Source organism: Vulpes vulpes, chromosome 2 (assembly GCF_048418805.1).
Source record: "Vulpes vulpes isolate BD-2025 chromosome 2, VulVul3, whole genome shotgun sequence".
Taxonomy (NCBI): Eukaryota; Metazoa; Chordata; class Mammalia; order Carnivora; family Canidae; genus Vulpes; species Vulpes vulpes.
Genome location: NC_132781.1, coordinates 105,611,565 through 105,733,460, shown reverse-complemented (window position 1 = coordinate 105,733,460; position 121,896 = coordinate 105,611,565). Strand labels below are relative to the sequence as shown.

The 121,896-nt window shown below is 35.8% G+C and overlaps 1 protein-coding gene and 1 long non-coding RNA gene across 12 annotated transcripts; one reads left to right on the top strand and one right to left on the bottom strand.

The window, feature by feature from the left end:
- Positions 1–1,625: 1,625 nt before the first annotated feature.
- On the bottom strand, positions 1,626–84,485 carry MINDY3 (MINDY lysine 48 deubiquitinase 3). Of its 11 annotated transcripts, XM_026016084.2 has the most exons (16): positions 84,138–84,290; positions 72,103–72,182; positions 68,432–68,492; positions 66,577–66,750; positions 64,561–64,731; positions 63,202–63,253; positions 62,226–62,340; positions 59,533–59,606; positions 58,567–58,646; positions 46,104–46,174; positions 41,459–41,539; positions 23,335–23,407; positions 9,617–9,689; positions 7,318–7,405; positions 4,047–4,118; positions 1,626–2,579 (listed from the first exon to the last, which is right to left on the bottom strand). In XM_026016084.2, exons 7-16 carry the CDS (start codon positions 62,280–62,282, stop codon positions 2,430–2,432), a joined length of 819 nt encoding a protein of 272 aa, XP_025871869.1. In that variant the 5' UTR covers positions 62,283–62,340; positions 63,202–63,253; positions 64,561–64,731; positions 66,577–66,750; positions 68,432–68,492; positions 72,103–72,182; positions 84,138–84,290; the 3' UTR covers positions 1,626–2,429. The 11 variants fall into 11 exon arrangements, with proteins under 11 accessions (XP_025871869.1, XP_025871861.1, XP_025871844.1 ...); XM_026016076.2 differs by having other exon boundaries at positions 63,202–64,731; positions 84,138–84,485; XM_026016059.2 differs by lacking the exon at positions 64,561–64,731 and having other exon boundaries at positions 84,138–84,484.
- A 7,577-nt stretch (positions 84,486–92,062) lies between these two features.
- On the top strand, positions 92,063–94,730 carry LOC140597916 (uncharacterized). The gene is made up of 2 exons (XR_011999954.1): positions 92,063–92,315; positions 93,237–94,730. It is a non-coding gene; the product is annotated as an uncharacterized lncRNA (long non-coding RNA).
- Positions 94,731–121,896: the final 27,166 nt, after the last annotated feature.

Sequence of the window (121,896 nt, the reverse complement as noted above, 5' to 3'; positions counted from 1 at the left end):
GTTTCTTCTGGGAATTTTATGGTTTTAGCTTCTACAATTAAGATCTCTGATCATTTTATGTTTTGTATATGGTGTGAAGTAGGACTACAAAATCTTTCTTTTGTATGTATCTCCTTTTCTCTTATTTTCTTTGGTTTACTTTGAGACGAAAGCCTAGCTTTCCAATTTCCAAACCTTTAATAATATATTTAAAGCCATTCATTTCCCTCTAAGCATTGCTAGTTACATCTGTAATTTTTGCTATTTCATTTTCATCATGATTCAGTAAAACATGTTCTAACTTCCACTTTCTCTTCAACCATTGGGTTATTTAGGAGTGTGCTGCTTAATTTCCAAACTTTTGGGGGTTTTTCTAGACTGCTTTATGGCCCAGCATATAGTAGCATATAGTCATCCACTCTTGCATGTGTAAAGAAAACATATCTAGAGTTTTATGTATAGTGCCCTGTATCTGTTGCTTAGACTGAGCCAAGGTCCAGTCCTGTGAGTAAAGACTCCTCCAGTCTCCCAGCTGAGTATCCAGATTGAGAAGGAGACCAGCACTCCCCATTGTGCTCTGTTTATACTTCTCGGCCACAGAGGAATAAAATAACCATTTGTAAAACAATTGTTTTATGCCATGAAGTTTTTGGGATGGTTTGTTATATAACAATCATAAAAAGTATATGCTGTTTTGTAGGCTCAATGTTTATGAGAAAATCTATGCTTTTTCATAATCCTATGGAATTTGGGACCAGAGTTAGCACAATGTGTTTTATGTACATTTAGAAGTAGCTAAGATTAACAACAAAAAGACATTGCACAGCTGTAATTCTAGTAGCTAGTATCACATGCCTGAACATAATGTCACCAAAAAGCATACATAAAGTCTTGCGTCACTTTTTTCTTATGCTAAAGCCTACTTATATTAGCATTAACATCTATAAAAATAAAATTTAAAGAAAACCCCAAATGAATTCAGAGCAAATATATATTTAGCTAATTTTACCTGAAGGTAAAATTCTTTTTTTTTTTTTTTTAAAGATTTTGTTTACTTATTTGAGAGAGACAGAGAGCTGGAGCAGAGAAAGAAAAGCAGACACCCCACTGAGCAGGGAGCCCAATGCAGAGCACAATCCCAGGACCCTGAGATCATGACCTAAGCTGAAGAGTCACGCTTAACCACCTGAGCCACCTAGACACCCTAAAATTCAGTTCTTAAATTCCTAAGAGGACACTTAACACTTATTGGGATGCCTGGGTGGCTCAGTGGTTGAGCATCTGGGGAGCCTGCTTCTCCTTATGCCTCTGCCTCTCTCTGTGTGTCTCTCATGAATAAAATCATTAAAACAAAAACAAACCCAAAAACCAAATACTCCTCAAGTGAAGGAAAGAAAGTATTTCTGGCTATTCACACTTCAAAACTGCTGGGCAACAAACTTAGTGAAATACAGTAATCTCTCCCTAAAATACACAGGATGGGGCTTCTGTCACTGTCTCCTCAGGGTCTAGTGTTCCTGGCTATTTAGAACTCTCAGGTTTGGTCTCCTTTCCAGGGTGTTGCTGTTCTCAGGATTGCTGGGCAGAAACACTGTAAAGTATTCGTTTCCTTTGAGTCACTAATATAAAAAAATGCAAAGTTACAGTTAAAGAAAAAAAAGTGTTTATTTAGACCATCCACCAGGATCATAATAAATAATGCAATATACTAATGTAATAACAGATGTTCTCATGCACTTATCACATAAATATACAAGAAAGCTGGCTTACAGGGCTGCTGGGACAAATTTGGAGAAGTGTATTTGGCAATACAGTAAAAGTTAACAGTGTTAAGACTATCAAATAGATTCTCTTACCTATCATTTTTTGAAATACATCCTCTATATCAGTGAATAAATGGTAATGTTCCCTTATAGTTTCTACTTTTTATAAACATGCCAGAGCTAAGCCAATTGGCAAAGAATCCAGGTTGATAATTTATCAGTATTCCTAATGGAAACCAGATTTTAGAGAATAACAAAGATTTAACTTTTGTGCATTTCAGCGTGGAAGCTGATAGACTGCAAGCCAGAATCACTGAAACCATAAAATGTCTGATTGAAATAAAAACCCAATGTATAAGTTTATAAATAGTAACTTTGATACTCAGTATACAAATGCTCTAGAGTATTAGGATGTTTATAATTTGATAAATGACCAATTATCTGTAAAAGTGATGAAGTTGGATTAAAGCTTAATTTTGCTAGTAAATTTCACATTGAGTTAAAATAGGGTAACCTTTAACATAAAGCTTTAAAACAAATAATTTAAACATATCTTAAACACTGAAAAAGTGTTTTGTTATTTACAGTTAGTGATACCAGTGTATAGCTTAATGTAGCCAACCGCCAGTCTTGCATCTCTCTTTCAACATCTGCTATTACAATCTTCCTTATAAATACTTAGGCAAATTAGTTTAGTGAAGGAGAGCGATCTGTGGTCCACAGTAATTCAATGTATGGCCATTTGGTTTGGAGACAACGTTTAATAGGAGTGTCATCTGTTTGTAGCATGGGATCTTCAAAACCCATAACAACGGCTGTCCCTTCAACATACATTACCTGTTGAACAAAGAAAGCCACAAAAATCAACCGATATTCTTAGCAGATTGAAGGATATAAAATTTCTCATGGGCTAGCAAACACCGCACTGTGTATTGTTTCATATGGAACTTTAATTTTATTTCAATAGAAATTTTGTAAACAAGACGGTGATATACATTTTAACTGAGAGTATATTAGCAGTTGACTTTTAAATTTTAAGATCATAATTTAAAAAAAAAAGCATATTTGAACCCTAAAATACATGCAGGTTGTTTCTTATAAAGGAAAAATCATCCTTTAATTAACATATTCCAGTTGGAAAAAATATTTATATAACATTTAGTTCTCACTGCTTTAATATGGAGGCCCTTGGAATGGTCATGCTGCTGCATGAGAGGAGAAGCTGTAACAGAAATAGAGTCCTCCTTTAGAGGAGGACTTCATTTTCTTTCCATTTAAAAGTGTAACTTTCCGGAGCTGGAAGCAAACTGAATGTTTGTCATGAAATTTACTATTATAATTGTGAAATGCTATTCATGTGTACTCAGTCAGTACTCATGAGAAATCATGGAGAAAAAATTAAGGGTATCAGGATATAAACAGATAAGTAGAAAAAGCCTGGCAGATAAAACTAGCCCAGGTGGTTTATGTATAGTGGTGATGATCATACAAAACGTACATGGGCAGGTGGATATTGGAAACCAGTTTTATTCTGATTTAATTAGCAACAATAAACTTTCAGAACTCTCTATGAAATAAAATATACTAATTCCCTAACTCATTGTAAGGGCTCACGGTGTACATTAGGTAAGTCAGTCATTAATTTCTCTTTGTAGGGAGAGAAAATTCCAATTATATACGTTAAATACAGACTGCTTTCCTCTAAAGTATCTATATTTTTATATATTCAGTGTTTGGTACACGATTATAGTTATGTTCTTCCAATATAAAAGCTAAGCTATTTGACTAAGGAGCCCAAAGAAACAACTTTACTGGCTTTAACTGGGGGTTTCCATAAAAACACATTTGCATCTTTATTTTCATTAATAGAGTACTTTCTAGTTGTGATGAAATAAATTTGGTATAATAAAACTACAACTCACGTTATCAACTCCCCACAGCACAATTTCCTTTTCTGAAAAATCGCCCATAAAGAATTTAATTCCAGTTATTACAATTATCAGATAAAACAGGACCTATTTGATAGGCAAAACCTGATTTAAAATATCTGTACAGCCAAGATGTATGTACAAAAAAATGCATGGACATGTAATTATTTTGTCCTGGTGAAATTATTGTCCCAAAACTCCAATGCAGCTCTCAATGACTAACATATACTGATCAAATCAAAACATAACCTGTTCTAAAATATATTGTAATTATAAATAGAATAGAGACTCTTGGAATATATTATGGGAATCAAACCTTGTTATATACTCATATTTACCAATTAAGATAAAGACAAATTACTCTGAAAGACCATACCTTCTCATTATAATTTGACTGCTTCAATCCATTGTAGTGATAGACAGTAAATGACTCTGGACCACTGGAGCCCTATTATAAATAAAATATTAGAATTTTAAATTATATTTTTATGATAGGCAATTTATAATTAGCAGTTGAAAGGAAAATGCAGATTTCTTAAATCCTTACCCTTTGGTTGGGGAATATTTTGATAAAGCAAGAAGCCTTAAGACTTTATCTACTAGAAAACCTAAAACTAAAATAGTTGCTTCTGGGGAAAAGAAGAAAGTGGAAAAGTATTTTTTTAAAGGACAGGGTTCAAAAACACAAAAATATTTCCTAAAATCTTACCTCTTTTTTATTCCTGGTTGTAAATAATTTGTTCCTCTCAGTAAATACATAAGAGCAGTAATGTCACTTTTCGTCAGCCTGCAAACAACATCTAGGTACCAGTATTTTCCATTTGGCTCACAATATTGAATTAGGGGTTTCCACCCTTCTCCCCCATCTAAATATTGTCAGTTTTTAGGTAGTGAAAAGAGCCTTATGGGAATGAAAATGCAAAATTATAGTGCTTGAAGTCTTTATTGGATATTATTAAATTACTATTTTATTAAATTTGTTATTCCTACTGCCTTAACCTTTGTTCCCAGTTAGCTAAAGATCAAGTTCAATTCTCTTAACTTGGCTTTAAGGTCATTCATGGTCTGGCCCCACCAAAAAGGTACCAGGCTCCAGTGATTTCTCTTTGATTGATATGAGGATGCATGTGGGACAAAAGCTGGTCCTGCTCCTCCTCAGAATTTGTTCCATTTTTTTGGAACTAAGAGAAGAGAGCTGTTGGCAAGGGTGGCTCCAACTTTGTAGGAGGCTTGCTGCTTCAGTTCTTGAACGCCTGTAAGCTATTCCTTGCAGTTCTTTCCTTGCCCTCCCACTTCAGTCATTTCAGGCTGTCATCTGCAACCAAGAATCCTAAAATACAGAACCTAATCTACCTTTACTACTCAATTGTCTGAATTTTCTGTTTTAGGCAAACCTATTAGTCATCTTCCCATGAAAAGACTTTTTGTTGTTGGCTCTTTGCATATTCATTTTTTTAAAACCCCTTGAAAATTGAGAAAAGAGATCTAATCTAAGCTTTTGCTTTCTTGTTATCTATCAAAATGCTTTACAAAACATAGAAAAATCAGTAACTTGGTCATTTTCTTAATTGTATACATGAGTTGATGGAATTAGTTTCTTAGATAATGAGCTATTATCAGAGTTAATATACTTTATTTTACTGGAATGGATACACAATTTATATTCTTTAGTTCCAGTTATTAACAGTTGGCACAAAATGCTAAAATATCAACAGAAGGTGGTTGTAACATACTGGCGAACTACCGACCCTGGACTCCTTAGTCAGCCACCGTCTGGCTGTCTGACCTCAAGCGGTTTTCTAAAATGCTCTAAAGCCTCAATTTCCTCATTGCCAAAATGGGGGGGCGGGGGGAGGTGGCAGCGGCAGGGAATAGTACCTAATTTATAAGGCACACAGTAGCCAATGCATAGTTATGGGCTTAAAAGATGGCAGTTGCTTCTGCGATTCTTATAAACAAATTGCCTTGAAATGCTTCTCTGTATTTCTCTCCTTGAGGCCAAGAAATGCTCTTCCCTAGCACCTACTTTAAGCATTTGTAGAGATTACAGAAGTTAGATAAATATTCTCCTGGCTGTCCTCCTGACCCCAGTTTTGCAACTTTACTGAGTTTCACTAAATTGGTCTGTTGGTACAAAGCGTTATACAGAGGACCTCAGTGGTGTGGGCTATGATCAAAAGAGACGTGTGACAGAAAGTTGAGCATGTGAGTAGGCGGGAATGTGAGGTCTTCCTCTGGAGGGTGTTTGATTGGGAAGGGATCTGAGGACTTGCATTTCTAACCAGCTTTTGCAGATTACACTTGGAAAGACCAGGGGACTAAAATTCTCTTTAATTAGCTCAAGGAATACAACATAAAAAACTGTTTCTTGAACTAGTAAGTTCTTAGGATAATTACAAGTACTATCTTGTGATGAATTACATCTAACATGCAGATTTCCAAAAGAGGTGGTAACTATCCCACTTTTATATTTCCCAAGCACTTTTCAAAATCTGCCCCTAAAATCAGTGCTGTAATTTTTAATTTAATGCTATAAATTTACTCAACACTTATAAGATATGTAAAACACATTGTTATATTCCAAAAAAGAACTCTGAAAAAACCCTAGTAGTTGGGAGTGTGAACAAACAGGACATCACAATCCAGTAGTCATTTTATTTTTTTCATGAAGCATTTACTAAAATCTAAAGAAGTCTAGCTATCTTGTGATATACTTTTTGAATTTACCTCACTTTCTTTACTCAACACCAACCATAACAGATCCAGATTTAGAAAATATGGGCTCTCTTTTAATTACCAAGATTAAGTGTAACATTGTCTATTCTGTTAAAGATAATAATTTGGTATTTCAGGTTTCAATTAAGACATATCCTGACATTTTCCCTCTGTCACTTTGCTGCTTGGCCTCTCTATAAGAGAGGCAATACAGAAATTGGCATTTCTATTAAAACAATGATCTTTAACTTAAACCATGATGGTATCTGAAGAAATGATCCCATTATGCCTGGCCTAAAGCATCTGGTTTAGCAGTAAAGTCCCTCACTGAGCTAGGAAACATGAAGAAAATAATTGGCTTGGTCAATGATGTAGATGTAACTCAGGAGATTGAGACTAGCTCCTATCAAAGCCCTGTTAGAAGACATGTCCTAATATGAAATAGCACAGCTCCACTCAGAGGTTCTCCTTTTACTCTAAAATTCTCCTGGAACTTTGTCATCTCCACTACTTACGGACTCTTCAAATATATTCAAAGCTCCAAGAAAGATACATACCATCTATGATAACAGTGACCCGAGAGAAGGAAAATAGGGTTCAGGTGGATAAAGAGGATCTTTCTCTTTTTATTACACATATTTCTGAATATTATCCTTCCTTTAGAGAAACAGTACCATAATGTGTGTATACTGGTGTATGTACACTCTTCCACCACCTCCTCCTCAGAAATTTTGCATTATTGTATTATAGCACGCATACCCTTCTATCCTCTCTGTATGGGAAAATATTTACATCATAACAGTGCTTTCTTCGTCTTCTATGTGCATGTTAGAACATCTTACATGAGTAGGAAAAAAGTGCTGAAATAATCACAAAAAGCTCATCCCAATAGAACAAAACATTAAATAGATTTATTTCTTCAACTATGTTACCTGATCGGGAAAAAATTCTTGAAGGAATGGACCCAATAATATGATTCCTAATCCTTCTGGATCTAATTTATTCTTCATGAGATTTATACTATGGGAGGAAAAAAAAAAAAAAAGAAAAACAGTGGATACCAAAGGAGAAAAAGCTTATTTTCCTTCTTTCATAAAGATTAAATTACTAGTACTATAACACATCTGCCTGCCAAAAATCTTAAGAGCTGTTCTTTTTAGACCCTTAATGACAAATACACAGGAATGACATCTAATTTGCCAAAACTTGGGTATTTTTAAACCAGAGTACTCTGTTACTATTTAGAATTTAAATTATGATGATGACTTTGGAACATTGTCCCTTATTAGGTAAAGTAATTTTAAAAAGCTTGGCTTGTAAACGCAGGCTTATAACCTCCCAAAGGCAATTCTCCTTGTTAAATTCAGGCATACACCTATGAAGCAAATGAGGCATTTAACTTAAACCTTGGTTTTTAAGCTCAAAGAGGAAAAGAAGACAGTGTCAAAGGCAGTGGTCTGTCAGGTAATCAAAAACATCTCCCAAAAGGCTACTTTCAGAAACCAAATGTGAAGGTAGCTTAAAATTCTTAGATAATGTAACCTGAAGAGTGAAGAGGAAAGACTATTGTTGGAGAGCTGAGGCCTAGTGAAAGCAATGAGTGGCACATACTATGTTGTTCTGGGAGCAGCCTATGGTGAACAGTGCTTTGCTTAGCCTTGCCATTTAGGTGGAGCCAAGGCTGGTGAAAGGGGTTATGTGTGACTAGAAAGTAGGCAAGAGTTGTAAAAATGAAAACGGCCTTTGCAGAAAATTTTCATTTTCCATGTTCTCTCCCAAATTGTACATGCCAGGTTAACTATTCCTTGTTATGCAACATGCAAAGGATATGACAGTTGAGCGGGTCTGAGTATGGGCTGCGGGTTAGGATATGAAGGCAAGGTCATATTTAATGCATTTAATTCATTAATCCTAATGTGGTCCTGCTAGTTTATAGGCCATCACATAGCATAAATGTGACTAGGCCAAAACACAGAATGAAGAACTCAGTCCAATTTGTCAGCTACTTCTAAAAAAACAATCTAACTCAACTGGACCTACTTTATATTTGAAGGTATTTTATGTATTCTGATTAAAAAAGTGAAAAGTAGGTGATATATAGCCATATATGTAAGAATTTGAGAAAAAAACTTTTCTTCCTTTTTCTCTTAAGAATTGTGAATAACCAGAATTACTGGAGTTTAATTCTCTTTTGCATATTACAATGATATAAACAAGATGGCCTTTACTTGGAAAACTGTTAAAAAAATTTTTTACAAAAACCTTAATTCCAAAATATATAATTATGATTATAATATTTATTAGACAAGTTCAACTCTCTGAATTGACTTCCTCCTCCTTAAGTTGGAAACAACTGTCTATTCAATAATGCATAATATCAGAGCTCTAGGTAGTAAGAGTTAGACAAACTAATTCAAATGTGAGCAATTTGAAAATGTTTGCTTCATACTTTCAAAGAAAATACACCAAACTATTTAAAAACAAAATAGGATCAAGTTCTAAGGACTATATTAGGTTTGATGATGCTTTTGCTGAATCCTTTCCTTCAGTGTTTTGTAAGCTCAAATCTGTTCATCACATAACTTTTCAGACTAAAAAAACAGGGCAGAAAAAGGAAAAGTTAGCATAGATCATAGGTGATCTTTATATCGATTGCTCAAATACAAAAATATATCCTCTTAATGAGAAAGATTTTGTCATGGATAACAAAAAGCACAAATTTATGAAAGAAGTTATAGATGTATCAATGTACAAAATATAAAAGAATGAAGAAGACATGATATTAACGTTTGACAGTACTGAAAACTAAATTCTCTAACACACTGGGGCTGCTCACAAAGGTTTTAGCCAATTTAATGATACAGAATGTCCAGTGTCTCTGATCAATGTCTTCATCTTTAAGATGAAGTCAGAAACTTGCTGGCTTTCTAAGACGGGCAACTAGCAATACAGACATTACAGATAACTGTCATTACTTTCACCTATGCACAAAATTTTAAAAAATGGAAAAGATTTTGTAGCAAGAAAAACAGTGGGGAAAGGAGCATTTTCAGTATGTTGAGTCTTTGCTATAAATACTCATCAGTTTGATTTCTTCCTAAATCTTTCTTTATATAAAGGACTAAGCTTCCTCTATGCAGGTTTAGACTTTTTTAAAAAGGCAAAAATGTAATGTTTTAAATTTAATGGAAATCTTTTTGAATCAGTTAAATAATACTTCCTACTGCTTACTATTCAGGATCTGAAACAAGGTCCAATGCTTTCATCACATCTTCTAGAAGTGAATCAGGTATGAATCCATTATCTGGGGGGGGGGAAAAAAAGCATTAGCATCTTAGAGTAAGAGTTTGCTTCAAGAAATGCTATGAAAAAAATCACCTAAGAGGCAACTGTGCCTATTATTAGATGCTCTCTTCTTTTAGTTTTCTTGGGAAAAGAGGCACAGATTTAAAGTCAAATTACTCCTTAAACAGGCTTATATATTTCAATGATAAAAGTGTTTTTCTATTTAAAGTGATAATTATTTAGCAAGTTAGGTACATCTTTGATTAAAAATGTGAACCTTTAGATTCCCTTTAACAAACTGAATTAGAGTAAGTCTTTACCAACAAATTCCTTTAATTATAATGTCAATGATAATGTTCTTTTTGAGAGAACATAATAACATAAATAACAGCACATCATAAACATTATCTGATAGTATAAGACATGAGCTACCCCTGTAAAGAACTTGATTTAAATAAAAGCCATGGATTTAATGGGAAAAATTCAAGTTGAAATTCAGAACAGAATCAAAGGGTTGATGAAGACTAGTTTATGGAAATATTCCTTTTCTTGGGCTTGCTGAGGAAATAGTATTGGGAAAGGGCCCAAGCTTGGATGATGCAATAGCACTTGACACACAAAAAAAGGCGTGTAGGGCCATTGAAATCAGTTTTAACAAGCAAATTCATTCCCTTAAATGTGCAATGCCTGAGTTTCTTTACCCATTTACTCATTCCTGGAGACTGTTTCAGCTTTAAATCAACTTTGCAACAATATCCTTTTCAGGAATTAGATAATTTAAAAACAAAGTCTTGTCATGGAGAACAAAATGTACAAGCTTCTATAATCCAGAATAAAATGGAGTTGTTCTTTTGGGATGTAGCAAGTACTCTAGCAGAAAGGATATAAAGAAGTTAAGGTTTTAAAGTCTTAAACCTTGTAAGCAGATGCTTTCTCATTTGAAGAAAAACTGGACTTGACAAAAAGGCAAAGAATCATTGGAGATAATTAAAAATGTACAATTTTTAAAAGTGAAGGCTTAATACCAAATTTTCCAGTTACCAATACTTTGAGGCACAGAGAGTAAAGAACTTGTTTAAAGGTACTTGTGAAAATATTCAAGCTTTGTAAGCCTAACTTTGATCAGTTTAGAAGGTAGAAAATTCATTTGTTTAGTTAAGTTACAGCTAAAACCTCAACACTCTTTGGCCACGAGATGACAGGCACAATTCTCTGCACTGGTTTTCTTGTTTTGGGGGTTGTCATGTATATCCACCTGATAGAAACAGTCTGATCTCTTCTTTACATAAGTAGAGACTCAGCTTCCACCCCCAGAAGAAGCTAACTGGCCATACAAAGTACGCAAACAGCAATGAGGAAAACAACCTTCTTCACTCAAACACGATTAACCTCAAGCATAAACATTCCAACATATTTTTAAGATACCTAATGAGTATCTTAAGCACAGACATTCTGTAGAACGACAATAACTACCAACCCAGTGATTATGCACAAAATGTAGACAGTATTTTAAAGTTAGACTGTAATGCAATGTTCATAATATACCATAATATACCAAAGACTTTTACTATACCCCTGATCAGAAGAGGCAATTTTGATGTTACTTTATTCTTGAATCATACCAAATAAAGTATCAGACAAATTCTTTACAAAGTCTGAAAGTAGATGAAGCTTAGGATATCTAGTAGTTAAACAACGAATTCCTGAGAGATGATGGAAGTAGAGATACCATGATACTTTGGTACCAAGAGCAGAAGAAATACCAGTGAGGACCATTTGCTGACCAGTCATGCAGACCTAAGTAGTGCTCTAGAGCTTGGACACATTGATAACTTAACCAGATGAACATAAACAGATTTCCAGAGGCTTTAAAGCTCAGAAGAATGGGGAATAGCCAGGGGGCGGCGGGAAGAGTACAAAAGGGGATGCCAGTTGTGATCTCAAGCAGTTACCATGTAAATATTCAAATGCAGTTACAATGTGTTTTAAAATGCTTGAAAGGGGGAAAAGCTGTGTGTTAAAAATAAGTTTTAAATCAACAGATTGTAAAAAGTGTCAAGTGGCAGAGAAGGAATAACTCAATGTAAAAAAGTGCTGATAAAGGAGAGCCAAAGTTACAGTAAAGTAATTTCCTGATAAGCTCACCATTTGCACCGAATTCATGATTTCTGTTCTAAAAGACAAGGGAATAAAAGGGAGAGCCCAGCAAGTCTTGTCACTAGTGAAACTGTGCTGTAGGAGGAAAGTATTAGAAGGTTTGTCAATTTTATTAGTTTCTGTCAATGGATAAACTTCTGGATTTGCTTTTTTCCTATTATATATCTATTTCCTTTTTCTTAAATTCTTAACAGTTCACAGTGTTTTTTAGTATATTCAGAATTATGTATCCAGATTTATATATTCATCATGATCTATTCTAGAACATTTTTATCACCCCCCCAAAACTCCATATACATTAGCAGTTATTCTCCGGTTATGTTCCTCTACTCCATTTATCCTCAACCCCTGGGGGCTGCTAATCGCATTGCTGTCTCTATGGCTTGCTCATTCTGGACATTTCACATAAATTGAATTGTATAATAAATGTTTTTTTTGTGATAGGTTTCTTTATCCTATTCTAAAGTTTTCAGTTTCACCTATGTTGTAGCGTATGTCAGTAATTAGTATTTTTTTGTCAAATATACTCAGCTGTATGTATATACTATATTTACCCATCATTTGATGGACATTTAAGGTTGTTGCCATTTTTGGGTATGAATAACTCACTATGAATGCCCACAAAAAAGCTGTTGTGTAAATATGTTTTGTGTAATTGTAGCTAGGATTGAATTGGGGAATGATATACTAATTCTGTATTTTGGTTGGTGTGGAAAACTGTATTTTTTCTTTAATTCTTAATTATAGCCTTGCTGGGTTGAGTATTCTTGGGTCTAAGTTTTTCCTTTCAGCTTGAATATATTAAGCCACTCCCTTCGGGCCTACAAAGTTTCTGCTGAAAAAAATGAGCTGATAGCCTTATAGGGTTCCCCTTGTATGCAACTGCTTCCATTTCCTCTTGCTTCTCAGATTCTCTATTACATTCTTGTTGTAGATCTCTGTGGGTTCATCTTGTTTGGGGATCGCTGTGCTTTCTGGACCTGGATGTGTGTTTCCCTCTCCATATTAGGTAGATTTTCAGCTGTTAATTCTTCAAGTAGGGTTTTCCTCCTTGTTTCTCTCCTTCTGGGGCCTCTACAATGAGAATATTACTATGGCTGATGGTCTCCTAACCCAGCCTCACTTTTTAATTTTTTTTGCTATTCAGCATTGTTGCTTTTGTATTACTGTCCTCCAGACTGCTGATCCGTTCTTACATTAATTCTCTCTGGTGTATTTTTCATTTTAGTTACTGCATCTCCTGTGGGTTTTTTTTTTTTTTTTTAAATAACTTCTATCTCTTTGATGAAGTTTCCACAAATTTCATCCACTCCTCTCTAAAGTTCCGTTAGTATCTTTATGACCATTGTTTTGAATTCTTTATCAGGTAGATTGCTTACCTCCATTCTGCTTAGCTCTTTTTCTGTAGTTTTATCTTGTTCTTTCATTTGGGAGATAGTCCTCTTTCCTCAATTGTTTCTATGCAGTTGGTAAGGTCATCTATACTGCTCTTGAAAGTAGTGGTGTTGTGGTCCAATTCCCTCCTGTTCAGCAGAACCAGGAGCTCCTGGGTGGCCCCTGGGTGGATTACATATGCCCTGCTGCTGGGGCTAAGCAGTCCCCACTGTGGGCACTCTGATGTGCAGGTCCTGCTTCCTGGGCAGCCAGCTGAGTTTCTGATACCTCAAAATACTCTAATATTCTTTTGTTTCATATCTTTGGTCACATCAATCTACCTTATAACCTACTTCTAAAATTTTATTTTTAAAACTTGTAAAAAAAAAAGTCCCAGAATATGACATACATATCCAAATACTTTCCCCCATAAAAGGGATACAAAAAAACAGAACTATGAATTTGCTCTAAAGCTCATGTTTAACACTTTGTATATGTCAGCTATCTGATTCTTTTTAGGTTATGAGCACACATATTGGTGTTTATTTTCATTTCTGAATTTGGGATTATTCATTAGCCTTACTTAGTTCAGTTTAATTTCATTCAATAGTGGGGGAAAGAGGTCATTCAGTTTTACTGCCCAACTAAAGATTTTTTTTTTTCCAACTAAAGATTTAGAATGATACATGTTTGAAAACTGATGATGATTAAGTCCAAGAGAAACTAGTATATTTCTTAAGTTGTGGAAGAAGCTAACTCAAAGTCAAGTCACTGCAGTGACAAACCAGTTGAGGTATATAGAGAAAGGAATGCCCATTTATAAAGTAACTATGTTAAGCACTGGGCAAGGTTCTTTCCACATTATTAATCCTCATGATCACTCTAAGAAATATATAAGTTATTCTCATTTGATAGGAAAACAGATTTATAGACCCAAAAGCAACTAGCCTAAAACTATACTGTTACTAAGTGTTAGGAAAAAAATAGATCCTCAAGAGTAAAAAATTTCAAGATAAAAAATCTGAATCCATTTAGGAGTTCAAAAGGACTTTACTGATTCAACAATGTAGGTTTTCTTATATTGTAATTTAGAATAGTATTTCAGGTATCACTTGGTTTTAGTTATATATGAATCCAAGGTTGATCAAACCAACCTAGCTAAAGATGTAGTGGACACTGCAGTGATGTATATGCGAACTGAAACTCCTAGGTGGAAAAGCACAGCAAAGAGAATCATGATGATAATTTCTCTTATACCTGGAGGGATCCTCTCAGAGACAGTTCACCATACGGCATAAGGGAAAACAGAAGAACCCCAGCAACCTCAACCCTGTGGACATTTGCAGCCTTTGCCAGTCCTCACCAATGCTGATTCAAGCTGATGTAGCTGCCCAGAGCTATTGCTGCAGTGAGAACTCCGTGACTGCTGTCTCACTCCCTGAGAGGGGAAGCACCACAGCATTCTACTGTATGTGGGATTAGAGTGGCTAGAGGTCTGTGCTCTATCTTGGGTCTCCCAGACTGGTACCATCTGGCACATCATGGCTGGGAAGGGCTACCAATGCCTTCACACTCAGGCATCCTGTATCACAGCTCTGAACTTCTTTCTTGGGGATGTGCTGCCACTGCTCTGAGCTCAGTTCCCCAGGTCCTGACATAGAGCTTTATTTTAATAGGCTACCAATGAGATTGTGCTGCCAGCCTGTGACTGCCTTCTGAGCCGAGTTGAGACATATGAAGGCTGTGCTGCTACTACATGATACCAGCCCGAGGCCCCTGCCACTGCTGTGTGACCCACACCAGCCAGTCACTATGGTGAGCTTCTAAAGCCCAGTTCACAGGAGATCTGCCCACGTATATACTGCAGACACCAGTGTCACAGCTGCAAGTGCATCTGTGCCCCAGGAACTATGACAGTTCCCGATGTGCCTGATCTTGAACTGTGACACTCTGAGTAATGCTCTGAGTGCCAGTGTATAAGGCAAAGAGCAGAAAATAACCTCAGCAAGAACTTCCACCCACAGGCAAAAGGGAAGAACAGGAATATCCCAGCAGACCCAGCCTCTGAGGACTGCAATAGTGTTACCAGCCACTGCCACCTGTAGGAACTGTACAATCTTAGCCACAAAAGATTCCCACACTATGCTCAATGTCAAACTCAGCCGATGAAGCTGCACAAAGACTGTGCCTTCCCCAAAATAAAAGATGCTGTATCCCACCTAGCTAATGCCCTTGAAGCCACCCACTTCCAGGTAAATTCTTTCTCCCAGTGAAGCCAGTCCAACAAGGTGGGAAAAGGGGACTACAACCTCAAAGGCACAGACATGCAAAGCCACCAGAAAAATGAAGAAGATAACACCCCACAAAAATAGTATTGTTTAAGGAACAGTGTAATTTTCCAGTAACTGACAACAGAGAAATGATTATCCATAAGTTATTTGAGAAAGAGCTCAAAATAAGTGTTTCAAGGAAATTCCTCAAAGTTCAAGAGCATTCAGAAAACGCAATGAATTTAAGAAAACAGTATGTGACCAAAGAAGTTCAAAGAAGTAGAAATCATAAGGAACTAAAAATCTGGACCTTAACACCATAATCAATGATATGGAAAAAGCAACAAGGAGCTTGAACAACAGGCTCAATTAGGCAAAAGAATTCGATATTATCGGAATGCCAGGGTGGCTCAGGAGTTGTGCATCTGCCTTCGGCTCAGGGTGTGATTCTGGGGTCCTGGCATCGAGTCCCGCATCAGGCTCCTTGCCTGCCACTCTCTCTCTCTGCCTGTGTTTTTGTCTCTTTGTCTCTCATGAATAAATTAATAAATAAATACATACATATTAAAAAAAAAACCCTCAAAATTATCAAGTCAAAGGAGAATGAAGAAATTAGAATGAAAAGGAATGAGAAGGCCTAAGAGAGAGCTGTTGGGCATCAACAAGAAAATCAATATGTGCATTAGGGAAGTCCTAGAAGGAAAAGAGAGCAGGGAAAGAACTGAAAACTTTCCAAATCTGGGGAGAATGATGGCCATCCAGGTACATGAAGCTGAAAGATCCTGAAAGATCTTCACCAAGACATATTACTGTAATCAAGCTCTAAAAAAAAAAAAAAAAAAATCCAAGAGATATTTGAAAGCAGCAACAGAAAAAAAAGACTCCTACAATAGAATCTCAATGAGGCTAGTGGCAGCATTCTCTGCAGAACCTTGCAGGCCAAGAGAGCTTGTGCTCAAGAGAAAAACCTGTCAACAAAGAATACTTACTCTCTCCTTCCTTTCTGAATGACAATTTTGTTGGGTTAACATATTCCTAGATAGACAAAAGTTGAGGGAATTTATCACCATGAGTCTACCCTCAAGAAGTACTTGGGTTTTAAAAGCTGAAATGAAAGGATGCTAAATTAGTAACCTGAAAACTATTTTAAATAAACATAAAATTCACTGGTAAAAGTGAATATATAGTCATATTCAAAACCCCCAATTGGAACTGTAATAGAAGCTTGTTTATGAAGCTCAAGGAACTGGAAAGAAAAGAATAAGCGAAGCACCAAATTAATGAAAGGGAAACAAAGAACAAGGATCATAGTGGAAAGAAATGAAATAGTTTGATGTTTTTTTAGTCTCCAAGAGGTGTTTTTTGAAAACAGAATTGAGAAACCTTTAACTAGATGCACCAAGAAAATAAGAGATGACTCAGAAGATATGACACCTGATACCATGATCATAGAAAATACAAATGATCAGAAGAGACTATTAACAATTACATACTAAATAACTAGATAACTAGATAAGAAATAGATAAATTTCTAGACACCTACAAGAGATCAATTGTAAGGGAATTGAATCAGTAATCAAAAAAACCTGTCAACAAACAAAAGTCCAGGACCTTCTGGCTTCATTCTAAATACATTAAAAGAATACATACCAATTCTTCTCAGACTCTTACAAAAACAGAAGAGGCAGGAATATTCCCAAACTCTTTTCAGAAAGCCATGATTATTCTGATACCCAAACTAGACAAAAATGGCACAAGAAAGGAAAATTGCAGGCTGATATCCCTGATAAACACAGATGCAAAATTTTCAAAGTATTAGCAAACCAAATTCAACAATACAGTAAAGGTATCATATACCACAATCAAGTGGGATTTATTCTAGGGATGTAAGCATGGTGTGATATCCACCAATCAATACAATATGCCATGTTAACAGAATGAAAGATAAGAAAATCATGATCATCTCAAAGGATGCAGAAAAAGCCTTTGACAAAATTGAACATCTATTCATGATGAAAACTCTCAACATAGTACATATAAAGGGAATCACCCAACATAATAAAGGTTGTATTTGACAAGCCCACAGCTATCATCACACTCAAAAGTGAAAAGCTGAAACGTTTTCCTCTAAGATCAGGAACAAGGATGTCCACTCTCACCATTTTTATTCAACACAGTATTAGAAGTTCTAGCCAAGCAATTAGGCAAGAAAAAGAAAAGGCATCCAAGTGTGAAAGGATAAAGTAAAACTGTCAACTATCACTAAAGGAAAGGCAACAAAAGCAAAAATACAAAAAACTAAAGCTATACAGCAAAGAAAACGATCAACAAAACGAAAAGGCAACCTATCAAATGGGCGAAAATATTTGCAAGTGATGTATCTGATAAAGGGTTAATATCCAACATACATAAACAACTCCTACAACAGTAGGGTGATTAGAGGTAATATTGTATTGCATGTTTTAAAGGTGCTCAGAGAATAGACCTTAAAATTTCTCATCACAAGAAAAAGAAAACTGTATGGCAAATGGATGTTAACCTGACTTACTGTGATCATTTCACAATATACTCAGTCATTATGTTGTACACCTTTTATATGTCAATTATATCTCAATGGACAAACAAAACAAAATTTTCTGATTCTGTGATGGTGTGTAAATCACTTTGAATTCTAGCATATAGGTTAGGAGGCAAAAGTGTTAAAAATAATCATAGCTATGATATGTTAATATACTATATAAAGAAATGCATATTGGGACATCAAAATAAATTATGGGTAGGGCACATGAATGGGGGTAGGACTTTTTGATGTAACTGAAGTTAAATTGTTATCAGCTTAAAGGCCTCAAAGTAATCACAGAGCAAAAATCTACAATAAACGATGAAGAATCCAAGCATACTGCTATAAAATCAATTCACCAAAACAGCAAGTGAAGAAAGGAACTACAGAACTGTAGTCAGAAAGCAATTCAAAATATGGCAACAGTATGTACTTACCTACCAATAATTACTCAAACATTAAATGGTTTAAATTCTCCAATGAAAAGACAGAGTGGCTAACATGGGTAAAAAACAAAACCCAAATATATGCAGCCTACAAAAGACTCACTTTAACTTGAAGGACTCTCAGAGGATCAAAAAAAAATTTTCCATGCAAATGGGAAACCAAAGAGAACAGGGGTAATTATATCAGGTAAAACAAGATTTTAAGTCAAAACCTGTAACAGGATAAAAGAAGGTCATTAAACGCCAAAGGGATCAATTCATCAGGAGAATATAACAATTATAAATCTTTATGCACCATATATTGGAGGACCTGAATATATTAAACACATTAATCCATGGGGGAGAATTTTGGATAGCACTGAAATAAGAGGAACTCAATACCCCACTTTTAACAATAGACAGATGATCGATGCAGAAAATCAATAAGCAAACAATGGACTTAAATGACACTTTAGACATATGTAGAATATTCCATTCAAAGCACAGCATGGATATTCTTAAATGCACTTGGAATATTCGGGATAGATCACATGATAGATCACAAAAATGTTTTATCAAGCTTAGTAACACTAAGATCATAATAAGTGTCTTTTCTGACCACCAAGGTATGAAACTAGAAATCAGTAACAGAGGGAAAGTTGGAAAATTCACAGATATATGGCGATTCATGAACAATGAATGGGTCAAATAACTCAAAGGAAAATCAAGAAATACTGTCAAACAAATGAAAATGGAAGCACAACAGATCAAGACCTATGGGATGGTGCAAAAGCAGTTTTAAGAGAAGTTTAAGATTTCAATCTCATACCTCAAGAAACTAGAAAACAAACTAAGTCCACAGTTAGCAGAAAGAAGGAAATAACAAAGATCAGAATGGAAACAAATGAAATAGAGACCAGAAAAGCAAAAGAAAAGATCAATGAAACTAAGAGCTTGTTTTGAAAAAAAAAGACAAGGCTCTAGCTGTATACACCAAGAACAAGAGAGGGCTCAAACTCAGAAATGAAAGAGGAAACGTTAAAACTGATGCCACAGAAACATAAAAGTATTAGAAGTGGCTATGAACAATCATACACTAACAAATTGGACCATTTAGAAGAAATGAACTAATTTCTAGAAATATACAACCTACCAAGACAGAATCATGAAGACACAAAATCTTAACAGGTGAGTAACAAAAAGGAGATTGACAAAGTAATCTAAAACCTCTTAACAAACAAAAGCCCAAGAACAGATGGTTTCTACCAAACACTTAAGAATTAATGCCAGTTCCTTTCAAACTGTACCAAAAAACTAAAGGTGAGGGTACACTCCTAAACCATATGATGGGGCTGGTATCATCCTGCTACCAAAGCCAGGTAATGACACTACCAGAAAGAAAACTACAGGTTAATCTCCCTGATGAATGTAGATGCAAAATTTATCAACAAAATATTAGTAAACCAAACCCACAGCACATTAAAAAGATCATACACTATGATCAAGTAGGATTTATTCCAGGATGCAAGGATGGTTCGACACACAAAAATCAATAAATGTGGTATATGTCACATTAATAAGATGAAATAAAGTATCATCTCAATATGCAGAAAATGAATTTGACATAATACAAATCCTTTCACAATTAAAAACACAAAAATTTTCACACAGATGCAATGTTCCTTAGTATAATAAGGGGCATATATGACAAACCTACAAGTTATTATCATACTCTATGACAAAAAAAAAGTCTTTTTCCTCTAAGATCAGAAAAAAAAAAAAAAAGATAGGAATGCCTGTCATTTCTAGTTACCACAGTACTGAAATCCTAGCCATATCAACTGGTTAAGAAAAAGAAAAGGCATATGTAGATGACATAATCTTACATATTTAAAACCCAAAAGACTCCCTTAAAACACTGTCAGAACTAATAAATGGTTTCAGAAAATATGCACGATGTAAAATCAACATACTGATACCAGTGGCATTTGTATACACCAGTGAAAGCAATCCATTTACAATAGCACTGAAACAATGAATTATTTAGGAATAATTTTAACGATGGAGATGTAAGACCTATAGACCAAAAAGTAAGACATTGATGAGAGATCAAAGATGACATAATGGAAAGATATCCTGTATACTTGGATTGGAAGAATATTGTGAAAATGTCCATAGTAACCAAAGTGACATACAGATTCAATGCAATCCCTATCAACATTTTAAAGAAATTTTTCACAAATAGAAAGATAGCTTGGAACCACAGAAGACTGCACACCCAAAGCAATCCTGAGAAAGAAATAAAGCCAGAGGCGTCATACTATCTGATTTTCAACCTGTATTATACAGCTATAATAATAAAAAGAGTATGGTTCTGAAATAGGCACATAGACCAGTTCAGCAGAACAGAGCCCAGATATAACCCCATTCATACATGGTCAACTAACTTTTGACAAAGATGCCACAAACACACACTGAGGAAAGCATAGTCTCTTCAATAAATGGTGTTGGAAAAATGGGATATCCATATGAGATGGCTATAAAATGGAATGAGACTAGACCCCTTATACCACTTACAAAAATTAACTTGAAATGGATCATTTAAAAAAAAAAGAAAGAAAGAAATGGATCAGAGACTTAAATGTAAGACCTGAAACTGTAAAATTCCTTTAAGAAAACACTGGAAAAAAGATCAGTATCATTGGTCTTAGCAATGATTTCTTGGATAAGACACCAAAACACAGGCAAAAATAACCCTAAAATAAACAAGTGGGGCTGTATTAAATTAAGGAGCCTCTGCATAGCAAAGGAAATAATGAATTAAAAAGGCAACCTACAGAATGGGAGAAAATCTTCCCAAACTATCTCATAAGGAGTTAACACCCAAAACACATTAAGAATTCAGAGTAGCAAAAAAAAAAAAAAAAAAAAAAAAAAAGAAGATAATCCAATTGAAAAAGGGCACTGAGTCTGAATAGATGTTTTTCTAAAAAACAACATACAAACAGCCAATAGGCATATGAAAAGACACTTAATATCATTAATCATCAGTAAAGTGCAAATCAAAACTACAATGAGGCATCCCTCACACCCGTTAGGATGGCTTTTATCCAAAGGACAAAAGATAAATGTTGATAGTATATGGAGAAAAGAGCACTATTATACACTGTTGGCGAAAATATAAAATGGTACACCTATTAAGGAAAACATATACAAAAATTCCTCAAAACACTGAAAGCAGGGATCCCTGGGTGGCGCAGTGGTTTAGCGCCTGCCTTTGGCCCAGGGCGCGATCCTGGAGACCCAGGATCGAATCCCACGTCGGGCTCCCGGTGCATGGAGCCTGCTTCTCCCTCTGCCTATGTCTCTGCCTCTCTCTCTCTCTCTGTGACTATCATAAATAATAAAATAAAAAAATTTAAAAAAAAATTTAAAAAAAACACTGAAAGCAGAACTACCATATGATGCAGCAATCCTACTGGTATTATCTAAAGGTACTGAAATCACTAGTGTGAAGATAGATCTGTGCTACCCCAGTCACTGCAGGATTGTTCTCAACAGCCAAGATATGAAAACAAAGTGTCCATCAATGGATAAATGGATAAAGATGTTTTTATACAATGGAATAGTGATCAGCTATGCTAACAAAGGAAATCCTACCTTCTGAAAAAACATGGATGGACCTTGAGGGCATTACACTAAGGGAAAAAGAAACACTGCACAACATCACTTGTATGTGGGATCTAGAAAGGCTGAATTTGGAAACAAAAAGTAGAATGGTGGTTACCAGGGGCTGGGGAGGTAGGTTAACTGGGAGATGTTTAAGATGTTACCTGCAACTAGTATATAAATAAGCTCTGGAGAGCTAATGCACGGCATGGTGATTATAGTATAAAATACTGTACCATAAACTTCAAAGTTGATAAGAACTAGATCTTAATTGTTCTCACCACAGAAAAACGGTAATTATGTGACATGACAGGTGTTAGCTAACACTACTGCAGTTATCATTTTGCAATATATGAATTATCAAAGCAACACTTTGTATACCTTAAATTTACAGAATACTTGTCAATTATATTTTGGTTTTTAAAAAAGTATTTTGGAAGACTTTTTAATATTAATTTGAATAACAGAATAAAGGAATAACTTTTTTTATTTTTTTTATTTTATTTTTTTATTTATGATAGTCACACAGAGAGAGAGAGAGGCAGAGACACAGGCAGAGGGAGAAGCAGGCTCCATGCACCGGGAGCCCGACGTGGGATTCGATCCCGGGTCTCCAGGATCGCGCCCTGGGCCAAAGGCAGGCGCTAAACCACTGCACCACCCAGGGATCCCAAGGAATAACTTTTCAAAACACTTATCTAGAAGGTGGTATTTTCCTGTTTAACCCAGACTATCAGAGGTCAAGATTCAAGCAACTCTAACTTTGTTATCCCAAGAAACCTACAAATCTTATGCCATGTGAGAATCTGACAATCACTTAGGCATCCTTATTTGTTCTCATTTTCACATTTCCCATTTAAAATTTTCAAGAAGTGCAACCTACACTTCATTCAATAATCCAAAAATGCTTTTGAGTAAAACTCAGGTTTATCAATCACATTTCAAATTATTTAAAGATCTAAAACACTGGGCAGCCTGGGTGGCCCAGCGGTTTAGCGCCGCCTTTGGCCCAGGGCGTGATCCTGGAGACCTGGGATTGAGTCCCATGTTGGGCTCCCTGCATGGAGCCTGCTTCTCCTTCTGCCTGTGTCTCTGCCTCTCTCTCTTGTCTCTCATGAATAAATAAATAAAATCTAAAAAAAAAAAAAAAAAAAAAAAAAAAGATCTAAAACACTGAATCAATGATAATAAAATAATAAAATCTTTTACCTTCTGGATCATAGGTTTGAAACACTCTCCTGGCTTGTTCTGAAGGAGCCTCAGGAGCAACTAAAGCCATATCCTGAAAAGATAAGAAGCATGCTATCAACCAGCTACAATAATATCATCATCTTAAAAATAAACAGAACAAATACGAGGCTATGGTGAGGAATTAGGACATGGGGAATCAGAAGATTTTGAGTCATATTTCTATCAGATGTGTGTGACTAAGTTACAAACTCTCTGGGCCTTAACTGTACATTTGAAAAATGGGAATACTACTGCAACCATGGGCAACAGTTGTGAATATGATACTGAAGCTTTATATGAAAACACTTAAGGGATGCCTGGGTGGCTCAGCGGTTAAGTGTCTGCCTTCGGCCCAAGTTGTGATCCTGGAGTCCTGGGATTGAGTCCCATATCGGGCTCCCTGCATGGAGCCTGCTTCTCTCTCTGCCTGTGTCTCTGCATCTCTCTCTCTCTCTCTCTCATAAATAAATAAATAAAATCTTAAAAAAAAAAAACTTGAAAAGTCTTAATATTATGTAATTACTATAAAAGTGCAACCTGCAAAAACTAATGACTTACACTTTTGCTTTATATCATTGTTCAAAAGAAATATAACTTAGAATATATCTACTTTTCGAATATTTAAAAATTAAATCCAGAGATATATAGGACAGCAAACAATTACAGAGAAATGCATTTGGTATTTATGACTTTAGTAAGCATATAATGGCAATACCTAGCCACAGATCATCAAGTTCTGCACATCCAGCATTTTAATTTTTCTTAACTCAGAGGAAATATCTAGAAAGCAGAATTCTTGCCCCATAAAACTAATTCTGTATCATGATTAATTTCTTGGCAGCAATATTACAATTTATAAAAAATAATCACAAAATTTAGCATTATCTCAGACTTTCCACAAACCTTTACTCCACATAGTTGAGCTGTTGTGCAATTTTACTTGACTGACAGATATCTGGAATCTGGGCTCAGCTATTCCTAACACTGGCCTGAGCTTTTGTCTGTAATTATATTCACTCACACAAACCTTATCAGAGAACAAGTTTCTAAGTACCTCCTTTTACCTTCTTGAAATCTCTGTAATAAGTTTAGGATAAAGTTGTTAAATACAATTTGAAATGCTGTTCCTCTGTGGAAAAATAAATTTTTATAAATAACTTTTGTCCTAATCATCGCCCCCACTTTATGTTGGAGAGGAGGAACAAAGTATAAGAATTAATTAGCATAGTTCTTATCATTAGACTAGGTGACTCAGTTTATTTGGGAATATAAGCCAAATGGGAATGGGAAACAATATATGCAAACCCTTACACGTTTCATGTATTGAAGTAAAAAAGTGCTATTTGATAACACAGTAAAATATGGTAATATACAATTTTTTCCCATTTAGTACCTCTTGATAGAAGCTTTTAGGTTCTCCTTCCCCTGCATTTTCAATATTACTTTGCAAATAATTGCCTGTCAAGTGGCATGTTTTCACCTGGCCTTTCAAATACCTTTCTGATTTTATGATCCAGTCCTTCACCACTGGATATCCAGTTAGTGTCTAATCTTTTGTGTGTTAAACAGTGCTGGACCAAATATATCTGAACATATAATTTCACACATGTGCAGTTTTATCTGTAGGACAGAGCACCACAGTAGGATTACTGGGTCAAAGGAAGAATGCATTTGTAATTTGGGTTGATATTACCAGATTCTTGGGTTGTATTTATTTAGCCTGTTTAGAACAATATTTCTTAGAAATTCTTCCCTTTTTATAATATATCAAATCACCAGTACAGCCTTACTTAGCTCTATAGTTAACTTCATATTGACACTAGGATTGCAGTGTCAGCTCTCCAATTTAGGGAGCAATTACTAACACTGGGGCCATAATGATGGTAGCTGCGATGATCACTTCCAAACTGTATTGGCAAAAGTTGCTCCATGTAGTTCACTGTAAGCTTTCCTTAACTATTTCCAACCCCAGTTCTTTGTGATTCTTTCCCTTAGAATGGCTGTAGGAATCTGGGGATTTGTCACTGAAATTCTGGCTGAGAGAAGATAGAGCTGCATTAAAGATGTCAGAAAATGCAAGCATGTAAAAGAACTGAAAGTGAACTACCTGATGCCTTATCTCTAAGTTCTAAGAGCTATAAATAAATAATATACTATGCTAACATAGAAAATTAAAATAGACATAATGAAAACATTCACTGTATATCTCCTACCTCTAGTTATGAACATACAAAAACCTTAGGCTTTAGAAATATATTATTCTTGTTTGAATAGGCTATATATGCTGGCCTGATATAGAAGATCATCTGAAGCTTGGGCACAACTCCTAGTGTACTCTGCTTTAACAGATGTTCATTTAGAACAGGGGCTGGCGTATTTTTCTGTAATGGGCCAGAGTATAAACAGGGCCATATGATCTCAGCAGCAAAACAATACAGTAATACATAAACAAATGAGAGTGGATGTGTTCCAATAAATATTTTACAAAAATAGTTGGTGGTTTGATATGGCCTCTGGGCCAGTTTGCTGCCCCACAATGTCAAGAACATATTTCCCCAAGTGCCCTGGCACTTATTAAACATGCCTTCTTTCTGACACATGTGGGGACATAAAGGTGTCCCTTGCTAGGTTTTACAAAGAAGATACTTTGGCTCTCTGCTCAGAGAAAGAGGGCAGGGGATCCAAGCTAGAAAGGAACTAGCAGAGCTGTGGGTAGGGGATTGGAACTGTGAGAAGAGCAGCAGTGAGGAAGGGAAATCAGCATTGATGGAAGAATGAATTTGATTTCGAACATTAGGGGTTAGGAAGTGATGGTCACATATCGAAGTAGAAACATGGAGCTCTCATAATGCTGAGCACACGATGAACACTCCATGCCTGCAGATCACAAGCTGCTTATAGGCAGTGGGAACAGGACCCGAGCACTGGAGGCAGCCAGGGCTGGAGAACCGACAAGGAAATGGACAACAGCAGATTACTTCAAAGATGTCCGCATGGAAGACTGCGGAAAAGGAATTTAGACCAGTTCCTGGCTGAAGTTCAGAAGTGTGAAACACGTAGCTTTAAAACGCTGGACGTGAGCAAGCAACCCAGACGTGATACCTCAACAGAAAATTCCTCTTCTTTCAAAATACAACCCAGTGGCACCAGTCAGTCAGGTTCCACATAATGAAACCAGCAACTCTAATGGTCATTACTAATAAAGTAGATTTTGTCATCAATGATTTTGTTTTAAAAAAATCTTGTTTTGCTCCTTTTGTACCAAGGATATACTAATAGCTAATTTGCTAAACTCCTTAGAAATTAATTGTTTTTAACCATACCACTCATTTTAAGATGTGTTTATGCTAGAGGGAAGGGGAAAAAAGCAAAGGGTTCCTCTTTCCCCCAAAATTAAATTCTAATGAAAACATTCCAAAAGTTTTCATCCACAAATAAAAGCCAGCACAGTCTTCTAAATTGATTATTGGCTTGCCTACTTTGAGTGTTTACAATGCTTTTTAGATTATTATAGAAAACGATCTCTTGTTAAAGCTTGTTTAAATTCATGTAATGTTTAAAGGCTTATGGATGAAATCTGGGAAAGTATAAAGAGGCCTATTTCCATTAAAGTGTTTCATGCTGAACTCTTTTTAACTTTATGATTTAAAATGACAAATGCCAACACTAATTTTGAGCAATTTATTTAATGTTTTTAAACACTTCTGAACAAGATTCCTAGTTTAAAGATCTTTAACAGAATGATGCATGTGGTAAATTTGGTAATATATGTCAAATATATTTCATATTTGCATAGCCAGTTTGAGTGGGAAGTAAAGAATTCATTCAATGGAGAAAGTGTCCTTTACAATCTTAAGATAAAATATTTTAGTGAGAGGTACAACTGTTGTATTTTTCTCGCTGAACATAAAGGATGAAGTAAAATAGAACTCTCATGTAATAGATGTATACTATAGTGTGAGGAATAATGAGAACTTTACCCTTCAGATTTCCAAGACTTCCTATAGCAATAGCTGTTAGATTACATATTTAATATATTTTCCGTATACAACTACCAGTATACCCACAACTTTCTGAATACCAGTAAGCCTATTAAGCAGTAAAGAAATACCTAGGCTGTATATTTATGGTCACAGTCTAATGGAAGAGAGAAAAATATGCTACTATATGCTTATTTTGATGAACAATATTAAAATTATCTCTAAAAAATTACCTTCTAAATAAAATTCAAACATGTATCAACCCCCTACCCTCAGAAAACCAGTGAATTATAGTTTCCAATGATAGAATTCTGAGTTATCCAAGTCAGCAAGGATACCTGTAAGCATTTTATTTTCTTCATCACTAGCTTTATTAAATAGAACAAAATTTCCATGTGTACTGCATCTGAAACTCTTTTAGGTATTGCCACTGGGAAAAGATACTAAACCTAATAGACCAGACCTAACTACTTTTCACTCTAAAAGTAGTTCTCTACTTGGTCAAATACAAATCAGATGCTTTTATCAGAGGGATGTTAAAATGAACAGTTTCTATTTAGCCAATTTACTGGCCAATAGGGATTGCTAAACAATATAGCTTTTAAAATTATCTCTCCTCAACCAACTTTCCTAACTGGCAAAGTGCTATATAGAAGAGAAGGGGGAAAAAAAAGCCAAGCTGTAATGGGACTATCTAATATCCTACAGTCATGAAACAAATATCTCTTTTTCACATAGTTCTGTCTGCACTATTATTATAATTATTTGCTGTTCACCATAAACCTTTTAAAAATGTTGTAACATTAGCTATCCTTCTAAACACCTACTGAAATATAAGGCAGGCCTGTGTTCAGTTCGTTGGGTAGGTATAAGTAGCTCATTACTGCAAAGGTCTTTAAGGTTTATTCATTATACCTTTTATCACTATCAAGAGCAATCTCCTCTCATCAGTAATCAAAGAACCTCTGAGAGTTTTCTTTAACTTCAGGAATGATCACACATATATAAATTACAGTTTAGCTTGTAGACAACATATCTGAGTGCCATGAAGGGCCCTTCAAAAGAAAAAAGTGGTACATAATTTCCCTTTAAGTCTTAAGTAATGTTTTGCTTTAAAATCACTTTATATTTCATAATGACTCTTAAACTCACTATACTTATTTTGGAAATCACTATGAAACAGACTTTAAATCAATTACCAGATGCTCTCAAGTACATAATATTCTTCAGGTAATGCACAACAAAAGAAAGTAGTAGCTTAGGACAGTGGTCTTTTTCCTTAGTCTGCTATTACTTCCCCTAAAATGTGCAAAAGCCCCCAGCTATCTCCACAACAGCCCATTGTTATGTAGCGCTGATTTGTGTTGCCTTACAGAAATCAGGAAAGGAACACAAAGCCCCTCAAGGCTTTCTCTCCAAAAAAACAAAAACAAAAACAAAAACAAAAACTCTAAATGTACAAGTAGAAATAAGGCAGGAGGAAATATGCAATGGACATGATTAAAATCATTACTACTATTAATATTGATGAATGGGTTTTTCTATTACTGTAACTATACAACTCCCCTTAATAATCCTTCCAGCCTTTCTCACCTGATTCCTGCCAGAGCATTCATTCCTAAGGCATCCACTTTGAGTAATGAATCTCCTGTGTATTTACAATCATTTTCTGTATTCTCTTGCTTAATATTGAAGAACTGGGCAGAGAAGAGCTGTTGACCTTTTAACTAACAAATTTCATTAAGAGAACAGCAAACCTAAGCCATTCCTCTCTAGGCACGTTAATACCTACACGATTCAAGAAAATCGATTTTCTGATTTCTTTGATTAAAGGTAATATTCAATGACTACCTAGATAAAAAATCAAATAGAAAATTCCTCCTTATTTCTAAGTAGAGATTCTGTATCATTTGAATCATTTTAAAGTCTGTTAAATCATCTGGACACAAAGTAACCTAATGGTGGTAGAGGGTATTGTTCTCAATTTCTTGCACCTCTTTGATTTGTAAGAGGATTATTTGCCACTGCCTGTGGCTATAGGATGTGAAGTACCTCTCTGGGAGGGGTATACTTCCTACTGTCACTGACATGGGGTTTGGCCAGAGCAATATAAGCAAAAGAGACATTCTGCTAGCTCCTAGAAGTTTTAAATACCACCTGTGGTTGCCAAGTGTCTTTCTCTCTTCCCTCTACCAGGAGAAATGCACATTCCTCATAGGATGCTCCCTCCTTCAGTCCAGATCTGGGAATGAAGAAGGCACATGGAACACAACTGCAGCCACCATGTAAATTAAGAGAGAAATAGCTTCAGAGTGTGCCTGGAGAGAAGGGATATGGTAGGAGTGGTATACCCAGTAAAGGTAAATACAGGGTGCACTGTCTATAGAAGATTTATTTATTTATTTTTAAGATTTTATTTATTTATTCATGACCGACAGACAGAGAGAGAGAGAGGCAGAGACATAGGCAGAGAAGGAAATATGCAGACATGAAGCAGGCTCCATGCAGGGAGCCCGATGTGGGACTGGATCCCAGGTCTCCAGGATCACACCCTAGGCTGAAGGCAGGTGCCAAACCACAGAGCCACCGGGGCTGCCCCTATAGAGGATTTAAATATAGCAAAACTCACCTTGTTGAAATGCTTTCAATCACCAACACATGCAGGCAAATCTAAACAATTCTAGTGGTCACTAACCCTCCTATCTGAGATGGACTGTTCTCACTGTCTCCTTATTGAATACTGAATAAACCACTGAAGCTTCAGGGTTACTTCAGGAAGCTGGCAAAAGGAATTAAAACCTAATATTCTGGCTGGGGCTTGATTCTGCTTCTGCCACATGTATATTTGCTCTTTGTGTTCATAGCTGGCCTATGTTTTCCTTGTCTTTCCCTTCACATTTATCCACTGACACTGATTTTAATAATATAAGCTGCATAAAGGGGACTCTCCACATATACAGACTTTCTATGTTTCATATGAAAATGAATACTTATGAAGATTATACTGTAGTTCACACAACACCATGTAACTTAAGCTTGGCATGCTTGCATTAGTACAAATGCAGAGTAAGGGACAACCCTGACCATACCCCCACCGCCAAATCCTTTCTCCTTTTATATTATTATTTTTTAAAGATTTTATTTATTTATTCATGAGACACACACACACACACACACAGAGGCAGAGACACAGGCAGAAGAAGAAGTAGGCTCCATGCAGGAAGCCCAACATGGGACTTGATCCTGGGTCTCCAGGATCATGCCTGGGTTGAGGGCAGTGCTAAACTGCTGAGCCACCTGGGCTTCCCTGCTTTTATATTATTTTCAACAGGGTTTGACTATTAAAAATAGTCACAATACTCAAATTTCTAATACTAAGTTTTATCAGAGCTTTAGAGAAAAGTTCTTATTGTTCATTATGAAAGTTATTCTACTTCCATACATCCTTTATATTTCATGCCTTGGATATCCATGTTAAGCCTTCCACATCAAGAGAAGCATGTAAACAAACAAAAAAAAAAAAAAAAAAGAGAGAGAGAAGCATGCAACATAGTATAATGAAGATGGTCTGGGAATAAACGATTATTCCAAGTAGTCCTGTATCTGATCCCAACCTCTGCAACCTCCTTAATCTTCTAACACAACCAATATGGTTCAGGGTCTCCAATTACTACTCCCCAAATACAGCATGGACGATCACATCTCACATCTCTTGTCTTTTTGCCTAATCTTTTCTCCAATCCTAGAATATAGCCCTCATTTCGTATTAAGTCAAAACTTATCATGTTCTTTAATTCAAGTATCTGATCCTCTGCACCCACTTCTTCTCTCTTCCAGTCTATTCCACCCTTGTGTAATTGTTTTGTTTTGTTATCCTGTGGGACAGAAGTATTAAAAGACTACGGAGTCAGAAGATTGGAGTTTGAACCCTGGCTTTGGCACTCAATAGTATATAACTGTGGGGAGATTATTTTTCACTGGTCCCAGACTATTAAATGTAGATGAGGAACGGCACTTACCTAGCAGGGGTGCCCTGAGGGTTAAATGAGGAATGCATGCAAGATGGTTAGTATTAATGCCTCACACAGGCAGCACTGAGTAAATGGAAATAGAACACTATTACAATGTATCATTCATCTTTGCATTTCAATAGTACTTAGTACAATGCCTAATGTTAGCTACACTAGGTCCTGTGGGAAAACAGGTAAATTGCAGTTCATATCAGCAATCACAAGAAGGTAGAAAGAGGGAAGAAATTTTAGGAGCAACAAGGGAGTAAGAAGCAGGAGTCAAAACACAAAAGATGTCAAGGCTGGGCCATGAATAATGAGCAGGATTTTGATTACATTCTGGGCAGAGGGTAACATAAAAGCATAGATAAATAAAATCACAAATTTGTTAACTCTATTATACATTACATACATGATGTAAGACCTTATGTTCTATTCTGCTATCCAGTGTATTTACTGCAATTATCTTCATCAATTACGACAGACACCTAGAGGTGTCGACCCACCAGTGCTGATTCCAATTAAAACTCACAGACTTTACTCATGACAAACAACCATAGGCCTTTCTATCAACAATATTTTACCTTGTTTGGACAATTATTTGGGTTCTACTGTAACAAAAAATTATTAGAAACAAATTGAAAGGGAAAAAAGGACTTCCTTCAGTCAGCAGGCTGACATGATTAACGAAGAGAAAAATTAAATTCCTAAAAATTATAAAAACCAGACACAGAAATGACTGCCTAAGGGCATTCAAAGAAGTAGGTATTAGAACATAAAAGCAATTTAATTGTTACTTTGTTTAAAGAGGCAAGAATATTTATAATACATTTTGAAAGGTCTCTGATAAAAATAGTTAAAAATAAAAGCTTTATTATGAGGGCACAAATCCGTGGCATAACCCTACAGATAGCTGATGAGAGGTACCTCCAAAGTGTGTGAAGCAGTTAGGAAACAGTTTGTGGTTAAAAATTCACAGTTTTTTTCACTAATTTTTATAACTGAAAATTGTTAATTTATGTAGACTTCTACCCAAATTTTTCAAGTCGTTCAAATACCAGATGCTATTCTTATGTTTGAGGATAGGTGTTAAGAGCACACATGACAAGTTACAACTTTAAGTATAAAAATACTTTAGGTCTCGAATCCATTTCCTTTCTGTAAGAGAGAAGGCATGACATTCTGAAACATAAGCATAAACTCACAAATTTACTTAAGATAAATGGATGGGATGAAAACTGCATTAATACAGCAAACCCAAACTGCAACACTGTCTACGAGTTGCAGAATGCCAGACTTTGAATTTACCTGCATCCCAAGGTCCACAATTTCTACCCAAAAATGTAAGATACACAGAGGCGAATTTTCTTTTTAACAAATAAAGTCTATAAAGCATTGTTTTACTTCTTAAAATTGTGTTTATGACAACGTAGAGAAATCTATTAACAGTCAAGTAGAGCTATCCAGGTTTAAAAACGTAAAAAAAAAAAGAAACCTAACACTTAATTGCAGTGGTCTTCCTAATGTTACACTTAAGGATTAACACACGAAAGAGCTTGCTCTGGATAAAGAATTCTCAGCAGACTCTCAGTAACAGACACTACAGTAAAAGCAGTCAGCTCATGCAGGAACAGCTACATGTTTTGCATTACATTCAGTTTCTTTATATATTCTTAGTTTCAACAGTCATGTGTTTTCATGTGTTCTTACCTAAAAGGAAAACTGCTTTATCACAGGAAAGGTCAACGGTGATACTCTACACTCACAAAGAGTCCTTTTTATAACCATAAAAGAGAACAAAAAGGGATGTAAAACTCATCCCTCCAACTTCAAAAGAAAGTATGAAATGGATTACCAGGGAAATTAGTCACTGATCTTCCAAAGATGAAACTAGATGTACATAGGTGGGTTCCAGCTATTTTTATATTGAACCAGCAAGCTATTATCCCATACAGAGACTGAAATGCACAATAAAAACAAGACAAAAAAAGTCTACTACTTTATACATACGATTCTAATTGTTTTTTTGTTATCCTATGGGACACAAGTAGTGAAAAACTACAGAGTCACAAGATTGTGGAGTTTGAATCCTGGCTTTGGCACTCACTAGCGTACAACTTTGGAGAGATTATTTTTCACTGGTCCCAGACTATAAAATGTAGATGAGAATTCTAATCGTACGTATGTATAATTTCAAATGTAAAGCTCTCATCCTTGAATTTGCTCGAGACATTTCATAATTAGTTCCAATTCAAGAGAAAATTATCAAAATGACCCGAATAATTTAATCGTAAAACGAAAATATAAAAAAGGAAGAAAAAAAAAAAAAGAGAGAGAGAAAAATGATGGTTAGAGGAGAAGAAAAAGGTAAGTGGACAACTGCCCAAACATTCTGTCAGATGAAATTTGGGCATTTAAAATATATGTTTCAGTGTGAAAAGACCTGACTTTTAAGAGATGCTCTGAAATGTTACAAATGTTATATAGGCTTGTTTTAACCATAAGAGCTATTTTTTTAAATTAAGGGAAAGAATTCAAGAAAGATAAGTTTAAAAATATAGGTTCTATATTCAAGCATCTACTACTCAAGTAAGTTTTCAGTTTATCAAAAGTACCATGGTACTTGAATTAAAAAAAAAATAAAAAGCACCGTGGTATGATGACGTTTAGTAAGATGACTTAACGTTACTACCCTACCTACAAAGCATGCTTTCTCACAAGGTACAGATACGAAAATTTTATTCTGTCATGGCTCAAATGAGTTGGAGAATTCTCCACCCTCCTTAATGGAAATTAAGTTTCCTTCTTTGAAGAAGTCAGTCCATTTACATACTGCATTTTATCTCACCCATATCCTCATTATTGCAGTATTGTTGGGACCCCTGGTGCTTGATGACTGAGTTCCTATATGATCCCTGCAGTTAGGTTATGTGCCATTCCCCTCGATATTAAGTATAAAACAGCCACTTACACAGGATGGCTTCTATGTATGCTTTGCAACCATATTCTCTAGATAAATCAAGAGTCCAATGTCATTTCTGCTATTTCCTAGACACAGAAGTTTAATAAGAAAGATCACTTTTTTATGCCAGATGGAAGACTAAGAGGACTTATAAAAGGTAGCGGAGAGTTAAATTTAAAAACTTAAAGAAGATAAAAAAGATGGTTATAATCAATCTGAAGTTCTACTTGCTCATAAAAGTCAATTATTAAATTGACTTTTATCACTGATTTTCAGATAAAATTGAATTGTGAAAAATCTCTTCCAATACTACAAAATGTGTTGAGTCTCCATGGGTCAGGAAGAAGGTTCCAATAAAATAAAGTTGACTACTAGACATCTCAAATATCAAGGGATAACTATTAAGTACACAGTATGGCACTGAAATTTAGAATCACAAACTTCAGACCTCTTTTAAAATAAACTATAGTTTATTACTTACAGTCCTAAAAGTTATTTCACTGAATAGGAACAATTTTCTTACCCATCCTCAAACCATGCGCACAGATTTTAAGTATGATAGAGTATATGTGTATGTAACAATGCTTACTTACAAATTCTCATCAAAGTTGTTTTTATTCACTAATTCGGAGAAAATCTGTATGTGTATTTAAGTTGATCAAACAGAAGAGCAAAAGCGAGTTCTTCTGCTCTAGTCTCCATACAGATACTGCATAAATTAACTGTTATTTCATGATTTATAAGCTTCAAGATCTACTAAATTCTTATGATCAAAGACAACTTAGCATTCCTAAGTCCCCATCTCCCCACTTATTCAAATACCAGGCATGGTTATATCACAGTTTTTGATGAGACAAATCTTCAGTGTTTTCTGCAATTCATGTGTTCAACAAAAATTTACTGAGCACCAACACTGTGTCTGGTACTGTTATAGGCAGTGGAAAACAGCAACAGACAAAACAGACAAAAATCCTGCCTTCAGAGAGCATACTCGTGAGAAAGACAGATCATAAAACAAGTATACAGTATGTACCTAAAACCAGAACATATTAAAAACACTCACAATTCAATAACAAAAAACAAAAAACAAAAACAACAACTCAACTCAAAAATAGGCAAAGGACTTGAATAAACATTTCTCCAAAGAACATATACATATGGCCAAAAAGTATATAAAATCAAAGATCAACACCCTTCATCACTAATAAGGGAAATGCAAATCAAGATCACAAAGACCACTTAGCACTCACTAGAACAGTTATAATAACAATAAAAAGAAAAGAGGAAAATAACCAGTGATGGCAAAGATGTGGAAAAACTTGGAACCCTTGTATACTACTGCTGGGAACATAGAACAGTGTAGCTGCTGTGGAAACAGCTAGGCAGTTTCCCCAGAAAGTTGCACAGACAATTGTCACCTGAACCAGCAATTCCAGTACTAGGTATTTACCAAAAAGAACTGAAAACAGGGACTCAAACAAGTGCTTGTAAAAAAAAAAAAACATTCACAGCCGCGTTATTCACACTAGCCGAGGGTGGCAACAGACCAAATGCCCACCAAGCAGATAACTGAATTGTGTTCTATGCATACAACACAGCATCTTTCAGCCCTATGAAGGACTGAGTAGTGATGATAACGTGCCAAAGGAGGAAGAACCTCAAAAACATTACACTCAGTGGAAGAATCCCCAAAGGGTCACATGTTGTAGGATTCCATTTATACGAAATATCCAGGATAGGTAAATTGATAGTCTGAAAGCAGGGCTCTGGAGAGAAAAGGGGAGTACATGCTTATGGACACGGGGTCTCATAATGGAGTGACGGGGAAGTTTGGGAACTAACAGGTGGTGGTTGTACAATATTCTGAATGTACTGAATACCACTAAATTGTTCACTTGAAAATGGTTAACTTAAAAAAAAAAATGGTTAACTTTGTTAGGTGAATTTCTCCTCAATTAAAATATACCTATATCTGTGAGAATGTTAATGAAAAGGGAGAGAGAGGAAGTGGTTGGCATTTTAGAAGAGACAGCCAGGGAAGGCCTTACTAAGGAGATAATGTTTGAATACCAAGCTGACAGACGAAAAGAATCCTTTATACAGACAAGTGAGGCAGGATCATTTTAAGCAAGGGGAATAGCAAGTGCAAGGGCCTGCCTCCTTCCTGAGGTAGAGGAAAGATCAGTGTGGCCAAGCAAGACTGGAAGGGGGAGTAGTAGGAAATGTGGTTAGAAAGGCAACTGGAGTCAATCAGATGAGGTGAGGTAGGGCCTATCACGTTATTCTAAGGAACTTTGGCTTTTATGCTTAATGAAGGGGAACCACTGTAGGGTTTTGAACAGAAGAGTAACAGGAAGTGACTTAAATTTTCACGGGGTCATTTAAGTTACTGAATTAAGAAAATACTACAGCTCCTCTAAAGGTAACAGCATAGTCTTCAGTCAGGAAGCTACTATCAATGATCATGGGGAGAGAGTTCTCCAATTCGTCTTTCAATTCTTTCAGTAAGTTTTCAGTTTCTTGTTTGTCAAATTTCTTTCCTCATAGCCTTCAGAGTTTCATGGATATAGTAACTTCTCTTGTGGTTTTTGGTTTCTTAAAGTTTTCTTTTGATCCCTTAACTGCCCTACACGATCGCCATTCTTTCTTTTTTTAAAAATAAATTTATTTTATTGAGTTCTTTCTCCCCTACTGCTCTGATTTCTGTTTTTCATGTAAACATTCCAAGCATTGTCCATGTAGGTGGGACTTGTAAACTGCACCGTGGGGTTATGTGGCTGGGTCATTTTGCTGAGACACCTCGAACTACAGTGACTCAGTCCTTCCTCTTGACTGTGTCAACTGGTCCAATGAAAAGTTAATTGCTTGATTAAAGTGGGTTGATGAGTGGGTTACATTCAATAAGAGCAAAGCTGCTGAGCTCTTGCTGAGACTCTAAGACTAATGATTAACTCTCCTCTCACTGGCTTCCTCTACCTCTGTCTATCCAATCCAATCTGTCACAAGGTCTTCTTGTCAACTTACTTCAGGAACAAATCTCTCACATTTATATATTCCATCAACATCTACTGCCATTACCCTGATCAAACCTATAAGTTCTGCTTACCCAAAATACTACAAAAGTCTTCTATACCCACGCCCTAAGTTACCCTTCAGCATGTCTGTTTTCCACAATTAGCCATACATAGTCCTTTGCAAAGTGCAAATTTAGTCCTGTTTCTTTCCTATCTCCCCCAAAACTATTCCTGCCACTGATTTTTTGCTATCATTACTCTTTGAACAGTCTGTCAAAGACCTGCTTTTTCTTTTGTACCCTCATTTCATACCTTTCCCCTTGAATCCTCAGTACTCCTACCCTTCTCTTCCAGTGTTTTCCCACCAGTCTTTGGCTCTGACTACTACCTATCTAAGGAAGGCTCTGTTCTCTCTTCCTGTAGTTTCATCTTACTAATACCTCGATGCTCAGGGTAGACAGCAGTTCTTCAAGGAAACATTCATAATTTTCCAAAACTAAGATAAATTCTTAGGGCTTTATAGACCTGTGCTTTGTCAGCCCTCATCATAGTTACAATTTTATAGTTTTATAAGTGATTCTTTGATTACTGCCTCTCCCATTAGAAGGTATACCTCCGTAAGAACAGGAGCCCATCTCTTTTGCTCACCACTGTCTTCACAGTACCTGGCATAAATGCCAGGCACATACTAGGTGCCAGTAAATATTTGACAAATGAATATACACACGAATGATGACAGCTGCAACTACTATCACCCCAGATGTGTCACATGAAGAATTACACTGCTATTCAAAAGCAGTGTAATTTAAAATGTTAAATTACAGATTACTTTGAAAATTGTGACCTTTAAACAGGCTTTTTTACTTAATCATAATCAGCACAAAGAGGTCAGCACATGAACTACATATCCATGCAAACCTATCAGTTTTAAAGAAAAAGACCTCAGCATTTACATTAAACTGCTGTATGTTTCAGGCCATGGAACACAAAATGAGCGAACCCTCCCAAAATAAATAAGCCAAAACTCAAAAATAAAGAAGAAAAACAAACCCCCAGATTACTTTTTGAGTAACAAAAACAAGGCCAAAATTACTTTCTTAAATACAAAAATATCAAAGCAAGAATGATCAAATAATAGGTCTTGTAATATAAAGAACAGCAAAATTTACAGTATTGTCTACACGATGAAGATTAAAGAAGACTACTTCATTAAAAAAAAATTTAAACTGGACCTAATAAATGTCATCAAGCATTACTGATCTCATTTACTACGTATGTAATCTTCCAGCTTTTATCACAAAGGGAAAAATTCTTTACTTGCAACTCTTTTTAAAGAACCATATTCAAACAATCTAAATTCAGTTGTTTTAAAACACACTGAAGAGGAAGTACCCATGCTTTTAAGAAGCTTCAGAATGAGTCATGAAAAAATATTTTTACAAGATATAAATATCACTGGAGCCCAAGTGTGGAAAATTCATGCATAGGCTTTATTCACTGAATTAATGAATCCCCTACACTATGTGCCAGACTATGTACCAGATCCAGAGATACCAAGGTAAGTACAAAAACATAACAATTAGTATAAAATTCAAGAGTTCTAAAAGAGAAATAAGGTGATATATGTGATTTTTAGGACTTGTACTAGTTGAGGAACCTAAAATTTTACTATAAAATTCTTACTAGGGAGTCTGGGTGGCTCAGTGGTTGAGTGTCTGCCTTTGGCTCGGGTCCTGGGATCGAGTCCCGCTTGGGATTCCCCATAGGGAGCCTGCTTCTCCCTCTGTGTTTCTGCCTCTTTCTGTGTGTCTCTCATGAATAAATAATAAAATCTTTAAAAAATAAAATAAAATTCTCTCTAATCACTTTCTGCATGTGTACATTTTCCTATTATGATTATCAGTAGCTTCAGGGAGGCAAATACATAGAGAGCTGAAAACCTTGTCTGACTTAGAAGGCATACACAGAGCTCTTCTGTCAGGCCGACAACTGGCATGGCAGGGGTTTCTGTTTCTATGCACTTTATGCTCTCATTCAACACTTTGTTGTACGTGGTTGAAGTCTATTATTAAAATGAATGAGAGTCCCTGTCCCACACAAGGCTCATTGCAGACCATACCACACAAAAAGGTATGGGAAGTGTGATAAGTGCAATTGAACAATGGATCGGATTGTTAGGATTGATGCTATGGGAACACCAAAGAACACCAGGCAGGTGGGTAGGAAGTGTATGTTTCACAGAAAAAGAAGGTATCTTTCAACAAACCTAACATTTAGATGCTAAAATACAAAATGTCAAAACTAAAAAAAATAAAAAATAAAATACAAAATGTCTCCATATTTATATAGCTCAGTTGACTGTTCCGTCTATTTAACCCTCTGTAAAATCTCTTCTGCTACTTAATGACAAAATCTTTTCTTAAGTATCAATCATAAATTTTAAGATTTAAAATATTTTCATCTCATTATCTTTTATATTTGAAACTTACATTGTTTCATAGAATTTATTAAGTTTTTCTGTGCTGAAAAATGGAGCTAGGCATTAAAATAAAAATTAGCTTAAAACTACATTTTCGCATGTAAATTGGAACTGATTTTCTTTTCTGGAAATTTAGAACACTTGACACAAAAATCAGTCAAATGATGATATCCTCCCTCTGGAATTAAAGTTGTTCAGTTTCTATAGTTTACATTATGCGTTTAACTTCTTTTCTACTTCAGGAGAGAAATAAACAGCAAGCTTTAAGACTAAATATAACGTATCAGTACTTCTAGTACTGTATTTCTGTCAAAGTCTGTACTTTTTGAGATATATTTTATAGCTTTTTCTCTTGAAGAAAAGGTAAGTATGTATCTTGCTCTAAATCCACTACCTAGATTTAGGCAGTGCATTAAAAGGAATCCAATAAAAAGGGAGTAAATAGATCCACACGACTTTGTGCTGTCAGTTTAGTCTTTTTTTTTTTTTAATTTTTTTTTTTTAATTTTTTATTTATGATAGTCACAGAGAGAGAGAGAGAGAGAGGGGCAGAGACACAGGCAGAGGGAGAAGCAGGCTCCATGCACCGGGAGCCTGATGTGGGATTCGATCCCGGGTCTCCAGGATCGCACCCTGGGCCAAAGGCAGGCGCCAAACCGCTGCACCACCCAGGGATCCCTGTCAGTTTAGTCTTTGGTACAATTTATACAATTCGTACTTCTTTCAGACACAAAATAACACTAACAAGTACAATCTAAAAAGGTGTGTGGGGTAATCAGGAAAGTCCTATAGACATAAGGAACCTCAAAATTAATAATTCTATGTTTTTTCCCTTTATTCCAACATCAGCAACTCCATCTAGGCATCCCCATGTGCAATGGCAGTGAGGATGATGATGATGGCAACAGCCAAGATTTCCCAGGCACATAACTTGCACTAAATACTGAACATTTTATATTTAAATCGGACTACAAATTTAAAAGCTAGGTATTACCAGAAACCCGTTTTAAAAACATGAGAAGAGAGGCTGGACCACATTCTTAAATGGGAAGGTTAGGATTCAAATGAAGTCTGACTCCAAAGCTTGTAACTACTCCATTGTGGAGAAATACTATAGTTAAAGTATGAAATTTAGAAAAGGGGTTTGTTTCAAGATTTTAAAATAAACATATTCAAATGCATTTAATCTATGTTAATATTATAACCATATAGAAATTGCAGGAAATATAACATCTTAAAAGAACACTTCTATACCACTGAACTATTAATGGATTTAAAAATATTCTCCTAGATGTTATAACAAATTATTTTATATTATATAAATTAGATTCTTATCCTCTCTAGAAATGAGAAATCTAAAACTTTTAAATTTAGTTAACAGACTGATTTCTGAAAAATATCAAAAGCCAAAGCTCTAAAGTCACAAAAAATAAAGAAATTTTAACAAAATAATGACAGATTTTACTGAAATAATTATAAAACTAAAGCAGTGTAACAATATTTTCTCTACTATTACTTTTTTAGATTTTGGAACAATCCACTTGTTAGTAGGAATATACTGAATTTTTGCACAAGATCCAAACTAAATATGGACTTATATTACTTGTTGCCTGATGTCATACTTAAAAAAAAAAAAAAAAGTCCTGCTATAAGCATACCTTGGCAAAAAATACGGTGAGGTGAGTTTCACTGCCAACAATCCATATAGGGAATTTTGGAGATTTCAAGTAAGAACCAACCTAGAACAAATGTAGCAAAATAAACAAACAAATGAAAATTTTATACTGCCTGCTGAATATTTGCCCATGAATATTCAAAGCATAACTGAAAAGTCCAATTCATACTTAAATGGAATAATATATTGTGCCAGAATGCCTTACCCATAAGGTCAAATGCTGAATGTAAAAATCAATGTTATATAGACTGTCAGGGCTAAGCTTACATCACACCTTTGTATCAGAGTATCAATAATACAGATTTAACACAGCTGGAAAAACTTAGTTTAACCCTAAGAATCATTCTTAGGTTTTACTGAAGTTGCTAGATAGAATGGTTCTCAAACTCTGAAACTATAAATTTGGTGGTAATTACTTTATCAAGAAAACAATTACAAATTAATAATGAATATATTTATGAATAAGTAAAGGGAAAAAGCCTTAAGCACATCCTGTCTTCAAAGAACCTAGGGCAATATAATCATCTCTCTAAAGCAAAATATATACTCCAAAATATTTAAGAATACAAAAGAATGTTGTCTCTTGACTCTTCATGGTTGGAGAGAAGTTCAAAGTTCTACAATATAAAGTCTCCTTAAAATGTACAAAAAGTTATACTTATAGCCTGCCTCAAAGTTATAGATTTAATCTTCAAAAGCTACAGTATCCAAAATTTGAGAGTATCAGTTTTGTGTGTGACTGAGAAAGTTTAAAATCAGCAAGTAAAAAATAGACTTGGGAAATCCCATCATGTTCCCATCAATCAATTCTATACTCTTATGAGGATAGAATACGACGTAAAAACAACCTTACCAATCAAATTTGCTGTATTTTCTTTTCTCACACAGACTCCCTGAAACAGGGAAATTCCAAGTGGCTACTTAACAGCAGTCAGGGTAATTCTTGCCTCATCAGTCAAATCCCTGATAGGATGCCCTGCTTTCAACCACCACTATGGACCTGTGGAATTTTTCTTATCATTAGCCATGTGGGAAATAGGTACTCTCTTGTATCCATGCACAGAAACATCAGTTTCTTTGTCCTGTGATGAGAAGGATGAGCTGGATATGCTGATGGCAGTGGTGAACCAGAAGAGCAGGAAGGATGATGGTTTGGGGACAAAAGAGAGTAAGAGTAAAGGACAAAGACAAAGGAAAAGGTCTGATCACAGATTCAAAGTAGAAGGGCTTTTAGAGGTACTCAGCCCAAGTCCTTCAATTTCACATCAGGAAACAGAGATGTATGTGGGATTGGTGCCTTGTATGAATTCAAACAGGTAACTAGTAGAAAGCTGGAATTAAATCAGGTTTTCTACCACTCCTCATGTGGTAGCTGCCTCTTGTGGTGAAAAGTTTAGATGTTATTTAATTTCTCTTTTAGAAAATGAGTGTGCATTTGTGTGTATTTAATTAAGGTAGAAGTAAAATATGAGGATTATATATATGGTAGGATCAAAAGGTACAAACTCATTAAGTGTCTTATAATAATATAAAAAATAAGAGTGCATAAATAGTGTAGCCACTTTGGAAAAACAGTCTGACAGCTCCCCAACAAGTTAGGCATATAATTAGTATATGACAAGCAATTTCACTCCTGGGTATACATCCAAGAGAAATGAAAACATTCACAAAAAACTTATATACATGGATGTTCATAGCAGTATTATTTGTAGTAGCACAAAAGCAGAAACAACCCAAATGTCCATCAGCCAATGAAAAGATAAACTGATATATAATACAACAGAAGAGTTGGCTATAAAAAGGAACCAAGTACTATTACATGTTAAAACAAGAATGAACACTGCAAACATTATGCTAAGTGAAAGAAGCCAGACACTAAAGGCTACACATCGTATGATTCCATTTAGATGAAATGTCCAGAATAGGCAAAACCACAGAGAAAGAAGGCTGCCAGAGGCTGGGAAGGAGTAGGGAAGTGACTGCTTATGGGTTTAGAGGATCGTGTCAGAGTTAAGAAAAACATTTTGAAATTAGGTAAGTGGTGATGGTTGCACAACTTTGTGAAAAAAACACTGAATTGCAGACTTCAAAATGGTGGGTTTTACAGTAGGTGGCTTATCTATTAAAAAAAAAAGGGCACAGTCGAAAGCACTCAGAATCACCTTTCTCATTGTATGTGTGTGTATAAAGACTTTCAATTGTGTTAATGAACACATATAGTCAAAATGATATGAAAATGTTAATTTGTAAAGAGCAATTTGCTACAATATTAAAAAGCGGAAATGCTCAGATTCATAAAATTAATACAAACACAATGATTTCCTTAATGCTATTCTCTAAATGTATAGTGAAAAGTAAATGTATACAGGTCATCAGAGGAACATCTACAGTTATGTACAGACAGACACCACAGCGTGACATAGTTTTTCAAAAAGCCTTATCACACCATCCCAACCACTTCCCTTCCAGGTCTCCCATACTCCTGGCCACTATGTATATACCCTGGAGCCAGGTGTCAGACAAGCAGAGAGAGTCCTGAGCCTCAGAGCTCACTGAAATTATCCAGTCCACTGGGAGCCCATGAAACCTAGCTAACTCCATCCCAATACTGGCCCTATGGTCACACCTTGTTGTCACCCTGTTCACAGGTATAATTCCCCTGTGATCCTGTCTGGTAGCCCTCTCTTGTTTGGAGGTGTAAATAATAGAGAGTTCTGCCTTTTGTCTGAGTATCACTGTGTTGTGTCCTGCCACTAGAAAAATCTTTAAATCTTATAAAATACCAATTACAGCTACAACTCTAGATCAACATGTAATAGAATACACAGCCACTACTGTTTCCCCCCTAAGATCTTAGGGGGGAAAACAGGCATTCCCCTGTTCTACCTAACAGCTAAAGAAAAGCAAAAGCATGGTTTAGAAAAGCTTACAATTCTGGTGAAATTGGCCATTCATTCATTCAAAAAATGTTTACTGAACACCAAATAGGTACCCAGAAAGACACCGTTACTAGCTTTAGAGTCTATAATCCACTGGGGATGACAATAAAAAAGCACATTCAAGATTAAAAAAATAAATAATGAAAAGAGCATTATAGAGTGACTATTCCTACAAAATTGTGAAAGAAAGTCACTGAAGGAATGGCCAAGGAAAAGATCTTTGAGGCACCATTTTAAGTAGGACCTGAAGAGGAGAGGGAGCCTATCCATTTATAAGCTGGAGTATTCCAGGCAGAAATGACGTCAAGTATGAAGTCTTACTAGGCAGGAAAGGGCTTGGGTGTGTTTGAGAAACTGGCAGGAAACCAGCAGGGCTAGAGCACAGCAATAGAGAGAGCAAAGCAACTGAAGAGGGACAGACAGGATCAAGATAAGGGCATTATAGGCCACATGGTGAAGATTTCACAGTTTATCACCTCCATACCCAATCCTCCTGCAAAACACACACATGTGCTTTAAAAAGAACAGCTTTATTAAAATATCTTTGATATATGGACGTTGTATATATTAAAAGTGTGCAACTTGATGTTTTTGTATGGAAACACTGTGAAAAAATCATCAAAATCAAGTTAACTCACATATTCATTACCTCTATGAAGTTATCATTTTTATTTGTGCACAGGTATGTGCATGTATGTGTATACACTTTTAGGATCTATGAATGTGTGTGTTTCTTGGGAGAACGGGATGCAGCTTAATGGTCTGGTTGCCAGGCTATTTCAGAACAGCTTTAGCTTGTAAAAGAATTACTACTGTGTAATACTATGATCTCTACTAATGGGTAAGGGCAGGATGAAACCTCTTTGATTGTCATACCCGTATCACTCCTTTCCAAGTGCTGTCATGAAAGAACACTTCCAGTTAAAAGAAAGAAAAAAGAAAGGAAGAAAGAAAGAGGGCAAGACACTGTTACTTTACCAAATCATCATCATTGAACTACTGCTATGGACTCACTAGTCTAAAATGGAAAAGAAAACTAGATCTACTTCTTCCTTCCTTCAAAATCAGGACATCTCATTATGTGTAAATCATTAACGATTTGAACTATTAACCATTTAAAGCTATTTGGAACATTCAATAGTTATTTCAGCTTATGCAGGAAAGCAACGAAATATCTATCAATAAACAAGAGGTTCAAGGCAGTTCCTAACCTTAGCCCATGCGTTAAAGAATTTAATGTTGTGATATGATTGAAATTTGTTTAATTGTGAAATAATTTTTCAGATGGAACAGACAAAAGTTAAAACTTAGGCATCTAACAAATTCTTTTCCTTTGCCTAATAAGTATTGCCAGTTGTTTCAGTGAAGCAACCTGTTATGAGGAAGAAACAATACAGCCTTTCCCTTGGTTTACCAAAAAATATATTTATTTTCAGTAATAGGTCTCTATTTTTATAAATTGTTTTCTTAAGGGTTCTCCTTTCTACCCTCAAAAAGGACAAACCTTACAAACAAAACTTGGCATGATCAGCCAGCTTAACTTAATATGCCTGTCAATTTAGGAAAGGAGATCAGGAACTGAAAACTATATAGTAACAGTAAGCTAAATGTCGTCAGAGGACAAAATACTGTCTGTAACAGTGGACATGTGAATAAAAAGCACTGAAAATATCGTAAAAATCAACTTACCTTACAGTATCTTAAAGCTTCCATTAATGTTAAGAATCCTACAGATGCTTGTTCATGTATACCAAGAAGTTCTACAAAAAAAAAAAGTTTGTACTGTATTAGCATACATATATCTGAAAACTATTTATATGTAAATATAGATGCATACATATATTTTATACCAAAGTTTTAAATTTTATCCAAAAGTATACTTTAAAACCTAGCACGTATTGTTAAAGAGTTCTCATCAAATCATTATATTACTACTTATTATAAAATATCATTAGATCATGTTTGTGGTGGGTGATATGATGCTTCAGATGTATATTATTTATAAAATCTTATATTCAATTTTAGCTTTTAAAATGAGGACATTTCCCCCTCTGAAACTGAAGGAATTACTGGCAAAAATAAAGAAGAGATACTTCATAACATCCATGCAAAACAGCTAACTTGAATTGACTTGACTTAAAGAATATGCTAATCTTAATTTGTAATATTTATCGCTGGATAGCAGTGAACCTACTTGCATAATACTTAAAACATGGGCTTTTGATGCCATCGTTTCACCTATAAATACAATATGCTTAAGATTTGGGAAATAAGTACAAGCAGAACAAGGTATCTGCCTTACAAAGGCTAAGTTTATCAAGCGAGATGGAAAAAAAAGGTGTCTTTTCTATGTTTATACATACATATACACTATCTTTTTTTTTAAAAAAAAGATTTTATTATTAATTTGAGAGAGAGAACACATGCATGCATGCAAGGGTGTTGGGGCAGAGGGGGGAAAGGAGGGAGAGGGTCTCAAGCAGACTCCATGCTGAGCACAGAGCCCCATGGGGAGCAGGCCCTGATCCCATGACCTGGAGATCATGACCTGAGCTGAAACCAAGAGTCTGAAACTTAATGGACTGTGCCATCCAGGTACCCCATATACACTTTATCTTAAGTGATAAAAGAACATCTGCTTACTGAATTAGGGAGAGTGTATAGAAGTGAAAACATTTGAAGGGCGCCTGGGTAGCTCAGTTGGCTGAGTGTCTGACTCTTAATTTTGTCTCAGATCATGATTTCACGGGTTGTGGGATAGAGCCCCATGTAGGGCTCTGTGCTCATGGGGGAGTTTGCTTGAGGATTCTCTCTCTCTACCCCCACCCCCACTCTCGAATAAATCTTTGAAAAAAGAAAATAAAAGGGGGATTAACATTAGAGTTAAATCTTTAAGCACATGTAGGAATTTGCTAGGCACCAAGAAGAGAATATGAAGAAAATTCATGGCAGAGGAAACAACAAAGAAGTATGAAAAATCAATATACTTAAGGACTGATGACTATTTCAAGCCTTCCTTTAAAGGTTTCTAATCTGGGGAACCTGATAAACGGTGATTAACAAAAGGAAGGATTAAGAAGTCCTGAGAACAGAAGTTTGTTTTTAGACAAGCTGGGCTGGAGAGAACTTCAGGACTTCTGGCTAGGGATGGATCCACAACTGGAAGTTAGGTTCAAGAGCATGAAGAAGAGAGGTCAGGGTTGAAAACAGAGCTCTGGGAATCAGCACAGAGATAAGAGCTGATGTCACGGATGTGGCCAAGAAAGAAGAGACAAAGCTTAGACAATGAAGACGAGATTATTCTACAACAGAGATGTAACTATGATGATAATCAAGTTTTTTATAGACTACAGCTTTCAGCTAATGTGCATTAAATGGAACTCTAACAGTAATTTGGGTCCATATATATTTCTAGAAAGCATTGTTTTTTTGTGGCTAAAAATTATGACCACTGAAATACAATGTAAATTTAACTTTGTTTCCTTCTTACCATCTGGTCATGTTTTATCCATTTTTCTATTAAGATATTGTATTTTTGTAATTAATTAATATAATAATATCAATTGTTGGTCATACTATGTATGTATCGTTAAGTACAACATTCAGATAGTGTAAGCCAAAAACTGGTTGTGCAACCTTTTGGATTTGAAAATTCAAAATTAACAGAATCTATATGTAAATTATACATCTAGTTTATATTTTTTCACTAGCTTCTTACAGGTACTGGGGAGATACAGCTGTAGTTCTCAAATTGTGTGTTAGGATTCTTACAGGTCCACAAGACCCTTTTAGAGACTATATGAAATCAAAATGATTTCCATAAAAAAGGTGCTAATTGCCCTTTTTTTGATTCTCAAGCTTTTATAAGTGTAAAGTGAAGTTTTCCTGAGTCCAAATGATATATCTCAACAGACTGAATCTATAAACAAAGAGAGAGAGAGAATTTTAAGCAGGCTCTATGCCCAGTGTGGAGCCTGATGGGGCTTGAGATCACGACCTTGAAATCATGACCTGAGCCAAAATCAAGAGTTAGATGCTTAACTGAGACATCCAGGTGGGTGCCCCAAGATCTCCATTTTTAAAAGTGTCAAAAGCAAACAAAACAAAACAAAAAAACCCCAACAACCAAAAACTCCTAAGTGTCAAGCATATGAGACCAAAAAATATGTGAATCATTTGATTACAGCATTCAAAGGGAAAAAGGAGTGAGGGGTGTAAGCAACCCAAAGAAGTAGAAATGGTACTCTATTGCCTTACTAAGTTTTGCTTCCTCTCCTGAGATTGAAGCACTAAACGTTTTCAAGTTCAAAGAACGTATAAGTTGAGAAATATTGCCACGCTTTAATTTCTAAAATCAGATATCACCACCTAGTGTTATGATTAGATACTACATCAATCTATTTCTCCTTGGAATTTTAAATACCTAAAATAGTATATTTATAATAAATATGTTACTAACTATAGCAAACTAGCTGTTCATAATTCGTGGGTAATAAATTATTGAGATTAGGTCAGTAAGCACATATATATGTATATATATTTTTATCAAAGATAAGATTTTTATCTTTGATAGCTAATGTGCATCCTTTTTTTTTTTTTTTAATTTTTTATTTTATTTATGATAGTCACAGAGAGAGAGAGAGAGGCAGAGACACAGGCGGAGGGAGAAGCAGGCTCCATGCACCGGGAGCCTGATGTGGGATTCGATCCCGGGTCTCCAGGATCGCGCCCTGGGCCAAAGGCAGGCGCCAAACCGCTGCGCCACCCAGGGATCCCGCTAATGTGCATCCTTAAGAATATTTATTAGTATATGAAGTTGTAAATGTAGTAAGGACATACCAACCTCACATATTATAACTTACACAACTTACTTAAATAAGACTTGTCTCAATAAGTCTCAATGAAATCAATTTACATTTGCAGCAAATCCTAGTAATTGTGTCATTATATTTTAGAATTTTCTGTTTTCTTAGTCTCTCATTTAAGATTAATCATGAGGAGTCTCTATTAACCCTGTTTCAGTAGGACTATATATACATACATATATTTATATGCAGAGTTTTATATTCCTCAGTTTGCCTTTCTCTTCTCTTCCACTTTGTCACTTGTCACTGCTGTCAGCACATCTATCGAAGGCCCACTTGGACCTTTTAAATTTGATGCAGTTATCTGGTTTCCAAGTCAGCACTGCATTTATTTAAGAAACACACCCTCAGTGCCAAGTACTGAGGGGGGAAAAGAACCCATCAATGCTGCATAGTTCAGGAATACAAAGCTACCATGAGGAATACAAAGATGAGGCAGACAAGATCCTTTTTGCAAACCATGTATCTGATAAGGGGTTAATGACCAAAATATATAAGGAGCTCCTACAACTCAGCTGCAAAAACCCAAATAATTCAATTAAAAATTGGGCATAGAACATGAATAGTCATTTCTCCAAAGAATACATATAAATGACCAACATCACTAATCATCAGAGAGTTGCAAATTAAAACCTAATATAAGTATCACCCCACATCTGTTTGCCTGGCCATTATAAAAAAAAAAAAAAGGCAAATCATAAGACATTGGTAAGGATATGTAGAAACTGGAAATCTTGTATACTATGGGTGGGAATGTAAAATAGTGTAGCAACTATGGAAAACAGTATAGAGTTTCCTCAAAAAATTAAAAATACAACTACCAGAGCAATTCCAGTTCTGGGTATTCAATCCAAAAGAATACCTGCGCTCCCATGCTCACTACAGTAGTATTTACCAGTGCCAAGATGTTGAAACAACCTAAAAGTCTAACAACGAATGGATGCTTAAGGAAACTGTAGTATATTACTCATGCTTAAAAAAGAAGGAAATCCTATCATATGTGGCAACAGGAATGAACTTTCAGGACACTATGCTAAGTGAAATACACGAGTCAGAGGAGAAATACTGCATGATTCCACTTAGATGACATATCCAAAATAGTCAAATTCGTAGAAGCTGAGGAGAATGATAGTTGCCAGGAGCTGGAAGGAGGAGGAAATGGGGAGTGAGTACTCAAATAAAGCTGCAGTCATGTGAGGTAAGTTCTAGGTATCCACTGTACAACTTTATATTTATAGTTAATACTGTATCTTAACTTAAAAATTCATTGAGGGTAGATCTCCTCATAAGTGTTTTTTACTGTAATTTACCACCCTCTCCCCCCACAAATGATAGGTATCAAAATAGAATGTGTAAGTGCCACGAAAACAAAATGCTCAGAGGTAAGGATAGATTACTCTCAGCTGTGAGAATCAAGAAGTGCTCCTTGGAGGGATGGCGTATGAAGTAGGCAGTGAAGAACTGCATAGGCACAGATGGGAGGGATATAGGTCTTCGGCAAAAGAAGTAGATGAACAAAGACATAAGTGGAAGTTGCATAATTTTGTTCAAGAATAGATTCATGATGGTTGAAAAATAAGCTAGGATGAAATTATGTAGGGTAATATCCTTGAGTAAGTAGGGTAAAAAATCTGTAGTTAGAAAAATTTAAGAACTTACGTGCAAGAATGTTAGAATAGCTAAATTAAAAAGCAATAAGATACTGAGAAAGACCTATCTCACCGATACGTAAATTGCATACATATACACAATCTGACCTATGAACTTTGTGAAATCTATTTTTGAAAGTGAAGAGCTCGGGATCCCTGGGTGGCGCAGCGGTTTAGCGCCTGCCTTTGGCCCAGGGCGCGATCCTGGAGACCCGGGATCGAATCCCACGTCGGGCTCCCGGTGCATGGAGCCTGCTTCTCCCTCTGCCTGTGTCTCTGCCTCTCTCTCTCTCTCTCTCTCTGTGTGACTATCATAAATAAATAAATAAAAATTAAAAAAAAAAAAAAAAAAAAAAAAAAAGAAAGTGAAGAGCTTTTCAAACCCATTACTGGTTGTTGTATTCCTAAGAAGTCAGGTTGTTACAAGGCTGGTATCTAGCAAGGGTTGCCAAATTTAGCAAATAAAAACACAAGGTGCCCACTTAAATTTCTGATTTAAAAGAAAAACCAATTTTTTAGTAAAATTATATTCCAAATATTGAATGGCACATACTTATACTGAAAATGATTTATCCACAATTCAAATTTAACTGGGAGTCCTGTATTTTACTTAGCTCCAGCTAATTAAATGTATTTCTAAAGTAATAAAATATAGAGAAAATAAGCACTTCTGCCCTTTTCTTACACAAATTATGATAAACCAAACACTTAAAATTTGTATACTAAGCCATTTTATTGCAATTCATATTACTTAAAAAATACAAAAATACTAAATTTTAAAAATACTTAATTTTCAGTTTAGATTCTTTTTGTATCTACATATCACAAGTTTATCAACTTTCAATGACTATTTAAGTGTACCCTGGATGGACTGTAAGAAAGATTTACATTAAAAAGGAAAAAGAGGGGAACCCTGGGTGGTGCAGCGGTTTGGCGCCTGCCTTTGGCCCAGGGCACGATCCTGGAGACCCGGGATCGAATCCCATGTCGGGCTCCCGGTACATGGAGCCTGCTTCTCCCTCTGCCTATGTCTCTGCCCCTCTCTCTCTCTGACTATCATTTAAAAAAAAAAAAAAAGAAAGAAAAAGAGGGATGCCTGGTTGGCTCAGCAGTTGAGCTTCTGCCTTTGGCTCAGGGCATGATCCCGGACTTCCGGATTAAGTCCCACATCAATCCCATATTGGGTTCCCTGCATGGAGTCTGCTTCTCCCTCTGCCTGTGTCTCAGCCTCTCTCTGTGTCTCTTATGAATAAATAAATAAAATCTTAAAAAAATAAAATAAAAAGGAAAAAGCAAGCTCTCAGTTTTTGATTTGCAAGGGTGGACTCTATGTCAATCCCATAGAACAAAGAAACATTCAAATAATCATCAAACAATAAATGTACAATACATATAAAACACAGTGCACAAATACAACAGAATGACTTAAGGGTAAAAAAGAGAAAAAACTGACTTGTAGACAAATGAAGCAAAGAAAATCTCCACTCAGAAGACATGCAATAGTACAAAACAAAGAGATGGCAGGTAAGGGCCAAACCACAGAAGGATTTGAGAACATTCATAAGGAGTTTAAGTGCATGGGGAAGCCAGTCATCGAATGGTTTTAAGTGAGAAATTGTCACGATCTGACTTAGTTTTTAAAATACCCCCCCCCCCCCCCCCCCCCGCCCGCAGCCACTGTGAAAGACTGAGGGTGTGGTCAAAAATGAAATTAGATGACTAGTTCTACTGCAGTTTTGTTCATACTCTATTGCAGAAGCAAAAGAGTTTTGACAGCTGAGGTAGAATAAAGTACATAGATTTGGGAACTATATGATCCCTATATGATTTGGGAACTAAAATGATACGATCAATAATATATATACTTTCATTAAATAATTTATACTTTCATTAAAAGATACAAAAAACCCTGATGTAAATGGTAAGACTTAGTACTGTAAAGATGGCACTTCTTTAAAATAATCTACAAATTTAATGTAACCTCACAAATTTCTTAAAACTACAACTTAAAAAAATGAAAAAACTTCCACTGGACTAGATAATGTAAAATTAGCTATAATAATTTTATATTATTTTTATTATAATAGGAAATGTGACAAGTATTAAACAACATAAAACTACACAATAAGGTAGTTTTAGCATAAGAACTCACAAATAGATCACTGGAACAGAAGAGTATAAAAAAGTGTGTCATACATATGGGAAAACCTGTTATTTGATCAAGTAGGTATGCCCGGTAGAGAAATGACAAGTTAGGATATTAGGCAATTCTTTGGGAAAAAGTAAAAAGGTAGATCTCTATTTCACACCACTCATAAATAAAAAAATTAAAATGGATTAAAGGGCTAAACATTAAAAAAAAAAAAGCCTACAAAAGCATTTGAATAAAATACTAGGACATAGTTTAATTTTGTGGTGGGAGAAATACAAAACGATTCGAGGAAAAAAAATTAAAGAAACAAAACAGAAGCCATAACAGAAAAGATGATATGATTTATCTTCATAAAAATGAAAATCTTTGGTATAATGGAAGATACCATTAGCAAAGTTAAGAGACAGAAAAGGCTGAGGGAAAATATTTAGAACACATTTTTAAAACACAAAGAATTTATAAAGAGTTCCTAGCAATGGTAAGACAATAACCTTTTTCCCCCAAATGCTAGAAGCTACAAAGAAGCAATTCCCAGAAGAGGAAATACTAAAAGCTGACAAACACACGAAAAAGATGATCACATACAGGCTCAGGAGCAATCAGAGAAATGGGACTTATCAGTAAGATGACATATTTAAAGATGGACGGTTCTGAGTATTGGCCAGGATGCAGAAAAACAGAACTCACCTATATTGTTAAAAGCAAAGTTGATACATGAGGAGTTGGTAAGACAGATTTTTAGAAGGTAATCAATCATTATTTAGGTGTTTTCCAGGTGTTCCTCAAAGATTAAATATATGAGTTACCACATGACCCAGGATTTTCACTCCTGGGTAGATACCAAAGGAAAATGAAACCACATTATTCAGGACAGCCACATGGAAAGATGCCAAATTCCCATCAACTGATAAATAAATACATTAAATATGGTCTATCTATACAATGGAATATTATTCACCAATAAAAAGGAGTATGGTGCTGGTCTATGCTAAAACATGGATGAACCTTGAAAACACGCCACGTGAAAGAAGCTAGTCACAGAAGACCAGATATTATGTGATTCTATTTACAAGAAATCCCCAATTTCAGCAAATCTGTGGAAACAGATAATAGATCAGTATTTGCTAGATGCAGAGGGGCAGGGGGTTACAGGGAGTGACTGTAAATGGGCACAAGGGTTCCTTTTTGGGCTGATAAAAAAATATGTTCTAAAACTGATCTGGTGATGGCTACATAAGTATAAGAAACACTAAAAACCGTGAAACTGAAATAAGTAAATAAAAACCACAGAATTATACATTTTAAATAGTATCATGTGTGATCTAGGAATTCTATTGCAATAAAGCTATTAATAAAACTCAAAGATGTCTAAAATTTTAGCATACATTCTACTCTTAGAAATCTATAAGGATACTTTAATATGTGAAGATTTATATACAAAAATCTTCACTGTAGTATTTGTTTCTAACAGTCAAAAATGGTAACCATATATAAATTCACCATAAGCAAACTAAAGGCAAAAGACAAGGGATCCCTGGGTGGCGCAGCGGTTTGGCGCCTGCCTTTGGCCTAGGGCGCGATCCTGGAGACCCGGGATCGAGTCCCACATCGGGCTCCCGGTGCATGGAGCCTGCTTCTCCCTCTGCCTGTGTCTCTGCCTCTCTCTCTCTCTGTGACTATCATGAATAAATAAATAAAATTTAAAAAAAAAAAAAAAGACAAACTGGGAAAAAATGTTTATTATATGTTATATATATAAAATATGAAATATATGACTGATCAAACATTGATATTCTTAATAAAGGCAAGAAAAATGCCCTATTTATCTTCCATTGAGCCTTCTTGGCCTTTCCTGGATAATACATAACATTCATTTTCTTTTTAACTGCCTGATTGATGCTTACTGCTGGGAAAAAGCCTAACTATAAGCTCTACTGGTTGGAACCACTCCAAAGCACTCTATATAAACTCATTTCTACCTCTCACTGTTCACTGCACATTTAAAAATTTCTCCCATGATCCATTTTTTTATTCCTTCTTATAATAGTAGACTCAAACCCTTTCTCTTCTTTCTATGCCTCCAACTTTACCTCTGTCCACTCTCAGCAAACTTCAAAATCTCAAAAGTTTTCCCAATTTAAATCTTTCACACTTCATATGCCTATTTCTCAGCACATTCTTTCCTCGTTTTTTAGCAGAACTGTGTATCTTTCTGAGATTACTGTTACTCTTGACCCAATGTACTCTGGGGTTCCCTTCTCTTGGCCAACAAACAACTTAAGTGACTTCCATCCCTTTAAACTAAACCTATATATACCATCTCTTCACCTTGTCAATCAATTCCTTTCTTTCCTTCCTTTCCTTTCATCAGTAAGATTTCCTTGCTTACACTGATAAAATATTTACTCCCTATGATCTGATCTCTATCTCAACTGCTCTTTTAAAGCAAAGATCTTACTAATTGCTAATTCATAGTCTATTCTTAGTCCTCATTCTCCTCCAATGACAAATACAGCATTGCTCATTCACCAACTCTGTATCAGGGACAAGATCTTAGGATTAAATTCTCACACTAGTACCTCTCCATAAATGAGGCAACTACCTCCCTCTCAGGGTATGAAACTGGTAAGATAAACTTCTTCCACATTATCTTATATATTTATCATCGCACTCAAGATTCTGTTTACTGTAAGGATTAAATATGCTCCTTACATGGAATCAGACTATGCCTGTTCAAATCTCAGCTTAGCACTCTTTTTTTCTTCCATCCAAATACCTTCAATGATTCTCTTCTAAATGCTTGCTAACTAAAATGTAAACTTATTTGTATTCGAGATCCTCTGAGTTCTCACCCAGCCCCATGTTTATGATCTTTCCTCTTACCAGAACCCTTCGCAGATCCAGTGCTTTCATCCACTGGTTCTCAAGTCTGCCTGCAAGTCAGAACCATCTTGGGGTAATTTTAAAATTATCATGCCCAGGCTCCTCCACTCAGAATTCTGATTTATTTATTTATAAGCTCCCCAAGGGGTAATATGTAGTCAGGATTAAGAACCATGGCTCTAATTGGTCTGATCTGTCTCCAGCCCCTAAATACAACCTGCAATTTTTCTCAAAATGCCCTCTCACTCATTCCATCTTGCCCCATTAAAATGTTAACTCCTATTTAAATTCTGTTTACCCCAACATAAACATATCAGGAAAAGTTTTCTCCTTCCTCTGAACTTCTGTAATACTTTTTCTCAACATGCTTCATTTCACATCATATTCTAGTAATTTGCGTGCACGTTTTCATTTCCCCAAACTAGGTGTGTACGCTTTTAAGGGAAAGCTGAGTTCTCCCTACATCCAGTGGAGGTGTTTTAGAAATGTGATCTTAATCTTCAAAACATATCTTTGAGGAAGGCATTAAAGCTCCGTATTTTATAACCGCAGAAATTGAATCTAGAAGATGTAAAGCAGCTTACCTAAGGATTTTACAACTAGTAACTCTTTATAATTTTTCATTGTATATTACATATATCACAACCTCCTGGAATGTTGTCAGATCCAAAAAACATCCAATAAATCTGAAAAACGTACAGATTTGTAAGTCTGGTGACTGAAAATAGATTCAACTTCAAGTCAACATTCCTAACAATTAAGGGAAAATGAAAGAAATATGCCCTGCTTATTTTCTTTTCCAAGATAACTATTTCGAAGTCACAGCTTAGTTTTGATGTTTAAACTATACTGAAAAAAAAATTCACAGCAGGACAATAGCTTTGAAAGCTAGTATTTCAAGAAACAGGAAAGAATGAATTTATATACAAGAACCAAAAGTTGGGTAACTAATATCCTATGAGGAAAGTAACAAATTCATGGCAAGAAAAGAAAGCCTCTGGGAGGATAGGTGAGGAAAAGCCGAGGACAATAGTAAGAATAGTCTGGTTCTGGGAGGAGGAGAGGAGGACCATGATCACTAGTATCAAGAGCCAGAGCAGCGCAACTAAGTCCAGGTGGAAAGAGTTATTTATTAGCCATAGCACAGCAGGAGTAGCAAGGACAGGGACAAGTGAGATGAGGTACCTCACCCAGGGTTTGACAGGAATCAGATATTCCTTCTCTGATCATCTGAGGGGATATAAAATACTACAGGCCCCAGAAACCACAGGGGAAGGAAAAAGAGAGGGTGTAGAGAACCATGTGGGTGAGTGCATATTCCTGAAGGAAGAATGACATACCTTTAACTGGCAGGATTAAATGCCTTCACAGCTTTGAATCAGAGGAAGGTTCAAGAATAGGATGGACTCACTTAGAAAAAACAGAGCAAGGTAACTTGGGTAGTTTTTGGTCCATGAATTTTTTTATCCTTTGCCAGCAATCAGGAAAACTAGGTTCTCATTCTAATCTACACACTGAGTGAACAATTTTGCATATTTTATCTAACGTATGGAGGGAAGGCAGTTCTTACTTTTCTGAAATAGTAAAGTGAAGGGCTGGATTGTGCTAGGGTGCTTTTCAACCTGAAATTCTGTAATTTTTACTGACTTATCCCCCCTTAATATTGTATTTTTTCCTGTTTAATTAACTATACCTACTCCTAAAATTTGAGGAAAAACTCAAATTTAAGATCAGGATTCACTTATTTAAATGGGAGTAAAAAGCAGCAACTCAATCATAATATTTGTTTCTGCTACTTAGTGATGGTTTCATCTCATTATAGAAGAAATAAATTTCCTGGTGAACTACGGAAGCTTCCTGTTCTAGGCTTTAAATGCTCCAAAAAGAGGTACATAGGAGTTAATATAAGCTGAATGTATAAATAACTGAATTTAGACTGACCCCGTAATAAGCAGAAGGGAATTCTATTCAGAACCATGTATTAGCTCTTAAATTGGCTGATAATGTGTTTCACTTCAATGTCCCTGGGAGCATATGAAGCTACAGCAAAGAAATAACAGATCAGGGATGGAGATGTGGTGGAGGGGGAGGTTTAAAATTCTCAGGTAGCATTAAATCTGCTCAGCATTTCAAAGGAAATTATACACATTAAATGTAATATAGGGAAAACCAAAAGACTCACCAAATAAATATTTTAAATGACAGTATTTATAATTCTCCTCGATTTTAAGAAAATGCAATAGTGTCTGAGACTTACAGACACCACTGGATAAATATGTTCTAGATTTAGATAATAAGAGATCTATTTATTACTTTCTAAAGAAGTTAGTCCTACAATCCCATTTTTATACTAGAGAAAACTAAAGGTTGAAGTAGTCACTTGAGTAAAGTATTATACTTGGAATCTCAATCCAAGTTTGCCTCCAAACTCCACACTTTTTACGTAACAGTATCTTGAAAACAGGTAAGGATTCTTCTATATTAAAGCACTTATCTTAACCTCTAAGTACTGCAGAGCAGTTTAGTAGATGAATAATAATCAACCATACTCTAGGGCAATAGTCATTATCAAAGAGAGAAACACACCAAAAAAATATACTTACTCATTCCTGAGCATTCTCTATCACCATCCCACACATTAGAAACAGCATGTCCCGTCAGTAGGAGGTTAATTAAACTTTGGCTATTAATAAAAATTTAAAAGTAATTAAAATATGAATAAACTAGTTTTCTTCTCAAATGATCCCTGTAGTAAGACATAAAGTAACGACTTCTACATTATGCTAGTTACAAAACAAACTTAGGGAAAAGCTTGCATTTTTATTTTATACACACCACTGAAAAACAGTTTTGCTAAATATATTATTAAGTGTATCATCACAATGGTATCTATTGTTGCATATATTCATCTAAATTTAAAAACTTTAAGACATCACACGTTTAAATGGATGAAAAAGATTTCTAAGACTAAAAACTTAATACTTATAATCATCTATAAATATATAGGTAATTATTATTTTTTTGTTTGATCAATGATTGAATTTTACTCTCTGAGGTACAAAGATCTAAAGAGAAGGACCTATATAATAGAGTTGGGTTACTGTCACTATTCCACTGATTCTAGTAGAAATATAAAGAGCTTGGGGAAGAGGGTGATTTCAGAGAAAAATAAGGAACAAATATTTCTCCCAAGAGGAAAGCATTTACAAATAGGAAAGGATACACTTATTTCTAAATCAAAATGAATAAATTTCATTTGCTAAAATTTAAGTGGAACATAAAATAGAATTTGTTAAAATACCACCTGCTGTCATCTTAAAAGAAAGTATGTGCCACAGTAAGGGCAATGCATACATAAACCTGAAGGGAAATGATACCTAAATGATACCATAAACCTGAAGGGAAATGATACCTAAAGCAAGCAATGCATAAAGCACGGACTGCTCAAATCCACAGGCTTTATGCTGTTGACACTTACAAAATTATCTGACTTAGTAGTGTTTTATCTTAAAGTCAAGTTTCTAAAAACTTAAGTCCATGTAGGGAGATAACGGATTTTAATTAATTACCTGCCATGTCCATATACAGGATCTATCAAAGGTTCATTTGAATCTTCAATTTCATTTTTTATGTTTTCAATGCCCTAAAGGAACCAAAAAATTCATTGGCTTATTTTAAAAACTAAAATGAAAATTATAGTAGTTTATAATTGACCACTTATTACCATAAATGAATAAAACATTTATTTAAGTAAATTTTCTCCCAAAATATTACCCAGATTTGATGCGGGAGAATATGTAAGTTGATAATGTAAGAAGTAGCTTCTCCAAGAATATCTTTTCTTTCATAGACTCTGTACAAAGATACTGACTGTTTCATGGGTAATAGATTTCATGGCATGTTGGCTAAAGGGATACTGAGAGATGTTTAAGTTTTACTAGGAGGCAGGAGAAAATTATTTAATCCAAGAGTTAATATTCATTTAATTTCAGACTAAAGTAAATTCAGACTTAATACGCCTGCTAAGGCATCTGATATATTTACTTAGGCTTTTTAAAAAACATATTAGTATTATAGACATACACATGAGTGTTGATAGAGATGTTAATTTAAATACATAAAACGTCTAACTAGTACAAAAGAAAACAGAGTTCTGACTGCATTCTCAGAAATATCAGTAATTTAAACATGTACTGACAAAGTATAAAACTAGGAGGGCAGGAAGTTTCTTATTTTCTTAAAAACTAGTTTTCTGATATTTTTTAATTCCTCAAAGGATATCCAAATCCCCAAATATCTAGGTAAGCAGGAGACTGAGGCATTTTCATTTCATCAACCCCAAGAACAAAGAGAAACTGTCTTTCACCACCTAACTTTAACCACTGGTTCTATCAGATTAAGGCTATTTTAAGGATTAAAAACATTAATCAGCAATCCAAATATTTAACAAATGCCTACATATTGTAGGACAATACAAACAAATATGATATTTTGCACTTGCCTCCTTATAAGTGATACAAAGCAGGCTATGATAAAAGCCAAAATGAATAATATGAACAAGTGACATAATCACTGGTGAGGGAGAGGCATCATTTCAAAGACCAGCTAGACATGATGGTTTATTGCCTGTAAAGGGCAAGAGACAGAGGATGTATCAAAAGTTTTGAGCATAAAAACGGGAGGAATAATGAACAAAGCCAAACTCATAAGAGACCAGTCATCTCAGATCCCACACACTGTTATTAACCATATCTAACCAACTACAAAGTACTTTTGGTTCTTTCTCTCAAACAGGCTTCTAAAATGTTTTTAAATTTCCAAATTTAGAAGATGCTTCTAAATACTCTTTTTCTTTTCCATGTCTCTGGTCACTGCCCTAGCTTAGGTTCACCTGTTCAATAACCATTCTTTCTTATAGTCCTGACTCTGGTCTCCTGCCCCACCACCAACTCCCTCCAACGCAACTCTCACCTCAATTTAAGGAAACTTATCAACAGAAAGATGTTACTATTACCTTGTCCAAAATTTTTGCTCTAATTTTGGCCAGGTAAAATTGCAATTATTTTTTGCAGAGAATACAAGGGCCTTCATGTTCTGAGCCTTTTTACATCAGTGCACTATCTCATCTTCCACCACTGCCTTTCTGGTGTATTATGCTGCAGGAATACTTAACTCCTTATTGTTCTTCTGGTGTTAAACCCCCAATCTATTATGCCTTTATACTTGCTGTTTCCATGGCTCAGAAAACCTTTCCACAGCTTTTCATCTAGAAAACTCTTCCTCATCCATCAAGACACTACTTCTGTCACATGGTCCTTACTAGAGAAAGTCTGTTCTTGATTCCATCAAACCCCTCCACCCCAAAAACAAAAAACCAAATCCATAATCAGACATATCTTGTTCTATTTCCCCTCATGCTTTGTGCATGCAATAAATGAACACCAAAAAACAGTGCCATTGTGGAATTATTAATGTGTCAATTTATTTTTTATAGTACTGGAGGATTTATTTTTTAAAAAATATATATTACATTACAATTCCAGTTGCTAGCATAGAGTCAACGCCCAGTAAACATCTATCAACTGAACGAAGTCTGATAGCAGAGATGGTAAATCAAGCAGGATACTCAACTGAAACAGGCTGCTACAGATAGATTAGCAGTTGGGGAAAAAAGGCAGGACAGGAGATGTACACACTGGAATTATCCACATAAAAGTTGAGAGATTAAAATGCCCATAAAAGTAAAAGTCTATGGTAGACAGGGACTGAAAATTTCCAGAATATAAAATTTTAGAGGGGGAAAAAAAGGAGCAGGAGATAAAGAAGAAAATGAAGCTATCAAAAAAAAGGTATGTGTGGGGGAGGTGAGATTGTGAGATATTATACAAAGGCACAGTGATTTATCAGGTAAGTTAAGAGAGGGACTGAGGGTCAGAAAGAGTTTCAGAAGGCATTAAGGTCAAATGCCAGATACCGTGAAGATGAAAGAAAATAAAATTCAGAAGAACTGAGTGCATTTCATAATTAGAACATGACTGATAACCTCTATAACACAGAAGACTGGGAGTAAAACCAAGTTTGAAAGTGGTTAGGTACTAAGTGAGTGGTGAGGAAAGAGAACTTGATGATTCCTTATCATGGGCACAAGAGATTTTTATTCTGAGATTTAGAAACTGTATCTAAAATAAAATTACTTATTAGAACATGAAAAACAGTATGAAATTCAAACTGATAAAAGCCAGAAGAAGCATCTTAAACAAACCTTTGTCAGTAACACAGAATACAGAAAAAGCAACACTCCAAATTTGTTTCCCCACATTGAATACTGGTCCAAGACAGCATCTTTTAATTCTGATAAACTTCTGAATGATCTTTTTCTGGGGGGAGAAAAGAATTAAGTATTAGTACCATGATGAGAATAATTCCATTGACAAATGGGAAAATTTTTAAATCACCTTATACATTAAACTGTATACGTACAAATGAGATTTGTGTCTCAAATTTTCAAATACAAATTTGGCCATTAAAAGCAAAAGCTATTGCTGACAAATGTCGCTAAATATATACCATTAAAACAGAGTGCCTACTTGGCAGGAAAACTCTTCAACACTTAGGTGAACTGTCTGGCATCAATAAATTCTACAATAATAATACATTTTAAAAATGAAGTAGCCCTCTCTAAGAAGTGTTCAAGAAAAAAGAAAACTTGACTCTGTAAAAGCCTGAAAATTATGTAATAAATATCTGAATCCAAAGATAAGGTGTACATTTGTGGCTTCTTTTAAAAAAATTAATGTCATATTTCAAATGCCACCTGTTAATTCTATCAACATAGCTATCCTTACCTTTTATACTAAAAAGCTGAATGCTCTAATGAAAATATGGCACTTTTAATGAAAGTCACAGAAGGCATATTTTGGTAAACAAGAAACAATAATTCAAATATTTATTCTATTAGAAATCTTTGTATTCCTTCAGGTCAGAGAAACATTAAGCTAGAATGTTTTTTTTCATTGTAATGATGAAGAAGCTTTTAATATTATAGAAAAGCACATTCTGGTAGCTAATTTAGGAATCAGTTTTATTTAAGTAAGCATTTAGAAATTATTTTTTTAAAAAAACTGGTAACAAATTAATCCTCAAGTACATAGATCTAAGTACCTTCCCACAGTATGAACAGACTTAAAATGGCAATGTGTCCACAAGGTAAGTATTTTAAATGTTCCAATGTTACTTACTGAATTAATGCATGAAATCGCTCAAAGCCAAGCTCTTCGACAGCCAAGGCAGCTATACATAAAAGACACTTTTCAGCACTACACATGGCAAATAAATGACACAAGATACACACAGCAGGCTGTAAATACTTTCAAGCAATCAAAATTTTTCCCTATTTCCTTACTCCCTTAAAATTGTTTGTTTTCAACTTTACTGTTACACAAATTTCTATTTCAGCATCTTAGTTACCATGATTATAACTAAAATGGGTATAATACTGAGAATGTAGAAGGGTGATTAAATAATAACATTTATTTTCAATTCAGTTATACTAAGATAATATATAAAATAGAGAAATTATTGACTGAGTGCTTCACACATCAACCGAAATGTGTCCTGCACTTTTAAATAATCTTTCAATTCATAGATCCAAATAAAATCATCATAGCTAATCTTCCTCCTTTATAATATAAAATCTATAGGTTAATGTTTAATTATTAAACTAATGTGTATAAAAAGGCATAGCACTTGGAAACTACACAGGTTCAACAACAGCTTTAAGTTTGTTTCCTCATTTGTTTGTACAACTATTCTTAGAGAAGTTTTCAGTAACTTATTTAGATTATGATTAATACAGTACAATTACAAATTTAAAAAATAACAAAGGAAAGAAATCATTTAAATCCAAGATAATATTTATGCAGCACTCTATACTGCATGCCAGGCCTCCTTCTAAATGTGCTACATGCCTTATCTCACTCAGTCCTCTAACAACACAATTATCCCCATTTTATTGAAGAGGACATGAGGCAGAGAAGAAGCCTCCCTAGAGCACCACCCAACAACAAGCAGAGCTGAGATCTGAATGCAGAGAGTCTTGGCTCCCTTTATAAAAATAACATCTTTAAAGCTCTCATACATGAATCAGAATGCCTACTCTAAAAAATTTGTCACAATGAACAATTTTATATATATTTTATAAAGCAAATCTTAGTACTTTTAAATATTAATTCTTACTTGAGAATGAAAGAAATTAATTCATCATGAATTCAAAATCAGGATTTTTTGAATTACGATTAAAAAGGTTTCATTAGGCTATCCTTTCAAAATCATTTTAATTTTCAAGTGTTTTAAACTACTTTTAAAAATTTTTACCATTCCAATGGGTTAATTTCAATAAGCTTTTGATTTGTGTGGGAAACAAACTGAAACTGAACCTGAGTATTCACTACTGCAAACAAATGTGCGTTACCAAAAGCCAAAAACTACACACACCACACAAGCCAATGAAATTAATGTTTGAGCACAATGTACTATTGACAAGGGAGAAAACAGTTCACATGTAAAAATTTCAGGATAAAATAAAAATTCGACCTAACCTTTTCCAAATTGTACTAATTGCTTTGCAGTGCTAGATTACCTAAATAATTTTACTGGGTATATACTATGAAAGTAGACATAAAGATAGTTTAGAGAAAAGAGGCAAGCAAAATAAAAAGCTTAGCAGGCAGGATGGTGAAAAAATATAAAACACAAGAAAAAGAACATAGCTGGGAACAAAGGAAAGAACAGGTAAAACAGATTGTTATACGGAATAAAAACTGTAATGTAAGTTCTTTGCATTGTTAACATCTAAGGCAAATTCTCAAATTTTCAGTTAACAAAACTTTAAAAATTTTTACAGTACTAAAAACAGATTTAATATATGGTTTGATTTCATGTCCACTTTTAAAATGAGGCAAAGCAAAGTGGAAAACTACTAAAATATGTTTTCTGAAGAGGAACTAAATCTAACATGCCCACCTAAACTAGTTACTGACATACCAAAGTGAATACATTATGAGGCTATTTAACCTAGAGCAATTTAACCTCTAACTACAGAAATGTACAGTATACCCCATGGTTAAGTACAGAGTGTACTACAAAAATACAAATGAAAAATGTTAAAAGAGAAGATCTTACTATTTTTTTGCATATTAATATATAGATGGGCTTTAAGAGGATATTCTTTAAAACTTTAAAAAATTTTTTAAAACAACTTTTAATTAGTTCAACTATTCCTCTGTCTGAAGTTTCAGTCCTAAATACAACTATTAAACATGCTTCCACGCAACCCAGTGAAACCTGAAAAATACTTTAAAACCAATCTTAAGATTTTTGACTACCATCCTTGTAAATATATTCCACTTGTTTTCTTCAACTGTCATCATCAACTCTAAAAGTATGTTAAATCCTTTTTGAAAGGCTATGTTTGAAAGGCCTAAAAAGGAAACGTCATTCAACTGTTTAAATTTTAAAAATTATTCTTTGCAAATGTACTATGATAATTTGCCACTATCACTGCAGAGAAAGAAGACGCTGACATTATCAGAGTCATTTCAGCCTGTGGAGACAGTAATACCTTAGGGATAATCCTACATGGAAATTGAGATGTGTATCATGAGTAATCAAAATGTACTCTCTATAAATCAGGTGTTCAATTTGTTTAAAAATAATTTCTGCAGAGATGATAGTTAACAGAATGCATCATAGGTAGAATAAGTCACTTTTTCAATATAAGCACGCGGAGCTACCAATTATCAAAAGTCACATACTAGCAAGATAATTCCTGAAAAGAAAAACAAAAAAGCAACTCTTTACCTAGCTTCAGTACTACCAGAAGTCTCCATTTTACTAGTTCATTCTGGCAGTTTTGAGGTCAATTACATAAGAATTTTCAAAGGCTAAAAAATCCACAGAATATGTGTTTTTTATGAATAAGAGTAGCTATTATTTAAAGAGAAATCCCCAATAATGAAAAACTTGAATGAAGGAATAAAATCCCTTTTTTAAAACTACCTTAAAATAATCCTTACATGTAGACTGTATTACACAATGTCCAAAAAATTCAGGAGGAAACCAAACAAAATGTAATGAAGAATAATGCCCCCATCTTTGCTCTAAGAAACCAAAGATATTTAAGAAATTTTCTAATGTCCAAAAATCCCTTTTCCAATACCAAAAAAAAAAAAAAAAAGAAAGAAAAAAACAAACACCAACATTAAACCATCTAAAACTAAAGTATGTAGGATTATGTTCTTATGTTCTTCAAACTTTCTAAATGAGAATTCCAAAGGTCAGAGATGGTCATCAAGCAGAAATTAACTAAAATTTTTTAAAAAGTTTAATAGATGCATTTCCTTTCTTTTTTCCAAAAATGCAAGATACACAAGTGCAATATCCTCCAGCAACTAAAATAACTGACAGGGAAATGAAAAATATTAAGGCTCATGAATTAAGCTTAGGCTAAAAAAGATGTATTATGAAAATTTTAAATATATATTCTTAAATTTTTCAGTAGTTTCATTACAACAAAGATACAAGAAATTACTTCAGGAAATAAAAATGTATCTTACAAGAATGTTCCACTTGGCAACTAGACTCTGCAGGACTCCCAGAAATACTAGCCGTTTCCTCGGTTGTCTTTCCTCTTAACCAGGAAACCAGGCAGTAAGATCCAGAGTTGTCACAACAAGCACTTTCTAAAATATCACATAAGGTATGACAAAGGAGTTCCTTCCGCTCTTCCTCTAAAAATAACCAAAGTATCAGTTATAATGATTTTATTTGAAAAAAAAAAATCCTATCATGGATAACAATATTAAGAATGTTTTAATAATGAAAATCAAGCATTTTAAGTGGAAGATTCCTCCCCTTCCCCCAGTAACCAATCTTACATTAAAAAAAAAGTGCTTGAGGGTTAAAATGTCATCACTATTAAATAATGCCATTAATTAGAAAAAGAATGCTGAAAAATGAAGAATTAAAAATTAGGAGGAAGAATATGTTACTTGGAATAACCTGATACTGATCGCGCTCCCCTTCCTTAGGCTGCAACGGGAGCCCTGAGGTCTCCTTTCCTGCCAGAACCAGGCACATTGTGAGGGTCTGCTGAGACTTCTATTTTTTCCTCATTTCTGAGTTAGTCTAATGTCTTTGATCTCCTTGTCCCACAGGGTAAGGATAATGAGGTAACACACAGCATATACAATACCACAATTCATGACATCAGCAGATGCCATCATGGTTATGTTGCATAATATAGAAACTCCTGATATTCACTGCAGTGATCTGAACATTAGACCTCTATAGAAAAGGGCAATGAGAAAAATGCTCAGATAATTTGTTCTTGAGACTTAGCCACCTTCCATTTTCAAGCAGTATAGCTCTCCAAAAGCAGCGCTGCCCCCTGAAACTTTCAAATGGGATAAGATGTGTACGTGTACCCTATGTAAAATTTTATGCTATGGGGAGAATTTTACTTCTTTTAATAGATGAGCAGTTTTTTGAAGGCAGGAATTATGTCATTTTATTTTATAACCACCATGACATTTACATTTATAACAATGCTATATATTTTATCAATGTGAATATATTTCTATGCAAGAAATATTATAAATTTTACCAATAAAACACTGATGTTAATAGTATTCTTGGTTTCTTTTCTACTAAAATTTATGTTGCATTTCAGCTATTAATTAATAAAAAAGACACGAATGACACTTTAACTCCTAAATTTACAATCAACAGATTCTATGGGAATGGTTTGGAATGGAAACAGTTTTTGCTTTTATATAACAAACTAGGATTAGAATATATCCCATGTTCTTCCAGAAGTCATTGTGAGGTTCACCCGAAATTGTTCACTTAGGGAAGGAAAGACTTTGTGAACTGTCAAGTACTATGCAAATGTTTGTTATTATCAGGCAGCACCACACAGCTCTCTGACCTAATCATATTGCAGATGCTAGGACAGCATCCTTTGCGATTTAATCCAGAGTTATTTGCAGTATTATCTGCATTGTGTAAGGCACAGTCCTAAAAATTGCAGGACTACAAAGATAACTATGAGTTCTTGCTCAGAGCTAAGACAAAACACAAAGGACTCTTCCTTACCCCATGCTGTCATTCAACAGTTCAAGGAAATGGCCCAACCTTTTAGTGAGAGGCCAAATATTTTGCCCTTTGTTCTATTATTCTGTTTTAGAACTCTTGGGGAAATGGAATTTCTGAGTATACACATTAAAATTTGGAGTCACTATTCACAGAACTTTCTGAAACACTGAAAAAAAAAATCTCAAGAAAAAAATCCCATTTATAGTTTACTTTTTAAGATAAATAATTTCAGTTCAACTAATGCCAATGAAAGCTGCATAGATCATCTATAAATTAGAAGGTGAAGGAAAAATTTATAGAAGACCACTATCATACCTGGGCAATCCCTCCAAGAAGACTTCTCTGAAGAAAACAGGAGCTTCTTCAAAAGAAATGCCTTTATACAATTAAAGCAATAGTTATTAGAATGCATTATAAGCATACCTTCATTATTCCTTTATTTTAAAATAGAAAAAAAAAACAACCCTAATTTGTACCTCCTTTATTATCTACTTAATAGTGCTAAAAAAAAATTCAGATAGTTTCCCTTCACATTCAACGGTAAATGAGCATATTATTCAGAATACACTACTATAAACTTGATTCTAGATCCATAAAATTCTTCTTTCATAATATGTATTTTCTGGCAAATAGAAGAACCAACTCAAAACATAGACACAGAACCTGAAAATTAAAGAAACTTACTGCTCATTCACAAAGTGAAGACTCTAGAAATAGGGAAAAGACTACATTTCTCTTAGATTCCTTGGGGGGAAAGAAATCAAAATACAAAGGTGGTTCTGCTCTATTAGTTCTGACTTGTGATATGAGAATAAAGAGACTCATCACTTTATTATAAGATAAGGAGTTCCTAAATTCCTGGTTTAACTCAAAAAACTGTAAGATTCAAAAGAAAAAACAAATTGCTTTCTCACTTTCCTTAAGTGCGTCAACTATGTTACACTCATGAATTGATAGAAAGCAGCTCACTATATAGTGTTTCCTTCTCAAAGTGCAGTTGAAAGATCATTTCCATCCTAGTCACCTGACTTGTTTATTAAAAATGAAGATCCTTAGGCTCCACCTACTGTATCTGAATCTACAGGGGGCAGATCCAAGAAAGAAGTTCTTTGACGCTTCTCACATGTTTGAAAGCTGTAGAGTATTGCTAAGAGGTCAGACACACCTAGGGGTGCATCTTGGTTCCACTACTTTACTAACCAAAAATAATAATAGCATAAACTTTAAAAGGTTGCAGTGAGGATTATATGAAATAATCTACATAATGCACTTAGCACAGTACCTGGCACCTAATAAGCAATCATTTCAAAGTGCTTGAACAAAAAACTAAGGAAGAGTCTAACATTCTTAATAGAAGTAAAATCTACAAATACTACAAATAAGGGCTTCTAACTTTTCCCTAGTATGGTAATAACCATAAAACTGAGGAATATAACTAGATTACAAAACTTGGGGAAAGTGAGGTGGGATACCCATTATTTCACCATTAATACGATCGCTGTTATACTTTGATATGCTTCCTTCCAGTCTTTCTTTTATACCTGCTTTAAATTTTTATTACAAGTGAGAAGCATAATGGGTATGTGATTATGTTTCCCATTTTTCTGTTTTCCCACAGGATTCATAACTATAATTCTTAATCACTAATTGCCGATTGAGCTATCAAAATTTACTCAAACCTTATTTCACATTTAAACTACAGCACATTAGGTTTATAATTTTTTTCTTTTACTACTATAAATATAAAAACTTCATACTGATACAACCTTTTTTCATATTAAGGATTACTTCTTTAAGAAAGACTCACAGAAATACAATGATTTTGTCAAAAAAATCTGCATTATGGTTCCTGTTATAATGTAAATTCTTTCCCCAAATCAAAGTACAAATGTACTATATGGCAATATGAATATGCCAGCATCATCCTACTCTTACATGCACTGGCAATTATTTTATATTTAAAACTTAGAGTAAGTAATAGAATCTAGTTACTGTTTTATTTGTACTTTTATGGATTCCTAGTGAGGATGAACATCATGATTCTTTGGCTGTCCATCATTATTCCACCTATGACTGCATACACATTATTTCACCACTAGAGTTTTAGTGTTTTCCTAACCAATTTGTACACATTCGTTGTATAAGAAAAACAATATCCACTTAATGCTAATAGTCACTGCAAACATTTTCCTGAGCCTGGACCTCACCCTTTCTCTTAGTGCTGACAATATAGTAACATTTGTTTTTCTGTGGTTAAATATTGTATCAAGAACAAATTTGGTACATGGTATCAGATGACCTACATTCAGTTTTTTCCCCTCAAACTGGCAACCACTCTTATCAGTGACATTCATTAAATTTCATTTTATTCTACCACTGATTTATAGTTACCTCTTTATCATGGTACGTAATAAATTCTCGGTAATTTGCTATATGTAACATGGTCTACTCCTGCATTAACTACTAGGTTCCATAATATGCCTATTCTTTTGGCAAGAGTATCATGTTCTAATTTTTATAGTTTAAAAAAATTTTAATATCTAGACTTGCTCATTTCCCTTCATTAGGCTGATTGGCGTAGTTCTGACTTTTACATTGAAATATTTTTAAAAAACACAAAATTCTTCTGATTAAAAAGATTTATGTGACTATGAAACTAAATTACCACCTCAAAGATACAAGAGGGCTTTGAACATTACAATTATCCCTTGCAAAAATAGCTATCATTGTGGAAATATACTGAATTTTATAAAACAGGGGACTCCTGTGGTACATCTTGCATTTAACAATAGTTAAATAGACTTTTAGTAAAAATAGACTTTTAGTAAAAATCCAGTAGGGGCAGTGTCAATATAACCTAATTTAAATACAGACAGGACAAGGAATCTTCAAATTCAGATAAGATTCTGCTAGCAACCAAAACTGCCCCAGCCTAAAAGTATAACAACTCTATTACTAATTTACAGTTAAATTTATATTAAGTAACTCCCAGGCAACATTCAAACATTCATATTTTTCTTAATTTTTTTTTATAATTCCACTAAAGCAAAAAAAAAAAAAATCAATTTTGCTCTTTGAAGAAATAAAATGATGATCCATAAAGGATATATTTTGGAATCATATAAATTTTTAATTTAATAATGTGGAGTATAAGACAAATTTACTTTGCAGCTAACAGTTCAGGAATGCATTCTTTATGCCCAATGAATAATATATATCACATTAAATATGTATTTTCAAAACGTGCTGATTAAAACATAATAAATTCCAGCTCTTCTTAGCACAGTTGTGAAATGACACTGCTGTTCAGACATTTTAAGTATTAAAGTAAACTGAAAATTCAATTCATGGTTTTAACTACATAACATTTGCAGCAAATCGGCCTTTGAAATTTGAACACATTAGGATGCAAAATCATATACATATATTCAGATTAACACTATCTTGTGCAAAGAAAAAATCTTTTTTTAAAAATTGTGGAAAGTCTGAAGTCAGTTATTACAATTTTTTTAAAAGCCAAAGCTACAGCCTACAACTATAAAATACAACTTATTTTTAGAATGTGTAGGGTTTTAGAGCATGAAGATTTTAACTCATCTTCAACTTTGTAGGAAAATCATTTTTACATAAAGAACAAATGAAAATAATACTATTGCTATGATATACCTAACAACAGCATAAAACATCATAACTTGACAGGATCACTGTATTAGAAAGAGGTCATTATCATTAATTCCTCGTTTTCTGAATGTCAGGGAACACCTATTACGTTTTCTTGACAATAAAAACAGCTGAAAGGCTATTGCTGTATAACCTGCCCATGTTCTGAATTCACTTTTTATTTTGGATATTTATGGTAATTTACATGAACAAAAGGGATAACTGATCATATCTCATTACATATAGACAGTTTAGAAAAATGAAAAGTCAAGTATGAAACGTTTGAACATGTCCGTCTAAGGAGTTGGTAAAGTAGTCTATGTTACCTGAACAGGTGCAATAACAGCACAGGGGCCACCTTCAAACTGTTCTAATGCAGATCCCTCTGATTCACTAAACACAAACCCTAAAAATGAAAGCAAGTAGCAAAGATTAAAAATGTAATTCAAACAGCAGCCCAAAGAATTTTTAATGTACTTTGCTTGAGAAAGATCACTTATTACAAAAGCAAAATATCTCCAAATTATTTAGGCACAATGGTTCTTAACTTTCGGGGGGGGGGGGGATCAAGGAACCCTCTGAAAAAAGATCTGAAGCCTATGCTCCCATCCCCGTGCCCCAAATGCATGTAAACAGACACATACACACACACGCACGCACGCATGCACTCTCTCTCTCTCTCATTCTCTCTCATATGCACACACAAAATTTTGTTACCTAGGGATCCCGCTAAATGGACTAGGGGGATAAAGTGTGGACTTCTGTAAAAGAACACTAAATTAAATAACTTATTTGAAGAAAGATGAGTCTATCTACTGAATTCAACCAGAATTTTTAGGACCCTTTCCATACAGAATCCTTTTGCATTTCAATCTTTGAGTCATATTGTATAAACTAAAAATTAAAAGGCATCCTAGACAGTGAATGTGCTCGAACCAGCTCTATCTCAATTTCGCTATTACCCAGCCAGCACTGACTGAGAGTGACCCATAGATGTTCCTACAGATAGACAGGGCCAGAAGTCCAGAGGACTGAGTGACGCTCTCTGTAACACTGCTGGGAAATCATTTCTCCTCCCTAGATCTCTGTCTAGTTATCTTTAAAGTTTCCAATTCCAATATGCTTGGAATATGTAAAGTTTCACTAAAGGTTGTAGTTTTAGTCATTCATCCAACAAACATTTAATGAACCTAAGATACTACAGCAAGCATCCAGCATGTATGCATGAATGACAGAGTCTCTGGTCTACAGAAGCCAATGATACAGGTGAACACAGACAGATGAACAAATGAACATAAAACAAAAGTATGAATACAGTATTATTGGATACAGAAAGGAATGATTTACTCTGAGTCAAGTCACAACAGGGGACTTGGTGATTTTTAATAGGAATTTGCAAGGATGAAGATGAGGAATGATTTTTAGGTGAAGAAAACACCTTTATTAAAAGGAAAAAGGTTTGGTGAGAGCAGGGCAAGTTTATGGGGCAGAGGAAAACTTAATATAGCTCAAGGATAGTATGGGGGTAGCATGGGGAAGATGGTACATTGGAAGAGGGAAAGCGGACAAGAGGTTAATAGTGGGAAGGGCCAGACCATGACAAGTCCTAACTGAACTGTAATATGATTATACTGTTTCCTCCTCTCTTTCTTAAAGGAATAAAATGGGGAGGAGACTGTTTGAACAGCCATATGGAGATGGTATCAACTTAATAAAATTCACATTAGTGTGGAGAGAAGAAACTGCATCTAAACAGTATTTCCTATGGTAAAAATTAAGATTTGATGAGCATGTGCAAGTGGGGCAAAGAAATTAGAGCAGACTGAAGTTTCTAGCTTGAGACACCAGGTGAGAGCAACTGAGATAAGAAATAGCATAGAGGATCCTATTCCATCCCACCTCCTCTCTCTTAACCTTTGAATCCCTCTCTTTCAAACAGGAATTAAACATGTATCTTACATATTTAAAAACAAAAAAATCCTCCTTAAGAATCCATCAAAAGCACTTTGAGTAAAAAGCTGAAAACTTATGTCAACACAAAAACCTCCACACAGATGTTTCTAGCACCTTTATTCATAATTGCTAATACTTGGAAGCCACTAAGCTGTTCTTCAGTAAGTGAATGGGGTAAATGAACTGTGGTACATCCAAACAACAAACTATAATCCAGCACTAAAACATAAATGAGCTCACAAGTCACAAAAAAACATGGAGAAACCTTAAGTGCATATTACTCAGGGACGTAACCAATTGGAAAAGGCTACATACCATATGATTCCAACTATATGATATCCTGGAAAAGGCAAAACTATGGAAACCGTAAAAAGATGAGTAGTTTCCAGGGATTGGTGGAGGGAGAGAGGAAGAGGGATGAATGTGCAAAGCACAGAAGACTTTTAGTGCAGTGAAAATACTATGAAACCATAATGATGGATAAATGTCATTATACATTTGTCCAAACCCAGATAATGTAGAACACCAAGACTGAGCTGTAAACTATAGAGCTTGGGTGATGATGATATGTCAATGCAGGTTCATCTATTAACAAATACTCCACTCTGGTGGGGGGTAATGATAATAGCAGAGCCTATACATGCTGTGGGAGTAGGAGGTATGTGAGAAATTTCTGTAGCTTCCCCACAGTTTTGCTATAAACTTTAAACTTCTCTAAAAAAGTAAAGTCTAAATTTTAAAAAAATTCAGTTGACCATTAAAAAAAAAAACCCCACCCCAAACTCCAACCACCACCCTTTCAAAGGCCACTTAGTTGTCTAAATGCACTGTCTCAATCTCCTTACCTCACAATTTATTCAACCCTCAAAATTTGGTTTTCAACCTATGACTGCACCAAATTCATTCTCACCAACTCGGTCAATGAACAGTACAGATGATTTCACAAGCTTTTCTCAATTACTCTCCAGAGAATCATCTGAAATGCTAACCACAGATTTCTTCTGAAAAACCTTGCCCCTTGGCTTTACTGGTCCCTCTTGTTACAAATTTCCCTTTTCAGTTTCTTCTCCATCCCCTCGGTCAACTCCTCTACAAAGCTAATGTTCCTCATGTCTTGGCTTTAGGATCTATGTTCTTTTCATTTCATACATTCTCCTTGGGTAACTCATCTACTCCCAAGATTCCCATTACTGGTTATAATCAGGGAATCCTCAAATACAGCCCAGATTACAACTCTAGACATAAACAGAGTCTAATTTACTTAACGTGTCCTGTATGATCCGGTTTCTACCTAAATCTCCTAACTCATCCTTTACCATTCTTCCTCTTAGACTTCAGGCTGAGATTCTTTCAGGTCCTCAAATATCTATTTTCTTTCAGGTTTTTTACCCTTTTTGAATATATTGTGCCCTGCACTTGAAATACTTGCTAACCTTTCTCTGTCACTTTAAGGCAAGATCTTCTTGGTTCAAGACCCCAAACCGTGATTTCTAGATGTCCATTTCTAGCCCATCTCTGATCTACCCTGAAGTTCAAACCACTGTCATCTCTCACCTAGAGTATCGTTAAGAGTTTCCAATGAGATGTCCCCATTCTTCCCCACCGATCCCACTTCATCGTCATTTGTTCACCATAGAGTTACCAGAGAAATATGGTAGACTTGGAAATCAGATATTGTCATAACCTGCTTAATACGTTTCAGTGGCTTCTCATGGCAATTAGAATGAAAGTCAAACTCCTTTTCATGGCTTTCAAAGACACCATAACTATCAAACCCACATTTCTTCAGTTCACTCTCACTTTATCTGCAGTGACCTTAGAACATCCCAAGATCTTTATGTTAGCTCTATTCCTTCTCCATTTATTTCCCCTTCTCTTTTCAGAAAGCTGAATCCTTCTCATTCTTTTTTTTTTTTTTTTTCCTTCTCATTCTTAAGGACTCGTTTTAGGTGTTAACTCCTCAGAGATATTCCCTGATAATCCTACCTAAATAGGTCTCTCCTACCATCCCCAGCACAACCAGTACTTTTCATAATCTGTGATTACTATATTATATTATTGCTTATTTACTTATTATTTGTCTTACATGTATCTTGCCTGTTCTCTTATTACTGTTTTCCTAGTATATTGTGTAGTTCATGCTCTCTGGACTGCTGCAAGGAAAGATAGCGGAGGAGTTTGTTTCTAGGTATGCCAAGTTTAGTTGTGAGATAACCACTTGGCAACATTTAGAAGTGGGGAAATATGGGTCTGGAACTCAGGGCAGGGATTAGGATCAGACACAGCAATCTGAATCATCCTCAACATGGCAGTCAAAGTAAAGGAGATAATGTAAAACAAAGATGATGGAGTTGGGATTAGGATTAAACACAGCAATCTGAATTATCTTCAACATGGCAGTCAAAGTAAATGAGAACATGTAAAGCGAAGATGACAGAGTTGGGCATGTTAAAAAATAAGCAGAGGCTGAGTCAGCAAAGGACAAAGATTAGAAAGGTAAGAGAAAAACAAACACACTGAAGTCCTCCAGGAAGCAAAGAGTAGTCACTTGCTACAAATGCTACTGAGTAAAAACATAAATTAAAACACTGGATTAAGCACATCACTGAAAATACAAAGAAAGAAACCTAGAGCACTGGAGAGAATAAGCACTTTAAAGGGTTGAGGTGTGATTCAGAATCCAAGGACAAAAAGTAAATGTGATCTACTTTTAAACAAGTGAAGAGATTCACCACCCCCCCCTTTTTTTTTTTATCATTCCTTATTTCCATTAGGAACAGAGCTAGATGGAGTGGGGGACTTCCTGGCTGTATCTCCTGTTCTAGGTTGGACAAAAATAATGGTAAAAATTATTGTAAAAAAAAATAGTAACCTGAAAAGGGTAGCTGGATAAAGAATTATTATTTATATAGACTGAGGGCCATGAGTTTAAAAAGAGAAGACTGATTATATGAGAAGGAGGACGTTTAAAGACTCCAAGTCTTGAAAGAGTGGTGGTGTAGTGATGGAGGCGGGGGACGGGACTGGATAAAAAGAGGTTCTCAAAGTGTGGTCTACAGAACCTTGAAAATCTGAAACCCTTTCAAGGGATCTACTAGAGGTAAAAATAATTCTCATAAGGATATGAGGATACTAAGACATTATTTGACCTTTACACTTGACATACAACGGTACAATAGCAATGGTGGGTGTTACTGCTGGTGTCTTAGAACACATGAAGGCAGTGTCATTAACTGTACTAGCAGTCACCATCCTGGTAAATAAAACCACCCTCTTTCAAACATAAAGAAAAAGCCATTTAACTAAAGAATGCCCTTACTGATGCTACTTTTATTAAATCTTGACCTTGAATAAAGTGTCCTTTTAAAAAATATTCTGCATGACAAAATGGCAACTATTCATAAAGCACCTCTGCTACATACCTTGAAGATGACTGACCTTTGTCTCAAGAAAAATCATGTGTGTAATTTTCTGAATTGCAAACTGGAAGTACTTTTTTGTAAAGCACTGTTTTTATTCTGAGGGGCTACTGACAGACTATGATTATTCAGACTTAGGTTTGTGGCAAACCCTTTCTCAGAAGTGAATGATGTGAGCCTGATACTTCAAGGAAAATAACTGACAGTTATTTTTGCCAGTGATAAAATTTCAGGCTTTCAAGCAATAACTAAAATTTTGGAAAACCCGCATCCAGCACCGTGAACTTGACACAGTGACTCAATTCTTAGATATTTTTCTAATAACACCAGTGGTGATAGTAATAGGACTGTTGATACTGTCAAAAGGAATGTATTATCATTTGGAAATGTCGGCAGAAACCAGTGGACCAATGACTCCTAAAGAACTAATGCACAGTGTTAGAAATAAATGCTCAAGTAAAGGTGCACTCAAAATATGACAAAACCAAATGGTTTTCAATTTAACAGAGTACAAAAAAATTCATTCATGTCGCTCAGATTCCATATTGCAAATAACCTCTAAGAAACTACCACCTGTCAAGTTGTGGTGTAGTAGCAAAGACAGATGGCCACAATTATCTGAAAAGGCTGTTGTAAGACTCTCACCTTACCAATTACAATCTTTGTAAGGCTGGATTTTCTACACTTCCCAACAACATGACCGCAACAGACTGAACAGAAAGTAAATGTGAGGATCCAGCTGTCTTCTAATGAGCCAGACATCAAAGAGATTTATAGGAATGTAAAACAATACCTCAGGTCTCATTAATTTTATTTTTCATATTGAAGTCCTTAATAATTTTTCAGAGTATAATACGGCCCGGAGTTCAAAAACTTCAGAGCCACTGGCCTAGCAGAAGTGAATCTTAGCAGGCTTCTAAATTATATATACAGGCAAAGAGGAAGTGATATTACTGAGGGGAACGAGAGAAAATTGAGGAGAATTTTAATTCTGAAAAACGTTAAGAAAGGCTGACAAGATAAAGAACTGAGACAAACACTGAGGGCTCAGCTAGGGTTTGAGGACTACATTTGTGCAGATGCTGACCACAATTTCCTCCATCAATACACAGCAGCATGGGAGAAACAGAATAGACAACAGGCTACGGGGAGGATGAGAAATAGTACAATGCACAGAACAAATTTAATAAGGACAAATGAGATCTGATGGTGCTGGTTATCATGTCAAGATAACCAAATAGAGGTCCAACCTAGAACAGGAGATACAGCCAAGAGGTCCCCCACTCTGTCTAGCTCTGTTCCTACTAGAAATAAGGAAAGGATCCCTGATGTTGGGCCTAAGGGAAGAGGCGAACTTAGGCTCTGTCAAACTTTGGGGTATGTAATAAACATGAATCAGTAATGAATTCTTACCCTCCTTAAAATTACTAATAATGTAATGTAGTTTTCAAGATTCATGAGTGGGACTTATAGCTGAAAAGCATTATAGTGAGTTGCTTTTGTAAGCTAGATATAAAAACCTCATGGAGAGAATTCTAGGCAGATCTGCTGTATTCCAAATTCTGTTTAATTACAGTATACATGTTTGAGTGTGTTAAGTGATAATGAACAAAGGCTATTAGGGCACAAAATGAAATAAAGTCAAGTAAATGTAAATTAAGTATTCTAAAATAGGAGTAAGCTAAGTAGGCTTCTCCCTTTACAATAAGGTTTCACTTGAATTTAATTTTTTTAGGATATAGAGTTATTTCTCTTGTATTCATGTATTCAATATTTCCTATCTTTAAAAGGAATTGTCTTTTCACAAAATGTTTTTTTCTGATTAGATCTGAAATTAGCCATCTAATCCTAATTATGTAATTTTGTATCACATTTCATAGTACTGAAGACAGAGAAATCTGTTTTATACCTCTTAACTAATTTAAACCTGAGCCATGAACCTCTTCGTAATCTTCCCATATTTTACTCTCACATGACTTACTCTGCATCTATATTATTCAAACCAATTTTTAACTTCGGCCTCCATAATTCTAGGCTCTCAAGTAAACAAAAGCCCATAGAAAGACTTGGATCATCATTACAAACTGGATAATACTGGTTAAATCAATCTGAACTGTGCTTTATTTTCCTCATCTATTAAAATAAGGAAAACTACATTTATCCTTTGTTATCTCTCATGTTTGTTGCAAGGATTAAACAGGACTTCCAGAAACTGTAAAGCATGGTGTAATGTAAGAAATTATCATAGTTACTTTGAACTAAAAAAAACACATTATGTATTCAAAGTACCAAGAAATTAACTTTGTCCTATAGACTTGTAAATTTTAAGTTTAGAAAAACTGGATTTTAGGTGACATGATTCAGATAGGTTGGAGAAAAGAATATCCATTCTTGAGAAAAATAAAAGGTGTCCAACAACAAACACTTCTGAAATGATATGATCCACATTACCTTCATTTTGGAAAAAATTAATCAATACTGGTGTTTCAGGGTGCCTGGGTAGCTCAGTCAGTTAAGTGTCTGATTCTTGGTTTCGACTCCGGTCATGATCTCAGAGTCATGGGACAAAGCCCCAAGTTGGGCTCTGCCCTGGGCTGGGAGCCAGCTGAAAATTCTGTCTCCCTCTGCCCCTCCCCCTGCTTGTGCATGCTAGCTCTCTCATAATAATAATAATAATAATAATAATAATAATAACTTACCATTATTACTTTGGTAAAATATTAATTATTATAATAATAAATGTATTAACTTATAAATACATTTGATACTTATATTTTAACTGATCCCTCACTTATCCTAAGTTATTTGTTAAACTTTATTTTTTCATATTACATAACAAAAATTGTCATATACCACAGGTTCAAATTCAATCAACTGTAGCTCTATTCCCCAACCCATTCCCATAAGCCCTCCCAAAACAATGAACTGATATAAATAGGAAATGTATTTCTCCTTCTTGGGTTAATCTTATAGGTTAAACAAAATAAATAAATAAATAAATAAAGCTTAGGGGAAAGGGGAAAAAAGGAAAAAAATAGTTTCTAAGAGCTTATAATCTAGATCAGGGGTTGACCTGTTTCTGTAAATGCTGTTTTGGAACACCGCCATACCTATATTATCTAGGGCTGCTTTTGCTGCAATGGCAGAGATTAGTATTGAGACAGAAACAATAAATGCAGCTGACTCTCTTACAGAAAAAGTTTGCAGAACACTGAACTAGACAATCAATACTAAAAAGAAAACAGAAGTTCCCAATAAGTCAAAATGTTTTCATTTATAAGATTAGTACTTATTCCTGTCGGCTCTAGATGACTCTTATTTTGGTTCTGCTGGAAGTTGGTTTATCTACCACTTGCTACCATCCCTAGCACTACTGTCCTGGTCCAACTAAGCCACCACTACTGCAAATGTCTCTCATTTGATCCTGCTCTCTCTCTCAAGCCACTACAGTCTATCTTCAAACCCAGCAGTCAGATCAGTCCTTTTAAAAACTTGTCATGCCATGTCTCGCCTCTGCTCCAAACCTTGCAATGATCCCTCATTTCATTCAGAATAAATGCCAAAGCCCTTATCATGGCCTATAAGGCTTTACTGGTCATTCTTTGAAAAGGATTTCTTACATCATTTTTTATTACTCTTCCTTTCCTTCATTCCATCTTCAGCTGAACTAGTCTCCTTCCTGCTCCTTAAACAAAAAGCCAGGAATATTCTGCATCACATTTTTTATAACAGCTAGTCTCTCTGCCTGGAACACTCTTCAGATAACTGCATAACTCAGTTGTTTCCGGTGCTTGCTCAAATCTCAGCTTAAAATGAAGGCATAACCACATCACCCCATTCCACAATTCTCTATTTCTTTATGTTCTAACTATTACATGTACTTCATTTTGCTTTGCTTCTTATTTGTCTTCCTTCCCATCCTACCTACCAAGTCTGAGTTGCAGAGGCCTGGAACACTGCTGTAGTTTGTGGGAAGAAGGGCAAAGAGGATAAATGGTGCTTTTGAATGAGGTAGAAAATATACTTTTCTTAAAAAACGATCACAGAAAATTAAGCAGGAGGAAAGAAAGCCAGAGACTCAATTTCCAAGTCAGAAAATAACAACTGCAAATCTTTAAATTACGTAATTTGTCTTTCAAAGAAAAACTGGCAAAAAAACCCCAAAACAAAACAAAAACCCCACCAAACTTTTTCCCCCCAAAGAAAAAGGAACTGCAGGAGAGAATTATCTAAAACTGCCAAATGAGTTCAAACAACGATGTGCCACTTCTGTGGCTCACTGATTTCACATATTATCTGAAACTGCCAAATTAATTAAAAAAATCCAACTCTGCTGCAGCAACTCCCGCAGCTTGTCTTAATGTGTCAAAAAAATTAACATGATCAATATTAATTCATAAATGTAAACATAATTTTACAAATATTTACCCCAAACATCTTACACCTTTAACTTGCTTCCAAAAAACTCTTAAGAATACAGTTGTCAAAGCACCGTTACAGACTAGGAAATAGAGCCAAAGGTGGTGTCACATTACAAATGCTGTAAGGCAAGTGCAGCAGTGTCTTGTGCCTATTCTCATAATCCCAAATGACTGCCAAAGCAATCGTCAGCAATGATTTCTGCCTCTAAATGAATAAATGAATACGACAGTTAACAAAGCAAAGCCAATAACAACCTCCCTCTGATTCAGAGGTGGTAACTTAAAAATACATATTTGGTTGCCTGAAAATCTTGATCAATATAAGACCATGAAGAATTATATATCCACAATATAAACATACTCTAAAAAGAAAAAAAAATCTTTATCTTTAAAGATTATCTTTAAAGGTGGTGGCTGAATGAATCTTGTTAAGGAATTTCTTGGCACAGTATTCTCATATGTCATAAAGTCGTACTTTAATAATTATCATGTATCCTCTTTGCTTCAATAAAAAAAAATAATGAAAGTAAAAATAAAGTATTTGTCAAATAAACAATAATTTCTTGTAATCGTCAGGTCATGGCCAGAGAGTGATCTTTGGCTTAGCCTTCCAATTAAATACTTTTTAAATGAAGTCCTAAGAATTTCCAATGTCAGATATCGTGCTAAGTGCCTCAGTGGATTTACATGCCTTCAATCCTCACAACGACCCTGTAAGGTTGACACTACTATTATCTGCATTTTATAGAGAAAGAAACTGAGGCTTAACTAAGTCAAATCATTTGAACCTGGGACCAAAATACACCTGTTCCAAAGTCTTCTCTTAACCAGTCCTTAGAAAGGCCTCTGAATTCTCCCGGAATCTGCAGTTTTAACATAAAGTCTCAATACTATCTTATTCTATGTTGTAAATGCTTAATCAATGCTGACTAATTACACAGGAAGTAAAATTTTTCTTAAATATTCAGAGCCCCTTATACCTCAGGGCAGTTCACTATTAGGATAAATGAAGTCAAAGTAGAAGGTAAGCTTTAAAATCTGCAAATGCAGGCGTCCAAGATTTCAGAAAATAGGACTTCAGTGATGTAATTAAAATGTGTAAAAAGAGCCAAACTAATTACATGTTAAAGTTTAGAAACTCAAAGGAACAAAGTGAAAACAGAGCCATATTAAGAATGGGGAGACTTGTAAATTCACTCCCATTCTATCAACTTGTGCAACTTTGGCCTGTTCATTTAGCCCCACCACTCATTTTCCTCATTTGCAAAACAAGAGTGATGGACTCAATAAGCTGCCCGTAATACATTATGGGTCTAATTTTACCAGCTCTTAAATGAGCCATATCTGGGAGAGAGAGGAAGGGATTTACTTAAACCCCGAATTTTTGTTACAAAACACACACTATGAAATAGGAACTTGCGAGTCACTACGCTAAAATTCCCCTAAATCCTTTGAGAACTGGTATTGTCTAAACGACTGAACAACCACCGAACAGCTATCATTTACTGGCCTGTGATGATTTCCATTACACGACCCTTCCTACTCCAAAGGCTCTTCACCTCACTTAACTTCGCTAAGTCTTTCCTAAGTCACCTTACCTAGTGTGCGACGCAGTGCTTCATTATAATTTAAGAATCACAGGTAACTAACTACTAGTATGAAGTACCTAATGCAGAGCTTGGCACAGCGCAGAAATTCAATAAACGGCAATTTTTATCTCATTAGTACTCGTATGAATAAAAAACTCCTTACGTAACTCCCAAATCCTGTGTGGAACCTTAAACCAGCACAGGAAATGCTATGATCCACGCTCCTTTTAACCCTCAGAGATCACTAAGCCCATCTCCAAACCCGGGATACGCTGGGTCGGGAGGGCACCTGACAGCAAGCAACCCTCTACCGATACACCGACTCCTACGTCGAACCACATCGTTAAGATACAAACAGGGGAGGATCCCCGGGTGGCTCAGCAGTTCAGCGCCTGCCTTTGGCCCAGGACGTGATCCTGGGGTCCTAGGATCGAGTCCCGCGTCGGGCTCCCGGGATGGAGCCTGCTTCTCCCTCTGCCTCTCTATCATGAATAAATAAATAGAATCTTAAAAAAAAAAAAAAAAAAAAAAAGATACAAACAACAAAGGCTCTTTGACTTTCTCGTGGACTTGGCTCTCTCTCCCAAAATTAAACCAAACACCAATAACATGAAGCCTTGTTGGGGAGGGGGGGGTGAAGATTGGGGGGGAGGGGGCGCACAGGGCACGCCCTCGGTGTCACCCCCCCCCCCCATCCCATCACCACCCCGTCTCTCCAGCCCAGGGAGGGGCAGAGGCACTTCAGGTCCTGAGTGTAACCATTTCGCTGTAACCATTCTCCAGCTCAACCACTCCCCCACCCCCACCCCCAAGGCAGGCAGGGCGTTTCTAGAAAGTCCAGTTTCAGACCCGAGCAGGACAAGTGGGACAAGAGTGCAGGGCGGGAGGGGGGTTAAGCCGGGGGGGGGGGGGGGGGGCTGTGGCGCCAGAGGGTCTCAGCGAGGCTCTGTGCAGGGAAGCCAGAGCCCAGCCAGGGTACCTTGCGTCCAGCGGCAGAAGATGGTGTCGGAGAGGCCGGGGCTGCTCTTGGTGCCCCACACCAGCTCCATCAGCTCTTTAGTCAGTTCGGACATGATGGGGTACCGGCGAGCGGGTCTTCGCTTTCAGGACTCCTGCCCCGGCACATGGGGAAGGGGCGCCTGCGGAGACAGGAGTGGCGGGACAGCTGCGGCAAACGAAGCTCGGAGCGCGGACGCGAGGAAGACGCAAGGAGACACCGAGCTACTTGCAGACACCGCGCCTGTCAAGCCAGCCCCGAGCGGCAGCAAGGAGTTTCCCCGTACCGGAAGTGCCGGGCCACTTCCGGCTCCCTGTTCGCGACTGCCCCGCCCCCGCCTCCGCCCACCCCCCCGCCGCCGGGCGGGCCCGGGAGTCGCCGCGCCGGAAGCGGAAGTGGCGGGCCGGAAGAGCCTCGGACCTCCCTGGAGGCCGCGGGTTTGCGAGGTCTCAGCCCCCGGCCTTAGGTGGGGTGCTGGGCGTTCGCCCTGGCCGGCGCGCCGCGTTCCCTGGGCGTGGGCCTGTTGTCACCGTCCGGGAGCAGCTCGCTTGGCGCGCTGCCCTGGTCCTGGCTGCAGGCTCCGAGGCCCGCCCGAGCCCTAGGGCGTAGGCACAGAGCCTCGCCTTTAAAATTTGTGATGTTGATTCTACTGAGCTAGGGCTCTAAGACGGTGGTTGGGTCTCGGTGAGGAAACATCCATGTCTGTGTGGAGAGCCACCCATAATTCGAAGACTCAGACTGGGTGCCTCCGTAAGTCATGTAAAGGCCAACCAACTACTCAACACACAACCGGAGGCTGTGGTTTTATTTGCATTAGGAATGTTTCTACCTGGGGGCGCCCGGGGGGGGGGGGGGGGGCGGTCAGGGCTTGAGCACCTGCCTTAGGCCCAGGGCGTGACCCCGGGGTCGTGGGAACGAGGCCGCATTGGGCTCCCTGCGTAGAGCCTGCTTCTCCCTCTGCCTCTGCCTCTGCCTCTCTCTCTGTGTCTCATGAATAAATACATGAAATCTTAAAAAAAAAAAAAATAGTCTCTACCAGATGTAATGCAGGATTACAAAGCTATTTATAGACGTTCAAAGCAGCCTGTCTGGAAGAGGTAGAGCGTTTTCATCTCCAGTTTTTGAAAGGGTGGGATGTGTGGAGGGGAGTCCAGGGTTTAGTCATTGACAAGCATCCAGCTGCACTTGGTTTGTGCAGAAATTTGCATTTGTGCGGCTTGAAAAGAAGAGAACGTATTGGCTAAGGTTTGAATTTAAAAGAGAAGGGCAAAAATCGGATGGGTTCCTTACAGATTGCCGATGAAGGGCTTTGCTCCTTTATGCTTTATTTTTTACTTCAGCCGTCTTTGCTATAGTTAAAAGAATTGCTCAGAGTTCCTGAACCCTATCTATAAGCCTCCTAGTTTTTATTCTCTTTGGAATTCTCTTGACCCTATTTTTGCGAAGCAAATCTTATCCATTCTTCAAGACATAGTGTAAATGTCATTTTGTAATAAAACTGATTCCGGTCATTCCAATCTGGAGTAAAAATTTTAGCTTCTGAAATTGCTTACGATGGTTACCATCATCCTGGGATTTGCGAAGAATTACTTATTCTCTTGGGATGTAAATTTATGAAAGTCAAGGACTGGTCTTATTCATAGTACTTAGCATGGGGAGCATTGAACATTGCTGGATTGCAATAAGCATTAGATGAAGGACTAATACTTGCCTTACGGAAATTTAAAAATTCATTACCTTTCAGCACATGAGCTATCAGGGGAAGTAGTATTGACTGGTCAAGTTAAACATCTAATATTTGCTTGGTGGTTTACAATTTATGGGATTGTTTCACTTCCTGAAAGACATAGAAAGGTCTATGTTTGTAGAGCCTGTGAGTGGCGGGGGTGTTGGCCACGATTGTTTTCTTTCCATTAATATACAGATAGTAGTTATAGACTTGATTTTAGATATGAGGAAAAGGCTAAACTTCCAAAATGTAATTTTAAAAACAGAATATTTCTTGATCTGTGATTTTTCTAAGTCTCCAGCGACAGTGCCAGGCAAAATCTTCAGTCCATTGATAGGTCTTTTCCACTTTTAGGCTATATTCTTTATTTGCAATGTTTAAAATTTTTTAATTAGCAGGACATATTTTTAACAAGGAATATTTGATTAATGTTAAATTATTTATGTTGCTTCATTCATTAGTTATAACACCTAAAGTGTGAACTTGCTTACATACAATAAAGATGCAAATTAATATTCATTTAAAATTCTCTTATTCACTAATTATATATAAACATAACACATATTGGAAGCAGTCAGGTTTGTTGCATTTATATATAGTACAGAACAATAATACCTTTCTGTTATTATAATTACTTGAAAATTACGTAGATTCACTTTGAAGTATTTATATTGCTCCATATTTTAGCATTTTTTTTTCTTAAAACCATCTCTGGTTTTGATTAAAATGATGTGTATTATTAAGATGTACACAGGTTGGGGCAGCCCGGGTGGCTCAGCAGTTTAGCGCCTGCCTTTGGCCCAGGGCCTGATCCTGGAGTCCCGGGATCAAGTCCCACTTTGGGCTCCCTGCATGGAGCCTGCTTCTCCCTCTGCCTGTGTCTCTCATGAATAAATAAACAAAATCTTAAAAAAAAAAAAAAAAAAGATGTACACAGGTTGCATGAATGAGCTTTAGTCCTAAAAGAGAGTACTAAAAAATCAGAAACTTTCTGTTCATATGTAAATTTTATTAGTAATATATCCCTTTCATTCAGATTCAAGTCAGGGCACAGCCATAAAACTGAGCTGAGATTTCCATCATGATTAATTCCGGCTAACCTTCTTTACTACCTCACAGCAACAGAATTAATTACTCTATCAAACCCTGTGTTTAGTTTCCTGTCTTTCCCAAAATTTCCATCAGAGTACAATGACTTCATTACCTGGTTCCTAGCAACTACCATGGAAACAACAATTCTCTAACTGGAAGCCCTCAAACTCCTAATTTAGTGTATTTGCATTCCTTTACCTAAGAGAAATCATATCTTTTAAAAACCTACCTACAATATGATTAATATGTTCTAGGCAAGTTAAACAAACCCATACTCATTTACTAATAAAACTATTTTTATTTGCCCTACATCTTCTAATAACAGAGTAAATCCATCAAACAAATGAAAGTGTATCCTTTGCATTAGTCTAACCTCTTCTCAGCAGGATAATTCTCCTACCAAGCATTTAAGCCCACCATTGTCATTCTCAAGTATGGCATAGTGCATCATTTCCCAACGCATTTTCTACTAGCATTAATACATGCTGGGGAGGGGGTTCAATCATTAAATTCCGGGTTAAACAAAATTAAACAACTGTTTACTGCAACTCTCTAAGAAAGGATTGTATTCAAGACTAAAAGACAGCTAAATGATTTTATTCACAAAGCTTCTCACATAGTTTATGTTCTGCAGAATACTGTTTGAGAATCACTGGCATAAAGCAGGCTTTTGATTGGAATGAGAAAATATGAATATTACTTCTTATGTGAGTACTGTGATCTTGGATGAGTCATTTTAGCTATACTGTGGTTTTTTTTTTTTTAATCTATAAAAGGACTACCTCTAGATAATCTCTTAAGATGTCATTCACTTCAGATCCTGTCCACTTACATGATTTAAAAAAAATAGTCTGCTTAGAAATTAAAATATATGATAAGAGTGAAAACAAAAAGAATTTTGAGCATATAGAATAAACAAATAAATAATTTAGCATCATTCTTCACTAACACGTTATTCTTCACTAACCACCAAAAGAAATTATTTGCCATTTAATGCTTAACTATGCTAATATTATAGAATGAGAAGATTAAATCCCAAATTGTATGTTAATCTAAGACTATATTAAATGGGTACATAATATTTGCACAAATATTTTTCCATAATACTTGGATACGTTATAGGTAGCTCGAACTGGCTATGTGTCAAATAAAACATTTTTTTCCCATAAAACCTGCTTCTCTTTCAATGTTTCACGATCAGTGAAGAGTACCATCCTCTACAAATAAGCACATTTTTTAATGTTCTCAATTTTGATAGGATGAATAAACAACCTCTTTGAGGCTCACTTGCCGCATTCACGAAGGAAAGTTATTAATAATAATTACATCATACAATGATTATGAAGTTTAACAGAAAACATCATACGTAAAAGAAATACTCAGCTGAAAAATAATATTCTTATGTTAGCTATGCTAATGGTTTGAACAAAGTACCATAGTAGCAAAGATGGAAGAGGAGTTATTTCTGCACTTGAACTGGATAGAATTTTGACTAGCGAAGAAAGGGAGGATGTGCATTTTGGGCATGAAATACTACTGTGGCAGGAGCCTGGCATTTATATCACTAGAGAGAGATGAGTCAGGAATGTCAGGTTAAGGAGGGTGCCATAGACTGAATTGTGTCCCCTCCAATTCCGTATGTTGAAGCCTTAACCTTCAATATAACTATACTTAGAGACAGTTCCTTAAAAGAGGTAATTAAGTCAAATGAAGTCATAATGATAGGGTCCTAACCCAATGGAATGGCTGTCCTAATAATAACAGGAAGACACCAGAGATCTCTCTGATACCCTGTGCACATAGACAAGAGGCTATGTGAGGACACAGTAAGGATAGATGCTGTCTATAAGTGAGGAAGAGAGACCTTACCATTAACTGACCTTGATGGCACTTGGATCTTTGTATTTGCAGGCTCCAAAATTGTAAGAAAATTAATGTTACTTAAGTTACCCAGTCTTTGGTATTTTGTTATGGGAGTCTGAGCAGACTAATATAAAGGGCTAGAATCTTAATAATATTGAATACTTTCTTACATAGTTAAGCAGCTAATATTTATTGATCACATTTTATGCCAGTGACTGTATTAAGCAATTTATATGTATTACAGTACAGAATCCTCAACATTCTGGAGTAAGTACCACAATGATCTCTTTGGAGGATAAAATTTTGCCCTGGGTTTGCAATAAATGGAAAAACTAGGATGGAAACCCAGATTTTTCTGACCCAGAACCTGTACTGAAACAAAGTTCAGAACACAGGTGATTTGATTCCAAAGGCTGTGGCCTTAGTACGACTTGTTTCTTAATACTACGGACTTTAAATATAATAAGAGCTAGTTAAGATTTTTCAACAATGTAGTCAATAACATCATCCTTTTATCTTATGAGAACTGGCAGTATGCAGTGAAGACAGTGGTTTAAAATGGGAAAGCCTGGAAACAGCTAAACTAGTTAAGAAGTTACTGCAATAGTCCTTAAAGAGATGCTTAAGACTTAAGTTAGAACAGTACCAGTGGCAATTTCAATAAGGGGCAAATCCCATGGACATTTTAGAAGCAGAATGGATAAAACTTAATTAACTAAGATTTACTATGAAAGGAAGGTGACATTAAAAATTTTATAAAACTTAACTGTGCCTAAATACAAGATTAGCATCTCTATTGATCAAAAACAGAATAGAAACACAAAAAGGAATCCAAACTTTAGATGTGCTTGGTTCCAGATCTGGAAACAGGAGTGAATAAGTAGGAGTTGGTCTTCTGAAAGCTGAAGTTTCCTGAAGTTACTACATAGAAACTGGATTTGAGGAGGCCAACTCTACTCCTGAAAGGAAGTTATGACCATGTATTATACTGTATGCCTGGTAACAAAGAGGGTGTAGGAGAATAAGTAGATCTAAAGAGAACAGGGAGGAAGTGAATTAATTTTCCATAGAAATCATAACAAATCACCACAAAATTTAGTGACTTAACACAAATGTATTACCTTAGTTCTGAGGGGTTCTAAGTCTGACAGGGGTCTCACCAGGCTAAAGCCAAGGCATTAGCAGGGCTATTCTTTCTTTTGGCCTTGGGAAGGGTTCATTTCCTTGCCTCTTCCAGCTTCTAGAAGCTGCCTGCATTCCATGGCTTGTCACCCTCTTCTTCCATCTTTAAAGCTAGCAAAAGCTAGTTATGTTCTTCTAATATCACAGCACTCTGAGCTCTTCCTCTTGTCCCTCTTCCAGCTTTAAGGACTCCTGTGATTATACTGAGTCCACTCAGTTGCTCTAGGATAATACTCTTATTTTAAGATCGGCTAATCAGCAACCTTAATTGCATCTGCGACCTAATTCTCCTTTTCCATGTAATCTACATAAGTTGTATCACAATTTCCAGGATTAGGATATAAACATCTTTGGATGGAGGTAGTCTGCCTACCATACACAATGAGAGATCATGATCAGTATCTCAAGAGCACTGAAATTAAGATGTTCATTAGATGTTCAATAAAATTGGGAGTCTAGCATTTATCCATCCAATAAATACTTACTATTATATAGGCACTTTCCTATATATACATTGGGGATCCAGCAGTTTAAAAATTGACAAATATTCTTACCCTCATCAAATTTGCCTTCTAATGTGGATCATATACAAAAAATAAATAAATGAAGAATTTCGTGTGTTACATTAAATCCTCTGGAGAAAATAGAGCAGAGAAAGGAGAGTACTGAGTGAGGAGTAGGGGGTTGCAATTTTATAATATAGTCCTTCCCTAACTTGTGATAAAATAGCATGTAAGCAGAGACATGACAGAATGAGCCATGACATACAATGATAAATATTTCAGGCAGAGGAAATACCACCTGCAATGACAAATTGAGAGTTAGCCAGGACAGTTGGCATAATTGCAGAGGGCACACTGAGGTTGGGGACAAATGAGGAAATAGTCTTTGTTCTGTGCTGCAACTTCCCTACTGGGGCTTGTAAGGGGTCCACCCAAATTTTTTCCTCTCCCATGGAGATATCTTGGGAACCACAAGGAAGGGGCAGAGTTGTTTTACTGCAGCCTGACCTGCAGTGCAAACCATCTTTTTGCAGTCTCCACTCAAGAATTCATGTGCCAGGGGATCCCTGGGTGGCTCAGTGGTTTGGCACCTGCCTTTGGCCCAGGGAGCGATCCTGGAGTCCCGGGATCGAATCCCATGTCGGGCTCCTGGCATGGAGCCTGCTTCTCCTTCTGCCTGTGTCTCTGCCCGCCCCCCTCTCTCTGTCTATCATGAATAAATAAATAAATAAATAAATCTTTAAAAAAAAAGAATTCATGTGCTACATGATAAGTGAGATAGAATATTGTGAGATAAGTATGGAAAGTACTACTTCTGGAGCATAAAGCAGGCTACTAGGCATTGTGCTCTGTTCTTAGCGGTTGGAGGTATAAGGTACATAACTTGTCCGTTATTTTGGAGGGAAGTCCAGAGAGTCCAGACCAATAAACCCAGAAACATTTAACTGTTTTGATAGGCGCTTGAATCTTTGCAGAATTTATCCCTCCCCGTCTGGAGCACATCACTTACCAGACATGCAGAGTAAAGTTGACTCTTGAACAACCCAGGTTTGAATTGCACAAGTCTACTTAATACATGGATTTTTAAAATATAGTACAGTACTATAAATTTTCTCTTATGATCTTCTTAGTAATATTTTATTTTCTCTAGCTGACTTTATTGTAAGAATACAATCTATAATACATATAATATACAAAACGTGGTAATTGGCTGCTTATTTATTCATAAGCCTTCCAGCCAACAGTGGGCTCTTAGTAGTTAGGGTTTTGAAGAGTCAAAAGTTGTACACAAATTTTCAATTGCATCAGAAGTCAGAACCTCTAAACCAACCCCTATGTTGTACAAGGATCAACTGTACTTTCCATTTCTTAGTTATCAGGTCCAATTAACATGATGTCATGTGTGGTAGCCAGTTTCCAAGACTATCCCCAGTGATTCTCTACTCCTGCTATTCCTCTTTTTTTTGTATTCCCCCTTACATTGAATAGAGCAATATTTACAAGGTAAGGTCATGAAAACTTCTTCCTTGCTTTCCTAGGAGATGCTGCCTGCTATGTTATGAGGACCCTCAAACAGCCCTGTGGAGTGATCCATATGGATCAAAGGATTCTTCTGCATAATCAGCACCCACTTGGGTGAGCCAACATGAAAGTGGGACTTCCACCACCAGTCAAGACTTCAGATGACTGTAGCCCTCACCAACACCTTGATGACAAAATCCTCAGAGACCTTGAGCCCAAACCACTGAGCTCAGTTTCTCCCAAATTCCTAATCAACAGAAACTATGTGAGGTAATAAATTTTTATTGGTTTTTTTTAAGTCCTAAGGTTTGGGACACTTCATTATGCAGCAATAGGTAATACATCATCAATATACTGTACCAATGTGATATTCATGGAATTTCTACATAGTCCTGATCTTTGGGGGCTATCTTTTAACAGAAAGCAGTAGACATAATACAAATTTGGAGCAAAATAAATGCATATGTATTGTAGTCCATCCTATGTGATTGTGAACTGTCTGATACTCCTTACGGAAAAGTATTGAAGAAACACGCTTATTTTATCAGTAGCCACAGTCCACACACCCAAAGTTGTATGAATCTACTATAGTGAAGATACCAAAGCCCACAAAGCAGCTGCAAGATGGGCTATTCTTTTTGTTGTTGTTGTATATTTTTGTATTGGATTTCGATTTGCCAACATATAGTATAACACCCAGGGCTCATCCAATCAAGTGAGTGCCCCCCTCAGGGCCCGTCACCCCATCCTCCCGCCCACCTCCTCTTCCGCTACCCCTTGTTCGTTTCCCAGAGTTAGGAGTAATGAAGGGCTATTATTTAGCTGTTTGAAGTAATCTTACTGACATCCACCTTTATTCATCCAGTCCTAAAACAGACAAGACTGGTGAATTAAGTGGAGACTATGATGGGGATCATTATTCTGCATCCTGTAAGTCTTTTAATGTGGCACTAATCTTTGACATTCCTCCCAGAATGCAGTATTGTATTTGATTTTCTGTCTTGGTTGAAGGGAGCAATCTCAGGATAGCTAGTCTCCGAAATGGCTCACAATGCCCCTTATCTTCTGATATTCAGGCTTTGTGTAGTCCCTTCCAACAGTGAATAGGGCTGAGCAGTGTGACCAGTGCAGAAATGACACTGTGTGATTTTTGAAGCTAAGTCATAAAGCATGTTAAATTTTTTGCCTTAGTTCTTTTGGATCTCTTATTCATGGAGAAGCCAGCTAACATGTCATGACACACCAAGATAGTACTATGAGAAGAACTGAGACTTTCCTCCAACAGCCAGCATCAACTTGATAGCCATGTGAGCAAGCCATCTTCAAGTGGATTCTCCAGGCCATTTGTGCTTTCAGATCACTCCAGCCCCAGCTGATGTCTGACTGACCCTCAAGAGTAACCCTGAGTAAGAACTACCCAGTCAAGCAGCACCTAAATTCTTGTCTAAAGAAACTAAGAGGTAAAACATATCTATTGTTATGCTAAACCACTACATTTGGGGGTAATTGTTTATGTAGAAATGGATAATCAATAGAGATTTTGGTATTGGGAGTGTGATGCTACTCTAACAAAAATTTAAACAAGGTGAGCATTGCTTTGAAATTAGCAAGTAGGTAGAAGGTGGAAGGCCTTTAAAAGAAAAATGTTAGTGAAATAGAAGCAAAGAGACTGTTTATAGGAGTCAGGTAATCTCAAGGAGATGGACAGTGATGGCTCAAAGGACAGTGAGAAAAATACTATTAGAAACAAGAGTGAAGGGGATTCCATGTAACATGCTGCCTTCTGCACTACTGTGGAAAGTAGAAAATTTCCTTAGTGAATTGGGTAACTTCCAGGCACAATGTTGAACATGCCAGTTGGCTTCCTCTTGTCGCCTGTAGTAAAATCCCAGAAGAGAGAGAGATGCTCAGGAAATAATGGTTTAAGCATAAAAATCAAGGATTTGCTGGTTTGGAGAATTCCTGGACTTTCCATATGATGAATGATGTAAACATTTAAAAATGGATTCCAGGCAAAGATTAAGTATAGGAAAAGGTCAGGAAAACATAGTCTAAAGATGAAAAGAAAAATATGCCTGTAAAGAACTTAGAAAAATCAGTCAAACAAGAGTCCTTGTAATGTTTTAAAGGTGTGTCTCATGGATCTTCTGCTTTAAATAGTAGGGCTTCTAAGAATCTGAAGTATGTTGTATTTCAGTAGCCTCACTGGGAGTCCAATTAAAAAAAGGCTTATCTCGAAGAGACTTGCAGTGTGCCTATTATTTAATGGATTAAATTTCAGTAAGATTCCTAGGAGAACCACAAAGATTTTTAAAATAATCATATTTTGTTCTCTTCCAGGATTTTTATGGTTTCAGCTCTCACATTTAGATTTTAATCCATTTTGAATTTATTTTTGTGTGTGGTATAACAAAGTGGCCCAGTTTCATTATTTTGCATATTGCTGTCCAGTTTTCCCAGCACCACTTGTTGAAAGACTATCTTTTCTCCATTGGATATTCTTTTCTGCCTTGTCAAGGATAAATTGACCACACAGTTGTGGGTTCATTTCTGGTATGGAAGCGTTTAATCACTATATTGTACACCTGAAACTAGTATTACACTGTATGTTAATGAACTGAAATTTATTTATTTTTTATTTTTTTTAATGAACTGAAATTTAAATAAAAACTTTTAAAAAACAAATGTATGATTTAAAAATAGTCATACTTATGGAAACAGCACTAATTTGAACTGAAAGGAGCAGGGACAATAAAAATAAAAATTGAACTTTCAATCCTCAAATTTATACAGGAAGAAGGCTGAGAACATGACCCAGCTGCAAACATGAGATAGCTTCCATAATAAAGGGTGGAACCAAAAGTTCAGAGGGTAGATCCAAAAGTACAGTGAATCATTCCATCCTAATTGAGGAACTAAGAAGATGTGTCTGATGTGTCCTTCTAGATTTTAGAAATGCTATAGGCACATAACTCCTGTGTACCTCCTGTTTTACCAGTTTTTGTTTTTTGTTTTTTTAATTTTTTTTTATTTATGATAGTCACAGAGAGAGAGAGAGAGAGAGGCAGAGACATAGGCAGAGGGAGAACCAGGCTCCATGCACCAGGAGCCCGATGTGAGATTCGATCCCGGGTCTCCAGGATCACGCCCTGGGCCAAAGGCAGGTGCTAAACCGCTGCACCACCCAGGGATCCCTGTTTTACCAGTTTTATGTGGAAGAGTCTACTGTGTTTACCCTATCCCTGCCCCACTATTTTGATGGGTGTGCAGACCAGATAACTATATCTTAGTTCACTAGTTCTTGGAAACTGCATTCAAGGAAGCTCATACATTCTTGTACCTAATTTAGATGATGAGGTCCATGGAATTCAATCTGATGCTGCAAGGCTATGGGGCTTTATGAGAATTCATGTGTAGGAGAGACTTGAATTATTAAAAACTAAGGGGCGGTCTGTGGGACTCAGCCTCAATGATGGCAACAATGATTCATGCCTCTGGATATTTATACCCTTGAGTAGTTTCCTGCCACTGAATGGGGCTGAACTATGTGACCAACACAGTATTGTGGAAGTAATGGTACCTGTTTTCTAAAAATAGGTCATGGGGGAGCCCAGGAGCCTCAGCGCTTTATTTATTTATTTATTTATTTATTTATTTATTTATTTATTTATTTATTTATTTATTGCCTCAGCGGTTTAGCGCCTGCCTTTGGCCCAGGGCGTGATCCTGGAGTCCCAGGATCGAGTCCCACATTGGGCTCCCTGCATGGAGCCTGCTTCTCCCTCTGCCTGTGTCTCTGCCTCTCTCTCTCTGTGTCTCTCATGAATAAATAAATAAAATCTTTAAAAAATAAATAAATAAAAACTAGGTCATGAAAAGTACTGAGGTTTTTGCCTTATCTCTTGGATCTTTCACCTTATAAGGAGCCAATTGTCATAATGGGAAGATATCTAAGCTATCTGTGGATAGGCACATGAGTAGAGGAAATGAGGCTACATATCCCCATCCCAAACCTCAGGATCCCACTCTATTATGAGGGCTCTAACCTAGCCAAAGAGAATTTGGCCTCCTCTGAATTTCTAATATTATTACAAATTAATTCTCTATCTGTCCTTTTGCTTTGTTACTCCCTTACTGTAAAAAAAATGGGTCTTTTTTTTAATGCTGCCAAGGAGAATTTGAGTCTCATACTTTGTCTTAGACTGCTGATTAACAGATATGAGCCTGTCATTTTCTTTCTTCAATGTCTCAATGGTATTTACAAAGTGGTCAGTCTTTGTAATTCTATTTCAGTCAGTAGGCACTGGTTGCTCCATTGGCTCCACTTCGATCCAGGATAATTCTTTGAGGAAAAAGACAGCTGTAAATTTTAACTGTAAAGAATTTTCAGTAGCTGGGGGTTGGCTACACTGACTGGTTCAATGAAAAGAATCTTGATGGAAACCAAAAGCATCCATTACAGGAACCAAAAATAAAAAAGCTTTTGGTAACATCATACTTAGTGGAGAAACTAGAAAATTTTCCCTTTTAGATTGGCAACAAGAAAAGGATGCCTGCTATCATCACTTTTATTCAACATGATAAAGGAGATCATAGTAAGGCAAGAAAAAAAATGAAAGGGTGAATAAGGTAGAAACAAAACTATCATTATTCATAGCCCGTCTCATGTTTCATTCTATAGATAGTATGTTTATTTTGAATTTCTGTAGCAAACTTTGCCCTTAATGCTCAAGACCTTTTTCTCCCAATGTCATTTACCCTTTCTTCTAGGGCTTGCCAATCAAGGTGTCCTTCACAGCACTTATTGAATGCCTTTTGGATAGATTAAAGCTCAAATAAATGAATATGAAATTGAGCTGCTTAATTTTTACCAATATAATAATCTAATCCTTTTTCCATATTCTGGAAGAAGAATGTGGCAGTTTCTGTTGGGTAAAGCTTATAAACTGGATAGAATGAGACAGCCAGAAAAAAAAATATTCTGTAGGTTTTAAACTAAGTCAGTAATGGTAAAACTGGATAAGAAAATTGGTTTCAAAGTTGAAATGGCTTTTTATCCCAGGGTGTCTTCCCAGTTTTCTTGGTTATCTCAAGCGGAGCTGTCCAAATTTGTTTGACTCACAGTTCATATTGGAATGCTAAGTATAAAACCAGAGAAGGAAGACCTGTATGATCATAAATTCCCAGGTTGAATTAGTGTCATGATCACTCTTGGGGCTTCTGTTCAGCAGAATGCCACACTTGCTGAAGGATGAATGACCTCTACTCCTACACCTTTCAGTGCCACACATTGTGCAACATTAGGAGGCAGCTTTATGTGAGGTTGGAGCCTAGATGGGCTAAAGTCTGGCTCACTTTAGCAAAAAATAGCAGGGCTCTGAAGCTGCTTCTATTTTCTTTGCTTTTTATTTTTGAAACCTGTTATTATAAAGAATTCCAAACATGCAAAAAAATCAAGAGAATTATAAGCACTGATCTCCTAAATTTAACAATTACATCATTGGTTTCATCTGTTTTTGGTAAATTTTTTTTTTTTTAATTAATTTTTATTGGTGTTCAATTTACCAACATACAAAAAAACACCCAGTGTTTTTGGTAAATTTTTTATAAATTTAAAAATGTCATAACATTATGCTCCTAATTATTTCAGTATGCATCTCTAAAACTAAGACACATTTCTACATAACCACAACAGTATTATCACACCTAACAAAATTAATCATTCTGTATAATAATTCAATATTATTTAATATTATCCATATGTCTCCATTAGCTCATCAATGCCTTTCAAATCTAGTTTCTTCAGACCATAATTCAATCAATGGAAATATATGGTATTTCTCTAAAGGAAATTTTAATATAGAACATTTCCCTCTCTTCTTTTTTATGACATTAGTTTTTTGAAGACACCAGATCAGTCTTCCCTTAGAACATCTGATTTTTAAAGTGTATATCATGTTTCCTTCGTGGATTGTTTGATTTGTAGTTTTGGTATAAGGTATTTGATATCACTGTAGGTTTTTTATAGGTATTCCCTACAAATTGCAAGTTTAGGTATAAAGATTTTATTTGAATACATTATTTAGTAAAATGCTTCTTTGCAAGAACATTTTAAGAATAATACTGTGTATTTCTTATTACATCACATAAAAAAGCTGGTTGCCTAATCACTAATGTTGCTGATATTGATCAAGTGGAAGGTGTCACCAACAAGGAATGTGTGGGCTTTATATCAATTCCATTTTCTGACAACTTTTTATCTAATGGTTTGGCATCCACTAAAAATCTTTGTCTGAATCAATGACTTCATTAAGAGTTGCAAAATGATTATCTCCTGTTTATTTGTTCTTTTTTTCTAATTTTGAGTTAGATTGTTTGATTATTTTTTAATCTTTCTGATACTTTCTAATGTAGTATTTTGTACTACAAAACTGGTAAGAATTAAACAAGTTTTGATATGTATTATTTTCATAATCATTTATTGAAATGTTACATTTCCATTATTTTTCTCCCTTAATTTATTATTTCCAAGTAAATTTTAAGTATTCAAATATTTCTTAACCTATTATTAATTTCTAGTTTAATTACATATATGGTAATTCTGTTTCTAAATAAGCAACAAGATCATAAAATATGTGTTCACTAAACAAAATATAATTAAATTCATTAAGTTTAATTAATATAATTGTTAAATATAAACAAAATATAATTAAATTAAAATTAAATTTATAAAAAGGCACTTGGTGGCTCAGTGGTTGGGGAATATAATTGTATATATATATTTTAAAGATTTTATTTATTTATTCATGAGGGATACAGAGAGAGGCAGAGACATAGGCAAAATGAGAAGCAGGTCTTCCTGCAGGGAGTCTGATGCAGGATTCGATCTCAGGACCCCAGGATAATGACCTGAGCCAAAGTCATCTGCTCAACCACTGAGCCACCAAGTGCCATTTTATAAATTTAGTTATAATTTATAAATTATATAAATTATATAATTGTTTTTCAGATTTGCCAGAGCTTTTATAAGTGTGTTATCTGACTCACTTATGATGAAATGTTTCCTTGATGGTTTTATTATTTTGGATTATAAGTATATTTTCTGTGAAGCTTTGTTTGTCAGAATCTTGTATGGCTGTATAGTCTAGATTATTTTTCCTTCAAAGAGATTTTGAATTTGATTCATCCAGATATTCTAGTGATATTGTGCAGTAATGCAGCCACAGACTAATTTTATCTTGCTTTCTCAGCTAAACATTCCTGGACCATATAGATTGTGGAAATAAGAACTTCATCCTGCCAGAGGAAAACTCCAGTATCACAAATTCTCAAGTTAGGGATTGATCAAATTTTTTACTGATCCATTTAGATTTCACATCAACACAAACTTCTTTGTCATTTTCCTGCATTGGTGGCTGTTTTGTTTGTTTGTTTGTTTGTTTGTTTTTTCCTGCACCTTTACTAAAGGTATAGCGATTTGAAGGGTTCAGTTTCATCTAAAACATCATAGAAGTTCAAGTTACTGTCTTTTGATTTGACGCCTTAAAACCCAAGAACTTGGGCACCTGGGTGGCTCAGTCAGTTAAGAGTCTACCTTTAGCTTGGGTCATGATCCTGGAGTCCCAGGATCGAACCCATGTCAGGCTCCCTGCTCAGTGGGGAGTCTGCTTCTCCCTCTCCCTCTGCCCCTCCCAGCTTGTGTTCTCTCTCTCTCTCTCTGGGTCACTCTCTTTAAACAAACAAACAAACAAACAAACAAAACAAAACCCAAGAACTTTGAAAGCAATCTCCAACCCCACAAACACAAATACACATTCCTTCAGGACAGCTGGGGAATATTAAGTTCATTGGTTTATGGCTCTTATTTTGGGCTTTTCTTTAGGTTTGGTCTATGGGAATGTCTCCTCCTTTCTTGCAAGTATGCACTGGAGAGTATGTTTTCCATATTATAAAGTTTATTTTTAAATATGTTTACTGAAGGAATGTCTGGGTGGCTCAGTGGTTGAGTGTGTGCTTTTTGGCTCAGGATGTAATCCCGGAATCGAGTCCTGCATCGGGCTCCTTGCGGGGAGCCTGCTTGTCCCTCTGCCTATGTCTCTGCCTTTCTCTGTGTCTCTCGTGAATAAATAAATAAAATCTTTAAAAAAATGTGTTTATTGGATATTATCCAATCCAACATATTTCCAGAAAATGAAGTCTAGGTTCCCCAAAATGTGTTCTGTGGATCCCTAATATTCAATCCAATGTGACTATGTGTTATATGAAAAAATAATTCTCACAATATTTTTCTCTTAAAATTTACTTTGAAAGAAAATTAACATTAATTATATATTTTCTTATGGTCAAACTATAATTAGCCATTAAAGAAATGCTGTGCCATTCCATAGAATGCCAGAAAGTCAAAGAAGCAATGGATGTGAACAAATCAATTACCACCTAAACATATTACTGATATATGTCATCTAGTCAATGGTTAATGACCTATGTTCTGTACCTTGATTTATAATTCCCATGAATACTTGATATTGTGCTGTTTGTAATTTTAGGACCTCAGTTCTCCCATTCCATCAATAGGTGGTGGCATTGTATTATCGTTTGAATATTGCAAAAGGAAAAAGAAACATTTTAGAATAGTTGTACCTATCAGTCAGTATCTCATTTTTTCTAGATAATTCTGACATTGCTTTTGTTACCCTAAGAAACTTTTATTTTAGATTTTCTTTTTTTAAAAAAGATTTATTTATGAGACAGAAAGAGAGAGAGCACGTGCATGAGCAGAAGGAGGGGCAGAGGGAGAGGGAGACAAGCAGACTCCCCACTGAGCAGGGAACCTGACACAAGGCTTCTTCCCAAAACCTTAAGATTGTAACCTGAGCCTAAGTCAAGAATTGGATGCTTAATCGACTAAGCCACCCAGGCACTCCATGATTTTAGTTATTTTTTTTTTAACTTGTTATATTGATAGAATCATGTGGAATAAAATTGGGTAGATTCTTCTAACGTGTATTATACTTTTAGAAACTGTAGGAGCACTTGTATGCTATTGTGTTTATGAAGCAATTTATAACCAAAAATAGCATTTGTGACAGGTAAGCTATATATTCTGATATCTACTTACATATGACATATACTTTAATATTTTAGATGGTCACAAATTCTCATTTTAATTCTGTAATTTTCAAAATACTTCTGTATTTGCAAAAACACTGCATTTTTTTTTTATACTGAGGAAAGCAAGACAATACCTATTTTGTTTTTTGTTTTTTTTTCCTTTATGGATGCTATTAAGTGTTACATTGGTCACAGCTATGTCAAGAGATCTCTTTGTACTGAAGTGTTCCCAGAAGTAACACCACCGTGGAGATCCTCTCATGTTGCAACAAGTCATGCAGGGTCAGTTTGTAACAGGAAACCCTGTATGCAGTGGCATAAAGATGACAAATGCTGGAAAATGCAGAGCTCCATCCCTTTCCTAGTTCTACCTTTGATTCATTATGTAAGCTGGCAAAACTATTCCCTCAAGGTTGGTTGTCAAAGTCACAGCATGATCACAGAAGGTGGGAATGAAAAGTGGGAACTCCCTGACAGAGATTACTTTGAGGCTTCTTATGATTCTCCTCAGTGATTTCAGGAACAGCTAGGTCTTCTAAGCTAATTAGTCCTATGTTGTTGATATGGATGATCTGAGAAAAGTAAATGAAAATGATATAGTTCTTTAGCAGTACTAAAAAGGTAGGCAACACAAATATCAACAAATGAAACAAACATGTTTAAAATCATTTGTATCAGATGAGTAGGTCAGCAGATGAAAAATTCAGTTCAAAGTAGACAAAATACAATCCATTTTGGAGCAGAAACCCAAGTTAGGGGCTATACATTAAGTGATACAATTATCAAACAGTAAACACATTTTATTTTATTAATAAGCTAATAGATATTCTTAAAATTATGTGTCTTTAATGGAAGGTTTAATATGTAATTGTTTTTTAAACATATTTCTATGGTTTAAAGACACATTTTCCAATTCATTCTCATTGATTCTTATTATACAACTCTGTAACAATCCATTTCTTTTCAGAATTCACAATTAAGATAAATCTTCAAAAGTTACACTGAAAATAAGTGTTGGAGCCTAGACTAAGCCAGATCTGTCTAACCTGGGTGTTCTGTTTCATTACAAAATGGGGATTGAAAAGATTAAATTTTAAGTACAACTATAGTTACTCTGTAGTATAGTAAGTGAAGAAGTTTAGAGGACAATGGCAGTGTACAGAATAGTACAAATGTTATTTCTATTAAGTTGCGTTGAAAGAAGATATATATCCTATTCTCCCCATGAATTATCCTACCATACTGCGATTCTGTCTTCATTTGGTTTAAATTAAATTAAATCAGAATCTCTGATTTTCAGATGTGGTTCTTCTTCTAGATAGAGTAGTTAGGAGTGGAAAATACCATTTTTCTTGGCATAAAACAGAAATAAGGCATATTCCAGACTTATTTTGTTAATATTCAGTTCCTATCTGCCATTATGCTCTTTAAAATTTTGTTTGCAGGTACTTACCCATTCTGTGAGAGCTCATAAGACTTTATATTTGCCCTTTCTTCTTTTTTTATTTTTCTTTTATTTTTTTTCCCTTTCTTCTTTATACCAGCAAAGTAGATAATGATTTTTTAATCAGGTTGGACTTTTTCTCTTCTTTGAAACTTTATATTCCTTGATAGTAGAAAGCATGCTTTTTATTCATTGAAAAAATTGTTGCTTATCATTGTTTTCAGATAAATTTTATGCAAAGTGGTTATATATATTGCATATTATATATAAACATATAACAAATTAAGTTTATATAACTTAAGATACTGGTGAAAAGAGAGAATTTAATTTTGTGTTATTGTTGAAGGTCATAGAGAACAGATGAGAATATGAGAAAGACAATATCTTTCAGTGGAAAATACCATAGGAGGTCATCTGAAGATGTTTGCATCATCAATAGTATAAAAAAGAAATTCTATTTATTTATTAAAAAAACCATAAAGATAGAAAATATGAGAGTAAATGTTGATAGATAAGGGAGGAAAATAGGGATGGATGATACAAAATGGATTCATATGGGGAGAGGATTGTGAAGAAAACAAAAACATCATAAGGAAGTAGAACAAAGAAGAAAGACTGTTATATCACCTCTGTTACAGAGGTGATAAACAGCATAGTTAGTGGTGTAGAAAATGAGTTAAGCACTGAAGTAGACAAACTGGAATAAGTCTTCCAGCATGCATATACAAGACGAGAGCAATGTGTAAAGTGATGGTAGATAATGTAGAGAAGATGGAGAATCCAAATAAAGATAATTGGCTAGAATAAGCTATATGAGGGAAAGGAAATTGTTTCCGCTTTGTTCATGTATCAGAGGGTGCCTGGGTCATGGTAGGTATTCATTATGTATTTATTGAAAAAGTGATTGTTTACAGCTTCAATTAGGATGCTTTTGTCTGGGATCCCTGGGTGGTGCAGCGGTTTGGTGCCTGCCTTTGACCCAGGGCGTGATCCTGGAGACCCGGGATCAAATCCCACGTCGGGCTCCTGGTGCATGAAGCCTGCTTCTCCCTCTGCCTATGTCTCTGCCACCCCCCCTCTCTCTCTCTGTGTGACTATAATAAATAAATAAAAATTTAAAAAAAAAGGATGCTTTTGTCTGCAGCATAGAAAACACAAGTCAATTTGACTTAAATCATTGATGAAAATGGTTCACATGACCGGAAGTCCAGAAGTAGAATAAAGGCCAACATTGGTTGATCCAGTAGTTCAAACATGTCCTCAAGGATCTATATTCTTATTATCTCCTCTCTGGTATACAAAGGATATGCTCTTTTTTAAGATCTGTTCCTCTTGGAGTTTTAGGATGATGGCTATTTCCTCATTCATGTCTAGTGGAATAAAGAGAACATCTCTTCCTCAACCTTTGAAGAAGTGTTCTTCCTTAATTTGGCTAATAGTTTAAAAATCCATCTCTGTTGCCAGGGGATTGCTATGCTGTGATTGGTTTAAGCTTTAAGTTAGAAACCACTCTGTAAGAGGTGTTTTATGATTGCAATGATTGGTTTATACTAATCAGAAATCATTCCTGGAGCTCAAGCAATTTACTCAACAATATTGTTGCTTATAAAGGCAGAAAGGTGGAATTGGATTTTGAGAGGTTAACCACAATGTTCTCTACAAAATTCATAAAGGAGATATTTGAGACAAATAATATAGCTCATATAATCTAAAAACTCCTTTGTTTAAGAAAGATTCATGTGTACATATTAGAAAGGCAAAGCCAGTTATTTAGTCGTCTTGACTTTCATGCTGTATTACTCTATTGGGGTTGCCATAGAAAATATCACAGACTGGCTTAAACAACAGCCATTTATTTTCTCCATTCTGGAGGCCACATGTCCAAGATAAAGCTAATGCCAGTTTTTGATAAGATCTCTCTCTTTTCTAGGCTTGTAGACGGCCATCTTCTCATTGTGTCCTCATATGGCTTTTCCTTTTTCATGGACACAAGAGATCTCTTGTTCTCTCTTTTTCTCTCTTTGTCTCACTCCTCATCTCCCTTTCTCTCTTCCCCTTTTTATAAGGACAACAGTCCTATCAGATTAGGATCCTGTTCTTATGACCTCATTAAATACTAATTACCTCCTTAGAGTCACTATCTTTAAGTAATATCAATTCCAATTTTACTTTCATGATCCAGGGAAGTGACCATGAGGTTTGTACATGGACCCAGTACCCAGTGAACCCACCATGGGTCACACCTTATTCAGGACTTTTTTATTGCCTTGTTCCCATATGCCTCTGAAATAATAGGGTCCATAATAATGTTTCTAGTGTCTGAATGTCACTGTTAACTTGGACTCCGTATTTAACAGAGTTCCAGAAATGTTTGGATATTTCCCTTCCCCCAGTGCACAGTTACACGAGTAAATACCTGTAGGTATTCAGGTATACAGTTCAGGTATGAACTGTAACATCTGTTAGAATTAGGAAGCAGATTCAGGGCAGCCCTGGTGGCTCAGGGGTTTAGCACTTAGTGATCCTGGAGATCCGGGATCAAGTCCCACATTGGGCTCCCTGCATGGGGCCTGCTTGTCCCTCTGCCTGTGTCTCTGCCTCTCTCTCTCTCTGTGTCTCTCATGAATAAATAAATAAAATCTTAAAAAAAAAAAAAAAGGAAACAGATTCAGAGATTTCCACCTGGTCTTTCTCACTATGATAGATCTTACCCTATAAGCCAAGAATCCAATGTAGGTGCTGTGCTAATCTCTAAGTAATGTCAATTACCTGTAGGTTCTGTTGGGGAAGCACTAAGGAAAATCATGACTGTATACACTTGCTTTATTGTTACAAGATTCTTTTTCTGGAGACCTCATCTCTTCTTAAGGCAATGAGTTCCATCTCTAAAACCTGATTTAGGTCTGGAAGCTGGTATACAGATCATCAGTTTGTTTGTTTGTTTGTTTTTTAATTGTGTAACTGCCTTCAGTATCAATGTTTTCTTTTGATGGTACAAATAGAGTACTAACCTTATTGGCTATCCTCCCATTTGCCCTAGGGGAACATGTTCTATTAAGCCACCTCCACAACTCTCTGAGTACCAGGTCCATCTAGATGCCTTCCAACTTTGCTATCCATTATAATTGCACCCCACTGGTTTCCTGTGATTATGTGCATTCACCTGGACTCTAAAGTATAGGAGCTTCTATCAACCCCATAGTTACCACAGAGACTCTTTAAAGGACTCTCCTGCTCTCAGTCCCATACTACTTATGAGATGAGATGTACTATTGAAGATATTGGTGATCTCTCATCAGTGTATTTCTTATGGACTGGAAACAATGCCTTTTCTAGGGTTTCCAACAGAACATAATAATTTGATAGGTTTTCTGGCCTTACATGATATTCTAGCATGAACACTTCTCTGAGCCCCTGGATCCCCTTTTCACCATATCCTATGGCAATTCTGTTATTTCAAATTCCTTTAGTGTGGTCCATTGCTTTTTCCATGCTTCTATTTCCAAATTCTGGGGTCCTTGCCAGGAATATGCATTCAATTTTATGTACTAGCTCCTTTCATCATACTCCCATAGAATCTAATCCTATGAGAATATTCCTGATTCTTCTTAGCATATATAGGTTAATCTTGTAGTTCTTTTGAAGTATAGTATTTTTATTCTGTATCAGGCCCCAGCATATTCCTGACTGGGTTATATTGTGACATAATCCTAGTTATGAGCCTAGACACCAGGCAAGGAGTTGGGCAGATCTTGAGAAGGGCACATGTTGCCTTGCAAAGGATTTTGCATTCTCTTTAAGAGGATGCTAACTTTTAAGAGGGGTGGAACACTTGTGCAGCTTCAGAAGGTTCAGGAGAATGTTGGAATTCAAGATTTTGAGACCATTAAGCCAGATATTTCCTTCTCATGTGTCAGGAGCCATTCTTTCCCAATTAGATACCAACCTTGAGTTGTCTCAGTTTTGAGTTCAACTTTCTTTAGAGTTCAATTATACTGAAAATTTATTTCTAGAAATGATCCTCAGCTTTTACTGCCCTCCTAATTACTTGATAAGCTACAAAGGAACTTAGCTTTCAATTGGCCTAGACTTCAGACTTAGCTTTCAATTGGCCACTAATAATTTTGAGGTTTTTGTTGTATTTTCCAGCATTTAATATAGTTTAATCATACTCATACATTTTCATTACTATTTTTACCATATTTCTCAAATGCCTGACTTGCCATAGCAGCTAGTGCATTCTCTTCCATTGACATACCATCCCAGTTCATCACCACTGAAAGTTTTAACAATTGGACTGTTACTCTGTTCCCGGGACTACCTATGGTGATATGGTCTTCATTGCTGGAAAATGGCAAATAACCCAGCTTCAAAACCCCACCCTATCACCTGCTTTCACAGACTATTTCTAGTACCAATCTGTTGCAAGTTGGCTTCTCTGGAAGGCAGCCTCTGAGATAGAGTTTAGGGTTCCAGATGCTTATTAGAGATGCACTTGGAATAATCACCTGTGGAAGGAAGGGCATGGAAGCAGGACTGGGCAGAGGAAGATCTAGCTGTGTTGCAGACCCAATACCAGTCTTGGCTGACCACATAAGAGCTGTGGAGCCAAAATGGCCCCAAGAGCTGTCCTAAGTTGAGCTGAAGTGCTAGCATTTTATATTCTTGCACCAAGGAGTAATTGGATGTGCACCACTTTGAGAAGGGACATGACTTTAGTTGAGGGTGTCTCTGCAGCTGAGGTGATGCCTGATGGTTGCAGGCAGCTAAAGACTATCTGCCATTGCACTGGCACAAGCATCTGGAATATCAGGTCTTTCACTGAAGAGCGATCTGACTGGAGCATCACAATGCCCATGACAGTAGTCAATAAAGGTATAGCTTAATATATGTATTCAAAAGAAATAAAGAATTCAGACTGAATCATGAAAGAAAAAAAGAAAAACTGAACAGATCAACTACTAGTAAGGAGATTAAATCAGCAATTAAAAAAAAAAAAAAAAACCCTCTCAACAAACAAAAGTCTAAGACCAGATAGATTCCCTGGTGAATTCTACCAAACATTTAAAAAACAATTAATACCAGTCTCTCAAACTATTCAAAAAAAAATTAAAGAGGAAAGAACACTTCCAAACTCATTTTATGAGGCCAGTATTCCCCTGATACCAGAACCAGACAAGGACACTACAAGAAAAGAAAATTACCTCCAATATTCCTATTGAACATAGATGCAAAATTCCTCAACAAAATATTAGCAAACCAAATTTAACAATACATTAAAGGAATCATACACCATGATCAAGTGAGATTATTTATGTATATGTATGTATGTATGTATGTATGTATGTATGTATTGAGAGTCCTTCCTCATGGGAATGGGACCTCTTTCTCAGTTATTGAGTTCAGAGTCTGAAAACTAGTTCTGGCATTTAGTCACTAGACAAAGGTTCATGATTTCCCATTGGGGCACCAGCCTCAGCTTCTGCTCATCTATCTATCTATCTATCTATCTATCTATCTATCTATCTATCTATCTCTTTCTTTCTTTCTTTCTTTCTTTCTTTCTTTCTTTCTCTCTCTCTCTCTTTCTTCTTTCTTTCTTTCTTTCTTTCTTTCTTTCTTTCTTTCTTTCTTTCTTTCTTCTTTCTTTTTCTTCACTGAATTCATTCATTCAAACAGCCTTTGGTGGAGACTTTTTCTTTTTTTTTTTTATCAAAGTATAGTTGATAATGTTAGATTAGTTTCAGGTGTACAACATAGTATTCAGCAGTGCTATATATTTTGCAATTCTCACCGGGTTTAGGTACCATCTGTCACCATACAAAGTCATTACAGTATTATTGATAGTATTCCCTATGCTGTACTTTTCATCCCCATGACTTGTTTATGTTATAACTGTAAGTTTTGTTCCTCTTAATCCTCTTTCACCTATTTTGCCCAACCCCTTATTGCCATCCCCTTTGGTAATCACCAGTTTGTTCTCTATATTTATGAGTCTGTTTCTCTGTTTTATTTGCTTGCTTGTTTGCTCTTTTCTTTTCTTTTCTTTTTTTTTTAATAGATTCTACATACAAGTGAAATCACATGGTATTTATCTTTCCCTGTCTGGTTATTTCATTTATACAACACCCTTAGGTACACTCATGCTGTTGTGAATGGCAAGATTTCATTTGTTTTTATGGCTGAGTGACAGATATTCCAAGGATTTTCTTATAAAATATCATGTCATCTGCAAATAGAGATGATTTTATTTCTTCCTTTCTGATTTGGTTACCTTTTTCTTTTTCTTGCTTTGGCAAGGACTCTGCAACTTCACAAGCAAGTGTAGAAGATAGTGATTCTAGATCTTTAACAGAGAGAACTATGACCCTTTATTTTGGTAACGTAGATTGAGGAAGCGGTAATTCCCAGATCATTTGTAAGCTGTTGGAAGTAAGGTCCAAGTTGACGCTGACATTGAGGGACTCAAAATAATGATATCCTTGCCTCCCCCTCCCCATCGAAGAACAGGTATATCCTCTAGGTCCACTTACTTTACATATATTGTCATTATCAATTTGGTGACCTTTAAATCTATCATCTTGCTCTTTGTTTTCTATTTGTCCTTTCTGTTCTTTTTTCCTAACTTCTTTTGGAACAAATGAATATTTTTTAGAATTCCATTTTATTTCCACGGCTAGCTTTCTTTTTCAGTGGCTGCTCAAGGCTTATTATCTATCTTTAAGTCATCAGAGCTTGCCTTTACCTCTTCACATGGAGTGTACCAATCTTGCAATGGTGAACTTTCATTTCCTTTTTCCTGTCCTTTGTGCTATTACTGCCATACCTTTTACTTCTATGTACGTTGGAAACCCTACAACTTTTAGCAAGTGTAGGTGGTGGGTTCTCAGTTCTTACTTCCTTGGGTAAGTATGAGGTGTATTTCCTGTCCCCTAAAAGTCTCATAAAACAACACAGTCAAGATGGTTCAGCTTCAGCTACCACTCTGATTCCTGCTGCCTACATTCCACTTCTGTTTGTCTTCTGAAGAATTTTCCTTCTGGAGAGCTCAGCAATTAATTTAAAGGAGTTTGTTTGGTTTTATCTATAATTTTTAGGTCGTTTGAATAGGGAACAATTTCAGGATATTTTGTGTATCATATTTCTGAAAATATACGTGATTAATATAATAAACCAAGTTAATTTTACAATTAAATACATACTTGTATATATGGATATAATAAGCTTTGTAAATACATACTTGTATATATGGATATAATAAGCTTTGCTTCTTAAAATGAGTATATACCCTCTGTTTAACAGTGCCTTATAATATTTTTAATAGTCAATGGTATTCTAGGCCACAAATAAGTTTCACAGTAAATGTATAGATTATACAGGACACATTTTTGGTCCTAAAACAATAAAATAAAAATAAATATCAAAGGGTTAATAACTAGAAATATACAAAATATTTTAATTTTTTAATTTAAAAAAGATTTTATTTATTTATTTGTCAGAGAGAGAGAGAGCGAGAAAGCGAGAGAGCGCATAAGAAGAGGGATGGCAAGCAGAGGGAGAAGCAGGCTCCTCACTGACCAAGGAGCCTGAAGTAGGACTCAATCCCAGGATCCTGGGATCATGACTTGAACTGAAGGCAGATACTAAACCAACTCAGTCACCCAAGGGTCCCCTGCCCCCAACATTTGTTGAAAAGAACTGTCTTTTTTTATTGAACATTCTTTCCTGTTTTGTTGAAGCTTAATTGACCATAGAGTTGCGGGTTCATTTTTGGGTTTTCTATTCTTTCTCATTGATTGTGTGAGTCTGTTTTCGCACCAATACCATATTGCCTTGACCACTACAGCTTTGTAATATAACTTGAAGTCCAGAATTATGATATCTCCAGCTTTGCTTTTGTTTTCAAGACTGTTTTGGCTATTTTGGATCTTTTGTGGTTCTATGCAATTTTTAAGATTGTTTGTTGTAGCTCTGTGAAAAATGCTGATGGTATTTTGATAGGCACTGCATTAAATCTGTAGATTGCTTTGGGTAGTATAGCTATTTTAACAATATTTGTTCTTTCAATCCATGAGCATGGAGTGTTTTTCCATTTCTTTGTGTCATCTTCAATTTCTTTCATCAGTGTTTTATAGTTTTCAGAGTACAAATCTTTTACCTGTTCGGTTAGGTTTGTTTCTAGGTATCTTATGGTTTTTGGTGTAGTTGTGAATGGGATACATTCCTTGATTTCTTTTTATGCTGCTTCCTTATCGGTGTATAGAGTGCAACAGATTTCTGTACATTGATTTTGTACCTTTGTGATTTTACTGAATTAGTGTATCTTTTGGGTTTTCTATATAGAATAGTATGTTGTCTGCAAATACTGAAAGTTTGATTTCTTCTTTGCCAATTTGGATGCCTTTTATTTCTTTGTGTTGTCTGATTGCTGAAGCCAGGACTTTAAGTACTATGTAAATAACAGTGGTGAGAGTGGACATCCTGGTCTTCATCTGACCATAAAGGAAAAGCTCTCTGTTTTTCCCTATTGAGGATGATATTAGCTGTGAGTTTTTCATATATGGCCTTTTTTTTTTTAAAAAGATTTTATTTATTTATTCATGAGAGACAAACAGAAAGAGGGAGAGACATAGGTAGAGGGAGAAGCAAGCTTTCGGCAGGGAGCCTGATGCAGGACTCGATCTCAGGAACCCAGGATCATGACCTGAGACAAAGGCAGATGCTCAACCACTGAGCCACCCAGGCACCGCTTCATATATGGCCTTGATGATGTTGAGATATGTTCCCTCTATCCCTACTTTGTTGAGGGTTTTTACCATGAATGGATATTGTGCTTTGTCAAATGCTTTTTCTGCATTCATTGAGAGGATTGTATGATTCTTATCCTTTATTAAAGTGGTGTATCACATTGATTCATTTGTGAATATTGACCACCCTTGAAGCCCAGAAATAAATCCCACTGGATTGTGGTGAATGATTCTTTTAATGTACTGTTGGATTCAATTTGCTAGTATTTTGTTGAGAATTTTTGCATCCATGTTCATTAGAGATATTGGCCTGTAGTTCTCTTTTTTGGTGGAGTCTTTGTCTGGTTTTGGAATAAGGATAATGCTGGCTTCATAGAATGAGTTTGGACATTTTCCCTTCCCATTTTCCTTTCATTTCTATTTTTTGGAACAGTAGAAGAATAGGTATTAATTCTTCTTGAAATTTTTGGTAGAATTCCTCTAGGAAGCCATCTGGACCTGGACTTTTCTCTCTTGGGAGAATTTTGATTATTGATTGAATTTCTTTGCTGGTTATTGGTCTGTTCAAGTTTTCTATTTCTTCCTGTTTCAATTTTGGTAGTTTGTATGTTTCTAGGAATTTATTCACTTCTTTCAGATTGTCCAATTTGCTGGCATATAATTTTTCATAATATTCTCATAATTATATTTCAGTGGTGTTGTTTTTTTCTCCTCTCTCATTTGTGTTTTTATTTATTTATTTTTCTTTTTAATAAGTCTGGCTAGGGGTTTATCAGTTGTATTAATTATTTCAAATAACCAACTCCTGGTTTCTTCGATCTGTTCTAATGTTTTTAAGTCCATTCTAACACCCTATGTTTTTTGATTGGAGCATTTAGTCCATTACATTTGAGGTAATTATTTATATATATATATATTGCTCATTATGAGTGCTTTATTAGTTATTAGTGCTTTATTACTTGTTTTGTCATTGTTTATGGAGGTTTTCTCTGTTCCTTTCTACTTTTTGTCACTTTTGGTTTTTCTCCCCGCTCAAAGATTCCCCTTTAATATTTCTTTCAGGGCTGATGTAGTGGTCACAAATTCCTTCAGTTTTTGTTTGTCTGGGAAACTCTTTATGTCTCCTCTTCTGAATGACAGCCTTGCTGGATAGTGTTCTTGGCTGCATATTTTTCCCATTCAGCATGTTGAATATATCATGCTGCTCTTTTTTGACCTGCCAAGTTTTTGTTGAGAGATCTACAGCTAGCCTTAGGAGTCTTCCCTTGTAAGATAGGGACTTCTTTTATCTTGCTTTTTTCCTTATCACTGTATTTTGAAAATTTAACTGCAAAACGTCTTGGTGTTGGTCTACTTTTGTTGATTTTCATGGGAGCTCTCTCTGCATCCTGGTTTTGGATGTCTGTTTCCTTCCCCAAATTAGGGAAGTTTTCAGCTATTACTTCCTCAAATAAACCCGCTGCTCTTTTTTCTCTCTTCCTCTTCTGGGACTCTTTTTTATGAATGTTATTATGCTTTATGGAGTCACTGAGTTCCCTAATTCTGTTCTCATGATTCATAATTCTTCTTTCTCTCTTTTGTTCAGCTGCATTATTTCCCATTATCCTATCTTTCTTAAAAAAAAAAAAAAGATTTTATTTATTTATTCATGAGAGACCCAGACTGAGAGGCAGAGACATAGGCAGAGGGAGAAGCAGGCTCCTTGAAGGGAGCCTCATGTGGGACTTGATCCCAGGACCCCAGGATCACGCCTTGAGCTGAAGGCAGATGCTCAACTACTGAGCCACCCAGGCATCCCCCATCTTTTATCCTCTTATTCATTCCTCTGCTTCTTCTATCCTTGTGGTCATTACATCGAGATGGTTTCAAATTTCAGTTATTGCATTTTTCATTTCTGACATCATTTTTTACAGTTTTATCTCTATGATAAGGATCTCCTGGGGGGTACCTACGTGGCTCAGTCTGTTAAGCATCTGACTTCAGCTCAGATCATGATCCCAGGGTCCTGGGATCGAGTCCTACATTGGGCTCTCTGCTCAGTGGAGAGCCTGATTCTCCCTCTCCCTTTGCCTGCCACTCCCCCTGCTCATGCTTTTTCTCTTTCTCAAATAAATAAATAAATAAATAAATAAATAAATAAATAAACAAATAAATTCTTAAAAAACAAAAGAGTCTCCCTGATATCTTCCATGCTTTTCTCAAGCTCAATGAGTACCCTTATGGTTGTTGCTTTAAATTCTCCATCAGGCATATTATTTATATCTGTTTCAATTAGATTTTGGCTGTGACCTTTCCTTGTTCTTTCTGTTGGGATAAATTCCTCCATCTTGGCATTTTGTCTAGGTCTCTGCCATCTTTGTGTAAGAAAGGTCTTTTATGTTTTCTGCTCTTGAGAGTAATGGCTTTATGTAGAAGAGGTCATATAGTGTCCAGGGCCTTCAGGAAGTGTCTCTGATATGTGCTTGCACACTCTGCTGCTGTGTTTTGGCTGCTTTATCCCTTACATCAGTCATTTACAGAGGCGCTCCTTGCCTGCAATGGGTGGTGTTTGGACCTTGGCCAGATTGTGGCAAGTTTTAACTAGGTGCACTCTGGTCTGCTTGTTAAATGAGACCTGATGCTACTTCCACTAGAAATGAACTCTTGCAGAACTCTATATGGTCAGTGGACATGGTGTGTGCCAGGGTTTCTGCTAGCCTTCTGGGAAAGGGGCCTGGTGTGCTGTTCTTAGGCACACTTGCCTAAGAAAAGCAGTACCAGCAGAGCGTTCTGGGTGGGGGTTGGGGGGGGATAGACATGGGACTTGGAAAGCAGGTTAGGCAGCCAGTGTTGGTGCTGTGTTGTTTACTGAAGTTGGTTTATGCTAAGCAGCAGGGGAGAGAAATGGTGCCAGCCAGCTCTTTTGTCCCAGGAGAAGGGTCTCTGTGCTTGTTGTTCTTAGGGAAGCACTCCCAGAAGACTGAGTAATTTATTTCCCTTCATGCATCTGAGCATTTTTCAAATCACTGTTTTCACACTTGTCTCCGAGTTGCTTGCCTGCTTGGAGCAGTGCAGTACACTTTGGGCTCTATCCTAGCCAAGTATGCTGACTTTTACTTTATTCTATTTTATTTTTTAAAGATTTTATTTACTTACTCATGAGAGAGACACACACACAGAGGACAGCAGAGACAAGGTGCCTGGATTAGTTGCCCTCAGCAGGAGAGGGAAAGGGCATCCATGGCTCTTTTGTCCCAGAAGGGGCATCTCTGCAAACTTCACCTCTCACAGATACACTCCACCAAGAGCAAACAGTGTCTCCTTGTGCACCTTAGGTGATCCTCAGATCATGCAGGCTGCTCTACTCTTGCTTGCTTGCCTTCTCTCCAGGAGAAGGGCAAGTGCCTTGGGGCTCTAGTCCAGCCAAACCTGCCAACCTCTAAAACTCCAGCTTTTTGAGCCATACTGGTTGCAAAAACTCATGAAAATCAACCCCTTTTGTCTCCCCAGCAAATGGCTTTGGGAAAATGTTCTTGTGCACATCCCCATGCCTGGCTTTCTCCATGACCAGGGCTCTCTCTCCTCTGCAGCATCCTGATCCATTTCTCCCCCAAACCAAGTCTCTGTATTTTCTACCTTCCTCAGGATGGCTTCTTCTCTCCCTTTAGTTGTGCAGCTTGTTCTGTGAGTCCTCAGGTCAATTTCTTGGGTATTCAGAATGATTTGATAGTTATCTAGCTATGTTAGAGGGATGAGATAAGCCAGGGGTCCTTCCACTAGGCTCCATCTTAGCTCCCAAAAGGCGAACGATTACAGAATGGATGCAAGTTCCACAGGTATTATATAAAATATGTAAATATATGATTCTTGGTCTTCATATAAGTAAATAGCAGTACAACACATGCCAAACATTAAAAAAGACATTTAAATCTTTATAGTGGCATAGTTGACACACACTTCTTAAGGTTTCTTCTCTTCTCTCTCTCTCTCTCTCTCTCTCACACACACACACACACACACACCCCACATCTGACAGTCTAAACTTTATTGTCCCTCTGTCAGATTACCTACACTCACTTTCATTACAATCTTCTTTTCTCTTTGCCTTCCACATTCCACATCAATTTTATTCTCTTTCAATGCCTTTTTCTATATAAATCATCCAAGTCAGTATTTCTTAGGTTTTAAGAAAAACTGGAGTATGGACATTTGATGTGAGATCTAGACTCTTAACAAATTTTTGAGTGCATAATACAGTCTCATTAACTATACACAGAATGTTGTACAGCACATTCCCAGGACTTATTCATTTTTTTATAACTTAAACTTTATGCCCATTGAACAACAAATCTTGATTTTCCTCCCTGCTTGGCTCCTGGCAACCATCATTCTAAATTATGTTTATGTATTTGACTATTTCAAATATCTCAGGTAAGTGAAATCACACAGTATTTGTCCTTCTGTGACTAGCTACTAAAAGGGAAAGACATTTCATGTCTATGGATTGGAAGACTTCATACTGGCAAAATGTTCATGTTACCCAAGGATATTTATGGCTGCAATGCAATCTCTGTCAAAATCCCAATGACATTTTTTAAAGAAACAGAAAAAAAATCCTAAAATTGATGTGGAACCACAGAACTCTGGTTCTGGATAAAGAAGAGCAAACCTAGAGGCATAATATTTTCTGATTTCACAATATATTACAAAGTTACAGTAATTAAAAGAGTATGTTACTGGAATAAAAACAGACATAAATACGAATGGGAGAGAATGTATATACCATCAACCAATTTTCTACAAGGGTGCTAAGAATACACAACAGGGAAAGGATAGTCTCAACAAATAGTGTCGGGAAAACTAGATATCTACAGGGAAGAGAATGAATAGTACCCTTATATTACAAAACATACAAAAAACAACTCAAGATGAATTAATGATTTAAATCTATAAATCTAAACCTATAAAATTCCTAGAAGAAAATTTAGGTGAAAAACTTCATGACATTGGCGTAAGGCAATGATTTCTTGGATATGACACCAAAAGCAAAAGTAGGAAAGTAAGACTAGAGGTTTTTTTTTTTTTATCATCCCAAAATGGTATTTTTGCTTCCAGTCTTCTTTCCATGATGTTGTCTTTTTTTAAAAATTGAGTTTTTAATTTTAATTCCAGTACAGTTAACAGTGTTGTATTAGTTTCAAGTGTACATCATAGTGATTCAACAACTCTATACATTACTTAGTGCTCATCATGATAAGTGTACTCTTCCTTTCCTTCACCTATTTCTATCATTCTCCCCACTCACCACCCCTGCCCTGTAACTATCTTACTGATATGTAGAATTTAAGAAAGAAAGCAAATGAGCAAAGGGAAAAAGAAGAGAGAGAGAAAGAAAGAGAGAGAGAGAGAGAGAGAGAGAGAAAGAGAGAAAGACACCAAGAAACAGATTTAACTATAGAGAACAAACAGAAAACTATAGTCCTGAATTTTTATTTATTTATTTATTTTTACATCTCTCCATCTCCTACATCTGCATTCAGCACTGTAAATAATGAGGAGCTCTGATGACAGATACAGTATACTTCTAAGCCAGCACAGAACTATGGATGCTTAATTTTTTCCCTGCTACATATGATTCACTAATATGTGTGGGGAAAGGATTGAAAGATTTAAAAAAAATTGAAAAACAAAAGTCTTAATACTATTTATTACCAGAAGGAGAGATTACAGCTAATTTTAAAACATATTTTATTTTTATCTGTTTTTCTAGTTTCTAAAAAAGATAAAAATGTACTATTTGTGAAACAATTTAAAATTCACAATATGGAAAATAAACATAGATGCTTATCCTGTGCCAATGATGCTTATCAATGTTTTTATCTCTGTTTTATCCCAAGCAGATCAAAGCCTCTAAATCAAACACTTTATTTTCTATAATATCCTAGCAAAACATTTTACTTATAATAGTGGTTTAATAAATATCTATTTTAAAAATGAACAAGTAAATATAACATACATGAAAGTTCATGCTGTAGTTTACATGGCAACTGAAACAGAAATACTTATAAAAATCATGTAACCAAGGCTCATATTGTTTTAAATCACAAAAAGACTTCATGTAACCATTATTGAAATTTATTTCTACCAACAAGTAACTCCATCATTTTGCAAAATGCTAACAAAAATTCATATCCTCTACTCAGCTGGAGCTGGATAAGAGTTTAACAAAATCCACTATTCAAAATGACACAATGTACTGAGTGAGCTAGAAGCTATCCACTTAATATGGAATTTTGATGTATGTTATTAAAATTTAATTTTCTTGTGTTGTTTTGGACTTTACTTTCAATACACTTATCAATGCTCTGAAAACCCTAAAAGGAATTCAGACTTGAATGTTTCCTACTCGGGCATTTGCATGTCTTTGTCTCTGGCACTAGTTCCTCTGCAGCCTCTACTGCTTTTGACTTTATTCACTAATAATTCCTCTACACTTTGGTGATGCTCTCATGCCTTATAAAACACCCTATCTTCTCCCAGGAGGGGACACCCCTAGAGAGCCTTTTCCTGCCAGGCACTGTTAAATAAAAACTTAGGCTAACACTGCTCTGGTGAAGTATCTTCCAAAATATGAATGCTTTTTAAAAAATTTAAATTCACTTTGTCAACATCTAGTATAACACCCAGTGCTCATCTAGTCATGTGCCCTCTGTAATGCTTATTACCCAGTTACCCCACCCCTTCTGGAGAAACCTTTGTTTCCCTGAGTCAGAGGTCTCTCACAGTTTGTCTTCCTCTCTAATTTTTCCCCACTCAGTTTCCCTCCTTTCCCTTATGGCCCCTATCACTATTTCTTATATTCACATATGAGTGAAACCATATGATAATTGTCTTTCTTTGATTGACTTTGAATGCTTATTAATATCAGGGGAATTAAGTTAAAGAGGATATTGTTAAAATATTTGCTGATGCAATGAGGATTCTATCTGATTTCAAGGAGTGAGTGTTAGAACAGTAAAGTAGGGAATTTTATTATTTTTAGTGTGTTTATATCTCATTAAAATATAAGATATGGTATTTACCATCAAGAAAATTACTCATAAATCATCTTCCATAGCTCTTGGAAGCATGAGTGGAAGCTATTTGTCATTCAGAAGATCTCAAACCACAAGTTAGGTGTTCTAGTGTGCACCTGAAGTTCATGAATTTGGAGCCTGTTGGTAGATTAAATGAATTGAATTTTGCTCTTGGAAATTATTATTTGCTAATTATCCAAAGTTCTAGAAATATTTGTTAATTCCTCAAATTTTCCAATATATATAATATCTTGGCTGATATTGAAACAAAGATTTAAATACCCTTATATACGTTGAAAAATATTATCCAATTACTGTGTTTTTTTAAGGCAAGGAAAATAGTTTCTTCAACCTGTAAAATTGCACAAGGGCCTATCTCATAGAAATCTGGCTGACCTGCTTTATGGATACCCAATGACTCTGGAAATTATCCTTGGAATTAGACAATATGTCCTTTAAATTACAATCCATTTTCTAATATTGTATCGGAAAATAATATTTTATTCTTTAGTACTATTCAATGGGCTTTGTGTGTTTTGGCAATTTTGGTAACCCAGGGAAAGGCAAAATAATAGATTTTTCTATAACTCTGCAAGACCATGGGAATAGGTGCTGTGGGGCATCATGAAACTCCTTCATAGCTCTGCGAAATCCTCACATCATGTGCTTTGGATCTTCATTGAGTCACTGAAGTTATAGATAATTACATGTATTTAATGAATACATTCTAATTTGACAGATATTTCCTTAACTCTTGTGCTGAGGGCTGTGGAAGAAACTGAGAGTCCTTGTTTCGGGAGATTTAGTTCATAAAAGATATGCTAAGGGAAGTATAGTGAGCAGTGATAATATGACAGTGGTGATTAAAAGGGCAATTACATAAATAATTTGAATATGAAGAAGAATGGGCCAAGAACTCTAAGAAAGGCAAAAATAAATTGGATTCTTCAGGGTGAGAAGGCACAAATAACATCTGTTTGGGAAGATCATTTTATTTAAAAGCAAAGGTATGGAAACAACCTAAGTGTCTGTCAATAAGTGAGTGTATCAAAAATATGTGGCATATATGTGTGATGGAATATCCAGCATGAGGAAGAAGGAAACCTGCCACTTGTGATGACAAGGAGGGAGCTTGAAGATATTATGATAAGTGAAATAAGTCAGAGAAAGGTAAATACTGTGTGATCTCACTTATAAGCAGAATCTAAAAAAAGCCAAATTCATGGAAGATTAGAACGGGTACTTGCTAGCAGCTGTGGTATGGGGGAAATGAAGAGATGTGTGGTCAAAGGGTACCAACTTTCATTTATAGGATGAATGAGTTCTGGGGATCTAATGTACAGCATGATCTAGTTCTGGGGATCTAATGTACAGACTATAATTAATACTGTATTATAGACTTACAAGTTGCTAAGAGAGTAGATTTTAAATGTTCTTACCACAAAAAAGAAGTGGTAGGTATATGATGAGATGGAGGCATTAGCAATTGGTAATTATTGGTAATTATTTGTAATATACAACTGTATCAAATCAACACATTGTACACTTGAACTTATATCGTATTATATACCAGTTAAATCTCAATAAAACTGAAAAAAAAGAAGCATAAAACCCCACTCCCTATATCCACTTGGTATTTGGAATTTGGAGAAGACTCAACACCCCATGGTTAAAATAAAATCTGATGAGGTAGCTTGTTCACTATTATATTTCCCATGCCTAGTATAATTCTGGAAGGTTCTTAGAAAACTTTGTTTTTGGTTGAATAAGATAAAATGGTTTTTGAGAAATTTAGACAGCTCAGAAGGTAACTTTTAGAAGCCTTAAAATTTGCCATTACCTCATAGTGAGATGAATTTCTGAAATATGATATATTATATAACAATATAATAATATCTGTACAAAAGATGACATATTCATTTGAGGCTCTTTTTTTAAAGATTTTATTTATTTATTCATGAGAGACACACAGAGAGAGGCAGAGACACAGGCAGAGGGAGAAGCAGGCTCCATGCAGGGAGCCTGATGTGGGACTCGATCCCGGGTCTCCAGGGTCGTGCCCTGGGCCAAAGGCAGGCGCTCAACTGCTGAGCCACCCAGGTGTCCCTTCATTTGAGTTTCTAATATCTTTATTTTTTATCTTTCCCATTTATTTATTTATTTATTTTCTTATGAGTCAGAAACCTTGAATGTTCATGTTCCTTTAATTCTATACTTCATAGATTTTGGCAGAAAACTGTATTCTAAGGGGAGACTAGTTGAGCTGAAACTTCAAATAGAATCTGAGTCACACACATGTCTGGTAACATGAGTAAGATGAGAATGGAAGTATAAATACAGAAGATAATGAGAAGGGAGCTACTTAATTTTTTCCCCTCATCCTAATCAGGAAATAGTTTTTCTTCCCTCACTTTTATTTCTTCAAACAATGTATTTCACCAGCAAGAAACTTAATGATGAGTCACTTCTAGGAAGCAGAAATTTGATTTTCTAAATACTTAGCAGAGATCCAACAGTGACATTTAAAAATTATTCCGTTTCTGTAACTTGGTTATTTTTTAAAATAAGAGGACAATATATGTGGAATGGTATACACCTATGTGATAATTCATGTCAACCATGCACTTACTACAAAATCCCAAATGCTTCCTCACATAAATCAGTTCTGGGACCTAAGAATCTAACTCATTAAAATGTACTTGAGATTCCTGTAACCTTTTCCCAGGAAGCAACAGCAGGTATAAAATGTGCAGGTTTTTTAATGTGTGCAAAGGTTTAATTCTAGTATATAAAAGAAAACCTTTTTTTGTAGGTAGTTGAAAAGCCTGGAAGAGGGTGGGTGAGAAAGTCATAGAATTTTGGAAGTATGACGTATAGTATGGTAAATTAGTAATTTGTCACAGGATAGTGATGGAGGAGACGCCAGGCTGAGTCAGATTTTCTCAGTGCCTAGGTGACGATGATCTGGTTATAAATTAGGTTCTTTTGAAGATTGCACTAACATTTTTGGCCACTAGGTCATCAGAATTCATTTCTCCCAAATGCAGTAACAATAATAGTGAGTCAGTCTGCATATGGTATAGCTGGTATTGTACTATTTATTGCTAGTGATTACTTCACAGTCTCATATCTGGTGTTTGGAAGAATCTCACATCATTTCTTGTGTAATAACCACCAATGGCTCTATCCTATCTACAGAGTACGGTAAAAATTCTTTAGTGTGATATGCAAGGTCTCCTGTGATCTGTTCTGCTGCTTTGGTATCCTCACCCTAAGCAAATATCCACTTATAATCCTACATCAAGATTCAGATCCATCCCTCCCTCCTTTATGCCAGCACTGTACTTTTTAGGGTTTCTTTTGCTGCATTCATCACAGTAAAGGTAGATTCATAGTCACTCTCCTTGAGGGCACCAACCATGGTTTATTAATCTTTGTATGAACAGCACCTGGTATACAGCTGGAGTACCATAAATGTTTGTTGAATTAGCAAA

Coding starts and splice junctions, on each gene's coding strand:
- MINDY3 (XM_026016059.2), bottom strand. CDS start 84,231: ATGTCCGAACTGACTAAAGAGCTGATGGAGCTGGTGTGGGGCACCAAG. Junction 72,183..84,137: donor CTTCTGCCGCTGGACGCAAG/GTACCCTGGCTG, acceptor TTTCATTTTTAG/GGTTTGTGTTTAGTGAATCA. Junction 63,254..66,576: donor TTGCCAAGTGGAACATTCTT/GTAAGATACATT, acceptor TTTTATGTATAG/CTGCCTTGGCTGTCGAAGAG.